General features: G+C 52.4%; 1 protein-coding gene and 1 non-coding gene across 5 annotated transcripts; one reads left to right on the forward strand and one right to left on the reverse strand.

The window, feature by feature from the left end:
* Positions 1 to 6,857: 6,857 nt before the first annotated feature.
* Positions 6,858 to 103,709, forward strand: PDE9A (phosphodiesterase 9A). 4 transcript variants are annotated; one of them, XR_009540828.1, is made up of 19 exons: positions 6,858 to 6,972; positions 41,923 to 41,993; positions 43,288 to 43,365; positions 49,956 to 49,999; positions 72,837 to 72,891; positions 73,783 to 73,853; positions 81,209 to 81,293; positions 87,337 to 87,418; positions 88,958 to 89,032; positions 91,588 to 91,674; positions 92,880 to 92,984; positions 93,176 to 93,258; positions 94,481 to 94,637; positions 97,733 to 97,846; positions 98,389 to 98,922; positions 99,379 to 99,507; positions 100,970 to 101,062; positions 101,938 to 102,764; positions 103,484 to 103,709. XR_009540828.1 is itself a non-coding variant. In XM_060150984.1 (19 exons), the coding sequence occupies exons 1-19, from the start codon at positions 6,904 to 6,906 to the stop codon at positions 103,492 to 103,494; spliced, it is 2,016 nt and encodes a 671-aa protein (XP_060006967.1). In that variant the 5' UTR covers positions 6,858 to 6,903; the 3' UTR covers positions 103,495 to 103,709. The 4 variants fall into 4 exon arrangements, 3 of the variants coding, with proteins under 3 accessions (XP_060006967.1, XP_060006968.1, XP_060006970.1); XM_060150984.1 differs by having other exon boundaries at positions 102,692 to 102,764; XM_060150985.1 differs by having other exon boundaries at positions 102,695 to 102,764.
* A 20,101-nt stretch (positions 103,710 to 123,810) lies between these two features.
* Positions 123,811 to 123,917, reverse strand: LOC132521441 (U6 spliceosomal RNA). The gene has a single exon (XR_009540888.1). It is a non-coding gene; the product is annotated as a U6 spliceosomal RNA (small nuclear RNA).
* Positions 123,918 to 140,696: the final 16,779 nt, after the last annotated feature.

Raw genomic sequence — 140,696 nt, forward strand, 5'->3', positions numbered from 1 at the left:
CCCCAGGGTGCGTGTCACTCACTCCCAGTTCTTGGGAGCCCCTACCAGGTGAGTGACCTGAGGGGCCAGCAGGTGCTGTCCAGAAATGACAGCAGCCACAGTCCCTGCGGGAGGGGTGGGTTAGAGGTGGCAAGTGGCGTGTCACCATGAGAGGGGACGGGAGGCTGTCCCTGTTTCCGGGACAGGTCCCCAGCGCTGCAGAGCTGGCTGCTGGGTGGTGGCCCTTGACCCGCGTGGGCTGTGCAGGACTCCAGCCTCCAGCGGCAGGCAGTGGAGAAGCAGGTTCTCACGGGGCGATGGGGCACAGGCCTCCCGGGGTTGGCCCGAGGCACCACCTTCCTCCTCAGAAACTCAGAAAAACATTTCAGCCAAAGGGCAGGGAATGCACGGTTGGCTCTTAGTACCGCTTTTGATGCTAATTAAGCCAAGGTCAAAAATTCAACACAGGTCATCAGCTTTGTACAGAGGAACGGGGGCTGCCCGGCCACAGAAAGGCATTCACCTGCTGAAGGTTGTTCGACGTCCACTCAGCTCCGGGGGGAGGGCCACCCCTGTTGAAGCCCGCCCACAATTCCGTCTTTCCCTCGCAAGGGCATCATTTAGCGGGGACACGGTGGCAGCGACAAGGCACAGGGTGAGTGAGGGTTACGGCAACGCCGCTCTTCCAACCAGGACAAGACAGCCCCGAGCCCCGACGTGCACCAGGCCCGGGCTAACGCACGTTCGCGCGTTATCACCCACTGCCGTCAATCTTCAGGACACCTCGGGCCAGCTGTTGTCACCCCCTTTGATCAACAAGGAGTCAAGCTTGGGAGGACACGCAAATCATCCGGGGCTACATGGCGGGAATCACACAGGATGCCAGGCGTCAGGGACCCGGGGAGGAGCTCCCCACCCTGGTCCAGAGATCTGGGGGTTCAGGAAGACGGCACCGTGTAAATGACACCTGAATGGACCTTAAGGAAGAGGTGATCAAGGGGAGGAGAGAGGGAGGGACATTATTCTCGGATGAAATGAAGAGCAGACACGAACGTCACAGCAGAGTGTCTGCTGTCTTCGGGGGATGGGGACGGAGAAGGACAGGACAGATAGTAGACGCCAGGTGTGTCACACGGGAGGTCCCCAGGGAGGCCAGCCAGGGAGATGACAGGGGCAGACGGACCAAATAGGAAGATCCAGGGACACATACTCACGAAGGAGGGGGGAGGGAGGAGAGGCAGGTAGGAGGCCACAAAAATGGACCGAGAGAGGACGGAAGAATGTCTTGACCCGCCAGCTGCCCAGAAAGGGAGTCACCGCCCACGAGAAGGGGACGAGGGGGGCCAGCTGGGGGCCCTGGCAAGGAGCGTGACTCCACGCCACCGCCGTAAGCAGACTCGAGTGTCTGCCTGGGTCTGGAAGGCTCATGGCGCCACGTTTGTGAAGCAGACCTGTTCTTCCCTTTGCAGCCGCTTCCAAGGAAGCAGGAGGATGCTGCCTCGCGCACGCTCCTTGTTTAGCACTTGAACTCTTCCCCTTTCCCCGTTTTATGGCAAAAATAACATCACAGCATCAGAAAAAAATGTTTTTTATAAAATGCCTAGAACCCTACCAACCTAAACCAACCATTTCCTATTCTCTTCCTAAATCGGTTCAACTCTCCGCCAGGTTTCACAGAGCCTAGCACGGCAGGTAAACCCGTCAAGCAGGGCCGGGTTCTGTCCACAGCCAGACCTGCGTCGCCTGGCCTGGGGCACTTGCTGACAAAAGGGTCGGGGCGGGAATGAAGGGTCAGGGTGTAACTGCCTCTGCGGATTCTGCTCTGTCACTGGCGGGGTTGTAACTTCCCTCGGCCTCCATAAACCGCCATAATCATCGTCCTTATTCCCTCCGGCAAATGCGCCACAATTTAATTAGCGGTCCCAATCTTTGGAAATCCAGGTCACATCTTTCTTTATTTCTTTTTAAATTTTTCTATTATAAACGACATCTCCTTTCTAAGCCAACAAGAAATCCAGAAAGCTGACAAGAAAAGAGGTAGAGTTTTGATTACTTCAATGTGTAATGCCACGTTATGAAGATACCGCGAATGAAGTTAAAAGAGAAGCCACTGACTTGTAGAATATATTTGTAAAATATACGATCGTCAGAGGGTTACTATCCTTTGTACAATATAAAAGGAGCCAGTAGAAATCAGTGATGAGGAAGATCTCGATGCCCAGCATATAGGGAACCTGACAAATAGGTAAGAGCAGGTAAGAACACAGGTATCCCCGTGACCCCCTTGGATGACCACTAAGAAGGGCTGGGTCTCCACCTTCTGACCTGGATGGGACCGTCCCTTTTTGCTGCGTTGTTTGAAATATTTACAACTAGTAATAATTTTGTAATTACCAAAGCCATCAAAAGAAGTAAGTTGACGTGTGTATAAATCAAATACTGTACCACCAAAGCTGGCACTACCATCGCACGAACGCTTGGGGCAGGTGGCCCGAGGGCACGCCCTTCCCTCGTTCTCGGTGCCTCCTGGCAGATGGTTTTCCCAGAAGGTTAGGGCAGTTTATGGGGTGTTCGGTTTGCACGCCCTTCCCTCGTTCTCGGTGCCTCCTGGCAGATGGTTTTCCCAGAAGGTTAGAGCAGTTTATGGGGTGTTCGGTTTGCACGCCCTTCCCTCGTTCTCGGTGCCTCCTGGCAGATGGTTTTCCCAGAAGGTTAGGGCAGTTTATGGGGTGTTCGGTTTGCACGCCCTTCCCTCGTTCTCGGTGCCTCCTGGCAGATGGTTTTCCCAGAAGGTTAGGGCAGTTTATGGGGTGTTCGGTTTGCACGCCCTTCCCTCGTTCTCGGTGCCTCCTGGCAGATGGTTTTCCCAGAAGGTTAGGGCAGTTTATGGGGTGTTCGGTTTGTTATAAATGCACGAAGCAGGCCGATTCCTCCAAGAGGCCGATGGTAAAACTCTCAGAACATAAAGCATCTTACTCTGACCGGTTTGTTAATGTTAATCCTCTCCCAGGGTGTTTGCAGACCCCCTTTGACTCCTCCAATGCCCTTTAACAAGGCCTGCTCGGTGCCTTGTATGCAGTAGGCGCTCATACATGTTGCTTGTTCGACAAATTCATGTTGGGGCACGCCCCCGCCCCCCAGGTCGGAAGAATTAGCACAGGAAGCAACTGGATTATTTTCAGAAGAGTCATTAAAAACACCAGTTACACCCAAGACAGAGGAGGCAGAGGACGCCCTGGGGGCTGGATCGGCAGCTGCCTGCAGACCGGCTGGCCCACCCCATCCGGGGGCGCTGCAGGCCGGGGGTGGGGGGAGGAAGATGCTCCACCTGGCCTGGCCCCGCTATTCTAGACGGATGCCTCCTCCCACCGACAGAGACACCCTCCGGACTCTTCCTGAGTACTCTGAACTTCCTTCCCCGCCTCTGCATCCTTGCTGGAGGCCGCCCACTCTGGGGGCACAGGGCAGACCCTCTATTCCTCCTCATTGCGGCTTTGCCCCTTCTTGCCAGGGATGAAGAGCTGGTGTGGGACCCGGAAACCCGCCTCCAGCTCCGCAGGCCACAGTCTCGGCCCTTCTGTCCTGCACTCTGGCTCTGACTTCTTCATTTGAAATTCTTCCTTGATGAGGTCTTTATGGCAATTAAAGGGTGAGCTCTGCAGGCAGGGATGAGCCCGTGCGCAGGCCGGACGGTACCAGGAGAAGTTTCAGCCCACACGGAGGCTGAGGCCCCCAAGGGGCTGGCTGTGCACTTCCCTGAGCTCCTTCGCCTCCGCCCTGGCCCTGCGAGATTCAGGCAGGGTTTCACACCCTGACAGCCCAGACAGCTGGAAACTTCACCCCCTGGACCCCCTCAGGGCTCTGAGCTCAGTGGCCAAGTTGCCACCAGGCCCCAGGCCTCCTGCCCCACCCTGGCTCGTCATCCGGGCGCAGCCCTCCTGGCAGAGGCAGGCGGTTTCCTTCCGCTGTATCTTGGCTCTGGGAACTTAACACTGGCTGCGATTCTGGTGGCCAAGCCAGGATCAGGAATGCAGGTCAAGGACGCCAGGGAGCCTCTGGGCTGATGTGGTGCAGGCAGAGGGGAGGGGTGGCTGCTGGAGCCTAACCCCAGGGTCCGTCCAGGATGGAGGAGCACGGATTTAGGCAGAACCCCAGTCTGCGGAAGGGAAGGGGAGCAAAACGCAGAAATGATGTCACCGAGCCTTCATGAAAAAGCCAAACGATCTCCAGATCAGAGGCAGAAGCCAGCCACTCCTCCTCGCCCCAGGAGCCCAAACCACTGCCGTTCTTCGCAAAGATTACGGGGGCAGCTCCTCCTGGACTCCCGCCACCCCTCCCGTTAGGGCGTCCCCACCCAGCAGTGGCTGGACCCGAGGGGGCCGCGTCTCCCCTCTGCGCAGCCTTCTGCGCAGCTCCATATGAAAGAGCGGAACCACGTCCCTGGTGTGGCCCTGCCACCCCTCACCTCTCTGACCCACAGCCCCTGCAGGCCACCCCCCCGCCCGCCCCATACCACCCCCGCCCTCCTCTCCTGGGGGAGGGGCCTCGGCCTGAGGCTGCTCCGTTTGCTGGAAGGCTCTTTCCTCCGATGGACACGGGCCCCCTGCTCCCTCTCACCCCTGTGTGTTCCCGCCCAGCCACCCCGCCGATGTCAGCGCCGATGTCGGCGCCAATGTCAGCGCCGATGTCAACACTCCGTGGCGCACACCTTTCCCCTCGTGACTTTTCTCCTTTGCACTAATTATTATCCAACATGCTACATGTTGCATTTATTTACACCATCTCATCTGTTTCCCACTAAAATGCCGGCTCCTCCAGACCAGGGATTTCTGTTTATTCTCCACTTAATTCCCCGGGGCCTAGCACAGCACCGACACACAGCAAGGGTGGCGCTGATGAAGGATGGAACCTCGGCTCCTGGGGGCGCGGTAGAGGCAGGGTCTGCTGGCTCAGGGATGGAGTAACTGGACAGCAGCCTAGCTGGTCAGATACTTATGGGGCGATTATTATTCTGAATGCAGAATGAGCCAGACAGCGTAAGGGCCACCCCCAACACACAGTGGTACGAATGCACCGTCACAGAAACTCACCCTCTGATCGGTGGTAAACGGCCCTGAAGAGCTGCATTCGGTGTTTGGGCGCCCGAAGGAGATGGTCTGAGAGAGCAGGGTCAGATGACAACAAGACACGGAGAATAAACAAGTACCAGGCTAATGAGCCATCTGCCGGGCGGTGAGGTTGCCACGCCAGGCAGCACGATAGCTCTGCAGATTGGTCACCAGATGAGCCCAAAGAACGTCGGAACGTTCAACAACAAAATTGAGCTGTCATGACAGTGCTCCTTCCAATTTTCTGCGGATACATTTTCACAACTGTGCCCACCCAGCAGGGTTGACCCTCCACCCCAAAGGCCTCCTGGTGCCTCTTCTCGCCTCCAGCCACGTGTAAAGCAAATCTCGTGGTGCCCAGGTTCTGACGTGGTCCCTGCGCGTCACTGCGCTGGACGCAAGAGCAAAACCAATCGGCCCCCCACCCCCACCCCAGAGCAGGCAGGGGACGTGAAGCGACACATGCTGGACCGTCCAAAGGCTGAGGAGGACCACTTCACCCAAAGATGATGACCCCACGCTCCCCAGGGCTCCAGCCTGGCCAACTCTCCAGGCAGCTGGGAGGAGTCTGGAAAGCCCATGACTATCCACCAGGTGGAGGCCAGATGGCCAGGGAAGGAAAAGCAAAGACCATTGGCCGTGGCCGTGGTCAGCCGAGCCTGGGCGGACCGGCAGGGAGGAGGGAGCCTGTGTGCTCCAGCCACTGTCTCAGTAGGCAAGCCCCAGACATTCAACAGATGAAAAGCAGTGGCTTGGAATTCTCTTAGAACGAAACAATAAGTGCATTCTCTGTCTGGTTTCGACACCAGCTTCCAAAAGCAACAGGCACTGAGAGCCATTCAGCATCACCGCCCTCCCAAAACTTGTTTCCGCCCCCTGAGAGAGCTGGGGAGCTGCAAAGGCAGCCCCCGCTGTGACCTGCAGGTCAAGAGCTGCCTGCAATCCCTCCCTTTTTTCCCACACTCCCTGTGACAATTAACAAGGGGGGTGGGAACCAGAACAGTGCTGAAACCAGCAAATAACTGGTGGCTGGGTAATCCTCGCTCTGGCTACATGAAGGACAGAAATAAAATTGCCATTTCAGCTCTGGGTGCAGCTGGAAAAAGCTTTCACTCTCGAGGATGTACAGAAAACTTAGGGGAAGGAGGTACATGGAGAAGAAACTTTTCCCATCTCCTATTGAAACTAATGAGAACGGCACTCACAGCAGGGAGAGCAGGAACCCAGGGGGATTCTCCTAGCGTTAAGTGGTGCTTGGGTTTAGGTCGCGACCACAAATAGCGTACGGCCCCATGCCAGCCAGGTGATGGAGTACCCACCTGCGGCAAAGGAGTCCCAACTGGCAACTGTCCACCTGGGGAGGTGACCAGCCCCCTGCAGCCAGAGGGGGTCGCTATGGGAATCTGGTCACATGGGGAGGTGACCAGCTTTGCAGCCAGAGGGTGTCGCTCGCTATGAGCACCTGTCCAGAGGGCACTTGGAGACAGGCTGCTTGGCCCTGTCCCCAAGGCGGCTGGACTCAAAGGCAAGATGAGGGGGTGCGCCTTAATCTGGGAGGGGAAGAAAAGGGAGTGAAGATAAAGGAGAGAGGAGAAACGGGGAGGGAAGAGGAAGGAGGGAGGAAGGCGGAGTGGGGGAGAGGAGGAGGGGGCGGGGAGAGGAGGGGCCGAGCTGGCGGCACGGGCCGCAGCGGCGCGCTGGTTGGCTGGTCCCCGCGTCCTCCCGCCACCCACCCCCTCCTCCCACTCTCCGCCCTCCCCGCGGCGGCTGGCGTCGAGAAAGTACAGTAAAAAGTCCAAGTGCAGCGCTCGTCGAGATGGGAACGGGCTCTTCCAGCTACCGGCCCAAGGCCATCTATTTGGACATCGATGGACGCATTCAGAAGGTAGCCCCCTCCCCAAGCTTCCCAGCCCGGCGCGGGCGCCCTCCCGGCGCGCCCCCTGTGGTGCCAACCCGGCGGCGGCCCCTCCCCGGTGACAGCGCGGGGTCCCGGAGGCGGGTGGGGGCCGGCCAGGGGGCGCCGGCGGGGGAGGGGACGGCGATCGAGCGAACCGGCATCCGTGGAGCCTGCTGCGGCCCTCGACAACTCGGGCCGGGGGTTGGTGGGGCTCTGCGGGGCAGGTGTCCCCACGCGCGGCCCCGTGGAAAGGCGCGACTGCAAGGGGGGATTTTTTCCATTTCGTGGGCAGAGCTTTCTTTGTAACAGATCTGATTAGGCTGAGTTCCTCCGTTCAGAGGCTGGTCCGTTAAGCCTTTTACTTCCGGTGGAACACTCACCCCGGGAGCCGGTGGGCAGACCTGCCGGGCAGAGTCCTCAGACAGGGAGGGTGCCTGGAGCTCGCAGCCCCTGTGGGGACCGGCACCGCTTCCCGGCCAGCAGGGAGCAGGTTGGGCGGAGGGGTGTCGGTAGAGGCTGGCTCAGCAGGGACTGCTCATCCCCCACCTCCTTCAGTTACCCATCCCAGCAGGTGGCCGGCTCTGACCGCCAGGGGGTGACCCCGGGGCTGCTCTACCTCCTGGTCCCGCCGAGAGACTGGGTGACCCTCTGGACCAGCTTTACATTCAGAGCATCTCCTGCTTCTCACTGGCAGAGAGGGACGATAAGAAAGCTGGCTTGGAGCGGGCTTCTCCAAGCTCCCCGTAAGGTCCTGGGCGCGGGGGACAGGGAAGGCCCCAGTGAGGGAAACGCTCCGAAATCTCAGCTGCATGTTTCAGGGAAACCCTGCAGCTGCCGCGGCTCACTTTGCTCTTCTCAAGGTGGCGCACCCAGAGCTGGGAAGCAGGGGGAGATGCCCCAGCCGGGCACGGAGTAGCCTCGGGGAGCTGGGAAGCAGGGGGAGATGCCCCAGCCCGGCACGGAGTAGCCTCGGGGGCTCGGGTGTCTCCGGTTCTCACACAAGCCTCTGCCAGCCGCCTCACTCTCAGCCCATCCCCTGCTTGATCCCAGGAAAGGAGAAGTATGGGCTCCCCTTCTCCCACTATAGCCCGCTTCGTCGGAACCGTATAACGGGGAACAGGAAGCAGTTGAAACAAGGGCAGGTGGCCCACCCCCTCTTACTTCATCAGCACAGGGCAGGTGGTGACCTGATGCAGTACTCCCCCCAGGTCCCCGGACTTCCAGGGCTGGGCACCTGTGACCGCACAGGAATTTAAGAGCCTCCCCAAAGGAAGAAAGGGCCCTCCGCTGAGTACTTCCCTGCCCCAGCATGGACACACATGCACACACCTGGGCACGCTCGTGTGCACATGCGTTCACACACAGCACGCACATAAAAATATGTGCACGCACCACATGTAAACACACACAAACACACACGCATGCACACACGTACACAAGCACACACGCTTTTTCTACCCCAGCAGAGGAGAATTATCCAAGATTGGCCCTTTTTATCTTTGGAAAGAGGTGAGATGAGATGCTGTCACCATCAGAAGTGACAGTTCCTTCCCAAGAACTTCCCAAAGGTTTCCCGGAGAAATTCAGTGGGATGTGGGTGAAAAGTGGAAGAGAGGGTCCAGGGGGAGGTGAAGGTGAGTGGCGGGCTCAGCTCAGCCGTCACTGCGGGCATTTTGCGGCTGAGATGCTCAAGGTTTGGGTGACCGCCACGAAAGCAGCCCTGCAGTGGCCCTGGGAGACGGCGGGCGCCTGCGCTCGGGGTTGCCAGACCTGATGTTGCGGGTTGGTTCCACCACCTCCTGTGATCCTGGGCACCTAACCCTTGGCTCTTCTGAGCCGGCCTCCTGGTCAGTAAAGTGGAACAAAACATCTGCTTCGTAGACTCTCGTGCGCAGTGAAGGAGGCCATGTAGACAGAGAGCCTGGAACACTCTGGAGCACAGCGGGCGCGATGCTCTCTCTCTGTTTCGTCCGTGCCCTTTAACTAATACAAAAGGGGGGAGGGAGACAGTGGTCCTCAGACCTCTGCCATCTGTGTCAGTGCTTCTTGACCTTGCTGTGTGCTCTCTGCCTTTGTTGCCAGCCCTGTTGGGGGCTCCTGGCTGCATCTTTAGCCCTGGGGGAGAACCGGGTCATTTGGGTTTCCAGGCATGTGCTAGAAAGTCATAACCCCGCGCTCACCTCACGCTCGACACCCAGCAGCACTGTTGGGACTCTGATCCTGGGTTGAGAGCTCCTACAGCAATGCTTCCAGTGGCTGCGGTTTCTTTTCTTAAAGTCCCAGGCACTGGATTAATTCCTAAAGTTCCCAGCATGCAGTCGTGTTCTCTCTCCCTTTTATCCCCATCCCACCTCCTTTCCGGGAAAGGTCACTCTTGAGGGGAGAGCCCCGCGGAGTCGGAGTCAGGGGATGAGGCAGGTACCGCTTCTGACGCGTGTGCCGTTCTGTCCGCCCATCGTCCCTCCTGCGGCCCCCACGTTGTTTCTGCTCCCTGTCTGTCCAGTGCCCCGGCTCCTGGTCCTTCCACGCTCCCCCCAGAGAGGGCCCCAGCGGGGAAGAAGAAGATAACAGGCAGAACAGTGGCTTCTGGGGCTTCCCTGGTGGCGCAGTGGTTGACAGTCCGCCTGCCGATGCAGGGGACACGGGTTCGTGCCCCGGTCCGGGAAGATCCCACATGCCGCGGAGCGGCTGGGCCCGTGAGCCATGGCCGCTGAGCCTGTGCGTCCGGAGCCTGTGCTCCACAACGGGAGGGGCCACAGCAGTGAGAGACCTGCGTACCGCAAAAAAAAAAAAAAAAGAACAGTGGCTTCTGCAGATGGTGTCGGCTCCAGCAAAGCTTGGGGTGCAGACGTAACGTTGTCTTTAGGGACAGCCAGCCAGCGTCCCCGTCTGAGGCCGTACCGTAGTGATCGTACCGTAGGTGTTCCAGGTTCCTAGAGAAACCGTGGCGGCCCTCGGGAGGCTGGTTCACTGCTTCCTTGGTGTGAAGGAGACTCCAGCACACACGGTCACTTCACCTGCTCAGGTATCCAGTGGGAGGCCGCCACGGGGATCTGGGGTCCACTTGAGGGATCCGTGTTCCATCCGCTGGATTCTCCTGCAGAGGTTGTGCAGAGGAGGTTCAGAGGGCAGACGTGGCTTATCTTCCCGGGTCTGGGTCCTTCCTGGGTCTACACAGAAGCAGCATCCCAGGTGGCTGGCAGCCATGGCAGGAGCCAGACGGCGGTCCTGTCCTAAGCGCCTCCACTACCCCCCCACGGCCTCGGGTTAGTTACCTAACCTCTCTCTGCCGTGGATTTCTCCGCTGTCACGCGGGGATGCTAGTTGTGCTGCTTGTTGTAGGAGTCCAAGCGGACAGGGCAAATAGCTTAGTTATCCAGACGAGTTTACTGAGCAGCTGCTATGTGCTGAGAGCCGGGATCCAGCTTGGTGAGTCCCCCCGAGCCATGGCCCCTCTGCCCCCTGCTTCCCCCGGAAGGGACAGATAGTAAACTGCCGCTGTTGCAGGGTGCCTGGTGATGGGCAGGACACCGCGGGATTCGGCTGGCAGGAAGGGGCTGTGATGCCGGCCGTACATGGGGCCCAATGAAGAGGTTTCCTTCCTCAGAGAAGACTGGCGTTGTGGGGAAGGAGCCCTTCTCGCAGACTGGGTGGCCTCAGGAGGACCCAGGCCGGGGACTGCCGTATGGCCAGGGCTGCGGCCTCACGCGGCCCGCAACACCTCTGCACACCTGTCCCCATCGCCTGCGCCTCCACCTGCCAGGGGGGCAGGTGGGACCTGGCACCTCCCAGCCCCAGGTGAAGGAGGAGGGAGTGGGAGCCCCCAAGCCCGGAGAGCCAGCACCGCAGCTCTGAGGACTCTGCTCTAGGAGCTGATGCGTCCTGTTCCTACCCAGAGGGCTTGCTGTTTCTCTCCGCAGCTTCCCCTGACCTCAGAACCTGCTCCTTTCTCCCACCCGTGTCCGGAGCAAGGATGAGCTCAGCAGGGTTGCCCAGGGCATGACGGGACAATGCCCTTGGCATCAGGGAGCTTGAGGGGTCCTGCCTGGTGGCACGTCCGGGCGTGGGTCTGCCCACCTCCTGAGTGAGGCAGAGTGAGGCCTTTGGGGGACCCCCGGACCTGGCCTTGGGCTTGGGTTTGGTGAGAGGCCTCATCTGGGCAAGACTGACCACCCTGGAGACCATGATAAGTGCCGCTGAAAGGGATCGTCTGCTGGTGCATCGCCCTGGTCTAGCGGCCCCCTGGGGGACAGCCCCTTGTCAGGGGGCCGCCCGCGGCCTCTGTGAGTTGCCACGTCCTTGTTCCCGCCTCGCTCTGCAGCTGGAACTCGGGTCTTAATGGGCGATCAGCCACTTGAGTTCTGCTAAGTTGTTTCTGCTCTAAAATAATGGAACAAATGAGAAAAATCCAAAAGGAAGAGCAGTTAGAGCACTGGAAAGTTAAAACGTCAAGAGAAGGCTGTTCCCAGTTCCAGCGCCTTGTTGTGGTTGGTTCTCCCCGCCCTGTGACTGTGCCCCCTTCCCCGCTGGGGCTAAGCCCCCGTCTGCCGGGCCTTCTCTCCACCCTGCTGCCCGCCCCCCAGCCTGGCCCTGTTCACACCTGGGACCCCAGGCCGTGAAGCCGGCACTCAGCCCCCATGGAGCTGCGGGGCCGGGTCTGCCATCCCCTCCCCAGAGGTTCCCCCGGGGCTCAGGCCCGCCCTCCTCCCTGCGCTGGGAGCCCCGCTCTGCCCGCTCTGCTGCAGTCTCCCTGTGCCGCCCTGCCCTGCTCTGGCTCTGCGTCCTCCGAGGACGGCAGCCTCCGCTGCCTCTGACACAGACACGAGCCAGCGCTTCAAGCTGGCCGACCGTCTTCAGCCTGTTTGCTGCAGGGTGCACCTGCCCCCGTCTGGTCCAGCGCGGTCCGCATGGCGGGGCCTGGAGTCCCTCCCTGGCTCGTGGAATGTCTTTCTCCTCCTGGAATGTCTGGCTGGCTGCCTGGTGAAGCCTAGTGGAGATTCCCTTTTGCCCGCAGACGTGTGCCCCTGCTTTGCCCCACGCTCAGAACATCCCTGGCCTGCTGACCGGAAGGGTCTATGCCCGTCTGTACAGGGATGCACTCCCTGGCCAGGCAGACCCCGCGAGTCCTCTGGGCCTCCGTGCTGCTGTCCTCTCCCCGCATCACTGCCGGGTGCACTGCCCTCCACAGTCCCAGCAAAGTCATTTATCCTCCTTTTAATGTTCATAATGTAAGCGCTTTAAAAATATATTGAAATGGTAACAAGCTAATTGCAACCAAGGGAAGTTGGAGAAAGGGGGTCATTCCATACCCTTTCAGGGATTCCGGTGCGAATGGAGGTATAGGGCTGGTCGTGATGGGGAGAAGACCCAGACCCGCGCCTGTGATGACCCCCTGTCTGCAGCTGCGCCAGAGCCGGGCTGTGAACATTGATGTCTCTGTTTTCAGTCTCTTTTTCAACAAGTAGATCAGCCGCTAAAGTAAGTCAGCCTGACTCCGGAGATGCCGTATCAGGTGCTTCCAAATAAGATCTCTTGGAAACTCAGTCTCTCAAATTTTAGCCCGAGGTCGTGGAGAACTCGGGAGGCTGCTGGACTCCCTCCTTCCCACTAGCTACGGTCGGAAAACCTCTTAAACCAGACACTTTCTGACATCCGGACGCCCCAGCACGGGGTTGGCTGGAGGCCCGAACCTCACTAATGTCATCAGGGTTGGCGGGTAATGACATGGAGACCTTGCCGGCTAAGCGCAGGGGGGCCGGAGCTGCTCTCGGCGGTCATGTGGAGGGGCAGAGGCCGTGGTGCTGGGCAGACAGCCTCTCAGTGCCCGGCTCTGCCACGGAAAGGTCACCTTCTCCTCGGTGAGGTGGGTGCGGTGCTGACGCCCCACACGGGGTGATGCGAATGGCGCTAGGCAGCACTCGTACAGAGCCCAGGGCGGAGCCGGCCACCCGGGGAGGCTCAGTAAACACGTCCTGTCCCCCGGCCCCCTCCCTCTGCCCTGTCCACTCGGAGACTCTGGAAGAAGCCTTCGCAGTGCCTTGGTGTCCCCGGTTTCATATCTGTGAGCCAGCCCACTGTGACAGACAGCCACAAAGACGGGGGCAGTGCCAAGGCCCCGAGACCCCGGCCCACTGCCCAGGGCACCTCCCTCTCCGACCCGGCAGAGGCGAATCTCTTGCCCTGAACGAGAGGGCCAGTGGCCTCACCAGAGCCCTTGTGGGCCAAGCAGCTGCTTGGCCTCAGAAACGTGCAGAGTACGGCTCTGAGTGTCAGGGAAGAAAAGCACGGGCAGGGCGCCCCGTCAGACACAGAGGGCCCTCAGGTGTCCATGTCAAGACAGCTGCAGCCCAGCCCTGCCCCAGTGAAGGATTCCTCCATGCTCCCATCCCCTCCCCTTCGGCCGGACGGGCCATGAGACGGGAGGGGGGCCCCGGCAGCCCCCGCCCAGGTGTGGCAGAGGATGGGCTCCAGCCTGGAGGACGGCTCGCGGCTGGTGCAGGAGGCGTGTCAGCCGCCCAGCTCGAAAGACGTAGAGACGGAGCCACGGCCTCTTGCTCAGCTCATCGGGCTAATTCCTCCCACTTTCGTGGTTAAGTGTTTGCATTGCCAGGGTTCTGAATCTTTCTGAGAAAAAAGTGTTCTAAGGTAGTGCACGCTTAAAGATGCAGCCGTGAGAGTATAAAAAGTGCACCCGTCTCTCCCTGGGCACCGGGTTTACAGCCGTGCTGTGGGTCACTGTACAGGGCATTCAGGTGCCTTGGAAATGGCACCAAACGTTTCCAATCTCAAAAACAACCTCTGCAGTCGATGCTGTGGTCATTTGCCTTGGTCGCAGCCCTGCCTACCTGTCCCCCACCCCATCACCCCACCAGGTACCACATCTCCTTCTCAATTCCCAAAGCTGATCGCCCGATGGGGACTTTTGCCTGAACAGAAACTCACAGCACCTCTGAAAACTCGGTCTTGACACAATTAAAGAAGAGCTAGAACGTTCTGTTCAGTTGGCTTTAGATGCCCTGCCTAACATTTTTTTTAATTTTTAAAAATCGTAGTAAAGGGCTTCCCTGGTGGCGCAGGGGTTGAGAGTCCGCCTGCCGATGCAGGGGACCCGGGTTCGTGCCCCGGTCCGGGAAGATCCCACATGCCACGGAGCGGCTGGGCCTGCGCGTCCGGAGCCTGTGCTCCGCAACGGGAGAGGCCACAACAGTGAGAGGCCCGCGTACCGCATAAAAAAAAAAAAAAATCGTAGTAAAATACACATAGCATAACATTTTACCGCCTTCGCCGTTTTCAGTGCACAGTTAGTGGCACTGGTACATTCACATTGTTGTGCGGCCACCACCACCGTCCATCTCCAGAACTTTCTCATTTTCCCAACTGAAACTCTGTCCCCACTAAACACTGACTCCCCGTGCCCCCCACCAGCCGCCCGGCAGCCACCACCCTACTTCCTGTCTCTGTGAATCTGAGTGCTCTAGGGACCTCCTCTAGGTGGGATCATACAGGATTTGTCTTTTTGCGACTGGCTCATTCCACTGAGCCTAATGTCCTCAAGGTTCATCCTTGTTGTAGCAGATGTCAGAACGTCCTTCCTCTTTAAGGCTGAATAAGATTGCCTTGTGCGGAGGGACCACATTCCATTTATTCGTCGATGAATTTGCCTGCTATCTTTTAAACCTGAATCATCTCCACTCTTACCACCTCAGTTTGCAAAGCGTAGGTCTGTTGCAATAGTGAATTATTGTGTCTTCTGGAAAACTTTGTGTTCCCAAAGCCCTCCCCCGTTTCCTGGTCCTGGTCGTGCTCATCCAGGGCGGTTGTGTGCGGTGTGGTCTATGAAGTGAAATGTTACAGGCGGGGACGGGAGTCAACTGTTCAGGGAAGACAGATGCTTTTCAGATTCAATTACACTCAGTCCGTTTACCAGCAACATGACATCACGGTCGAGAGCACCGATTCTGGGGCGGGTTCGTCTGCCTTTGCACCCGGGAGCGTGCGGGCAAGTTACATGCCTCGGTGTCTCCGTCTGTGAGGTGGGGGGAAGCCAGCGTCCACTTCACGGGGCCGCAGTGATTAAATTCAAGCATGTGTGCTGAAACGGGGTGTACGTTTAGGAAGGTCGTGTTATTTTTACTTGTTTGTTTATTATTTATGCATGTCATGGATTCAAGCCGCCGGATCTCCGTGTCTGGCTGGGGGAACCTTCCCGAGACATGTGGCCCTGTGTGTCGTGCCATCGTTCCAGGCACAGGGCCGTGTGTCCAGGAGTGCTCTGTGGAATGAGGGGGCTGGCCCAGCCCCTCGGGTGTATCCAGCTCTGTGATACCTGGTGACTGTGTTCCCCAGGTTGGCCCCCAAACCTCTCTTCCCAGCAAAGACAAGACCGCAAATGCCTTTCATTTCTCCTCCGACTGTTTCGGAGGTGGTGCTCCATCAGGACAGCGGTGAGAAGGGAGGGCAGGGGAGGGGGACGTGACCACCCAGTGCAGGCTCTCAGCTTGGATGCGCTGGGACCAGCAGTCCCGATCGTGACGTGGGGCAGCCTGCATGCCCGCGTGCTCTCCAGCTGCCTGAGGGTTTCCAGGCTTCTGGGTCGTTTGTTTTGCTGGAGGGGATGGTAGCGGTACCCACAAGCACTTACCAATAATTTTACAGGCGAAATCAGCCTTTGCTGCGGAAACGAGCAGTGCTTGGAGAGTGATCGGCTGGTCGCTTTCCCCCGCGGCCCCAGGACCGCTCTGCTGTCTCTGTCCCTTGGATGCCGGCTGTGCTCCCCCAGCCCCCACGTGCAGCCTGGGAGAGCTGCTCGGCCCTGGGCGATCTGTCACAGGCAGACCCTCCTCGGTTTAGCCGAGAGGGAACACGGCCGCAAGGAAAAGCGGCCGCCGCCCTGCGGTCACCACCGCCCAGCTGCAGGCTCCGGGAACCAGGGTGCTGTCCAGGTGGGGTCAGGCATCCCCGAGGCCAGCTGCAAGGTGCACTGATTCATTCTGTAAGCAGAACAGTTAGCAGACCCAGTGATTCAGGCTGGCTTTATCCCCACAGCTTCTGCCTTGGGGATTTTTTTGTTTTTACATTTATAGCCTTACAACTAACAGAAAAAGAGGCAGTGCATTTGACATGATCATCTAGAGATCTTCAGTAATCTCTCCACCTGCGATTCCCATTTGCAAGAACAGCTAACCCGGAGCATCGTTCCTTGTTACGTAAAGGCTGACTGCCGGCAGAAGCAGCCGGGCGTGGCTGGCGGCTCGTCTGGAGCCCGTCTGCCATGCGCACCGGTTCCAGAGCGCTTCGGGGAGCAGCCCCCAAAGTGTCTGCGCTCAGAGTTGTGTTATATAAGCTTCACAGGGGGAAGAGTCAAGATGTGGGCAGTGCTTAAAGGCTGAAAATTCATGGTCACACATACCCTGAGATCTCAGTGAAGCTTCTTATGTAAGCCTCAGATGTCTTACCATCACTGTTAATAACAGAAAAAGAGCAAATAAAAGAAGCAGTGGAACACGTGACTCAGAGATGGCTTAAGATGCCCCCTGGAGCCCGCAGGACGTGCGGCGGTGGTCCAGCATGTACTTGAGACCCATCTTGCGGGGGGTGTTTCAAAGGCTGAGCCCCAAAGAGCGGAGATGGGAGATGGCACCTGTGCCCTCCTGGCAAAGACGGCCCCGAATATTCCAAGGGGTGAGGGTCGGAGAGGCACTTCCTGTGGCAGGGTTATAAAGGGGCGCGTGTAGGAGCAGTGAGTTTTCTCCGGGAGCATTTCTTGAAGCTACTGGCACCAGGCAGAAGAGGGATGAGATGGGTCCCAGCCTCAGGAACGGAGAGGACACTCCCGTGCAGGTGATGCCTGGGTGATGGAGGGTGCTGAGGTGGGTGGGCAGAGGGCGAGGGCGGCCCTTCTCAGAGTCAGACTCGGCGGCCTGCCCTGGGCACCCAAGATGTTAAGCCTGATCGTCAGGGCCCGCTTCTCAGGGCTCCCGGGAGTGAGCCTGGAGGGTGCGGGCTGCGTGCACCGGCGGACGTGGCTGGGTCCTCCACCTGCTCCCCTCTCCCTGCACCCCATATTTCCCTCCCGGAACGTGACAGCATATGCCAAGCCCTGCACCCTATTTTTTCCGACTCGTCCTGTGCACGGCATCTCCCCTCCCAGGCCTTTCCCTGAAGCCCAGGGCCTCTCCACGGATGGGGGACTCTGGGCCTCTTGGGCACTGGTGCTGGAGCAGCGGGGCCTCCTCTACGTCTGGGGTTTCTGACTCGGTCTGCGGCCCTGTGGTAACCCCTCCCCACATGCCCCCAGCGGATGCAGGTTGGGTCCAGACACCACAGGGCCCCCTCGAAGCCTCCAGCTCCCACCCCGCCTTGGACGTGCCAGGCTTGGCTTCTGGAAGAAAAAGCCAGGGTTTAGTGGCTCTCGGCCAGCCGCTGTGAGCCCCAGGCATCACACTAAAACTAGTGAGCCCCAGAGGGACTGCTTGGTTCAGCGCAGAGGCTGCACGGGTGACACGGCCTCCACAGGCTGGGTGGCACGGGTGCCACGCGATGTGGGACAGTGGGCGTCTCGGCGTGGCCCAGGAGACGCGACATCGGGGACGAGCACCCCCGAAAGTGCAGCCGCACTGAGCAGAAACCCCGATCTTTGGAGGCACTTGTAGCAGCCGTAGAGGATGCCCGTGGGGGTTTTCTCCCGATGGTGGACGCCGGCCTCCTCCTGGATGAGACGCAGGACGGTGGGGCTTGGACCCGCTCAGGGCCCCCAGCGTCACCCATGCCCAGAGACATTTCTTTTCTGGCAGGAAAACTGTGCTCAATTTTTCTAATGAAATTTCAAGCGATAAAAAGAAAAGGAAATACAGGAGGCGGTGGAGGGAGGAAGGAAGGCGGCCCCCACTGCAGATGGAAGCCTCTCAGCTCCCCTGCGTCCCACGACCAGCTCAGCTCACTGGACTTTCTCCCCACCTCCCATCTCAGTGCACACGCCACTGTTCACCAGGGCGCCCGCATGATGGCCCCAGGTGCCTCTCTGGCAGGTTCCCGCCTGCCTGCGTTGTCACCTCGTCCTGTCTTTGTTCCCGTGGGTCCCCACCGTTTGGGGTGAATTGTGTCGCCCCCAAAAGATATGCCCACGTCCTAACCCCCAGTACCTGTGAACTGGACTGTGTTTGGAAATAGGGTCTTTGCAGATGTAACCAAGGTGAGATGAGGTCATGCTGGTTGAGGAGGGGGCTTTATCCCACGTGACTGTGTCCTTTAAGAAGAGGGAAATAAATGTGCACGTGCAGAGAACAGAAGGCGGAGGTGGAGACCGGGGTCATGTGTCCACAAGCCAGGGAGCCCCAGGGGTTGCTGGCCGCCACCAGAGCTTGAGAGAGACGAGGACGGACGCTCCCCGAGAGCCTTCGGAAGGACCCAAACCCGCCATCGCCTTGACAGCAGACTCCCGGCCTGCGTAAACTTCTGTGGTTTTAAGCAGCCCGTTTGTGACACTTTGTTCCGGGAGCCCCAGAAAACTCATACAGTTGCCTCATTTTAACTTCATTACCTCTTTAAAGACTTTCTCCAAATACAGCCCTCCCCCGAAAGCCTCGATCGTTCTCTGGAAAGGGCTGAAAGGCGCAGCTTCCCTAGAACCCTCGGATTCCCGGTTCATTCCCACTGGGAATGACAGTGGGACGTGGACGCTTGCTTCGCAGGACAGCCGAGCTCTCTGGCCTGAGCTGGAGAGAGGGGCCCTTCCCGCCTCCTGGTCACGGGTCTCGCTTTCCCGCGGTTTCTTCTACGTCTTGCCTTTTCGCCCTCCCCCGATCCCCGCCACACTCACATTCTGCCTTGAAACAGGGCCAGAGGGACTGCATGTTGGGGGAAGGCTCCCCATGGGTGGTCGCCGAGGGGCTTCGGCGCCAGGTCCTCTCCTCCTGCCCCCTCCCAGCCGGGGCACCCAGGAGCCCTGACCCCAGGATGGGTCTCCCGGGACCACACCCGGAGTCCTGATGCAGCAGAGCCGCGCGGGCAGGGTAGCAGGACGAGGGCCCATCGAGGGGAAGTGCAAGGCTTGTGGGCCACGAGCTGCCTCTTACTGGGGTTAGATCTCAAGAAGTAAAGCAAATCTGAAGCAGACAGACGCCCTCAGCCACGTCCTAGCTTCAGGCAGCCCTCCTGAGTCGAGCTCCGCCGCAGCGCATTTCTTGTTCTTCCGCTCCTCGCTTTGTGCATTTTCAGTCCCCTGGGAGCCATTATTTCTAACAATGGAGCTTGGCCTCAGACACCAGAAGCGAGAAAAAACAGAAACAGAGCAACCCTGAACGATGACAAGAGCCGTGAGTGGATCAGCTGTGACAGATGGGTTCAGGGTGGAGGCTGCCGCAGACTCGAGCGGGGAAATGGGCCCCGAAATCCCGCTGAGGCTCAGGGCAGCCCAGAGCCTGAGCAAGTGGGGGTTACAGAGTCTGGGTGGCCGCGTCCTGCCGGCGAACGTGCGCACATCCAGGGCAGTTCCCAGGACTGGACAGTTCCCGGGCTCTTTCCCTGCAGCCTCCCAGCCTCACCGTCCTCCAGGCCCACGGCAGTTCTCAGGGGCTGAATCACAGCCTTTGACCCGCTCCCAAGCTTCCAGTGTCTCCGCCCTCTAACCCGTGCTTCCCTGGCCCCGTCCTGCAGTTTGGTCCCAATCCTACAGACACTCCGTGCCTCATGCAGCTTCAAGGACTCCCATCGCCTGCAATAAAAGATCCCAGCCTTCTCAGAATGGAGGCCAAGGGTTCGTTAGCTCCCTGGGACTGCTAACAAATCAGCCATGAGCAGCGTGACTGAAAACAGAAATGTATTCTTTCACTGTTCCGGAGGCCAAAAGTTCTAAATCAGTATGACGGGGGTCGGAATCAAGGTGTTGGCAGAGGCCCTGGGGGAGAATCCGTCCCTGCCTCTTCGGCCTTCTGCGGCTGCCAGCGTATCTTGGCTTGCGGCCTCATCCCTTGAGTCCTCAAGGCCAGCATCTTCCAATCTCTCTCTGCCCCGGCTTCACGTCACTCCCTCCTCCCTGTGTTGCCGGCTCTCCCTCTGCCTCCCTTGTGATTCTGTGATTTCATCTAGGCCCACCTGAATAATCTGGGATGATCTCACGAGCCTTAATCTAATCACACCTGCAGAGACTTTGCCCCATAAGATGATATTCACAGCTTCCCGGGGTTAGGGTGTGGGTATCTTTGGGGGTGGGGCATTATTCAGGGCCAACGGCCACTTGGCTGTAAACACATTCTAGCCTCAGCTCACAGCACGTTTCCTCAGCCCCACAGGCTCTCCACACGTAGTCACTGGGGTCGGTCTAGAGTTGTGGGTGGGGTGGAGCGAGGTGATCACACTTGCCCTTCACCTCCAGGCTGATTCACCCTGCTCCTTGTGGCCTCCCCATCCCTTGAGGCCGGCCCTCTTTCACAGATGTGTCCCATCCGCCTTTGTTTTCGTGTGTGTTGTGGACATCATCGCCTCCTCTGCCGCCAGGTACATAGTACAGGCAGGTCTTAGACGTCTCTCTGCTCCCCCCACCAAATGGGGCTCTTTATTTTGATTGCATTAACTCGTGCTGCGCTAGGCAATGTGCCTCTCAAACCCTGTCACCTAACAGGCTGCCTCGACTGCCTCTCGTGTGTTGGACCCCGGAAGAGGTGCGTGAGGAAGAGATGAATCTCGGGAAGTGGTGGTTTGCTTCAGAACCTCAGGCTCAAATCACCCCGCTCCCCACCACCCCCTCAGCTGCCTATCCAGCGGCCCCGGAATCAGCAGACTGGGCTTTGCTTCCAGCAGTGCCACACGCTGGTTGTATGATCTTGGGCCTCAGTCTCCACATCTGTAAATGGGGCTAGTACCTGCCTGGCAGACATTTGGGTCATGCTCACCACGTCCCAGGTATCTTGGGATGTATTTTATAGAGGCTGTGCATCCTCCCCAGATGGCAGATGAGGAAAGTGTGCAGTGAAGAAGGTAAGGAATTTGCCCACCATCCCAGAGTCCTTGAGAAGCAAAGCTGGCCGTGGAACAGGAGGGCAGGCTTCAGGCCCTGTGCAGTGAATGTGCCTCTCGGGGAGAAGGAAAAGCCAGCCATGGGGTGAGGTGGTCATTCCAGTATCTGGGGCTCAGGGCAGAAGCTGCCCAGGGGAGCCCCGCAGCGCCGTGAAGCTGGCCCTGTCCACTCTGAGGTTGAGATGTCTAAGACCAGGGATGTTGGGAGACTTGCCTGGGGCACACGGTGTATTAGAGGGGGAACAGAGTCAGGTCCTGGAAGCCCAGTTCAGAGGCTTTTCCTCGGCCGGTTCGTCACGCCCTTACAAGCTCTGCGAGAGCAGTGAAGTTGGTCTCTAGGGACCTCTCTCTGCATTTGTCCCAAACTCACCCTCCCACAATTCCAGGAGGCTTTGCGTGTGGGCTGCCCCCCGAGCGTGTCCATGATTCCCAGCTTCGCCCACACCTGGTCTCCATCATCTAAGACGGTTTATCGCACTGAGCCACCGGCTCCTCTCCCTTCCCTCGGCCTGGCCTTCACCCGCTGCTGGACTCGCAGTCGCCCTTCCTTTTCATTCCCACTCACTGGTGTGAACCTGGATGAGTTCCTCTACTCTCTGAACCTTAACACCTGCAAAATAGGAATAACAGTGCCCACCTTTAAAGCTTCCTTTAAGGATCAAAGATAACGCGTGTTCTTCCACAAATAAACGGCAAGAAAAGGAGACAATGTCTCACACACACACACACACACACACACACACACACACACTCACACTCGTTTTCAAGTCAGGATCCACACAAGACTCACCTGGTGCATTTGTTTGCTGACCCTCTTGGTCTTTATCCATTTGTTGCATCCCTTACGTTCCTTTTGCCATTTTATTGGTCAAAGAAGACATATTACTTCTTGTCCTCAAAACATGCCCCAAGGATAGATATCTGACAACCTGAGAAGTGATAAGGGAGATTGTTGTCAATTTTATTTCCATGTGATAATCGCACTGTGGCTATCTTAAACCATAAGAAAGAGATCTTATATTTTAGAGATCCACACTGAAATACATGCATGAAATAATACGATGTCGAAAATGAGCTTCACAGTGACCCCACTGGAGGGCGAAGTCGGGGGACAGGCAAAGCAGGATGGGTCTCGCGATGAGAGTCGCGGAAGCTGCGAGGTGGGGAGGGAGGCCCCGTTATGCCAGGCCTTCTGCTTCTGCACATGTTGGAGCATCTCCATTATACAACAGTTCCTCTTTCAGAGAATGTGTGTAATGCGTCTGGCTCATAGTAATAAATGGTAGTTTTCGTTATTATTTTTATTTTTTAACACCTTTATTGGAGTATAATTGCTTTACACTGGTGTGCCAAGTTTCTGCTGTATAACAAAGTGAATCAGCTATACATATACGTATATCCCCATATCCCCTCCCTCTTGCGTCTCCCTCCCACCCTCCCTATCCCACCCCTCTAGGTGGTCACAAAGCACCGAGCTGATCTCCCTGTGCTATGCGGCTGCTTCCCACTAGCTGCCTGTTTTACATTTGGTAGTGTATATATGTCCATGCCACTCTCTCACTTCGTCCCAGCTTACCCTTCCCCCTCCCCATGTCCTCAAGTCCATTCTCTATGTCTGCGTCTTTATTCCTGTCCTGCCCCTAGGTTCTTCAGAACCACTTTTTTTTTTTAGATACCATATATATGTATTAGCATATGGTATTTGTCTTTCTCTTTCTGACTTACTTCACTCTGTATGACAGACTATAGGTCCATCCACCTCTCTACAAATAACTCAATTTCGTTTCTTTTTATGGCTGAGTAATATTCCATTGTATATACGTGCCATATCTTCTTTCTCCATTCATCTGTCGATGGACACTTAGGTTGCTTCCATGTCCTGGCTATTGTAAATAGAGCTGCAGTGAACATTGTGGTCCATGACTCGTTTTGAGTTATGGTTTTCTCAGGGTATATGCCCAGTAGTGGGATTGCTGGGTCATATGGTAGTTCTATTTTTAGTTTTTTAAGGAACCTCCATACTGTTCTCCATAGTGGCTGTACCAATTCACATTCCCACCAGCAGTGCAAGTGTTCCCTTTTCTCCACACCCTCTCCAGCATTTATTGTTTGTAGAATTTTTGATGATGACCATTCTGACTGGTGTGAGGTGATACCTCATTGTAGTTTTGTTTTTGTTTTTGTTTTTGTTTTTTTTGCTGTACGCGGGCCTCTCACTGTTGTGGCCTCTCCCGCTGTGGAGCACAGGCTCCGGATGCACAGGCTCAGCGGCCATGGCTCACGGGCCCAGCCGCTCCGCGGCATGTGGGATCCTCCCAGACCGGGGCACGAACCCGTGTCCCCTGCATCGGCAGGTGGATTCTCAACCACTGCGCCACCAGGGAAGCCCTCATTGTAGTTTTGATTTGCATTTCTCTAATGATTAGTGATGTTGAGCCTCCTGTCATGTGTTTGTTGGCAGTCTGTATATCTTCTTTGGAGAAATGTCTGTTTAGGTCTTCTGCCCATTTTTAGTTTGGGTTTGTTTTTTTTGATATTGGCTGCATGAGCTGCTTGTAAATTTTGGAGATTAATCCTTCGTCAGTTGCTTCATTTGCAAATATGTTCTCCCATTCTGAGGGTTGTCTTTTGGTCTTGTTTATGGTTTCCTTTGCTGTGCAAAAGATTTGAAGTTTCATTAGGTCCCATTTGTTTGTTTTTATTTTTATTTCCATTTCTCTAGGAGGTGGGTCAAAAAGGATCTTGCTGTGATTTATGTCATAGAGCGTTCTCCCTATGTTTTCCTCTAAGAGTTTGATAGTGTCTGGCCTTACATTTAAGTCTTTAATCCATTTTGAGATTATTTTTGTGTATGATGTAAGGGAGTGTTCTAATTTCATTCTTTTACATGTAGCTGTCCAGTTTTCCAAGCACAACTTATTGAAGAGGCTGTCTTTTCTCCATTGTATATTCTTGCCTCCTTTATCAAAAATAAGGTGACCATATGTGCATGGGTTTATCTCTGGGCTTTCTATCCTGTTCCATTGATCTATATTTCTGTTTTTGTGCCACTACCATGTGTGTACTAGCATGTCTTACAGTTTTCTGCATGCAGGTCTTTTGTCTCCTTAGATAGGTTTATTCCTAGGTATTTTATTCTTTTTGTTGCAATGGTAAATGGGAGTGTTGCCTTAATTTCTCTTTCAGATTTTTCATCATTAGTGTAGAGGAATGCAAGAGATTTCTGTGCATTAATTTTGTATCCTGCTACTTTACCAGATTCATTGATTAGCACTAGTAGTTTTCTGGTGGCATCTTTAGGATTCTCTATGTATAGTATCATGTCATCTGCAAACAGTGACAGCTTTACTTCTTCTTTTCCAATTTGGATTCCTTTTATTTCTTTTTCTTCTCTGATTGCTGTGGCTAAAACTTCCAAAACTATGTTGAATAATAGTGGTGAGAGTGGGCATCCTTGTGTTGTTCCTGATCTTAGTGGAAATGGTTTCAGTTATTTTTTTTTTTTTTTTTTTTGGCTGTACGCGGGCCTCTCACTGTTGTGGCCTCTCCCGTTGCGGAGCACAGGCTCCGGATGCGCAGGCTCAGCGGCCATGGCTCACGGGCACAGCCGCTCTGCGGCATGTGGGATCCTCCCAGACCGGGGCACGAACCTGTGTCCCCTGCATCGGCAGGCAGACTCTCAACCACTGCGCCACCAGGGAAGCCCATGGTTTCAGTTTTTCACCATTGAGAACGATGTTGGCTGTGGGTTTGTCATATATGGCCTTTATTATGTTGAGTAAGTTCCCTCTATGCCTACTTTCTGGAGGGTTTTTATAGTAAATGGGTGTTGAATTTTGTTGAAAGCTTTCTCTGCATCTATTGAGATCATATGGTTTTTCTCCTTCAATTTGTTACTATGGTGTATCACGTTGATTGATTTGCGTAATATTGAAGAATCCTTGCATTCCTGGAATAAACCCCAGTTGATCATGGTGTATGATCCTTTTAATGTGCTGTTGGATTCTGTTTGCTAGTATTTTGTTAAGGATTTTTGCATCTATGTTCATCAGTGATATTGGCCTATAGTTTTCTTTCTTTGTGCCATCGTTGTCTGGTTTTGGTATCAGGGTGATGGTGGCCTCGTAGAATGAGTTTGGGAGTGTTCCTCCCTCTGCTATATTTTGGAAGAGTTTGAGAAGGATAGGTGTTAGCTCTTCTCTAAATGTTTGATAGAATTTGCCTGTGAAGCCATCTGGTCCTGGGCTTTTGTTTGTTGGAAGATTTTTAATAGTGCTTGTGATTGGTCTGTTTATATTTTCTATTTCTTCCTGGTTCAGTCTCGGAAGGTTGTGCATTTCTAAGAATTTGTCCATTTCTTTCAGGTTGTCCATTTTATTGGCATAGAGTTGCTTGTGGTAATCTCTCATGATCCTTTGTATTTCTACAGTGTCAGTTGTTACTTCTCCTTTTTCATTTCTAATTCTATTGATTTGAGTCTTCTCCCTTTTTTTCTTGATGAGTCTGGCTAATGGTTTATCAATTTTGTTTATCTTCTCAAAGAACCAGCTTTTAGTTTTATTGATCTTTGCTATTGTTTCCTTCCTTCCTTTTTCATTTATTTCTGATCTGATCTTTATGATTTCTTTCCTTCTGCTAACTTTGGGGGTTTTTTGTTCTTCTTTCTCTAATTGCTTTAGCTGTAAGCTTAGGTTGTTTATTTCAGATGTTTCTTGTTTCTTGAGGTAGGATTGTATTGCTATAAACTTCCCTCATACAACTACTTTTCCTGCAACCCATAGGTTTTGGGTCGTCGTGTTTTCATTGTCATTTGTTTCTAGGTATTTTTTTTTAATTTTCTCTTTGATTTCTTCAGTGATCTCTTGGTTATTTAGTAGTGTATTGTTTAGCCTCCATGTGTTTGTATTTTTTACAGATTTCTTCCTGTAATTGATATCTAGTCTCATAGCTTTGTGGTCAGAAAAGATACTTGATACAATTTCAATTTTCTTAAATTTACTGAGGCTTGATTTGTGGCCCAAGATATGATCTATCCTGGAGAATGTTCCATGAGCACTTGAGAAGAAAGTGTATTCTGTTGTTTTTGGATGGAGTGTCCTATAAATATCAATTAAGTCCATCTTGTTTAATGTATCATTTAAAGCTTGTGTTTCCTTACTTATTTTCATTTTGGATGATCTGTCCATTGGTGAAAGTGGGGTGTTAAGTCCCCTACTATGATTGTGTTACTGTCGATTTCCCCTTTTATGGCTGTTAGCATTTGCCTTATGTATTGAGGTGCTCCTAAGTTGGGTGCATAAATATTTACAATTGTTATATCTTCTTCTTGGATTGATCCCTTGATCATTATGTAGTGTCCTTCTTTGTCTCTTGTAATAGTCTTTATTTAAAGTCTATTTTGTCTGATATGAGAATTGCTACTCCAGCTTTCTTTTGATTTCCATTTGCATGGAACATCTTTTTCCATCTCCTCCCTTTCAGGCTGTATGTGTCCCTAGGTCTACAGTGGGCCTCTTGTAGACAGCATATATATGGGTCTTGTTTTTGTATCCATTCAGCCAGTCTGTGTCTTTTCGTGGGAGCATTTAATCCATTTACATTTAAGGTAGTTATCGATATGTATGTTCCTATTACCACTTTCTTAATTGTTTTGAGTTTGTTGTTGTAGGTCTTTTCCTTCTCTTGTGTTTCCTGCCTAGAGAAGTTCCTTTAGCATTTGTTGTAAAGTTGGTTTGGTGGTGCTGAATTCTCTTAGCTTTTGCTTGTCTGTAAAGGTTTTAATGTCTCTGTTGAATCTGAATGAGATCCTTGCTGGGTAGAGTAATCTTGGTTGTAGGTTTTTCCCTTTCATCACCTTAAATATGTCCTGCCACTCCCTTCTGGCTTGCAGAGTTTCTGGTGAAAGATCAGCTGTTAACCTTATGGGGATTCCTCTGTATGTTATTTGTTGTTTTTCCCTTGCTGCTTTTAATATTTTTTCTTTGTATTTAATTTTTGATAGTTTGATTAATATGTGTCTTGGCGTGTTTCTCCTTGGATTTATCCTGTATGGGACTCTCTGTGCTTCCTGGACTTGATTAACTATTTCCTTTCACATATTAGGGAAGTTTTCAACTATAATCTCTTCAAGTATTTTCTCAGTCCCTTTCTTTTTGTCTTCTTCTTCTGGGACCCCTATAATTCGATGTTGGTGTGTTTAACATTGTCCCAGAGGTCTCTAAGACTGTCCTCAATTCTTTTCATTCTTTTTTCTTTATTCTGTTCTGCAGTAGTTATTTCCACTATTTTATCTTCCAGGTCACTTATCCGTTCTTCTGCCTCAGTTATTCTGCTGTTGATTCCTTCTGGAGAATTTTTAATTTCATTTATTGTGTTGTTCATCATTGTTTGTTTGCTCTTTAGTTCTTCTAGGTCCTTGTTAAATGTTTCTTGTATTTTCTCCATTCTATTTCCAAGATTTTGGATCATCTTTACTATCATTACTCTGAATTCTTTTTCAGGTAGACTGCCTGTTTCCTCTTCATTTGTTAGGTCTGGTGGGTTTTTTATCTTGCTCCTTCATCTGCTGGGTGTTTCTCTGTCTTCTCATTTTGCTTAACTTATTGTGTTTGGGGTCTCCTTTGGCAGGCTGCAGGTTTGTAGTTCCTGTGTTTGTAGTTCCTGTGTTTGTAGTTCCTGTGTTTGGTGTCTGCCCCCAGTGGGTAAGGTTGGTTCAGTGGCTTGTGTAGGCTTCCTGGTGGAGGGGACTAGTGTCTGTGGATGAGGCTGGATCTTGTCTTTCTGGTGGGCAGAGCTGCAGCTGGTAGTGTGTTTTGGGGTGTCTGTGACCTTATTATGATTTTAGGCAGCCTCTCTGTTAATGGGTGGGGTGGTGTTCCTGTGTTGTAAGTTGTTTGGCATAGGACAGACAGAACCCTAGGACAAATGGTAAAAGTGAAGCTATACAGACAAAATCACACAAAGAAGAATACACATACACACAGAAAGAGAAAAAGGAAAAAAATATATATATATCATTGCTCCCAAAGTCACCGCCTCAATTTGGGCTGATTCGTTGTCTATTCAGGTATTCCGCAGACGCAGGTACATCAAGTTGATTGTGGAGCTTTAATCCGCTTCTTCTGAGGCTGCTGGGAGAGATTTCCCTTCTCTTCTTTGTTCTCACAGCTCCTGGGGCTTAGCTTTGGATGGGGCCCCACCTCTGCGTGTAGGTCTCCAGAGGGCGTCTGTTCTTTGCTCAGACAGGACGGGGTTAAAGGAGCAGCTGATTCGGGGGCTCTGGCTCACTCAGGCCGGGGGGAGGGAGGGGCACAGAGTGCGGGGGCGGGGCCTGCAGCGGCAGAGGCCGGCGTGACGTTGCACCAGCCTGAGGCACACTGTGTGTTTCCCGGGGAAGTTGTCCCTGGATCCCGGGACCCTGGCAGTGGCGGGCTGCACAGGCTTCCCGGAAGGGAGGTGTGGAGAGTGACCTGTGCTCGCACACAGGCTTCTTGGGGGCGGCAGCAGCAGCCTTAGCGTCTCATGCCCGTCTCTGGTGTCCGCGCTGTTAGCCGCGGCTCGCGCCCGTCTCTGGAGCTCCTTTAAGCAGCGCTCTTAATCCCCTCTCCTCGCGCACCAGGAAACAAAGAGGCAAGAAAAAGTCTCTTGCCTCTTCAGCAGGTCCAGACTTTTCCCGGGACTCCCTCCCGGCTAGCCGTGGTGCACTAACCCCCTGCAGGCTGTGTTCACGCCGCCAACCCCAGTCCTCTCCCTGCGCTCCGACCGAAGCCCGAGCCTCAGCTCGCAGCCCCGCCCGCCCCGGCGGGTGAGCAGACATCTCAGGCTGGTGAGTGCCAGTCAGCACCGATCCTCTGTGCGGGAATCTCCCCGCTTTTCCCTCCGCACCCCTGTTGCCGCGCTCTCCTCCGCAGCTCCGAAGCTCCCCCTCCGCCACCCACAGTCTCCGCCCACGAAGGGGCTTCCTAGTGTGTGGAAACCTTTCCTCCTTCGCGGCTCCCTCCCACTGGTGCAGGTCCCATCCCTATTCTTTTGTCTCTGTGTTTTCTTTTTTCTTTTGCCCTACCCAGGTACGTGGGGAGTTGCTTGCCTTTTGGGAGGCCTGAGGTCTTCTGCCCGTGTTCAGTAGGTGTTCTGTAGGAGTTGTTCCACGTGTAGATGTATTTCCGGTGTATCTGTGGGGAGGAAGGCGATCTCCACGTCTTACTCTTCCACCATCTTGAAGGTCTCTCCCGTTATTATAGTCTTTTCACACGACACGACCAGCAAAATATCTCTTAAATTGGAAAGAGACATAAGGCCTAATTCAAATTTTATCTTAGCAGACAGAGAAGCCATGACTGCCTGCCTGGTGGGTAACGGTGATCCATTCTGAATGTGACATTATTGTTACATGTTCTGGAAACAAGGGGCAGGACAGAATGAACAGTATGTTCACATTTATATATATAATTTATAATTAGAGAAGAATTGCAGATGAATTGCAGGTATACATGGATGGATGGATGGATGGGGAGATAGCCTACAGTCTTTCCTTTGGTGAAAATGTATTTCTTGATAGTAAAAAACAATAAAATGTGGGTTTGGGTCTTGGTCTCTTTTTAGCTTGTTTGTTTTATATATTAAACACTTGTACTTCTCAGGTGCTGAAAAGCCAATAGAGATTCAGCTTTTAACTCCCCCAAAGTTAGTGGAGTTGGAGAATCACCACTGAGTTGGCGTTTGGCTGTCCTGACAGCTCCGGTGAATTCTAACTCGTGGACCTGGAGCATGAGAACTGGGGGCCAGACTGAAATACTCTTTGAGGGTAGACAAAGCCCTATACAAGCTTAACAGTTTATAAAAGCTATTTAAAAATGAATCATGGGGCTTCCGTGGTGGCGCAGTGGTTGAGAGTCCGCCTGCCGATGCAGGGGACGCTGGTTCGTGCCCCAGTCCGGGAGGATCCCACGTGCCGCGGAGCAGCTGGGCCCGTGAGCCATGGCCGCTGAGCCTGCGCGTCTGGAGCCTGTGCTCCGCAGCGGGAGAGGCCACAACAGTGAGAGGCCCGCGTACAGCAAAAAAAATTAAAAAATAAAAAAATTTTTAAATGAATCATGGTCTGATAGACAAAGGAAAAAGAATTTGGATTTATTTTCTTCCAAGTGTGGGATCCAAATCAATATTCACTCCAAGTGTGCGATCAGAAACATCAGTCATCTGAGAACAAGGTGAACAGAGAACGCGCCCAGTGTTGTAGGAGTGTGACAGTGGCAAAGAGGCCAAGAGACTACCTCTGCTTCCCAGGTGGACCACCATTAAAAGCCTGATTCCAGGCACTGCACGCAGCTCTGGGCTTGGAGCTAGGCAGGTCGAGTTTGTATCCAGGACCACGGGGACCCAGCCAGGCCAGGTTCTCTCTCTGTGACTCAGAGTCCTCCTCTGTGAAGCGGAGGATACCCCCAGCTTATGAGGTCCTTCCAAGGACCCAGGGTCATAGGGTGTAAGATGCGTGGCTCAGGTTCTGGCCCAAGCGCGAGTTCAACCTCACTAGGTGGTGGTGATGGTGATGGTGGAGGTGGTGGTGGTGGTGACAGTGGAGGTGACAGTGGTGATGGTGATGGTGGAGGTGATGGTGGTGGTGACAGTGGTGGTGGTGCTGGTGCTGGTAGTCATGGTGGTGACACTAGAGGCGATGGTGGAGGTGGTGGTGGAATTGGCATCCTTAGTGGTATAACCTAAAACCAGCAGATGCAAAATTCATCCTCAGCCTGTTCACACAGGAGGACACTTGGGCACCGGTGTCCCGTGAGCAGGTGGACAGGCCCTGTGCTCACAGATGGAATACAGAGGAACTGAACAGGGTCCTGCCCGCAAGGACCTCACCTTCCAAAGACTGTCCTCCATGTTTACCAGAAGAAAACTGACACTCACCACAGTGAGGGCGAATCGATCATTTAACCTGTCAGAGTCTTTTGAATCCTATGTGGTGACCCTGTTGACTAATACACACTCGTATTGACACGGTCCTGGTCTTCACTGCATTTTGGGTGTGGTTGGGTGGGGTTGGTAACACAGGGAGGTCAGTTAGCACATCAGGGCCTGCTTTGTGGTGGCCTCCCCAAGTTAAGGTATCCCCATGTCCCGACATATGAACCACCCAGAGATGCCAACGTGCTGAGGTTAAGGCTGTGTGTCCTCAGCGCCTCTTGCTTGTGAAATGGCCTTGGAGGGGTCAAGGAGGAGCCTCTCTGTCTCTAGGGAAGACATCCATAAGTTTCAAGGGGCCCTCCCTGTAATCACAGCTGCCACTTAACTGAGCACTTACTATGTACCAGGCCCTCTGTATGTCATGATGAAACCTTCTCTGGGGTATGGTAACCCTCACTCTGCAGATGAAGAATCAGAGTCTCAAAAAGGTGAAGAAGCTTGCCCTGGGTCAAGCTGGTAGGAAGAGGGACTGGAAGTGAGCTCACTTCCCTGACCCCCCCCTTCCCACCCCTCTGCCCTGCACGTGCCTGGAGCAGCGTGCGACTCTGGCGCCAGCCGAGGGCAATCCTGGGATGTGAGACAGCAGGAAACGCGTGGGCTCCAGCCAACCCAGCGCCCACCCGGTCAGACGTAGCCCGCTAAGGGCAGTCACTCACTGACTGTCCTCGCTGCCAGACACCCCTGCTGCCCGGATGGCCAAAGAATTAGTGCAGTGATTGCATAACTTTAGCAACTGAACTGTTTTCTTTCTCAAAAAATTTTACCTACAGTCCTACTACGTAAAGCTTGGATAAACAGTTAAGTACCATGTATTAGTGCCCATTTATTCTGTAAGTTCAGACCTACGGCACCCACCGGAGAATTACTGGGAACAGAGTGGGTCCCCGTGTGAGCACCGCGTTTGGAATTAGGGTTCGGAATGGCAGCCGCAGGCTTGCGTGGGCCTCAGCATCAGTTACCCTCAGCTCGTTTTACTGGCCCCCAGAACGCTGCCTGAGGAGGGCCCTGACCTGCACGATCCTGAGGCCGTGGAGAGGCTCGAACTGCAACTCGCCGGCAGGAGGCATGTACAAGACACTCGGGTCTCAGGACAGCAGACAGGGGCAGCCTCGTGGGTACCGCCCCCAAAGATGACGTGTCCCTCCTCAGATGCATTGATATTTATGTTATTACAGCTGAGTACTTGCTTTATAATTACTGCCTAAAGGAGCTTACGTAAGGAAAGCTGAGACCAGTGCCGGCAGGGCTCCACCACCCGCCCCTGCCCCTGCTCCAGGGCAGTGCTGGTCAACCAGACCCCACCTTCCCATGTCTGGGGCGTGGCTCCCGCGCCCAGGCCCGTCTCACCCCACTTGTTGGTCTGGACCCCTTGGGGTTTCTGCCCAGGCTCACTGCAGCCCCCTAGGAGGACCGCACACGCATCCTCATCACTGAAAACCTCACTTGGGTGAGCCTGGAAGATGCATGATGTGACGCACGTCAGGTTGGGCTCTGAAGCCGTAGAAATCCTTTAACGGGAAGTTCCGGCGCATGGGCCGCGAGTCTCAGGTGGGTGGGGCGGCGGGATGGGGGAGGAGCACGGGGGAGGAGGCTTCTCTGTGGCCCCTTCTGTCTGCACGGCCTCGGGTCCCCTGGGGGCCACGGCCAACCCCTCCAGCCCCGAGGCAGCTGTGTCCCTGCAGCTGGTGCAGACCCGTGGGACCTGCTTTCTTGTCTGTCCCGGGAGGCACCCAGCTTGCCCTTCGCTTCCCATCCAAGGGTCCCTGCCTCTCTGTCGCCTTCGGCTCCGCACCAGCTCCCTCTACTCCTAGCCAAATGCTATTGAAATTCTGATTTTTGTCCCCTGGTTAACTTGTCATTTAATTTTCTCATCCGCTTGGCTTAAAGCCAAAGAGTATTCGTTCCAAATAAAAATGGTAAAGACCTTTTTTTCCCCTCCTAAGACTCTTATGCAAATGCAGCGCAGCCCGCTGTTGGGAAGAGAGAGTCACAAGCCAGTTCTGTTATCAGTTATTAACCTCAGCTTCTAGATCTAGGTAACTTCTCTCTTGGTTATAAAAGCCCTGCGTATTCATCGTAGAATATTTGAAAAATACAGCGCAGCATAAAAAAGAAAAGAAAAGAACCCATTATTCCACCAGCCAGTGCGAACATTTCGGGACCTCTCCTGCTGGTGTTTTCAGAGAGACAGAGGGAGAGAGAATCTCTTTCTTTTACATATTTTTTAATTTTGATCATTGTCACTCAGCATTACATTGGCGGTATTCAAAAACATGATTTTAACGCTATATAATGTTCCATCGTTGAGACTTACTAAGATGTAATCATTTCATTGCTTTGAGATATTCACCTTAATTCCATTTCTCTGCAATAACTAACACACAAGGAACAACCCCACTAGCTCTTTGCTTGCAAAGGGGCCATGCAGGGCAGTGGCTTGGGCCTAAGCCTGGGAGGCGACTAGAACACTGCCTGGCACTTAATAAATGTTCTCTTTATTAAGTTCGCTGTTATTTTCTTTTTTTTTAATTAATTTATTTATTTATTTTTGGCTGTGTTGGGTCTTCGTTTCTGTGCGAGGGCTTTCTCTAGTTGCGGCAAGCGGGGGCCGCTCTTCATCGCGGTGCGTGGGCCCCTCACTGTCGCGGCCTCTCTTGTTGCGGAGCACAGGCTCCAGACACGCAGGCTCAGTAGTTGTGGCTCACTGGGCCAGTTGCTCCTCTGCATGTGAGATCTTCCCAGACCAGGGCTCGAACCCGTGTCCCCTGCATTGGCAGGCAGATTCTCAGCAAAGAATCTTCTCAGGGAAGCCCTGCTGTTATTTTCTTAAGAGCACTTCCTGGAAATGGGATTCCAGGTCAAAGGGCACACATATGGCCACATGTTTCCCAGCAGGGCTGTCTGGACACACATTCCTGGAAGGGCATCCCTCTCCCCACTCCCAGCTAGAGTTGGTGCCTTCACTTTATTCAGATAAGCTCTTGGGGACAATGGGAGATTAGCGTGCAGTTGTGAGCAATACTGCAAAATGATCTGTGTACCCTTCACCCCGTTTCCCCCAGTGTAACATCTTGCAAAATCACGGTACAGGGTCACTGCCAGGATGTAACCGTGAGACAGTCCCCCGCCTTATGCAGACTTTCCCTGTCTTGTTGTGCTCATCTGAGTGTGTGTGTTGAGTTCTGTACAATTCAATCACATATGTAGGGTCTCTTATCCACCACCACAGTCACAGTAGAGGACAGTCCCAGCCCTTTTGTGACCACGCCTACCTCCATCTTCCACCCAGAGCCCCACCCTCCTACCCCCCACCTCCATCCCTAACACTGTTCTCCATCTCTATAATTTTGTCATTTCAGGAATGTCGTATAAGTGGAATCATACAGCATGTAACCTCTTGGTGTTGGCTTTTATTCATGCAGCATAAATCCCTTGGAATCCATCTCAGTTGTGTAGATCAGTAATTCATGCACAGTGTGGACGGACCAGTGTTTGTTTAACATTCACCTGTTAAAGGGCATCTGGGTTGCTTCCAGATTTGGGCTCTCCATCACTTTTTCGTTCTTGCCAATGTGGTGGTTTGCCTTCCATTTCTTGGAGGCCAATGTGGCTATTTTTAGAAGTCAGTACCCTAGTTTGGTTGGGTGGAGATTTCTGATGCCATGTAACGTGTAGAATTCATCATCATCCAGTAAATACAAGTATGATGAAGTGTCAGCGCTGAGGTTTAAGATGCTGGGGGGCTGAGATCAATAGCCAACGTGGATGGAGCGAGGAGGGACCAGAGTGAACGTCGCTGGGAGAGGCGTCAAGTTCTCATTAACAGAGGAAGGAACCGGAGCCGGGTGCCGCGTGGAGGAACAGAGCTCGCCACGTGCCCTCAGGAAGGACAACTTGCTGGGAAAGGAGAAGTGTCTTTCTTCCCTGCCTGCTTCAGGACCTCGGCATCCTGGTGTCTACGCACCCCAGCTCTCATCTTCAGCTGTAGCCGTTTATAATCACTTCGGGGGAAAACTGCAGAAGAATTACAATGAGGAAAATTTTACTCGAGATTCATTACTCCAAGTTCAAAGACGCTCCGTGAAAATTGTTGCTAACGCAGTCGAATAAAAAATTTCACATGCGGTGCGAGCGTAACAGCAAGACGAACGTAATTGCATGTTTTGCAGCAGCCAACCCCGAAAGCACAAGTTACCTGACATGGATGTAGCTTTGAAGGATTTTGAAAGGGAACTAATACCATCCTGGTTTACGAGTTTCGTGAGCTGTCTCCCTGGTGAAAAAGATTGTACCCGGCCCGGCAGAGAAAATTCCCGGGGACACACTGCAGTCTCAGGAGGCCTCTGACCGTCCCCCTCCCTGCCTGGTCCCTGGTCCCCTTCCAACATCCACAAACTGAACTTTTCTTTTGTGATAGTGGTGGGTTTTGTCTTTCTCAACCCAAACCTGAATTGCCGGTTGGTTACCTTATTCGTCCAGGACTGGAAGCATTTCGCAATATAGAGCCACAGATGTCTGAGTGAGGAACCCACAGCTTCCAGTGGTCACTGACTCCATGCCAGTCCAAACCAAAATTTGACAAACCCAGCAAGAAAGGTTCTCAGCAGCTGCAAGGAACTGCCTCGGATAGAAATAGGAAACCAAACTCAGGTTCCCGTCTCCGAGCACAGGCACAGAGCGTGCTCATCCCAGCCCCCAGGGTGCTTAGAGGTGCGGGGTCCGGGGACAGGGGCGCGGTGCTGTCTCTGCTTTCTGGTTATCTCTGCTCTGTTATCACTGCCCCTCCTGGGCGGGCTCCCCGTTACTCAGCAGAGGAAATTGTGTGCTCAGCGGCCACTGCCGACCACGTTTGCACTGAATGACCAGCGTAAGTGGGGCAGGGACAGTGACAAGTCGCTTTCACCTGTGGAGCCCAAATGAAAGGATGCTCTACTCGAAATCTTTCTCGTGCCTGAGCACCGCCCCCAGGGTGGCCCTCCCCCACCTCCACCCTCTTCCAGCAGCCAGGCTTATCCTGTGCCTGGACCACGGAGGCCCGGCACCGGCGGCCAGCCCCCCACGACTCCTCCCCCATCCACCACCTTAAAGCGGGGAGGCAGGAAGGCAGAGGACAGCAGGTGATGGACATCAACACCAGCGTGTTTTGAAATTTCTTTTAAGAAGCTTCACCTGCGTGAATTCATACCTGGTTTTTAAGTCGTGTGCGTCAGGGGTCATAATCCTCAAATGCACGCTGCAAAACTCAGAGCTAATATCTGGCAAAGATGGAATACAGCATCTTTGCGCCACCTGGGCACCCACCCGGGCCAGCAGCCCCAGGCGCTGGGCCCACGGATAGAGCGGGACTCGGCCTCCAGGTCTGAAAACCCACCAGCATGGCAGCCACGACCATCGTGGGGCAGACATGGAAGCAGGTGCTGGTCAGCCGCGTGCCACAGTTGTGGACACATGGACGGGGGCTGGGATTGGGCCAGGAGCAAGGGGGACGGAGCCTGAGCTGGTGAAACCGTGTGTGTCACGGTCCGGGCAGCCTCCCCGTGGTGGAGTCCGCTGCTGAACTGACAGACTGGTCACCAGAGGTATCTGGCTGAACCAGCCCCTCCAAACTGGAGAATGGGACACATCGGGCTGAATTCTGCACCTTTTAGGTTCACGAAAACACGGCAGGTGAGTCAGAGCACAGCCTGAAGGGAGAGGCAGACTGGAAGGAACCTGGAAGCTTCCAGGGCCGAAGGTGGGGAAGCCGGATGCAGGGCCCTCACAGGAGGTGGACGACCCTCCCGGGAAAGGTCCAGCAGGGGCGGGGCTGCCCCCATCCGTGGATGAACATCTCAGGGCTTCTGCGGGTCTCGCTGAAGCCTGGGGCCCCAATCCCGCCCCCGTCGTTGCTGGATTGCCTGTGTCCTGTCTCCCGTCCAGGGTACAGCCCATCGGGATTGGTTTCCAATCCAGAACATCTCAGCCGCTGCCCGCACGCTGTCCTCGTGCTGAAACACGAAGCTGCGTTTCCCAGTGGAAGGTCCTGGAATCTCTCCTGAGGAACGTGGAAACCCCTTCATGCTGGGTTGGTTTGCAGAAGACCAGAGACTGCCTTCCAGGAGCCCCGCTGGGCGATGATCAAATCTCCATCCTCCTGGCCTCATAACGGGAAACTCGCTGATCGATTATCTGAGCTGCCTGGCGGCCCGGAGACCATCCATCCTCCTGCTTTTTGACATGCAGACAGCAGCGTGTGGCTGGAACACGGGGACTCAGGGGCTGCTTCCTGCATTCTCCCCTCCATGAGCCTCTGAATGGGGGGTGCAGGGGGGAGAGGAAAACACAATAGAATCCCGTCCCAGGAAGAGGCCTCTGGACTCAGAATGGACAAGTCACCCCCAGGCCTTTAGAAAGTGCTGTCCTGTCTCTTTAACCCCTGGACGCGAGTTGGCCGTGCTCTGACCATCTGCTCCACGGTTACCAGCCCTGGGTTCTAAGCATGTTGGTGGACGTGCCTTTGAAACCAAGAAACAGAACCGTGCGTATATGGCAACTCAAGACACTGGGCTCTCTTGCCCTCGCCCCTCCCCTCTGCCCACTGTGATCCGGCCTCCCTCCCCTCCTTCTCCGGGGCCTGCACCTCCTTAGTGATCTCGTGGGTGGCCTGGTGTGGTCAGCAGGTCAGACTCCTCGTGACCCTGTGACTCACCCCAATTGCCACCAGCTCCGGATCGCTTAGTGAAGTTCTCACGAGGAAAGGAGATTGTGTGCTGGCCCGACAGTTGTAGGTCAGGCTGCGGGCAGGGGCAGGGTCCCCAGGTGCCAGGGCTGCCCAGCCAGGGCTCTAGGGAGGTGCCCTGTGCTTTGAGGGCTGTGGCTGGGCCACGGCAGTCCCCTGGGTCTCGCTCCCAAGTCCCCACCTGTAAGGACAGGCCTGCAGGATGTCTTCAGAAAGGTCCCCACCCAGCAGCCCCCCTGGGAGAGCACAGCCCTGACCAGAGCCCTGGGCCCGTTTCCTGGGCTGCCCAGCTGGGCTGGGCCAAGGCCAGTCCCAACCATGCACTGAGCCAGAAAGCCCGGTCAACCCGTGTGTGCCCCGGGATGCTCACCTCTCTTCCTCGTCTGCACTGACTGTCGGTCGCTCCCCACAAAGCCCCAGCACCGTCCTGCTGAGAGCTCGCGGCCTGGAGCTCCCACCCCGGGCTCCATCCCCACCTACCGAGAAACAGTGGAAACGGAGGAGCTGGGTTACATGTCCTTTCTTCTCGCTCTGGAAATCCTGCAGTCGTACATTTGAGGTCCTACTGAAATAAAGCTGGGTGCCAGACAAAGGAGGGCCACAAGTCACTTTGGGCGCGTTTGGCAACTTGAAGAGCCCTGGAGACTTCCATCCACACTCAGGATTTCAGAGCCACTGGGGACCTGGAGTTTCACAGGCAGCAGAGCTGGTACGCAGCTGACTTTTGTGTCAGAGCGGCAGCGTCCTGAGGGCTCAGCGCCCTGAGGGTTCCCTCACGTGTTGCCCATCTCAGCCCTGAGAGGCAGGTGCAGCTAGCGTGATGGACCTCGTTCGCAGAAAGGCAAACTGAGGCTACGGGGTGGTGGCGGTCTTGCCCACGACGGCGGAGGGGTGGGCAGGGCACTGGGAGGGGACCGATGGATAGAAGAATAACCGACGGGAGCGCAGGCCCCCCTGCTCTTGCCAGGACACCATCGCTGGGTGGCGGGGGGTGAATACAGATATGACACGCCGTGCAGAGCCTGCGAGTCAGAGCTGTTTGGGTCACGTGTGTGCTGGACAGAGGGAGGCCTGGGCTGTGATCCTGACCCCCTGGCCCCTCGCTGGCTGGGCCCCGGGGAGCTTCGTCCAGCTCTGTGTGCTGCTTCCTCTGGGGACCCCTCAGAACACAGCTTGGCGGGCGGCTGGTTTCCACGAGTATTTGTTACCCGGCTCTGCAGGCAGCAGGAAGGTTCCAGGTGCCGAAGTTCCCTCTGGCGTTCACAGGTCCCAGCTGACTATGAGGGAGGCCCAGTACCCAGCAGAAGAGGGGCCTCTGGGCTCCCCTTTTTTTCTCTCGTCCTGTTTTAACATCGCGGTGCTGCCGACCAAGCCACGTGAAAGGGTGTGGGGTGACCTGCATGCTTAACTGATGAGCCGCAGCCCGGGGCAACGTAAGACCCTTATTTCTCTGTTCATCACGCTGCCTCCACTTTTCACGTTTAAATTTCATTTCACGGCGCTTTCTCCCCCCGCTGTTTATTTCTGGGTAGAGGCTAAAGGATTTGCAGAACGATTCAGCGTGGGAACAGAAAGCCTCGTACCCTCCTGACCAGGCTGCCTGGTGACGGGGGCGGGGGAGGGCTTCTTCCCAGGCCGACCGAGCCTTTGTGCTGCAGGGGCTGGTTTCCCACACCAGGAACAACCCATCTAGGCCGGGAGCTCCTCCTGACACCCGGCCAAGAACCAGGCTGTCCAAGCACTTCCGACGTCAGGGTTCACCTGATGTTCACCCCAGCCTCTCACCTGCGTTGGCCCCGCTCAAGGCTCGTTAACTAACTAACTAAAGAAGGCAAAAGCCTGACTCTCGCGCAGATGTGAAAGGGCCACACGTCAAACTAACTTGTTAGCTGAACAAGGGAAACGGCAAAATGTTACAACCAGTTCGGAAGTGCAATCAAAGAACGCTGCATTTCTCTACGGTAGAGGAATGTTGGAATGGATTTGCAGATGGACACAGCATGGTTCCCCACTGTAATGGAAGACACCCGGTGCAATCTCTTCTGCTTACTTCTGATTTCCTTCCATCCCCCCCCCCCCCCGCCGTCAAAAATAATCTCAAAGACTCCTCCGGACCCAGAAGAAGGCTGGCCTCCCTCACGAGGTTAGGCGGGGTCGGTTACAAAGGGGCAGCGAGAGTGTCAGGGAGCCCTGTGGGCCCTTCTGGGTTTGTTTTGCTGCTTCATAACTGGACTTTTTAAAGCTTTTATTATTTGCTATCCCGAGCCTAGGAAGCTATCACGAAAGACTCGCTCCTCCAGATTTCATCTGCAGTGCTTATGAAGTTGGGCAGACTCCCCTCTTGTCGAGGTCCCCAGGATATTCCAAGCTCCCGGTCTTTCTTCCCACCTCCCTCCCTGGGGAGGGCCTTGTCGGCGCTAACTTGCTGGGGTCACGCTCAGCTCACGACCAGCATCCGGCCTGCCAGCCCCCCCGCCCTGTGCCGGGATCTCCGGGCAAATCGAATGTTCACGGACGGAGCCGTCTTGTCCTCTGCCTCGGCCCACCCTCGCCTTTGACTGGGGTCTGGAATAAACCGACGCAGTCAGCCCGCACCAGGTGGACACGACCTTCACAAAGGCTTGAGTGGGAAAGTCAGAAATGGCCCCGTGTCAGTGGGCGAACGGCCAGGACCCCGCACCTCACCCGTCTTGGGCACGGCTGCAAAGGCCGAGGCGTGAGCTAAGGCCTGTGCTGGGGGCGCTGGGACGCACTGTCGTGAAAATGCGGGGGGCCGAAGGCGCAAGACTCCTCTGGCGGTGGGGTCGGGGGACGGTGCGGAGAAGCTGGCCCCGAGTCCCGAGGGCTGGGAGGAGGGAGAGCGGAGGACGGTCTCTGGGAAGGGGGGACCCAGAGCAGAGGGCGAGGGAGGGGCACCCGTGGGCGGGAGCTTGGCGAGGGCACAGCCTCAAGGGACGCACCCCAGAACCTCAGGTGCCCAGCGAGGAGGTGGACCTTCTCCGGTGGGTGTGCGGGGCAGCAGAGGCGTCTGCACGGAAAAGTGGTACAACCAGGTTTGAGTTCTAGAAACCAAGGGTGGGTGCTGGGCTGAGACCCAGCAGGGCCAGTGCAGGGGCTGCTGCAGGGGTCCAGGCGGGACCAGCTCTGAGCCAGGCCGGTGGCCGCCGGGTGGACAGTGCCGAACAAAGACCCTGTCACCGAGGGTGCGAATACCACCTCGGGGGGCAAGCCGGCAGCCCGGACAGTGGTGCTGGCTGAGTCTCAGCGTAGGCAGGCCAGTGGCACAGAGGAGGCCGTGGTAGTCAGGGACCAGCTACGTTTGCGGGGAAAAACATCTGCTTACTCTGTTTTACTGTTTCCAGTAAAAAAAGATGCAAACTGATCTGGCTAAAAAAATAGCGCTCTGCGCACTGAAAAATACCTGCTCTCCTCAGCTTGGCTCGCCCCACGCCCGCGGACTCCTGGTGAGCAGGAGGGGCCTTAAGCCATTAGCCAGGGAGAATGTTGACAGAAAACCTGTTACAGGAGCCTTGGCGTGGACTGTCCTATGCGCACCGTCCAGCCTTGGAGAGCAGCCCCCCTCTCTGTACGTGAAGCCCCCTCTCCCAGGGAGGGGTTCCAGAGCCCAGATTCACAATCGGGGCCCCTCGGACAGAAGATGCCGATGTGACTCGTGTGTTTCTCTCCTGTCCAGCAGGGACTGGACACCCAGGCCATGTGTAAAATTGCCTCCGGTGAAATTTGTTCACTATGCAGACCGACGGTTCCAATCGGACCCTTTCTCAGGGTGATTCCCTCTTGGATTTGGTCCTGCACCTCAGCCCCCAAATCCTAAAAGGCAATCTTTTGTTTTTAAGCTAATGATCTTAAATTTCTTTTGCATAATGGCCCCGGAGGCCGTTGGAGACCCCCTGCGATGTGATATCATTAAGCTGAGGTTGTTGATGGTGCGGGGCACGAGGCAGCGTGTCACCGCAGGTGTCCTTACGTGGGTGATAGCGTTGTTTTTCACAACTCTTTTCAGCGAACAGAAGAGTGAAGTCTTTCTCAACCTGTATAAATCGACTCAGTGAAGAGACGTGCATGGAACATTCCAGTGCCCACAGTTATTTTGTTTTTTCTTTGTAAAATTAACCTGCAGGTCGGGACCAGAGAGAAAGCTCTGGAATCTGACGTCACCACGGAAACCAGCTGCCCTGCTCCCGCCTGAACCCTCACGGCCTTCTGCTTCTGTTTTGCAGGTGGTCTTCAGCAAGTATTGCAACTCCAGCGACATTATGGACCTGTTCTGCATCGCCACCGGCCTGCCTCGGTGAGTGACCCGGAATTGCCCCCGCCAGAGGGACGCCTTTAAATTCACCTGGAGGGACAGGTACCTGGGAGGGCGAGTGGCCGAGTCTAGGGGACAAGAGGTGCGGTAGGGCCCGTGGGCTCACCTTGCACCTTGCACTTGGGACCTTTCGAATCAGTGGATCAATCTCTGGAGGTTTTTTCAACCACCGCTGTGCTACGCAGAAGGAACCTTTGGAGGAATTAGGCAGAAACTACTGTCTTAAGAGTTTCTTTTTTTCTTTCATTTATTCCTTTGCATTGGGAGAAAGGGTAAATGACGGTGGTAGTGTTTAGACTTTGGTCCCCCAGCCCCAAATGACCCAGCAAGGGGGAGAGAGGGGCTCATCACAGATCAAGGTTTAGGAAAAGACTGATGTCAGAAACAAGTTGAAAAGACCAGAAATCTACCTTATAGAACCATAAGGACTCCAGAAGAATTCTTTTCCCCAAATCAACAGTTTGTTCCAGCCAGTGGGTTTTCTGTCCTAACTTCCCAACTATAGAGAGTGATGGGGGGCAGCTTGGCCTGCAGTTAACTAAAGTTGTGACCCAGGTCACGGAGGGTGAGAGAGGAGGACAGCAGGAGCTGTTCAGAGTCAGGTGAGAAAAAGGAGAGTCAAGGATGAGACTACACACCTGAAGTTACAGCAAGTAGCCGTTTGTAGCAGCAAGAAATAGCCCACAGTTTGGGGCATCTTTTATTAAGCGATGTGCTAAGAAATAAATAAGTGTTGTTCTTTAGAACAACCTGGGTTTTAGGTGTCACCCCCATTGCACAGATTTTGATACACGGCTGAAAACCAGAGAGTTAAGTCATATGGTTAAGGCAACACCTCGCGTGAAAGACCCCACAGATGAGAAGTTGGAGGAAGATTCAATTTATCCACTTAAAACTGTTTGGTAGGAGAGCTTTTTGCCCATTTAGATAGACTCCCACAGGAAATGAAGTAGAAAGGCAAACCCTGAATTCATCACTGGTTGATACAAATGTTCATTTCTACTCTGACACCATTTAATCTCCCAACTCAACAAATTACACTTTCTCCAATTCCCATTTTAAATTACTTACACATCTACTGAGCATTTAGAAGTACGCACACAGCCCGTAACTTTGTTTACAAGCTGAGGGCCAGCGTCCTGAGGCCGACTCCTCATGGCCCCTTGGGCAGGACGGGCCTGCTACCCGGGCTCCTACCTCATGGGAGGCCCAGATTCAAGTGTGCACCCGGGGGACAACAGCGGGGTGAAGACACTGGCTTCTCCTTGTCTTCCAGGAACACGACCATCTCCCTCCTGACCACAGATGACGCCATGGTCTCCATCGACCCCACCATGCCTGCCAATTCGGAACGGTAAGCGGCTGGTGGGCTACGTCAGCTCCTTCTCGTGGTGTGTCTGACAGCTCTCTGCATGCACGGCAGGGTCTCCATGGTTGTTTTATAAATTTACTGCTGCAGGAAAATCTGAATTTAAACCAAAGATGGGAGGGTCTGGGAAGGAGGCCGCTGGTTCCTTTGCAGAACTTGTCACTTTCCAAGAAAGTAGCAGGTCTAAGCGTGACTTTTCCGAGGCTCCACGAGAGCCCTCTGAGGGGGCATTTACAGATGGGGAAACTGAGGCACTGAGTGGCAGTAGCAGAGCTGCGCCCAGTCCATCCGGGCAGGAGATTCCCTGACCAGATTCCCTGGGCAGCGCTGGGCGTCGGCCCCCTGGGGCAAGTCCCGGTGTTGTCAAGCACTGTCCACCGGCTACTCTGCCCAAGACGGCGGAGGTTGGGGGGTGGGAAGCCTGGGGGCCAGAGGAGTGAAACCAGGAGAGACCTAGAGAGGAAAAGGCTTGGGCAGTAAACACACCAGTGAACATCTGTAAAACAGCCCGGCTGCATGTGGCCAGAGGGAGGGACTCCAAGCAGAGCCTCTCCCGTCCACGCCCGCCCCTCTGCCCAGCGGCTGGCGAGGTCCCCGGTAGTCCACACTTTGTATTTGCAGTAGGGCCAGGCAGAATCCAGCCCACGTGCCCTGCGAGGCCGGAAGCAGGAGCGTGATTGGGAGTGGGGTGCCCCTCGGGACCCCTGTTACGCCTGCCCTCACTGCATCCCCCTGCGAGGGACACGTGTCAATCCGGCCATCAGGGTGTGCCCCCCCGACTGAACCAGGCCAGCTGCTCCAGCCGCAGGAGAGAGCATGCCCAGGCAGACCCTCGAAGTTCCCGGCCACTGGAGGGCCCTGGCCCCCCGATGGCAGCGTGGGAATATTTGGACTCCCATGATGGGATCCCTGGGACCTCCGCTGTAGGGGCCCCAAAGGTTCCCCCGACCAAAGGTGTGTGCACACCTGAGCGCCCAGGGATGGGCACCAGCCCTTCTTCCTCTGTCCCCCGAAGCCACCTGTCAGCCATCCACGCCAGCCTGGGTGCAGGATGCCTGGCCCCAGGCAAGGGCTCAAGACCTCGCAAAGGCTGCCAGGCTTTGGTGCAGAAAGCCCGGCAAGTAACAAACCCTTGGCGCGTACAAAGTCCTAGAACATTTGAACAGGCTCCGATGTCCTCCGAGCTCCGTGGTGAGCGGCCAGCACTGTCCTTCCCCGAGCATCTGGGCGCTTCCGCCCGGTCTCCCCTCCCCCTCCACTGCATCCATCAATCTCCTGAATTTTTAATTTCGTCATCAGGAGCTTCTGCCCCCACGCATTCTGGCTCTGATTACGCTCTGATTATCAGCTCCGGGCTCCCCGGTAGGAGCGATGCTAATTGAATCCCCAGAGGCTCCGGGAAGACTGTTGTAAATTGTGGCATAAGGTCCAGCCTGACCCAGATCTGTATTCATGAGGAAAGTCACGAGTGACCTGTCACCCCTGACGTCCACAAGATACAACGACGTCATCAGGGGGAAGTGCCCTGTCCGCGCAAGCCGGTGTCTGATGGGGCAAAACTGCCTTTTTCCCGAATTAATTGAAAGCAGTTTGTGGTTTGTCGACTGTTCTGTCACCTCATCATATCTCCTTAGGCTCTTTATTCCGTGCCAGCCCTTCTCGACGGGGGCAGTTTTGTTCCCCAGGAGGCCCTTGGCGAAGTCTGGAGCACTTTGGCTGCCACGCCAGGGGATGGGGTCTGTGGCATCCAGCGGGCGGAGACCAGGGCTGCAGCTCTACGTCCCGCAGTGCCCAGGACTGGTTCCACCCCAGACTCACCTGCCCAAATGTCAGTGTTGGCGAGGCTAAGAACCGGCGTATGCGGTCCCCACTGCTTTCTCGTCGCAGAGCTGCCCGGTGTCCCCCAGGCCACCAGCCTCACGCACACCCCAGGGGGCTGGCTGAAGCAGAGCCCCCTCCCTCCCTCTCCTCACCCCCTCGGGGCCCCAGAACTGGCATTTCTGCAGGTTCCCAGGTGGTGACGCTGTTGGCTGGGACCTCCTTAATCACTGTTCCCAGCACTGGGCATCCCCTCCCCTGTCTCTGTCTGCTCCCTGCATGTGAGATCATGGACTTCTCCTTTTTACCAGCTGCCTCCATCATCTTCCCCCCGTCTGTGTCTGCTTCCCACTCTCTGCCCCTGAAAGGCGGCGTTCCCCAAGGTTCCCTTCCCACCTGCTCACCTCCCCCTCCCGGGTCATGCGTGAGCCCCAGTGAGGCCTCCAATCTGTTCCGTTTGCTTCTAATTCTCCAGTCCCACGGTTCCAGCTGCCGTCGGGGGTCCCGCACCCTCTAAACATGCGTGGTATAACCTAGTCCAACCAAACCAGTGACCGTCAGCCCTGCCTGCAGGTTCAAACCACCAGGGATCATCAAAAAGGCTCTGGTGACCAGAGCCCCACTAGAACCCAGGAAATGTGGATTTTTGAGGGATTTTTTTTTTAAAGCTCACCAGGTGATTCCAATGTGCAGCGAGGGTGAGAACCACTGGTGTAAAGTGGGCAAAAGCTAAGAAACTACTCTTGACCCCCAGGTGAGTGCTCAGCCTGCCAGGGACCAGAAGGTCACCTCTACCAGACACAGGGTTTCCCCTTCTCGGAAAGTGCTGGATACATTTTGTTTCCTCCCAGAAGACGGTCAAGTCGGGTCGTGTCCCTCCAGCTTCCTCCACCACTGAAGACCCTGCAGCCCTTCGGTCCAGCCTTGTCAACACCTGTACCCTGCCCCCAGCCTCGGATTCAGGAACCGCCTCCCGGGAGAGGCTCTCCTGCAGGCGCCAGCTCGTCCACCTTGCCTGCTTGCTGCCCAGTTCACACTCGCAGGGGCCGCTTTTCACAGCCTCTTCTCCAAATTACAAGGGCTCTTGACTGTGACCTCCTGGTTACCGATCAGAAGTCGGGGTCCCAGTTTTCCCATCTCTTATACTAAACTTTTCGGCTCATTTCAAACCAGATCTCATGACCTTCTGAGTCTTCCTTCAAAATGCTTCTTCCCTTATTGATCAGAGAGTGTTCAGACCCGCATTTTAAATAACCTGGTACCTATTTACCTAAGTCAGAGAGGCTCTAATCTAGCGATGGGCTGAGTAGCTTCCTCTCTCTTTTGGAGCTGATAAGAAAGGTGATGGATTGCTAATCACCATTCCTAAAGACTAACAAACACAAGTAGACACATCCCAGCTTTGTTCATATCACGCTCTGCGGGACCGAGCGTCTGGTCCCCGTGCGCTCCTTTCTGGACAAGGGGACATTGTGGATCCCATGGTGCCCCGCTGACCAGCGTGTTGCTTCTTGACCACCCTTCCGTTTCTGCCTCTGCCGCTTCAAGGTCCTTGTTGAAGGAGAGAAACAGACCCTTAAGTAGTAGGAGGAAAAATGGGGCATGTGGAGAGAGGGGAGGGCCAGGACGGCTCCTGTATTTGCGGTTTTAGCCAAGTTGTGATGCATGAAGCTGTCCGCCAGATGAAATGGCTGAGCACTTACAAGGATGGTGTGTGTGCCCATCCCCTCCGCTGGGGAGAAATGCTTCCTGGACTCCGGCGCAGCTCCCAGTAAACGTGTTTGAAAAGAGGCATTTTGGAAAAAGACAAATACAAGTTCAAGGCGAATGGAAAGTGGTTTATCTCGGTTCCGTTGCTGAGGAAGAAATGATGAAGCTGCGACTCAGTTTAGGCCGAGGTGGAGTTTATTCAGTCGTGAAAGCGGCATAACTGCTTCTGAGGACATTCCTGCTGTCGAGTCAAGAGGATTAAGGAACCAGGGGCCAAGAGGAATCCTGGGGATCCAGCTGTGGTCAGCGCCTCTGACACGGGGAGCGGGGGCCGTTTCGGGACACGCGGCTCTGTCTCTCCCCATCCACGCCTCCGGCACCTCCTCTGTGCCGTCACTGTCACCTCCCGGCCAGCGTGGGCTTGTGGGGAGCAGGGGAAGACAGTCCTTGTGGCCGCAGGGGAGGGAGAGAGAAGAAAAAGAGGGGAAGGGACGGCCCCTTCCTGCGCCCCTCGGGCCCGGGATCCCGTCTCTCCACCCACTGCCCCAGCATCAGTGCTGCTCATGGGGCTGAGGGAGGAGGAGAGAGGAGAGGTGACGCCCACCTCGTCTTGGCTGTCCGCGCCCCTCAGCCCATCGCCGCAGCCCTGGCCCCCCCCCCGGCAGCACCGACACGTGCTCTGGATGCGCCCCTGGTTCAAAGTCAGCCCCACACACGCGGTGGGCTTCAGGGAGGGTCCCCCCTTCACTGAGCGGAGGCTCCTGGAAACCTGCAAGCGGGCGAGGCTGACGGCTGCTGGGAGGCGCAGGGAGGGTGGACCCGCCCTGCTCGCCATCAGTGAGGACAGAGGCAGCTGTGTCCCCTTGGCCAAGCCCCGCCCCAGCCGGTGTCTCACCTGCTGTACAGGTGGAGCCATACTTCAAACCGCGTGGACTCTGAACAGGCTGTTCTGTGATCTCCCAGGACCCAAACACCATCACCGTGAAGCCTCTGTAGGGAATGTTCCCCAAGTCCCAGATAACCAACTTGCGGGGGCCTTTGGAAGAGGACCTTTCCCCAAGCAAGGGGCATGCTCCTGCGGGGGAGATGGGTGGGGGTGACTCGCCCCTCACGGGCTCCACCAGGAGGAAACCCTTGCGGGGAGGCGGGACCTGAGACCACCGTGGGCTTGTCCGTCCATCACCTATTAGTGCCACGCGGTTGTTATTTTTATACCTTATTGGCATTTTAAATGTAAACAATCTTCCGTGTGCCCTATACCTGTTAAACCACAGGTGGGATGCCCAGTTAGCCCCTGTTAAGAGTCTGGTGTTTGGTGTAACTCCTTCCAGAGTCTCTGTGCTTTCTTTCTCCATCGCTGAGCTGATTCTCCGTCTGTGACCCTGTAACTTGCCGTGTCTCCCTAACGAGATGTTGTAGGCAGCCCTCCACGTCAGTACTTGCTCACTCATCTCCATCTTTTTGACAACTGAATGACACGCCACAGTTCAGCTAATGTGTCACGCAGCCCCGACAGAGAGGGGCCCGAATATTTCTTAGCCATTCAGATGGCAGCATTCACGTCCTTTCAACGTGTACTTGACCGTGGAACGTAGGATCTGTGAGGGCACAGCGTTCTTGCCTGATTCACTCTTTTTTCCTTTTTTTTAATTTATTTTTTTATTTTTGGGTGCATTGGGTCTTTTTTGCAGTGCACAGGCTTCTCACTGCGGTGGCTTCTCTTGTTGTGGAGCACGGGCTCTAGGCGCGCAGGCTTCAGTAGTTGTGGCACACAGGCTCAGTAGTTGTGGCTCGCAGACTCAATAGTTGTGGCGCTCGGGCTTAGTTGCTCCACAGCATGTGGGATCTTCCCGGGCCGGGGCTCAAACCCGTGCATTGGCAGGCGGACTCTTAACCACTGCGCCACCAGGGAAGCCCTGATTCACTCTTATATCACCAGAACCCAACCACAGTGAGCACTGAGTGTAAAACATGTTGAATGAATGAACGAGTGACATGTGAAGGTATCCCTGTGTAAGATAACCAAAAGAGTTAATACTTCCGTTCCTAGGTTCACGTGCTGAGACAAAGGATTTTACATTTGAATCAGTGCTGCTAGGTTGTTTTCCCATAGGTGATGGCAATCCGTACTCCCACTAGCAATACCTGTGAGACCCTGAGTCCCTGTGCCTCATAGCATTCATGTTACCAGGTTCTAAATTTGGGTAAAAAAATAGCCTCTTTCTCTTCCCTGGTGGCGCAGTGGTTGAGAGTCCGCCTGCCGATGCAGGGGACGTGGGTTCGTGCCCCGGTCCGGGAAGATCCCACATGCCGCGGAGCGGCTGGGCCCGTGAGCCATGGCCACTGAGCCTGCACGTCCGGAGCCTGTGCTCCGCAACGGGAGAGGCCACAACAGTGAGAGGCCCGCGTACTGCAAAAAAAAAAAAAAAAAATAGCCTCTTTCTTCAGGTCCCTCTTTTTATTTTTATTAACTGTTATCGATGATTGCCTGTTCCTATTCTTTGCCTATTTTCCATTGACTTGTGTCCCCCCGACCTTTGCCAGAGGTCCTTGTATGTCAGGGACAGTGACCCTTACTCTGCCTTTCCTATCACCAGTATCCTCTCCCCACCCCCTGTGGGTCTCATGATTACCGGTGGTGACATCACCGAGGCGCCAGTGCATTTTCGACTGAGTTATTGACACCATCCTCTCTTGTGCCCTTGGGGGATGCAGTCTCCAGGAGCTCAAAGCAAAAGAGGGAGGGCCTCCCGCATCAGTCAGGTGTCAGGACAGACCAGGACAGTTCTGTACCATCCCAGCTGCATTCAACATGTTTATTTTATTAACCAAATATGAACATTATAGAGGAGGTCCGTTGTTTAAATGATATATTTAAAGTATTTAGAATTCTTCTGAATGAGAAAGCTCAGACCTGCCAAAGAAATTCGTTTTAAAAAGACCTAATTCGCTAAATCCTAATTCAGCCCGAGTGCTTCTCTCTCGAACCAGATGTGCATGAACATCTTTGACAGCATCTTACAGTGGAACTGCCTTCTCTCTTGCAGGACTCCCTACAAAGTGAGACCTGTGGCCATCAAGCAGCTCTCTGGTAAGGCCTTGCTATCATATTTTAAATTAAAAGAAAACTAAAAGCTCCAGGCTGCACCTGTGATTGAATATGTATGAGTTAGGCGTTGAATCTGAAGCCCAGTACTGTTACAGGATCTAAAGCCACGTACTGCTGCAGAGACAGCCATACTCTGCCCTCCGCAAACCCCCAGGATGCCCAGTCCCACCCCCTCCCACCCGGTCCTGACGACTTAGCAGACACTGGGTGACACCCCACTCTTGCCTCCCTGGGCCCAGTATCTGTCCTGACCATTCAGACTGTGAGGCAAAAGGCCAGCCCCCAGGATGCCTCATACAGTCAGTGGTGTTGTTTTCTTAAAATCCCATTTCCTTTTGAATCTTTGATCGCTCTTATTTATGTATGATGTATGCCTAATAAAATGCTCCCATTTAAGTGTATATTTTGATAAACCTTGAAAGTTCTATACATCCTTGTTAACTACCACCAAAACCAAGACTGGGAACATTTACATCACCTAAAAATGTTCTCTTGTGTTCTCTCCCGCTTAACCCCTGTCCCTCCGCTCCTGGCCTCTGTCAGCCACCAGCCGCTCTTTGACACCATAGATTAGATTTGTCTTTTTGAGAGTTCCATAGAAAATGAAATCACGTAACGTGTGTCCTCTTTTTTTGACTCGACTGAATGTTTCTGAGACTCGTCCACGTGTTGTGTGTATCAGTGATTCTTTCCTTTTTATTGGTGAGTCACGTTCCGGGTATGGCTGGACCACAGTTGTTTTATCCATTCACCTGTTGAAGGACATCTGGGTTATTTCCGGTTGGGGACTTTTATGAATAAAGCAGCTGTGAGCATCCCAGTACAAGCATTTACAGGGACGTGTATTTTTATTTCCCTTGGGGTCAATGGGATTGAATGGGATGGGTGGATCGCATGGTTAAGTGTATATTTCACTTTATAAAAGGTACTGCCAGGTAATTTCCCTGCACATCTTGCACCCCCACCCATAATGTACAAGAGTTCCCGTTGCTTCACAATCTCAGCAGCACTTGATATTGTCAGTCCTTTTTGTGTTAATCAGTTCTATTGGGTGTGGAGTGGTACTGCATTTGGTTTTAATTTGGTTTCCCTAGTGATTAATGATGGTGAGTATCTTTAAAGTATTTACTGGCCATTCTTAAATCTTCTTTTATGAAGTATTTGTTCAAATCTTTTCTGATTTGTTGGTCGTGGTGGTGGTGGGTAGTTTTCCCTCTCACTCTTGAATTGAAAGCATTCCTGGTATATTTGGGATACACACCTTTTGTCAGGTAGATATTATAAATATCTTCTCCTGGTCTGCAACTTGCTTCTTCTTTTTCTTATGAGTGTCTTTCAATAACCAGAATTAAATTTTGATTAGGCCCAATTTACCAGTTGTTCTTTTATGGTGTGTACTTTTTGTGGCCAAAGAAATCTTATTTTATCCCATAGTTGTGAAGTTTTCTCCTCTGTTTTCTTCTACAAGTTTTATAGTTTTAGCTTTTGCATTTAGGTCAGTGGTCCATTTTGAGTTAATTTTTGTGTATGGTCTGAGGCAAAAGTTGAGGTTTATTTTTCTTTTTAAAATTTAATATTAATTTAATTTTAATTTTTTCAAAATTGATGTCTACAGAATAGGACTTTGATGCCACCCATACTGCGCTGGGTGGTGTGTGAGTGAGGCCCTGATGTTTCTGTGTCTCAGGGTCTCATCTTTCAAGTGACAACGTTTACATAGGAGCACTGGTTGCTTTAAATATTTTTATGCCTGAGTAGCTCTTTATGAAAACTCTTAATTCAGTTCTTTTGATAGTAGATGTTAGAATAAAATCTGAGTTCTAACTTTTTTCGTATGAAAATAACTTTTTAAAAAATAAATTTATTTATTTATTTTTGGCTGCGTTGGGTCTTTGTCGATGCGCACAGGCTTTCTCTAGTTGCGGCGAGCAGGGGCTACTCTTCGTTGCGGTGCGCGGGCTTCTCATTGCGGTGGCTTCTCTTGTTGTGGATCACGGGCTCTAGGCACGTGGGCTTCAGTAGCTGTGGCACACAGGCTCAGTAGTTGTGGCTCACAGGCTCTGTAGTTGTGGCGCACGGGCTTAGTTGCTCCGTGGCATGTGGGATCTTCCCGGACCAGGGCTTGAACCCGTGTCCCCTGCATCGGCAGGCGGACTCTCAACCACTGCACCACCAGGGAAGCCCCTTAATTCCATTTTTTTTCCTCCACTCTTGATTTATGAAGTGTACTTCTTTGTCTTATCTCTTTGTGGCTGCTCTTGGTGTTCCAATATGTACCAGTGACTCATCACAGTCTGCCTTTCAGTTCCATTACCCCACTTCACAATGATGTAAGACTCTCAGAATAGCATGATTCCATTTCTCCTACCTCATTCTTTGTGCTTTATGTCACACATTTTACTCCTACGTATGTTATAGACCCCATGATACACTGTTATCATCTTTGCTGTCGACACTTATATTTTTTTCTTCGTGTCTCTGTATATTCGTGTTTGCCCTTTGTTATGTTGTGGACCATCTGGATTTTGTTTTCTTCCATTAAAGAGCATAGGCTCTGTCCTGGCAGACAGTTAAGCTACTTACAAATCAGTTTGATGCCTTTGAGACCTGTCTTTTAGCTTTGCTAGGACGGTTCTAGAGAACCCCTACTCCAGGGAGAGTTCCGTCCTGCAGCTGAGGCGCCACCCCTGTGGGGTCCCCACTGACGCCCTGGTGACCACCAAGCATTCCTGACTCCAGCTCTTCGGAGCTCAGACATTTGGAAATGAGGTTTGAGGTTGCTGGGGGCAGGTCATGTGGGACCTTGAAGGTCCATGAGGAGCTGGTGCCTTGATTCCCATGGGGAAGGGCAGGGGAGGTGGTGAGGAGTGATCAGATCCTGGTGTGTTCTGAAGGAAGAACCAGGCTTATTTCCTGACTGAGTGGAAGTGAGATATAGAAGAAAGAGCAGTCGGAGAAGCCTCGGGGGTCCGGCCTGAGCCACAGAAAGGGTGGAGCAGCAGCCCTGTGAGGGTGTGAGCTGAGGGTGACGTGGGCTCAGGGCGGCGGGGGCGGGGGGGCGTGGTTTGCCTGTTGGACGTCAATATCGAGTAGACGGGTCTAGGGGAGCCGTCACACCTGAGCTGGGGATGTGACAACGTGACACTGGACTGTCGGTGTGGGTGGTGTTTGCAGCCATGGGCCTGATGAGCTCCCCAGCCAGGGAGGGACCAAGGACTGAGCCCTAAGACGCCACACTGGGGGACAGCATTCCCTGCGACGGCCGCTGATGACTTGACACCATCCAGAAGAGGGTCCCTTTGAAGAACAAAGGGGAAGAAAACAAGCCGAACAGGTGGACGGGACAGGGATGAGCTTCTGGAGAGGAAGACGGGGGCGCGTGGCAGCGTGATCAGATGTCTGCACAGTCCTCGCTAGAGGAAGAAGAGGATTTTGTGTGACTCTCTGCCCTCTGGGAATTGCTCGTAGGAGTCTTTAACTCTTTGAGCTTCTCTCTCTGGAAATAGCCTTCCGTCTCGCATCCATCAGCACCTGGCCTGGCTTCCTGGAGCCTCTCGGCCTTCGCCCCCGCTCAGTAACCGGTCCTGGCCATGCAGCCCTGAGTCAGGGCCTGTAAGGAGCCCCACCGGCCCTGCAGTCACCAGGCCACATTCACGATGGCGGGAAAAACAACCTCACGAGAGGACTCGGGAACCTTGTGTCCAGACTTACATGCAGCTGCCGGGGCCCATGGGCCTGGCCTCTCCTGGGGGCCCCGCCGTCTTTGCTGATCCTCTGAGCCACACGTGTCAATAAACGCCCCTAGCGGTCCTGGTGGGGCCGGGCAGTGCAGAAATGCCCCAGTCTTCCTGTTTTGCTGTTTAAATATTAGGAAACAGTGAAGAGAAGAGTATTGCGGGAAACATGACTTTTCATAGAAGAGAAGGACGGGCCAGTCCTGACCCAGCAACCACGTGTATAAGAAGGCCAGCCACCATCCAGCTGCAGATGTAAATGCAAAATGCACACCGAGTTTTGAAGACTCAGCATGGAGAAAAGGAACGTAAGATAGCTCATGAGGAACGTTTATATTTCATGTTATCTTACTGAGATGTAATTCACACAGCATAAACCCCCCATTTTAAAGGCACAAATTCAGTAGTTTGTAGTGTATGCACCTCGCTGTGTAGCCATCACCACTCTCTAATGCCAGGTTTCCACACCCCCAGAGGAAGCCCCGTAGCTGCCAGCACCTGCTCCCATCCCCTCACCCTGCTCCCTGGCAACCACTTGTCTGCCTTCCGTCCCCATGGATAGGCCTGTCGTGGACGTGTCGTGTAACAGAGTACGCGGCCCTTGTGCCTGGCTTCGTTCGCTTGGCCTGATGTAGGCAGGGTTCCTCTGTGTTGTAGCGAAGGTCGGCGCTCGTCCTGTTGGGTGGAAGAGCCACGTGGTATTTTTCCCTCATCAGCTCATGGGCAGTTTGGGTGTTTCCACTTTTTGGCTAATGTAAATGGTGCAGTAGTGAACGGGTGTGGGCAAGTTTTCCTAGGAATGATACATGTTGAAATGAGATCTTTTTGAGGTAAGTTGGGTTAGATAAAATATTTCAGTTAAAAAAACAAGAGCCCAGCTACCTTGGAGGAAGGGCCTAAGAAAAGAGCAGACTAAGGGCTTCCTCCTCTGAGTCCCCTGCCTGTGGACTCCCTCTGCACGGGAAGTTCTGAGGGCTGACGCCCCGAGAACGGTCCTCCTGCCAGAGAGGGAGCCGCGGGCAAGTGTTTGGCTTCCTTGCCCCTGGGTGGAGCGGTGGGGACAGTTTACGCATCGAATATGCAGTTGCCCAAAGGGACCCCAGAACGATCAGCCCGGATGCCCCTGCTCATCGGCTCACAGTTCCCTGCTTTTCCTCCGCTCCCCACGCCCCCCAGCCTTCCTGGGACCACCTCCACGTGCCCTGCTGGCGCCTGATTCCTTGTCTCCGGGTCGGCTTTGGAAGATCCAAACCTAAGAAGCAGGGACCGTCCAGCTGCCATCGCTCAGGTGTCAGTTGGGTGAAGTGGTCTCAGGAAAGCGACTGACCACGCTGCACCGCAGTTACCCTGCAAAGTAGGAATTAGGATACACGCCCGCATGGTTCTTACGAGGATAAATGAAGTAATTCATACAAAATGCTTAGCACGGTGCGTGCCGCTTGGGGAGCGCTCGCTAAATGGTGCTATCATTTAAGATGCCCTAGAGGACACGTTTGCACGGCTGAAGCTGTGTATGTCTGGAATTGCTGAATTTTCGTGGAGCCAGGACTGCTTCCTAAGGTCTGAAACATGGAGGGCTGGTTCCCGTCTTCACTTGCCAGTGAAGTTAATGCTTGACATTTGAGCACAGGCATGGTGCTTCGGAGAAATAATAATGCTTCTTCATAATATTTTCTATTTTTAGCGCAGTTTCACTGCCCACAGCTTGGTCATCGTAGCCTTAGTCATCTTTACTTGTATTCTTTTGAAAACAAAAAGGGTTCAGTGTATAAAACGAAAGCTCCTATTCTCCCGTGAGATCTCTTAGGGGCTTAGCGCACTTCTGCTTTCTTTAGCTTTAGGGAATTGCGTGTTCACCTGCTCCTTGGGGTGGTTTAGGCGACAGCGGGAACACTGAGCCCATCACTGTCAGGAAGGCGGGTGGCAAACGGTAATACCGGACACAGAGTCGGCATGTGATGACTACAGAATCCGGTCCAGTCGGCCCTTGGTGTCCGCGGTCCCACATCCACAGATGCGGAGGGCCGACTAAGGGTACCAAAATCATCAGCAGATTTTGCTGTCCTCGGGGGCAGGGGTCTTGGAACCAATCCCCTGCAGATACCAAGGACTGACCGTACCTCTGGGAAGCAAAACTTCAAACAGGAAGCAAACGCTCTCCGCCGCTAGGCATCTGCAAAAACCAGTCACACACATATCCGTGTCCCCTCTAACTGTGCGGTGAGATGCACAGACATAAAGGGTACCATCTGCTGAACTTCCATAAAAGAGCACACGCGTGTAGCCACCACACCAGTCAAGACAAAGAGCGCTTCCATCGCCCCAGAAAAATCCCCTTGTGCTTGTCTTCAAATCTGTTCCCGCGCACCGTGAGAAACCACCGCTTCTTTTGCCACAGGCAGATTGCTTTTTCCTGATCTTAAATTTCATGAGAATGGAACCACACAGAGTGAGCTCTTTTGTGTCTGCATTCTCTCGCTCAGGATCATGTTTTCAAGATTCATGCGTGTCGTTTATTTACTTTGTATCGCTGAGTAGTAGTCTATTTCATGAGCGCTCCACCCCTGGTCATTAAGTCTCCTGCGGATGGACGTTTCCAGTTTGGGGTTAAGCTACGGTAAGCATTGTGCACGTCTTATTATGGACATATTTGTCAGTTATCTTGGGTAATACCTAGGAGTGATGTTGCTGGTTCGTATGCCCAAATGTCTTCCCAGGCGGCTGTACCATTTATGTTCCCACCAGTGATGTACGAGTGATCCCGTTGTCACATCCAACCCAACACCAGGCATTCTCAATGTTTTTAATTTTAGGCACTCAAGTCGGCGTAGAATCATATTTCACTATGGTTTAAATTTACATTTCTCGGATGACTTAATAATTGTTGAGCGTGCTTTCCTGTGCTTATTGGGTACTTGAATATCTTACCTCGTGAAGTGTCTGTTCCAAGTATTTTTGTGCAGTTTTTAGACTGTTGTATTAGTGTTTATCACTGGTTTATAAGAAACCATATATTCTGGATATAATCCATTTGTGAGATGTATATATAGCAAGTATCTTTTCCCAGTTTGTGACTTACCTTTTTCATTTTCTTAAAGAGGTCATTTGATGAGCAGAAGTTTTTAACTTGATGCAGTTAATTGAACAAGTTTTCTTTTATGTGTAGTACTTTCTGTGTCTTCTTTAAGAATCCTTTCTCTACCGCAAGGTCATGAAGATACATTTTCAGGAAATTTAGGGTTATAGCTGTTATACTTCAATCTGTGATCCATTTCAAATTAATCTTGTGTATGGTGTGAGGTAGGAGTTGTGGTCTCTTTTTTTTTTTTTTTACGTACATGTACCCAGTTGTCACAGTATCCCTTGTTAAAAAAGAGTTTCCTTTTCCATTGAACCACTTTGGCATGTTTATTGAAAATTAATTGACTCTATATGTGTGAGTCCCTTTCTGGACTCTCTGTTCTGTTTCATGGATCTGTTTGTCTGTCCTGACACCAAGACCACACTGGCTTAATTGCTAGAGCTTGGAATCCAGTAATCTTCCACATTTGTACTTCTTTTTCGGTTGTTTTGGTTCTATGGGTCCTTTTCTTTTCCCTACAAATGTTAGAATAAAGAATCAACTTGTTAATTTCTTTCAAAAAGGCTTCTCTACTTGAACTGGGATTGCATTCAGTATATAGATTAATTTGGGAATAATAAAATCTAAACAATATTGAGTCTTCCAGCCACGAGCATGATACATCCCTCCACTCAGCAACGCTTATAGCTTTCAGAATAGAGGTCCTGCATATCTTTTGTTAAATCTGTTCCTCAGCATTCTCTGTTTTCTGGTGTTACGTAAATGGGATCTTCACGTAATTTTCCATTTGTTTGCTCCTCATTTACAACAGATATTTGTGTGTTGACGTAGTACCTTGTGACATTGCTTATTAGCTCATGGGTTAGTTCTGGTAGTTGTTTCATAGAATCTTAGGATTTTCCATAGAGACAATCATATCTTCTAAAAATAAAGACAGTTTTACTTTCTACATTCCAGTCTTTTTGGATTTTATTTCTTTTACTTGTCTTGTTGCATTGGTTGAAACTGCAATACAATTAAATAAGACTGAGAGCAGACATCCTTACCTCATTCCAACCTCAGGGGAAATGCATTCACTCTTTCACCATTGGGTGTGAAGTGAGCTGCAGGTTTTTTGTAGGTGCTCTCTGTCAGATTGAGGATGCCCTCTTCTCCCAGTTCACAAAGAGGTTTTTTTTGTGAAATCTTCTGTGTTAAATTTTATCAGAGGTTCTTTGTGAATCGACTGAAATGGGTTGAGGGAGTTTCCTTTTATTCTTAGTTTTCTAATGTTTTTTTCCATCATAAATAGGTGTTAGATTTTTGTCACGTGTTCTTTCTGCATCTACTGGGATCACATATGATTTTTCTCCTTTATTCTGTTAAGGCAGTGAATTATACCGACTAATTTTCGAATGTTAAAACAACTTTGCATTTCTGGGATAACCCCACTTGTATTCCCAGGAAGTGTTCCTAGGAAAATACTTAGGAATAAATTTAACAAAGGGTATACAGGACCTCTACCCTGATGTAGGATGTAGTCCCTTTTTATATATTGCTAGATTTTATTTTTTAATAATATGTTAAGGAGTTTTGTGTCCATGCTCATGTAGGACGTTGGCTTATAACTTTTTTCTTGTAATGTCTTTGTCATGCTTTGATTGTGGGGTTATGGTGGCCTTATAAAACATATTGGGGCATTTACTTTCTTCTCTGTTTTCTGAAAGATTTTGTGTAATTTTGGTGTTATTTCTTCCTATATTCATTTACATGTATTTCTTGATATGCTTGAGGTTAGATCTACCATGTTGCCATTTGTTTTTTTTATTGATCTTGGGTTTGGTTTCCTGGTTCCTCCTCTTCTCTTGGGTTCATTGGATAAACTTTTGTATTCTATTTTATTTCTTCTGTTGACTCTTTATTTTCTTAATGGAAGAAATTAGCTCTTTTTTTAAAGTCTTTATTGAATTTGTTATAATATTGCTCCTGCTTTATGTTTTGGTTTTTTGGCCACGAGGCACGTGGGATCTTAGTTTCCCGACCAGGGATCAAACCCATACCCGGTGCACTGGAACGCGGCGTTTCAACCACTGGGCCGCCAGGGAAGTCCCTCTTCTGTTGGCTCTTTACCTCTGCTTTTTGCATTATTTTTAGTTGGTTGTTATATTTCACCGTGCATCCTTCACCTTTTTTTTTAATCGCAGGCTTTATTTGTTGGAGATCAATAAAAACACAAAATTGAGTGAAAAGTACAGAGTTCCCACACATTCCCTCCTTATACACTCACTCAGTCTCTCCCACCATCTGCATCCCGCCTCAGAGCTTTACATTTGTCCCAGTCAGCCAACACTGACACGTCATTGTCAACCAAAGTCCATAGTTTACATCAGGGTTCACTCTCTGTGTTATGAGGTCTGTGGGTTTTCGGATGCATAAAGACCTGCATCCACCACTGCAGGGTCATACAGGGTAGATTCTCTGCCCTAAAAATCCTCTGTGCTCCACCTGTCCATCCATCCCTCCCCCCAGACCCCTGGCAACCACGGATCTTTTTACTGTCTCCATAGGGGTGCCTTTTCCAGAATGTCCGTAGTTGGAATCATACAGTCTTCAGCCTTTTCAGATACATTTCAGGTTCCTCTATGCCTTTTCATAGCTTCATAGCTCATTTCTTCTTAGGGCTGATTTATTCCTTCCCCTATTGAAGGAAGTCTTGGAGTGCTTCAAAGTTTTGGCAGTTATGAACAGAGCTGCTATAAACATTTGTGGGAAAGTTATGTGTGGACATAACTTTTCAGCTCCTTTGGGTAACTGCCCAGGAGTGCAGTTGCTGAATCATACATTTAATTTTGTAAGAAACCACCAAACTGGGACTTCCCTGGTGGTCCAGTGGTAAAGAAGCCGCCTTCCAATGCAGGGGACACGGGTTCGATCCCTGGTCGGGGAACTAAGATCCCACATGCCACGGGGCAACTAAGCCCACACGCCACAACTACTGAGCTCACGCACCTCAGCTAGAGAGCCTGTGTGCTGCCAACTACAGAGCCCACGCGCTCTGGAGCCCCCATGCCACAACTAGAGAAGAGAAAACCCACACACCACAACTAGAGAGAAGCCCATGCGCCGCAACGAAAGATCGTTCGTGCCGCGACTAAGACCCAAGGCAACCTAAATAAATAAATATTTTTTAAAATGTTTTAAAAAGAATCAAGAAACCACCAAAATACCTTCCAAACTGGCTGCTCCATTCTGCATCCCCACCAGCAGTGATGAGAGTTCCTGTTGCTCCACAGCCTCGCCAGCATTTGGTGATGTCAGTGTTTTGGATTTTTGCCATTCTAACAGGTGTGAAGTGGTATCTCATTATGGTTTCAATTTGCAGTCCGCTAATGTTATTCAGCATCTTTTCATGTTTATTTGACATCTGTATATCTTTTTTTTTTCTCAAAGTGTCTTTTCAGATCTTTGCCCATTTTTAAATCATCCTTAACTTTTTAGCCTAGTTAAAATTAATATTGTGCCACTTCACATAAAAAGTAAGGACTTTGCAGCAGTAAAATTCCTCCCCACAACCTTTGAGCTATTGCTGCAATACAATTTATTTGTTTATTTATTTATTTATTTTTGCGGTACGTGGGCCTCTCACTGTTGTGGCCTCTCCCGTTGTGGAGCACAGGCTCCGGACGCGCAGGCTCAGCGGCCATGGCTCACGGGCCCAGCCGCTCCGCGGCAGGTGGGGTCTTCCCGGACCGGGGCACAAACCCACGTCCCCTGCATCGGCAGGCGGACTCTCAACCACTGCACCACCAGGAAAGCCCTGCAATACACTTTACACCTATGCTTCACACTGAATGTTTGCGTCCCCCCCAAAAAAATTCACACGCTGAGATCCTAACCGCCAATGTGATGGCATTGGGGGGCGGGGCCTTTGAATGGTGAGTAGGTCATGAGAGCAGATCCCTCATGAATGGGATTAGGGCCCTAATAAAAGAGACCCCAGAGAGCTCCCTCGCTCCTTCTGCCCTGTGAAGACACTGAAAAGATGGCCATCTACGTACCAGGCAGTGGCTTTCACCAGCCCCCGACTCTGCTGGTGCTCTGGTCTTGGACGTCCAGCCTCCAGAATTGTGAGAAGTAACTTTCTGTTGTTCACAGGCCACCGAGTCTCTGTGGTCTCTTAGAGCAGGCGGAGCAGCTAAGGTCACCTACACCCAGTATAAACTCCACAATACAGTATTAAAATTTTTACTTTAAACAGTCAGCTGTCTTTTGAAGAAATAATGAAAAGAAACTTAAAGATAACTTTTTTGTAGTTACCTACCTATTTGCCATCTCTGGTGCTTTTTTTTTTTCCCGTGGATTCCAACTCCTGAGTGGTGTTACAGCCCTTCAGCCTGAAAATTTTCTTTTTTCCCTGAGCATCTCTTGAAGCGCAGAACAGCTAGTGACTAATTCCCTCAGCTGTTGCTTCTCTGAACATGTCTCCGTTTGCCCTCGTTTGGAAACATATTTCAGGGTGTAGAATGCTGCATTCAGAGCTTTGTTTTTGTTTTTTAAAAGAGGTCTAAAGATGTCCTTTTTTTTTTTTTTTTTTCCCTGGCTTCCATTGTTTCTGCTGAGAAGTCAGCTTTTATGGTCTCTTTCCCCTGCAGATGAATCATTTCATTATGAATCATATCATCCCTTTTTCCCCTCTGGATGCTTTCAAGGTGTTTTTCCTTTATATCTGGGCTTCAGCACTTTGACCATGTCGTGCCCTGGTTTTCTTTCTGTTTATCCTGTTTGGTGTCCTTTGTTGAGCTTCCATGGTATATAAATGTGTTTTCATCAAATTTGTAAAATTTTCCACTATTATTTCACTACGTGTATTTTATGTACCATTCTCACGCCTTTCCTTCTGAGACTAATTACATGCATGTTAGAAAGTTTGCTCTTATCCCTCGTGTGACGGGCTCTGTTATTTTTTTAAGATTTTTTTCTTTTTGCTCTTCAGATTGGAGAATTCCTAATGATCTGCCCTCAATTCCCCTGACTCTGCTGCTCACTCCAAACTGCTCTAAACCCATCTGTGAATTTTTTGTTTCAGATACACTTTTAAATTCAACAGTTTCATTCTGTTCTTATTCATGGATTCCTCTTTTAAGATCCCCTGTCTGTTTACTACTTACTAACATCTTTTTTCTTTAGTTTTTGGATGTACTTACATTTGCCACATAAAAGGCAATTATAGGGACATGCTCATTTCAACTTCTGTGTCATCTGGGGTTTTTTGTTTTTAGTTTATCTTGTGCAGCCTCTGCAATTGTGCAACATTAACGTCCACAGATGGTTCTCAAAAAGGGTTCAGTCTCTTAATAGAGCTTTACAGGAGCCCTCCTGTCGTGTGAACCACCTTCGATCATCTTACTGGATCGGAGTTGATCCTGACAGAATTCTCCCTGACGCCGGTCTTCTGGGGTCATGTGACACACCGTCAAAGCCCAGACGCAGTGAACCGGGCTTGACTCCCTTTGGTTTCACCGTAATTAAACGTTCCCACAGAGTGTCCCCTCACTGAGACATTCAAGGTTATCACATAATGGACAAAGTCCCTCCAGCTTGTACAGTCAATCAGGGGCTGGATCTCAGATTCAGATTCCTCCGAGGGCATCCTCAAGAGAACGTCACACCCGTGGCCTCCTCCCTGAAAAGTCCACCCCCCGACCACACCATGGAGGAGGGGTGGCTCTCAGGGAGGAGGCTAGCGTGCAGAACATCTCTGCCCCCTGGGCTCCGTGCGACACTGCCCATCTTTGCAGTCCCATGTGGGGACATGCCTGGTGGGGGGCGGGGCAAGGTGGGCTTGGCCGGGTCGTGCCATGGCTTTCTCTCCGCAGCCACTTCAAGCTCTTAGGAGGCTTTACATGATCAACGTGGGCAAACCACTCAGGACAGCGCCTGGAACCTAGAAAGCGCTCCATGAAGATTGTTTTGGTTGTTGCAATCCATAGAACAATAAAGAAAACTTGCATTGCTAGCTGTCCCAGAAGCTTCTCCCTCCAAGGCATTTTTCTCAAAACTACGTGGAAAGGAGGCCATAGGGAGGAATTGTATCCAACAGCTGAGATCAGACTCAACTACGCACAGTACAAATCCCAGCTCCAAAAGCGAAAGGGGAAAAGAAAGCAACCCAGTCCCTGCCGCGGAGGTCCGGCGAGTCTGCAGTGATCCTGCGAGGACTCGGCCGAGACGGTTACGGGACATTCTCCAAATGTCGGATGTGGTCGCCAGCGCCCTTTGGTCCACTTTGCTTTCTTTGCCACATCTGAGTGGCTAACAGGAGGTGAAAGCATCTAGTCAAAGTCACACCGTGGGTCACCTGGGACGGCCCTTTGGCCGCTGATAAACAAGGGTGATTTCTCAACAGGACAGACCGTGGAAAGGGCACCTGTTCCTTTAAGGAGCGAGGCCAGGTCACTGTTCATCATATCATTTTATTGTGCTCCTGGGTTGTAAAGGAAGCGTCCTCCTTCTGCACGTCTACTTTATGACATCCATAAACAGTGAATTGCCGATGACTGTGCCCAGGGCTAGAACATCCTCTCTGGCTGGAGGGGCCCGGAGAGCCAAAGTGGGGCAGAGGTGAATTCCCCCACTTCTTTCCTGGAGAGGGGCAGTGCCACCTCCCAGAAGGAGGGGCAGGAGGGGACCGAGAGGGAGTCCCCTCTAGGCCCTTCCTACACACAGCCCTGGAAATAAACACACCCCGAATCTTCAGGGCCTTGGGGTGTCTCTTTGGGCCAAGTAATGGGGGTGATTTTCCCTAATGCAAAGCAAAACACCCCTTTCTGAAGGGATATCCATTTAAAAAAAAAAAAAAGCTTTGGGTTTCCCTGGTGGCGCAGTGGTTGGGAGTCCGCCAGCCGGTGCGGGGGGCGTGGGTTCGTGCCCCGGTCCGGGAGGATCCCGCGTGCCGCGGAGTGGCTGGGCCCGTGAGCCATGGCCGCTGAGCCTGCGCGTCCGGAGCCTGTGCTCCGCAACTGGAGAGGCCCCAACAGTGAGAGGCCCACGTACCGCAAAAAAAAAAAGCTTTGGGAGGGTGTCTGTTAAGTATGTATTTTTTGAACGATGCTCAGGGCTTCAGGTGAGGTAGATAAGGTCGGACAGCTCACACATCATACTAACAGCATGGAGACACAATAGCAACATTGTGCAACAGTTGCAGACGTATCAGGAGAGATTGGGACCCACCGTGGACTCCAGGCGGTCCACCCATCGCACCACTGGGGGCGGGGGTTCAGGTGCCGGTGTCCCCATGCAGGGTGTCCCCTCCCTGCATGCACAGGTGCGGAGCCAGCATATTACCAGGGCTGCGTTTGCTTCCATTTGCAGCGGGGGAGGAAGGTATGCGTGCCGGCCAGCTCAGGTGAGCAGAGGATGGAGGAATGGCCATTGCTGTCATTGTCTCGTCCAGCATGGGGTGGGATGAGAGGTGCCCGTCACCTGGCTGGCCTGTCCAATCAGGGCGTCACCTTCAAGGTGACCTTCAGGAATGAGGGGGCCAGGCTGTCCTGTCGATCAGTTAAACCAGATCTTTATGTCCTTCTGTGCTGCAGAGACTCAGGATTTGTCTGAAACAAGTAAACAGTTCCTGGAAGGGCTGGGAGAGGTGGAGGCGGGTTCCTCGAAGCGTCTGCAGCAGGCCAGCGTGGAGTCGGGCAGCCGCCGGCATCGGGGCAGGGCAGGGCGGGGCTGAGGGGGTGCGTGCTGTCCTGCCAGCCCACGGGCGGTGTCCTGCCCACAAACCCCAGTAGGCGGCTCTGCACCCGTCTGCGCAGGGTGGGCTGCTCCGGACCCCTCGGTTCTGTTCCAGTGGAAGCTCCTGGGGCCTCCCTGGTGCAGATTCACGGCCAGAATCTGGGCTGATCCAGCAGCATCTTTAAAACAGGACTCGGATTCTGCCAGGCTCCAAGATTGTCCTGGAACTAAATTAAACGCTTCTGTGATGTGTGGGAGACCCTGCCAGCCCCAGCATTTACCCGTCGGGGCCCATCACCTGAGAGGCCAGCCAGATAAGGCCCCCGGAATATCTAGGCTAGGCCCATCCAGGTGGAAGCAGGGAAAAGCAGCCCAGACCCGAAGAGGCTGATGAGAAGCCTACGGAGACCTCTGCTTACGACGGACCATTTGGCCTTTATTAAATCTTTTGCTTTTGTGAAAGCTGTGGGTGCCTAGGAGTAAATCACGGCGAGCTTGGAGCGGTGTCCCGGATGTTCGCTAGCGCGTGCTAGGTTCAGGGACACTTCTGATGGTACGTCAGCTGTTCTCATGGAGCGGAGTTTTCTCTGGAGAGCACGTGAGTCACCCATGACTCGGCTGGCTCCCCCTCAGCCTCCATCCTGTGGATCAGCAACCATTCTGCTCTGACTCCCATTCTTTCAGTCGTAGTTCCTGTCTCCCAATTTTCTCAAAAACTTCGAGATCCAGAGAGACCCCAAAGACCCAATCAGGTCCAACCCTGAATTGCCAGCATCCCTGGCTGTGGCTGGTTACTCTTAAAGCTATTTTAAAATTTGCAAAGCAAAAACACTTGAATATGCTTCGATTTTTTTAATTCGATATATGCCACGTAGCATCTAGGAAATAGATGGGTTTCCCACATGCTGTCAGACTTTTCTGATAGGGTGTGGTTTGGCCACCAAGGTTGGGCATGACTAATATTTGTGACTGAAAACTGCTTCTTGCCCCCAGGTGCAGGGGTTTAGGGCTATCTGAGGCTTCTAGGGGAATGAAGAGCACCTTCGGGACAGTGCAGGAAAGATGTGGCTTCTTCTCAGCCTGGACCTGGTTCCCCCCAGAGCTCTGCCTGTCACCCCAGGGACAGTGCACGCACCGGGGAAGACACTCAAAGCAAGAGAAGGTGTCAGAGAGCCTGTGGCTGCCAGCGACCCTCAGTGATGTAATGACAACTGCTGTGGCTGTTGGCAACCCTTAGTGATGTAATAACAACACCTGTGTCTGTTGGTGACTCTTAGTTATGTCATAACAACACCTGTGGCTGTCAGGGACCCTTAGTGATGTAATAACAACACCTGTGGATGTCAGGGACCCCCCAGTGATGTAATAACAACACCTGTGTCTGTTGGTGACCCATAGTTATGTCATAACAACACCTGTGGGTGTCAGGGACGCTTAGTGATGTAATAACAACACCTGTGGGTGTCAGGGACCCTGAGTGATGTAATAACAACACCTGTGGGTGTCAGGGACCCTTAGTGATGTAATAACACTTTTAACGTAGTAGCAACAGCCAACAGCCAACATCGGAGCGCTCGCCACGGGCTAGGCGCTGCCCTGAGTACTTTACACACATTAAGTCAATTCATTTTAAATTCGGAACTCCCCTGGGAGGAAACAGTGGCCCGCGACAGGAATGCCAGTGCTCTGGGGTGCAGGGGGTGGGGGGTGGCGGGAGGCACCTACTTCCTGATCAGGCTCTGTTTATGGTTGTGTGGGTGTGGTTGGCCTTTCGCATAGAGGCATTTTTTCGCTCTTTTCCCCTTGCAAAAGAATGCAGATTGCGCAGTATCTCAAGAGGCAGCTCAGGGTGAAATTACATACATGGCAGCGGCGTGAGCACCGCAGCCTGGGCAGTGGCACCCTGAGGCTCTCTTGCCACCAGCTCACCTCTGTGCCGATGCCCTTTCGGAGGACATCGGGTTTGTTGCCACGGGTGGCACATGGGCTGAGGTGTAGCTATTCTGTGGACCAGAATACGAGTGTCCACACCTTGGACTGAGCTGGGAGCAGGAAGGTATGGGATGAAGTGGCGAGAAGCGTTATTACTGCTGGGACAGTAATAAATTTCGGCATCAAAATGCTATAATGCTCAAAGAAGCCCACCTCAAAAGTCCAAGGGAAAATTCCCCCTTAACTTTTGCTTTCCATTCTATCTATTAAATTTTTTATTAAACCGTTTAAAATGATTATAGAGTCACATACAGTTGTAAGAAAAAAGGCAGAGAGACCCAGGCACCCTTTACCCTTTTTCCCTCAGTGGTAACATCTTTCAAACTGTAGTAAGATATCACCCCTGGGCTGTTGACACTGATGCAGTCCAGATACAGAGCATTCCATCCCCCCAATGCACGAGCCCTCCTTTTATAGCCTCCCCCAGATCCCTCCCTTCTATTCCCCACCCCTCCCTAACCCCTGGCACTCGCTAATCTGTTCTCCATCTTTATATACTTCTGTCATTTCAAGAACGTTCTATAAATGCCTTCATCCAGTGGGTGAGTTTGGGGATTGACTTTATTCACTCAGCATAATTCTCTGGAAATGCGTCCAGGTTGTTACGTGTATCACAAGTTCAATCCTTTTTATTACTGGGTAATATTTCATGGTGTGGCCGGAATACAGTCTGTTTATCCATTCACCTACTGAAGGGCATCTGGGTTGTTTCTGGTTTGGAGCAATTAAAAATAAAAGCCGCTCTGAACATCATGTACCAGCTTTTGTGTGAACATAACTTGTCATTCTCTGCCCCAGAGGGCAATTGCTAGGTCAGACATACAGTACTTACATGTTTAGTTTTTTTAAGGAATTGCCAAACTATTTTCCAGAGTAGCTGTACCGTGTTACATTCCCACCAGCGATGTGTGAGTAATCCAGTTTCTCCACATCTTTTCCAGCATTTGGGGTTGTCACTTTTTTTTTATTTTAGCTTTTTTGATAAGTGTGCAGTGGTATTTCAGTGTGGTTCTAATTTGCATTTCCCAGTGACTCATGTAGCTCAGTAACTTGTCATGTGCTTGTCATCCATCTATATATTCTCTCAGTAAAATGTCTGCTCGTGTGTTCTGCCCATTTTCAAATTGGGCTCTTCTGTTTTTCACTGTCGAGTTTTGACAGTTCTTTTCATCGTCTATATTCAAGTCTTTGTCAGATACGTGGTTTGCAAATATCTTTTTCCCAGACTATAGCTTTTCATCCTCTTAGCAGGATTTTTCTCAGAGGAAAAGTTTTACTTTTGATGAAGCCCAGTTTATCAATTTTCCCTTTTATGGACTGTGTTTTTGGTGTGAAATCTGAGAACTCTCTGCCTAGCCCAAGAACCTGAACATTTTCCCCTATTTTTTTTCCTAAAAGTTTTATAGTTTTCTATTTTACATCCAGGGTCCACTTTGCATTAAGTTTTATATAAACAGTGAGGTGTAATTCGAGGCTTATTTTTGTGCCTGTGAAAGTTCAATTGCTCCAGCCCCATTCGTTGGAAAAACAGTCTTTCCACCATTGAATTGCTTTTGCTCATTGGCCAAGCATCAGTTGAGCGTGTTTGTGTGGGTATCATTCTGGGTCCTCTGTTCTGTTATCTGTGTCTAACATTCCACGAATGTCACAGTCTTGATTATTAGCTATGTAATAGGTCTTAAAGTCAGATAGACTGATTTGTCCCATTTTATCTTCTTTTTCAAGATTGTTTTAGCTCTCCTGGTTCCTTTGCATTTTCATGGGAATGTTAGAATAATCTTGTCTGTTTCTACAAAAAATCTTGATGGGGTTTTGATAGGAATTGTGCTAAGTCTGTATATTAATCTGGGGAGAAATGACATCTTTACTATGTTGAGTCTTTCAAACCATGAAAACGGTAGGTCTCACCATTTATATATCTTTTTTTATTTCTTTCAGCACACAGCTTCTGCATATGTTTTGTTACATTTATACTTAAGTTGTTTGAGCTTTTCTAAGTGTTTGTAAATGGTGTTGTGATTTTAATCTCAGAGTCTCCATGGTCATCACTAGTATATAATCAATTTTGTATATTTATCTTGTATCCTGTGACTTGCTGAACTCACTTATCGGTTTTACTTTTGTATCTTGCTGAATTCTATTGCTAATAATTTGTTAAGGATTTTTGCTTCCACATTAATGAGGGATATTGATTTGTAGTTTTCTTTTTTTGTTGTCTTTGTTGAATTTAGTATCAGGTTAATACTGGCTTCATAAAATGAATCGGGAAGTGTACCCTCCTCTTCTGTTTCCTGGAAGAAATTGGTCAGAATTGTATTACTTCTTCTTTAAATGTTTGGTAGAATTCTCCAGTGAAACCATTTGCACCTGGAACTTTCCGTGGGGGGAGTTTTTAAATTAGAAATTCAGTTTCCTTAATAGATACAGACTGTTCAAATTACCTAGTTCATATTGGATGAGTGTAGTAGTTCACACTTTTCTAGGAATTGGTCCATTTTCATCTAGGATGTCAAAGTTATGTGTTTAGAGTTGTTTGTAGTTGTTCCCTTGTTATCCTGTTGATGTCTGCAGGGTCTGTAGTGCTGTCCCCCTCTTCATTCCAAATATTGGTGATCTGTGTTTCTTAGTCTTGCCAGGGATTTGTCAGTTTATCGATATTTTTAAATAACCGGCCCTTTGTTTCATTGGTTTTCTGCTTGTTTTTCTGTTTCTATTTCATAGATTTCTGCTTTTTATTATCTCCTTCCTTCTGCTATTGCTTTAGGTTTATTTTGCTCTTCTTTTTTTAGGTTCTTAGATTATTGTGTTGAGGGTTTTCCTCTCTGCTAATGCAAGCATGAAGTGCTATAAATATTCCTCTCAGCACTGCTTTAGTTGTGTCCCACAGCTAAATTTTGATGTGTTGTATTTTCATTTTCATCCAGTTCAATGTCTGTTTTTATGTCCCTTGAGACTTCCTCTTTGGCCCATGTATTACTTAGAAGTGTGTTGTTTAGCTTCACAGTGTTTGGAGATTTTCCTGCTATCTTTCTGTTACTGATTTCTAGTTTGATTCTCTTAAAGGTCGGAGACCATACTCCATATGGTTGCAGTTCCTTTACGTTTGTTGCGGGTTTTTGTGTGTGTGTGTGGACAGCATAGGGTCTATTTTGGTATACACTTTGTAGGCACCTGAAAAGAATATGTGTTCTGCAGTCGTTGACAGACTTTTTTTAAACATATTTTTATTTAAATTTATTTATTTTTGGCTGCATTGGGTCTTCGTTGCTGCTTGTGGGCTTTTCTCTAGTTGCAGCGAGCAGGCTTCTCATTACAGTGGCTTCTCTCGTTGTGGAGCACGGGCTCTAGGTGCATGGGCTTCAGTAGTTGTGGCACACGGGCTCAGTAGTTGTGGCTTGCAGGCTCTAGAGCGCAGGCTCAGTAGTTGTGGTGCATGGGCTTAGTTGCTCCGTGGCATGTGGGATCTTCCCGGACCAGGGCTCAAACCCGTGTCTCCTGCACTGGCAGGCGGATTCTTAACCACTGCGCCACCAGGGAAGCCCCCGTTGATAGACTTTTAAATACATCTCAAGACTTTGAGACAGATCACTAACTCTTGAAGGTTATGTGATACATTACTTTTTTAAATTTTAATTTATTTATATATTTTTTATTGGAGTATAGTTGCTTTACAATGCTGTTAGTTTCTGCTGTACAACGAAGTGAATCAGCTACATGTATACCTATATCCCCACGCTCTTGGACCTCTCTCCCCTCCTCCCCTCATCCCGCCCATCTAGGTCATCACAGAGCACCAAGCTGAGCTTGCTGTGCTATACAGCAGGTTCCCACTGGCTATCTATTTTACACATGGCAGTGTATTTATATCAATCCTAATCTCCCAATTCATCCCACCCTCCCCTTCCCCCACCCGTGTCCACACATCCATTCTCTACATCTACGTCTCTATTCCTGCCCCATAAATAGGTTCATCTGTACCATTTTTCTAGATTCCACATATATGTGTTAATATACAATGTTTGTTTTTCTCTTCTGACTTATTTCATTCTGTATGACAGACTCTAGGTCCATCCACATCTCTACAAATGACCCAATTTCATTCCTTTTTACGGCCAAGTAATATTCCATTGTATATATGTACCACATCTTCTTCATCCATTCGTCTGTTGATGGGCATTTAGGTTGCTTCCATGACCTGGCTATTGTAAATAGTGCTGCAGTGAACATTGGGGTGCATGTGTCTTTTTGAATTATGGTTTTCTCAGGGTATATGCCCAGTGGTGGGATTGCTGGGTCGTATGGTAGTTCTATTTTTAGTTTTTTAAGGAATCTCCATACTGTTCTCCATAGTGGCTGTATCAGTTTACATTCCCACCAACAGTGCAAGAGGGTTCCCTTTTCTCCACACCCTCTCCAGCATTTGCTGTTTGTAGATTTTCTGATGATGCCCATTCTAACCGGTGTGAGGTGATACCTCATTGTAGTTTTGATTTGCATTTCTCTAATAATTAGTGATGTGGAGCAACTTTTCCCATGCCTGTTGGCCATCTGTATGTCTTCTTCGCTGAAATGTCTTTTAGGTCTTCTGCCCATTTTTTGATTGGGTTGTTTGTTTTTTTGATATTGAGCTGCATGAGCTGTTTGTATATTTTGGAGATTAATCCTTTGTCAGTTGCTTCATTTGCAAATGTTTTCTCCCATTCTGAGGGTTATCTTTTCATCTTATTTATGGTTTGCTTTGCTGTGCAAAAGATTTCAGAAGAAGTGATCTAAAATCCTGCTGAGTTCACCGAGGAGGGCTGTGAAACCTTCTCTCTGGTGATTCTTATCAGTGGAGTCACCACCCTTCTTCCCTGATAGGTGTGGGCCTCTCTGAAGGATAGAACTTGGATCAGCTCAACATATGGCTCAATGAAGTTTCCTGGCTGACATTTTTACTCTTATATTTCCAAGAGATACAATGAGATGTTGTTTCCCTTCTTCTCATCAAGTTATAGAATGCTAAAGCCAGAGGAAACCTTGGGTCATCTGGTCCACCCTTTCATTTGGCAAGTGAAGGAATAAGGTCCAAGAGGTTAATTTAGATTAATTTTTAAATACGTTTATGAAATTAACATATGTTTATTATAGAAATGTATTAGATATAGAGAAACAAAAATAAGGGAAAAAGTGTATATATAATCTTACAACCAAAAATAACTACAATTATTATTTTGGAATGTATCCTCCCAAGTTTTCAGAAGTGCTATCACACTGTACTACAATTTTTTTTTCTTTAACAATAGACATGAACATTTTCCAAGATGTTATTCCTAATAGCAGAATATGTTTCCACAGTACAGATATACCATCATTTATAAGCCATAAGTGATGTGCATTTGATGGGTATATAGGCCGTTACAGTTTTCACTGTGTTAAATAACATTGTGATGAACATCTTTCTCCTAGAAATGAAGACACTGGATCATTTTTAGCTTTTCAGCCCTGTTGCCAGATTGGATTATCAAGGTTTTTTGTTCGTCTGGACAGGCTTGGTTTAGTTTTGACTTGTGTTGGTTTTAGAGTCAATATAGAAGATGACATGAGCTCAGGAGGAGGCCTTGTTTAGGTCCCCAGCGTTTCAGGGCGTGAACTAAATGACCATCTGGATCCAGGAGGAGAACCCTCCCTTCCTCAGAGGGTGGAGTTGCTGGAACAGTGCCGTGCAGTCTACACCTTCCTATGAGGCATCCCGCCTTGGGCCCGGTCAGGAAACAGGAAGACAGGCAGGTTGTATTCAGCCTGGGACCTGAACCTTGTAAAACCAGCCACCCAGCCCAGTTTTATATGCCCAGCAACAAAGGGACAAACTTGCTCAGCCCGGCCTGCTTCCTCCCTCCGGGACCTGCCGTGAGAACACTGTTTTGCACTCAAAATATGCCTTGAACGCGCTTTGTCATAGTAATTGCCCCCATAAAGTGGACCAGGGCACCACGTGCAAATGGCCCGTATTTAAGGGCCCAGTCCTGCCTGCTTTTTACGGCTGGTGCGGACCGCGGGCGGGCCTCAGCCCCGGTCACTCTGCCCAGGCTCCGCTGAGAGTACTGAGAGTCCAGGAGGGAAAGAGCGTCTGAAGGTGGACAGGAAATCCCGGGCCCAGGAGAGGCCCTGCTGCTGAGAGGCGGCCAGAGCATCCCTCCAGGTTCCCGGGTGGCTCCCGGGCACGGTGTTGACGCCACTGCCCACGACGTGCGGGTTCAGCCCGTGGTCCGCACAGCGTGCCCTTTCCCATCAGTCTTTCTTTCTTCGTCTGCAGAGAAAGAAGAGTTGATCCAGAGCGTGCTGACCCAGGTGGCAGAGCAGTTCTCAAGGTACGGAATCTTCTGGATGCGTCATCTCCAGAGCTGGGCGCTTTTTCTCTTCATGGCTGGGGTGGGCCACTTGCTCTGAGGTTGTCTCGGCTGGCAGGGTCTGATACATCGCCCCCAGAAGCTGCCTCCCCAGTGGAATCCTTTGGGGACTTACGTACCTAAGCCAGCTTGGATGGGGTCCAGGAAACAGATGCCAGGTGCCACAGACCGTGTCAAGTGGGTGTTCTCAGAACGAGAGCCCGTGTTGCTGGTAATCTTCCCAGCTGGCTCTTCTGGGGCTAGGACTTCAACCTACAAGAGCTGACAGCGTTCACAGAGATCCTGTGCAGCTGTGCGGCTTCCTCTCCATTCTGAGTCATCCTGCCGGTTCTGGGTCAGTGCTTTCCATTTCTCAGCTACCTCGCTGTGGCATCTCACTGCCCGAGGGTAGTTAAAATGGGGAAAGGCCGTAGGGTATTTTCTTAAAGCCCAGGAGTTGTTGAACTGAATGGGTTGGAGCCTCCCGGAGAAGGGCACCTCAGGTCCCCTGAGACGGTCTGTGCCCAGCAGGGCAGGGTGTGGGGCTGGACCATGCCCTCTGTGAGCAGAGGACACGGTCCTCCCCGGAGAGCATCTGCTCACTGCCCACGTATGGGGAAGTAAGCATACCTGCTCTACGTTCCCATCTTGGAAAATACACCTTTGAGATAATTCAAAGGGGTATCTTTTTCCTCCCTCCCCTCAGCACCCCTCCCCAACTCCCGTGAGTTCCTTAAAAGCAACTCCTCTGTTCGAGCCCCTCGCCAGCCCACCTGTAGGGCTCACCACGGCAGGGAGTCAGCAGATGTTGGCGGAACCCATTTTAACTTGGAGAATTTGATGAGTTGTGTTGTTTTGTTTTTTCCTTCCTAGAGCATTTAAAATCAACGAACTGAAAGCCGAAGTTGCGCATCACTTGGCAGTGCTAGAGAAGCGCGTTGAATGTGAGTGGCACGTTCATTCCCTTTCGCTGATTTGTCTTTTAACCTCTGCTTAAAGTAACCACTTAAAACCCTGGTGCTTGGTGATGGCAACGGAGCTGAGGCTGACAGCAAATGTCTCTTCTTTGGGAAATGCGCGAAAGTTACCTTTGAAGTTAACAAGTGCTAGAACAGTGATGAATCTTAAGTGTTTTATTTCTATTTTAAAAGTAACTCAGTAACATATGACGTGTTCTAAGTGTGCAGTAACTTGCAACATGGTACTTATCGCAGCACAGCCCCTGGAATAGGGTCTCTTGAGTGCAGGAGAGCACAGAAGGAAACCGTGAGGCCCCCAGACGTAGCCCCCTCCAGGGAAGAACTTCTGCAGAATAACTTGTGTGTGTGTCTTTTTACAAAAAGGAGAATGCACCGACCCACACTCTGTGGTTTCACAATCTGGGGGGAGGATGTCCACTAAATCATTACCAAGTCTTGATTCAGTGACCAAATAGCTGAAACTCTGGGAGGAAAACAGCTTCCAGTCACTCACCCTTTGTGTTCCCATCCATCAAATAAGGAACAAAGCTTGAATTCCACGTGACCCGCAATTCCCCATTCAATGCACAACGGGAAGGCTCTTTGTCAGTGTCAAGGCCAAGGTTAATGGCTCATGGGCACCACATTTACTGACTTCCGGAATGAGCAAACACACTCCAAACCTGAGGCCGTCGGGGTCATGGCATCACAGACTCTACCTGGCTGACTCACTGAATGTCACTTTTCATATCTTGTATGAATGGCTTGGATTTTGTACAAGAAAAATCATTCAGGATCATGTCCAAAACCAATTCACCTAAATAACTTGAATCATGATTTATACAGTTACCCTTTTCAAAGTCGGGCAACATTTTAAAAATCCATTTGGTCATATCACCCTGGGAGCTTTGTTTTTCTCCCCCAAAAATCATGGTACCCAGAAACTGCTGTGAACTTAGTTTTCTGGGAGTGGTTGCCGATACCCTAAAAATAAAGGGGTTGGAATAGAGCACTTGTTTCTGCTGGATGTTTTTTCAAAAGAGAGAGCTTCATAATAAAGAAACTTTGGTTTGGGTAAAAAAATAAAATCCATTTGGTCATTAGAGCTTCAGAACAGTTTTATTTTCCCCATTGGTGATGAAGGAGCCCCCGAGAGATCAAGTGACCTGCTGAAGTTCATTCAGCAAAGTGGAAAAGTAAATAAAACCGGAACCAGCCCCGGGGTCCTGGTGGGGCTGCTCTCACCATCACCTTTCCCCATGGGGAGCCAGTGCCACAGCAGGGCGGGGAGGGCCTGAGGATGCAGGTTAGAAAGCAGCTGTGACAGCTGGCCTCGCGGCTACGGCCGCAGACACTGGTCATGGCTGCACTGAGCAGAAAAGAGGTTTTGCCCTAGGGGATTGGGGGAGCTCCCCTGGGTGTCAGGAGGGCTCAGGACCAGGGCTCAGTAGCTCTGCAGCAGGAGCGATGCCCCAAACCCCACATAGAGCTGATGCTGTGAGGATGCCGACCTGGTGGATCTGAGCCCCAGATGTACAGTACCCCCCGGCACCCCTAGATCTGTGCTTGGGCCCCCATAGCCCCTGTAGTCCCTGCTGCATACATCAGGCTGCTTCTCTGTACACGAGCTACAGATCCAGAGTCTGGACAGAGCTGGAGCAGGTGCCCACACCCTCGCTGCAAGGACGGCCAAGGAAAGCAAGTGTCAGTGTCCTGTGGCTCTCGTGACGAAGCACCGCAAACTGGGGGCTTAAAACAGCAGAAATGAATTCCCCCACTGTCTCGAGGCCAGAAGTCCGAGACCAAGGTGTCGGCAGGGTCCGCTCCTTCTGGAGGGGAATCTGTCCCGGGCCTGCTCCGGCTTCCAGGACGCCCACGGGCCTTGGCGTGTGGCCTCATCCCTCCAGGCTGCCGCCGCCTGCACGTGACCTTCTCCCCTTGCGTCTGCATCCAGGTCGTCCTTCTATCAGGACACACCTGTCTGTGGATTCAGGGCCCACCCTCACCCAGAACGATCTCATCTCGAGATCCTTTTCTAAACAAGGTCACACTCTCCTTCTGGGGGTCAGGATGTGAGCCTGTCCTTGACGGGGGCGCAGTTCAACCCACTGCCGTGAGCGTTTGGGGTTTCCGTCTTCTGCCATGGGCGACAAGCTCAGCTTCCCACCAAGCCCCATAGAGTAGGGAGCTCTCTGGACGTGGGAAGAGGTCCTGCCAAAGAACACAGCAAACATTCACTGCCGAGTCACCACCTACAGTCACAGAGATGAACATACAGTCCCCACCTGGAGAGCAGATGCCCGGGGGGTGGGGAAGGCTGGGGGGTGACAGGTGCCTCCTGCTCCGTCGTCCTCTCCTCCGGCGCCTCTGACCACTTCCCCCCGCCCCACATGGAAGCCAGCTCCAGTGCCGCCGTTCCTTGGAAACAGACAAGTTGAAGAGGCCGCTAATTAATTCTCAGAACTCCTACAGGGAGCTGTGTTGACTTCAACTTGAGAGGCTTCCGGTATCTGGCCGAGGGGACACCAATCAGTCCGAGAAGTGTTTTTATTTTGCCTTCAAGTGGCTTGTGGATTGAGGACCATTAAAGGATGGATCCCCGATGACCTTCTTCCCAGCATGTCCTTGCCCGGAATCCTCCAGAACTAGCTCGCATCTCCTCCTGGGGCTCCCGTGTAGATCAGATAATTCATGCACATGGGCATAAATTACCTGGAGGATGGCATCGCCCCTTCACCCCCAGCTCAGGCTCACTGCAAAATTACTAGCGTTTTTACTAGTGGTATTAATTTCTAGCACCAGAGACCTGGGCACTGAAGGAGTGGGATGGAGAGAGCTTGCATTTCTCAGGAGGAAGAGGACGTTAGGGTTAGGGTTCCAGGAGCTGCGGTCAGGTGGCCAGGTGTGGGCAGCGGCCTCCCCGCCATGGCCCACTTTGGCACCTCTCCCTGCATCAGCCCCTGGCCTCCCCACCACCTCCCGGCTGCCCGCTGCCCACAGGAACATGGCTATGGGGGCCCATGCACCCCCGGAGGGGGCCCTCATCCTCCCTGAACTCCACCTGGCTTTGGACGCATCCTTTCCTGGCGCTTGTGGCTGACCACTCCCCGGGCTCCACCCGCCTCTGCGTTAGCGCGAAGGTGGGCGTGGTCACCTCATCTGTGCTCAGCCCCGGGGGGTGTGAGTTCCTAAGAGCCGCCCAGACACAGCAATCAGGGCCTCCCCCGAAGACATCGCAGGGACCTTGGAAATGGACAGGGGAGGCCTTTTGAGGACAGGGGTTCTGCAGCTGGACCTCTCCCGCAGGTCACTTGGGGAACTGGTCATCCCAGCCACTCAGAAGGTCAGCCCTGACCCTGCAGAGCTGCCAGAAGCAAGCCGGCCTGTGCTGCTGGCCTGGGAAGGCTGCCGGGAATATGACTGCCGGGCTGCTCCGCGGGGCCCGACCAGATATGGACACACACACACACACACACACACACACACACCGTGCTCACGCACACACACACTTTGTCTGGTATGTGTGAGCTGTTCGGAGCTGTTCTCTGCCTCTTGAATTCAACGAGGCACCAGCGAGAACTGCCCATCTGTAAACCACATTACATTGATTTGACTTGTTTTAAATGGAATTTCCTGCCTTTTTTTTTTGACCTTCTCAAGTGTATAATTCTTTGGAATCAAATGTAAATTCTGCCATAGCTCTTAATTCACCTTAAAAGCTTTCCTTCCTTTTCTACGAAATGTTTTCCTTCTTCGGGAGGCTGGGGTCTCGCTTAGGTGAGAAGCCATTTCCTAAACACAGGACATCCAGGGCCTCCCCTCACTTCCCGGTTGGAGATGGGCCATCCAGGGGCGCCCCTCCCTCCCGTCCTTCCTTGTTTGCGGGAAGGGCCCAGGCGCCCTGCGGTGGGCACAGGGCAGTCCTGCCCCTGTTCAGCGTTTGTCCCTGCCGGGGCCTGGCCCAGAACCTACAGACTAGAGAGCTGGCCCCATGGGGCAAAGTTTACGGCCAGGTCATGCAAACAACCCAGAAAACTGAAACCAAAGCTTGCTTTTCTTCTTGTCACCGGGGAAATGTGCTTTATGCAAATTCTTTACCAAAGTCCTTGGAGGAAGTGCTGAAACCCGAGGCTCTATTCCTACGTGGCTATAAACAACTTCCAAAGCTCTGCAGCCTAACTAGGGCCTCGCCTGCCCACAGCCAGCCTCTTAGGAGAGCCCAGCGGGTCAGGGGGAGAAGGGAGTAGGACAGAGCTGCCTTCGTGACCTGACCGTGACCGTGCTGTTACTCCTGCCTGCTGAGGCCCCGTCCCCGAAGCCAGTGTCCCTCTTAGAAAATCATTCTTAAAGGTCCTCTAGGGTGGCCGTGACCCCTTCTAAAGTCTGAGGGGACAGCAGCGTCCAGGTGGTGCTCACCCTGCCACTCAGCCCGGGGCTGTGGAGCCTGTGCTTCAGTTTGGGGTTCTGGTCCGTGCCCGCCTGTGTTTCAGGTTTGAGACTGACAAGTGGGAAACTGACATCCGTCTCAACCCTGAGTCCTCCCTGGTGTCAGTGCCAGGACCTGGGGGAGGCCCAGCTCGGACGGCCTTCTCCCTCCCCCAGGATCTTCCACAAGGCATCCTGGTGTCCAGCAAGGCCTGGGGGCGGCAGCCGAATCCGCCGAGCGCTCTCGCTGCCTCCTGGCTTCCGCCCGGCGGTGCGGCTCTTTAATCCCGTGACGCACTGTTTTTCTCTTCCATTGATTAATGCACTCTTGCCATCTCATTACTCACTATCAGTTTCCTTGGCAACCAGGCTGTATTTCATAAACATCATTACAGTAAATTCTATCATTCCGTGTTGCCCAAAAGGCTTAATCTTAACATCGCCCCCGATAAATGGCCCAGGAACCGACCTACATCAGTTTCAATACCACACAATCAAACATCAGGCAGCCAGCAGAAACCATGAGCTGCGAGGCAGCTGCTAACGGGAGCACCCTTGACTTGCTGATGATGGAGAAAAGCAGATGAGAAAACATGATCCCAATTCTGCCTTTTTTAAATTAAGAAAGATAAATAGATCTTTAGATTGCATGGGGGTGGGAGAAAAATGCCTGGAGGGATACACACCAATATATACAATATCAAATGAGTTCTCTGGGCCAATAGAATCATGGATTTTTTTTTTTTTTTTTTTTTTTTGGCTGTGTTGGGTCTTTGTTGCTGCGCGCAGGCTTTCTCTAGTTGCGGCGAGCGGGGGCTACCGTTGGTTGCGGTGCGCGGGCTTCTCACTGCGGTGGCTTCTCTTGCTGCAGAGCACAAACTCTAGGCGCACAGGCTTCAGTAGTTGTGGCACGCAGTCTCAGTAGTTGTGGCTTGCGGGCTCTAGAGCACAGGCTCAGTAGTTGTGGCACACGGGCTTAGTTGCTCCGCGGCATGTGGGATCTTCCCGGACCAGGGCTCGAACCCGTGTCCCCTGCTTTGGCAGGCGAATTCTTAACCACTGCGCCACCAGGGAAGCCCCATGGATAAATTTTTAAATACTCTTCTTTGAGATACTCTATTTCCTCCATTTTCTACAATGATCATAGGTTATTTTGTATTCAGAGAAGTGATGCTGGAAACGGAATGAATGGTACCCGTGGACCCTGCAGGCAGGGCACCGCTACCCTGTTTGGACTCTATACTGCGTGCTCCATCTCTTCCCCAGATGGATCCACTTTTTGGATCCAAGTCTATGCCACATGCCGGGTCTCTTCTCCAGATCTATTCAACTTTCCAAAATTTTCTGCCCTTCACGTGTTAACAACCCCTTCCTGGGCCCCTTCCTGCCACTGGTGTTGAATCTACCATCTGTCCCATTCGCAGACCCGCAGACACAGCTCCGCGGTGGTCCTCTCCTCCTCGGGGTAAGCGTCCTGCAACGGGACGGCGGCCGAGAAATGCCTGAGAGGCCGCGTACGCCTGGTCCAAACGCAAACCGTAAAGGGTGTGTGCTAATGTGCTTTTTCTTGGAAGAGGACCCATGGTTTCATCCACCTCCTAACGGCGTCCGCGATGCGAGAAAGTGCTGAGGGCACCGCACCCCAAAGGAGAGTGTGGGCTCTTGGTGGGAGCACAAAGTACCGATGTCCAGTTCCCTGGCTTCCCCACCTCGCTGGTCCCGCGTCCTGGTACAGGAGGGTGGAGATGGTGTTTGAGCCTCTCCCTTGGCATCCCGCACGGCACAGAAGCAGGTCACCGGGACCAGATCCGAGTATCAGATCCTCCAGATTCCTGCCACGGAAAGAAGCAGTGGTCCCACATAACCTTGCCCCCGCTTGGCCGCTGACACTGAAATGTTTAGAAAACCCACCCAGGGAGATCGTGGTTCCGGGAGGGCTGCCCGGGGGCTCGGCGCTGGGAGAGTTCCCCCAGCCGCGAGCCCCAGAGCTGCTGACAGTTCCTCCGGATGGGAGACGGGTGGAAGCCCACGGAAGTCGCTGAGTTGCTTTGTTTTTCTCTTAGAAATCACCTGCATTTTATTTTTAGCCATATTCCGCTTGATGGAAAGGGGAATGAGTGGCATCGTGGGTAGTATCTTTCTGCATAAAAATCGAGGTGTGATTACCAAGTAACAGAGCTAATCTTTTTTATTTCTTATGACTTGACTCTAATCTGAAAGCCCTTCCAAAACTGGCAGCGTTTCTGAACTAAATATGCATCTGCCAGAGTGAACGCCTTGAAGTTGAACGCTCGCTGGCAGGCGTAGCGCCAGTTCATCCTTTGATGAAAAAAACCATAGTGTTCTGACTTAGGGGACCCGGTGCTGCAGGACCCTGGGAATGTGACCAAGCGCGGGTTCCGCTCGTCCTTCCCCTGGCCTGATCATTTCTCATCCGTTTCAAGGCAGCGCTTCTCCCGGTTAACTGCTCTACCCAGGACCTTCAACTGCAAAGCTTTTGCCTTAACGAAATTTTCATCCTTGCTGGGAAGGCTGTGGTTTTGCTCCCCGAGCGCTTCATTGCATTTTACTACCCTGGGAACACGTACCCCCTTTTTCTTTTGGGGATAAAAGATCCTCTGTCCTCAGCTGGCGCTTAGGGGTACGGAGAAAAAGCAAGAAGTACGTGCGGGAACGGTGGCGATTCGGGAAGCGGGGAGGGGGAGGGGCTTCGTGATGAACAGGCTGTGGCTGAGCCGCGTGGGGGGCGGGAGGCCTGAGAATCGGCGGTGTGGGCGGGACTGGGAATCAGTGCCTGAGCCAGCTTCCGCCCCTCACCCCCGGGGACTTGGGAGCCACGGGCGAGCCCCCAGTTACCAGCCTCCCCAGCCTCCACGTGTATCCATGGTAACCCCCTTGTTTCTCTTGGTCTCCAGTGGAAGGACTGAAAGTGGTGGAGGTTGAGAAATGCAAGAGTGACATTAAAAAGATGAGGGACGAGCTGGCAGCTAGAAGCAACAGGTAAGGTCTGCGCTGGGCAAGCGCGGCGGACGGCCGGGGAGAGCTCTGCGCGGCCACGCGGAGCCGAGAGGGGCCCTGGGGGGTTTTTTCCCTGAAAGCAGAGCTGGAGGATCCCAGCTCTGGCTGGGGTGGGCACCGTCTGGGATTTGCTTTCCGATGACACAGGTTTCTTATCATAAAAGAGAGTTTATGGCAGAGGGAGGCTGGGAGGATGACGTCACAGAAAAGGCCAGTAATCTTCTTGCAGATCAGAGTGTTAGGATTTACGGCCCCAACTTGAACAGAGTTGGCATCGATTTTTTGAAAAGGGGAACGATAAAAGGAGAAAGGCCTTTGGCTTCCAGGGGACGAGTGTCCTGGTGTCCCAGAGGCCCCAATCCCGTGCGGACGTCCCCATAGCACAGAGCGGCCCGTCAGGGGAGCGATGCCAGGTTCTGGACACAGAAATCACTTGTCCCGCGGAATAAGGGTCCCTCCACACATCCCCTGGAGAGCCAGGGTGAGGTGGCCCAGGCTGCCGAAATCCAGGCAAAACATGCCCCAGGCATTTCTTGGAAAGTGGGGTTTGGGCTACAGCCAGACCCTTTGCCGAAACGGTGGTCAAAGCAGATGTTCAGGTCAAGGGGAGAGATGCACCACGCCAGCCAAGATGATGCTGGCGGTTGCACACACTGAGCGCCTGCCGTGTGCCGGGCTGCACCGAGTGCTCTGCTGACGGGCCCAGCTTGCAACTGTCTGCTGTCCTGCGTTGCTTCACGCCCGTGGTCCAGAGACCGCGTGGTGACGGTGTGGCCCGTCACCCCCGGAACGCCACGCCACTAAGGAGGCTGAGGTTACAGCTGGGGCTCAGCAGGATTTAACGGGACTAATGAGCCTGCGAACGGCCCGTGCAAGCGCACCAAACTGGCTCACGAGGCCACCCAACATCTTGAAGGTCGTTTCCTAAGTTTTCAAAATTGAGGGCAACCTGCTTACTGCAGAGCATGGCTGCATGCAAGGGCCTTCGGTGCAGGAGGGGGAGGGGAAGCTGGTGGTCGCAGGGGAGGGGCGGGGCTGGCGGCCTCAGGACGGGCTCGGGGACTAGCCTGACGGGCTCGGGTGCGTGGCTTCCGGGGACCACGCCCCGTTCGTGGCCCACTCACTTGTCAAGTGTTTTGGACTTCGGGATGTCTCATCCCATTGGATTTGGGGGAAGTCGGGCCAAGGAGTCCGTGACGACAGAAAATTGTGAGTGAATAATTCGTCCCCACCGTCCCTGAAGCAGAAGGCTCTGTGGGGTCAGGAGGCAGATCCCTCACGTGAGCCAGCAAGTGCCCTGGAGTTGCCCGCGCAGCCCCACGGCTGGGCCCCGGCTCAGCGGCTGGAAGGAGGCCCCTGGTCACGGTGTCGTCCTCGGGCTCAGGATCTGGACAGCTCAGCCTAGCCCTCTGGCAGCCACGTGCTGGACCTCCGTCCTGTGGCCAGTCCTAACACCCAGGGGAGATAAAGCTAGTCGGCCAGGCCCTGTCCCGGCCGCTCTGCGAGCAGCCTCAGACTGGCGGCCCGAGGCCGAGGGCCGTGTCTGCTGTGGCGAGCGGGTGGTGCCCTGGGCCCCGTCCCCCATGTTCCCTCTGTAGGGTCGCCTGCAGCCACACAGCCCACAGAGCACTTGCAGGAGGCGGGGTTCGGGTTTGGGTTTTGATTTGAGGTATAGTTGACTTACAGTGTTAGGTTAGTTTCACGGGCATGATGTAGTGATTCAAAAGCAGAAGGTGTTTTACAATGAGGCCTCTCGTCCCTTCTCAAATGATTCAATCCTGCCACCTGCCCAGAGCAACCGGGGTGAGTCAGGAGCCCCGCCCCCCCGCTGGTCCTGCCCCGCCGGCCGTGTGGCAGGCACCCCCCACCGCCCCTTCTGTAAGAGCCAGGCTGGGGCAGGGGCAACGTGATGCCCCTGCCGTGCTTTCTGGCGTGCACTGCCCTGCGGGTCAGGTTGCAGGAGAAAAAACAGAATTTCGTCCAGGTGGTATTAGTTTCCTGTAGCTGCTATAACCAAGCACCACACACTGCAGGGCTGAAAACAACAGGAATTTACTTTCCCACAGTTCTGAGGGCCAGAAGTCTGAAATGAAGGTGTCAGGAAGGCCAGGCTCGCTCTGAAGGCTCTCGGGGAGAACCTGTTCCAGGCCTCTCTCCCAGCTTCTAGCAGTTGTCAGCAATTCTTGGGGCCCCTTGGTTTGTAGAGCATCACTCCAGTCTCTGCCTCTGTCTCCACATGGCCTTTTTTTTCGTATGTGTCTGTCTCTGTGTCCAAATGGCCCTTTTTTAAAAAGACACCAGTCATATTGGAGTAGGGGCCACTCTAATCCAATCACACTTGGTGTGACCAGTCTTAACTCATTACATCTGTTACAGCCCTATCTCCAGATGAGGTCACAGTCACAGGTACTGGGGGTTAGAACATCCACATATGATTCCTGGGGGACACGATAGGCCATGTGGAGAAGACCTGCCCGATTTCAGAGCACAAGGGAAGCGAGATGTCACCTGCAGGCACCCGTCGGGGCAAAGTGGGCAGAACCGGGGCTCATCAAGTAATGAAGCCTCTTCCACGCCCCCCACCCCCCCGCAAGAGGTATCAATATGTTTTTGGGACTCACAGCGCTGTGGTCCAAAGAGGAGGCTTCCCTGTGCCCCAGCACTTCTAGAGGCTTGTCTTCTCAACAGGCAGTTTTCAAAGCAGCTCATGTAGGTGAGAGACGGGTAATTGTGCCTCTTCAATCGAAAACAGAATGGGGTAAAGTCTCTAACAGTGCTGACACATTGCGAAAAAAAGAAATGCAGCCTCCTGGGCTCAGGGCTAATCCACAGCAGCGACACCCACCTGGGACGCTGGCCCGGGAGCCTAGCACCCCTTTGTGCCCCATACAAACAGCCCTGCCCTTTTCTTTATGGAGAAATTAACTCAGGTGGAGGATAAGCTGCTTGCACTGCCCCTCGGCTCTGCTGACGGCTGGGTTCCCTCTTAATCGTGCAAGGGGGCCGTGCAGTCATCCGGCATCCTGGGACCAGGCTCGTTACCTGCGGGGCAGGTCGCACAGCTGAGCAGCTCTTTCTGAGGATGTCCACCCAGCCGGGCGGTGATCCTGCCTCTCGGGGGCGGAGAGGGGAACAAAGGCACCTGCCCGGCTGAGCTCAGGTCTGCACCCGCTCGGGTGGCCAGGGAGCCTGAGGCGATGGCCGCCTTCACCCCCGCACAGGCACACCCCAGCATGGCCTCGGAGCCAGGGCTCTGCGTGCACCAGAACCGCCTTTCCCCAGGGAATAGGGATGGCCGTTGGGTCAGATGAGGCGCAGACCCACAGACACCCTCGGAACGGGCTGCGCTCCCCTGAGACACAGGCCTTGGGTTTCTCTTGGCTTTTTCCCCAAGAGGACAGAGGGAGGATTGCCCGCCCACATTCAGGGCAGGGCCCGGCCCCGCCGAGCACGTGGGGGCTGCAGGAACACGGGGCGGCATCTGAGGGCTCTGGGATCTGTCATCTCTGCTTTCATCCCAAACAAATGGCCTTGACCACTGGACTGAGCCCCAGGAGGGGGGAGGCTGGGAGCGCAGAAAATGAAACAGAAAGAAAAGAAAAGGCACCATGCCAGCTGCTCTGTCAGCTGGAGGATGCTGGTTCCCGTGGCGACGGGCCGAAGAGGGAGCAGGCAGGGCTGCCTGGCCGCGGCAGGACCTCCCAACGCTGGGATTTTCAAGGAAGCCGTGGATTCCAGCAGTCAGATCATCTTCGGTGGTGGAAGCTTACACAGCCCTCCTGGGAGAGGCGCGGGACTGACCTGCACAGCATGTGTGTGCATGTTTGTACAAAAGAGGTTAAAAGCGGAAAAGAAATAATGACGATGCTACCTGTGCTCTTAAGTCACAGACCAGGTTCTCACTGCTCAGACGTGCGTGTGTACATGGGAGTTCTCGTTGACAAGGGCGACCACGGAAAGCGTTTGGTTGGCGCTTTTTCTTGGTTCATTTTGTTACCCTTCTGCTAAATCTGTCTTAAAATCCCACTCCATGCACGAAGCTGTCTTAAGCAGCTCGGATGATTTCACAAGCATCGGGTGGAGGGAAGGAACAGCGGCACGCCAAGAAAGCCATACTGAGGCTCTTTTCCCAAAAAGGAAGCAGACGTATTATTCTGAGCTTGCAAGTGGCATAGCCACCTTGTCATACCTCCAGACTATACTGATGAGGGGGGCAAGTCAGTAAAAATAACAGCGACCACGATGCTCCCAGACAAAACCCAGTCCTGAGCTTCCCAGGTGTTCTTCCACGCCCAGATAGCCGGTTTCGAAAAACAGCTACGAGATACTGTTGTAATTTTTTTTCATTTCCAACACTGTAAACAGTCAGTAGATGAAAATGCAGCCTCAGACATTTTTGCAGAATGTCTGCAAATGTCACCCACCCAGTGAGTTCTTTTCTCCTCATTCCGTGGCCAATTGTTTTGCAGTACCTTTCGGGACATACTGTAGGCAACGTTTCTTTTTCCCTTTTCATCCAAAATTCCCTCGCTTCACATAATACTCACAATTAAAGATGACATCATAGTCCTCCCCGTTGAAGTACCATAATGGTTTAAATTATTTCCCATTGGGGGACGTTCCGGTGGCGTCTAGTTTGGTTTTGTGTTTTTGCAGCAACAGATGACACTGTGATGAATACCTTCAAGCTGTTTGCTTACGTCTAATTCTTTGCTTACGATAAATTCTCCAGAGGAGCCTCGCAGCTTAAAGGATGTGAATTTCTCTACGGCTCTTACAATACAGTATAAATTGCTCTCCTGGAAGATGGAAGTTTATTTACAGACTGCGTGAGCTTCTGTGCTGGCCCCATCCCCAGCCTGGGAATCTCACGCAAGGCAGGGGGAGGGGGAGGAGTGGGGTGTTAGACCCTCCCGCCACCCCCACTGTGCTCCCTATTTGAGGTGGGGGGACTTCAAGTTCCTTCCAGAGGAGTTAAGGTGCCCATGTGGGCTGGGGGCCCAGGCGCTGCCGGCTCTCCTGGAGCAGCCCCGACCTGCAGTCCCTGGCTGTGACCCCTCGGGCCAGCACACTCGCCCCTGATGTCGGAAGGGGGCTTCCCTCCAAAACCACCAGGCTCCTTTTGCTCTGTTCTTTTGTTTCGTTTTGCTTTTGTTGCCGCAACCCGAGGCATGTGGGATCTTAGTTCCCCGACCAGGGATAGAACCCGGGCCCCCGGCATCAGAAGTGCAAGTCTTAACCACTGGACCGCCAGGGAAGTCCCTGTTCTGTTCTTGATGCCTTGATGTTAAGGAATGAAAAGCAGAGTCAGAGATCAAACTCGCCTGTCAACGTGTGCGTAAGGGGAACAGTTGGGGACATCCTGAACGTCTATCACAGGAGGCGGGATTGATGACCCTATGAGGTCCCTCACGCCCGAGGTCCCAAGGAGGACTTGCTTTTTGATGAGGTCGAGCTCTGTGAAGCAGCAGCAGTGCATTTGTGACATGGTAGTGGAAAAAGCAAGTTGCCAGAGAGGAAACTTGGTACCATTCCATCCTTATCTAAAAGGACCAGGGGCTGTCCGTGTGTGTCCATACCTAGGAACGTTCTGGAAAGGTACCCCAAACTTAACAGAAGGCATTGCCAGGTGTGAGATTTAGAGGAAAGAAGTGGGGGAAAGGGGACTTACTTTTTTTTACTTTGCTTCTGTGGTTTTTGAATTTTTTAGAATAAACGTATTTTGCTCGCATCATTTAAAAGAGATTTTCAGGAGCTTCTCTAAAATGAAGATGCCATGTTTGCTGAGAGCTCAGTATTATCTCAGGAGGTCCAGGCACGGTCTTCGGGGTTTAGCAACAAGGCGTCACTGGCTTTACGACTTATTCTTCTGTAACAAATAAGACCAAAGGGGTTTGTGGGATGCGGATTGGGTTGGGTTTTGCGTTTTTCGGTCTTTCTCCGATGAGGTCCCCGCAATCCGCCGCCCAAGCGACACCAAGTCCAAGGCGGCAGCGCCAGAAACAATCTTTGCTTTTCCCTTCAGGACCAGCTGTCCCTGTAAATATAGTTTTTTGGATAACAGCAAGAAGTTGACATCTCGACGCGATGTCCCCGCTTATCCCAAGGTAAGGTGACATCCTGCCCCTGAAGAAACCACAGTCAGCGTCCACAGCCTCCCACCCTCGGCCCCCCTGACCTCCCAACCCGGCCCCTGCCATCTGCACATCTGCAAAACCAGCTCCCGCCCGGGCCCTGGGCTGTGGAACACTGCCGTTTTTCTTAGGCAGGATGTATTTTCTCTCGGACATTTGTTTAGCCACAGTGGTCCCAGACCAAGCCCCAAGAGATCGGAGCTCCTCCCCGGTGTCCAGCCAGCCCCCGTCGCCGACTCAGTGAACAAACGGTTCTCACGTGCAAATGTTACTTGAAAGAACTTTCATTTTTAACTACATTATTTAAAAGCTGCTTCGCTGCATCTCCTGTCCCCGAACAACATGTAGTTGTTGTGAGAAGTTTTGCTTTTTGGTCACAAAGGATTTCTCAGTTACAAGAGAGCCTCAGCCCTTGTTAGAGCAGCAGTGCCCTGCGAACGGGGGTAGGGTTCTTCAGACAGCTGCAAAAGAGGGGTCCAGTGATGGTGGTCCCCCATCTCACAACGCCTGCAGCTAGTGACTGAGCAGGACCCTTGGCCCAACTGTTCTTTGCACAATCTCCCACTAAGATTTGGGCTTCGCAGTGGCCGGGGTCCTGCAGACAGGGCGCCTGGCCGTGCCCAAGGCCGCCACCCCCCCACTGTTCCCACAGCAGCAAAGAAACTCCCAGAGCCTCCCTGCCAGGGGGTTCCCCAACTCGGATACGAAAGACAAGCTAAATACTGTCCAAGGTTTTCACATGGACACGAGTGCCCTGCCCTACAGGAACGCGTGACCCACACCTCAGGATCTGCCCCAGGGAGTCACGAGGCCCAGCTTAGGCCCAGAAGAAAAGGTGGCAGTCCTCCGCAGTGGTTCCTTTTAAAAAAACAAACGGAAAGACCTAGGAGACGACTGTATCTAACTCCAAAACACCGTGACTGTCTTGGGTCTAAAATATTCTGTTTCCTCTGACAATGTAACCTAAACTCCGGTCTTCCGTCAAACCAGCGCCTGCCCCCAGCAAGCTGGGCTGTTATAGCCCACGGCTAAACCAGTGACAGTGTCGAAAAGCAAACCTCAAAATAGCTTCTTAGCCACTATTTGAATTTATGCCAAGTAAAAGTTTTTTCCCTTGATTTCACTTTCTTGTATTTTTTAAAGTCCGGTTTCTCGGGATGTCATTAGCATATGCAGTAAAGTTCACCTCCTGCAGTGCAGAGCATTATCAAGTGTAACAGGCTTACGTGGTCACGTACCCTCCACCACGGTCAAGGGGTGAACGTTCTGTCTCCCCCAAGCGCCCCCTCGTCCCCTGTGCGGTCATTCCTGGCGCTCTGCCCCTGACCACCACTGGTGGGATGTCTGTCCCCGTAGTTCTGACCCCTCCAGAATTCTCGTGGGTGTAGCCTTTGAGAAGGTACCCAGGTGTCCTGAGAGGCGGGCAAGAGGAGAGTGGAGAAGGCATGGCCAGCCTTCGTCTCAACGCAGAGGCCCCCATGCGTGCTCACAGTGCTTTCCTGTCCCCTCCAGTACCTGCTGTCCCCCGAGACCGTAGACGCCCTGCGGAAGCCCACCTTCGACGTCTGGCTCTGGGAGCCCAACGAGGTGAGTGCGGGAGCCGCCTGGGCCCGGGACCGGCTTCGGGGACCAGACGGGAGCGGCCCCATCGCTCTTCTCCTCAGCTTCTCCTCTGTCTTCTTTGTCTTTCAACTTCATTCTCCAGGTTGGCAGCCAAACTGCCCCTTGGTGGGCTCGGGAAGGGGCGTCAGGGCCAAGGAGCAGGTGAGCGGCGGGGCCTCGAACCCGGGCTCTGGCTGCTCGGTGCACCCCCTCCGCCCAGCAGCCCCCCGGGCTGCGTCCTGATCCCCGGGCCTGCAGGGTGCGGGCCTCGCGGGCTTGGGGAGGATTTCAGGAAGGAGCTTCCACCGGAGGTGCTGCTGAGAGGAGGCGACCCGGGCAGCTGTGAGGCCTCGGGGACCCAGAGTGGCTTTCTGCAGCAAGAACACACTTCTTTAAAATTCCCCTTTTGCTGAGAAAACACAAACATGGAGATCGTTTTGTTGTTGTTTAGTCTATAATACCAGTTATACCTTCCTCTCTCTGAACCCGGAGAAAACAAAAAGTCCCTCCACGTGGACACGAGGCCACCAGAATCCACAGACGCTTACCAGCTTTTTGGTAACACGGGAGCCCCGGCGGGGCTCACCCACTTGGACGAGATCCGCTGAGCGACTTCCCTGCGCTCCAGCAAAGGAACGGTGCACGCTGAGTGCTCACCGTCCAGGTCGTCGTTCCCCGCCGGGGCCTGGAATCTCCTGTGTGAACCGCCTTCCCTGGCTGGTCTCCCAGGATGAGAGAAGCCCCAGCAAGAGGGGCCAGGAAAGTGCAGGTCCCGCCTCCGCCCCGCCGGGTCCACCCTGAGAAGGGCCGCGTGCTGGCCGGCGCCTGAGGAAAGGCCCTAGGTGACACGTGTGCTCCAAACCGTCCAAGCAGTCAGCACGCAGGGCTGGAGCCGCAAGTTCAGGGGTGGGGGAGGCATTCTAAGTGTGCAGCTGTTACCTGCCACATCGATGCATGATCAGAAATGGACGTGGTGGAGGGGGACCGCGGCAGGAGGAGAAGAGTCACATCTTCCAGGAGAAGCATTAGGACCTCATGTCCCAAAAGCTCTCGCTGAGCAGGGGACCCTGCTGGCCTGGACGCACAGGAGCTCAGAACACGCAGCCCTGCTTCCAGCAGGTGGCCAAGCGCCGCTACCGAGCCCATCTCACTCTCCCCAAAGTCGTTTTGACCTCAGCAGCCCACAGGGAGGAAGAGCAAAGCTGGGGCCCTGATGGTGGAACCCCCGCTGTTCCTGTCTCCTTGGGGCACCGGCTGCTCGTGGCCAGAGAGGGAACACCACCCTCACGTTGAGAGGTGGAAGGACCCACGCATGCGGGATGCGAAGGCGGCCCTCCACACTCGGGATGTATGTGCAGCCGCCATCAGGGCGGGGGTGAAAGGAGGGACCAGCCCCTGCCAGTGGGCTCGGCCCGTGTGGCCATCCGCCGGCCCAGGCCCTCGCCAGCACACCTCCACGACCCCGGGCAGCCTGGGAGGGGTCCCAGGGCTTCCGAAAAGCACCTAGCTGCCCACAGTGGCAAACCAGAGGTGCTCAAAGACGGGAGCCCTGGCCTCTGGGGATGCCATGAACTTTGGAGTGTGGATGGCAAAGGTGAACAGCTACAGGGACACACCTGAAAGCTTCAACAGCCCGCCTGGCCCCCAAAACTGCATCTGGCCACCCAAGAAGCGGCTCGCACCCCGAGAACATCAGGGCTCCCGGGTGATGGTGGTTCACCTCTCTCCCTTCAAGGGGGGGTGACGCACCCAGCGTCACCCAGGGGCCCAGCATCCTCCGATCGCAGACCAGGCGGGGAGGTGACTTCCCGCTGCTCTGCTCTCGCGGGCTGACCTGAGTGCTGCCCCCGACGCCGCGTCTGCCGAGCGCGGGCTCGAAGGCCGCGGGGCCTCTCGGTCACCTCGCGCGTGCTCCGCGCTCAGCCTCATCCAGCTGCCCAGCCCAGGGCCCGCCGCAGCGTCAGCGCGAGCAGATGCTCAGACGCGTCACTCCCGCTCCGAAGCTGCCACATAAGTGGCACCAGATGGTTTTGTCTGCCGATCGCCTCCGCCTCTTGACTCTGATTTCACAGCAAATATTTCAGCTCCTCGGGGTTGCCCGCAGCTGCGAATAGGCTGGTGGGACGGGGCGCGGGGCTGTCGGACCCACAGCCCCTCTGGACGGCAAAACCCTGGCTGGGCGCTCGTGCTGCTGGCAAAGCTGGGGTGATCCGGGCAGCAGCCGGCCGGCAGCCTGGACTCCAGCCGTCCCGCTCTCACCCGGGACCCCGCAGTCCCGGCGCTCTACCAGGGCCTCCTTCAAGGCCCCCAAACTCTGACACCCGGCCTGCGTGTGTGCCGTGCCCTCGAGGAAGAGCCGTGTGTGGTGGCCATCAAGGACTTTCCGTCTGGGACATCATCCCAGTTCTGGGCTGGGCTGGGCGTGGCTCCCAGTTTCCCCGGTGGATTCTCTGCGCGGCTAGAGAAGCCACCCGGCCCGCCCTGAGCGCGTCTCCTGGCCGCCCTGGCTGTTGACCGTCCTTCTCCTCCTGTGCCCGCAGATGCTGAGCTGCTTAGAGCACATGTACCACGACCTCGGCCTGGTCAGAGATTTTGGCATCAACCCCATCACCCTCAAGCGGTGGCTGGTGAGTGTCAGGCCCCCCCGTCCCCCCGACACAGTTTCACGGGAATGGACTGTGGGCGCCTTCCTGATGGCCCTGGGCTTCCTACAGACGGAAGCCACGCTTCCATGAGAGCCCTGCGGGGACGGTCAGCCAGTCTCTGCCCGTCCCCCTCCCCCAAAACACTCTCTGCTCTTAGGCCCCTGCTCTGGTGAGCGAGAAAATAGTAAGAACAGGGGAGGGGCAGGTGAAGCAGGTGCTCTAAGCAGCGCGGGCATGTGAGTGAGCGTGTTGTGCAGGTGTGTACATGGGGGGGGGGGGTGCATGTGAGTGTACGTTTGTGTTTGTGGTGTGTGCACGTGATTGTGCGTTCCGGTGCCTGCATACCTGTGGGGCGTGTGCATGTACGTGTGCATGTACACACGTGTAAGCGTATGCACGTGACTGCATTTGTGTGATTGCCAGGGTGTGTGTGTGAGAGAGTGTGTATTTAGCAGCAGATCTTTCTCTTTTTAATTAATTAATTTTCTTTATTATTTATTTTTTTTTGGCTGCGTTGGGTCTTCGTTGCTGCACGCAGACTTTCTCTAGATGCGGCGAGTGGGGGCTACTCTTCATTGCGGTGCGCGGGCTTCTCATTGCGGTGGCTTCTCTTGTTGTGGAGCACGGGCTCTAGGCACGCGGGCTCAGTAGTTGTGGCTCGTGGGCTCAGTAGTTGTGGCTCGCGGGCTCTAGAGCGCAGGCTCAGTAGTTGTGGCGCACGGGCTTAGTTGCTCCACGGCATGTGGGATCTTCCCGGACCAGGGCTCAAACCCGTGTCCCCTGCGTTGGCAGGCGGATTCTTAACCCCTGCACCACCAGGGAAGCCCCAGATCTTTCTTTTTAATAAAATACTGCTCACAACCAGATGTTAAAAGCCTGTGGAAGATTTGATGGTGGCTGGGGACCCAGCTCCCCGCGTATAGACCCCCAGCTCTCCCCCCAAGCTTCACGCCCCAGCGTGGCTCCCCTGGGGACACCTTCCCCGGGGTGGGATCGTGGGGGCCATGGTGTGGCCCCCGGACATCCTCAGGCCCCTGGGCCCCCTGGTGCTCTCACCCTCGGGAAACGGGAGGGCAGTTGGATGAGGGCCAGGTGGGGAGCAGGCAGTTGGCACCAGGAAGAAGGTGCCAGGAGCTGGGGGGAGGGGTGGGCAGCTGGCCACAGGGCGGACCCTCTCGTCTCCGCAGCTCTGCGTGCACGACAACTACCGTAACAACCCTTTCCACAACTTCCGTCACTGCTTCTGCGTCACCCAGATGATGTACAGCATGACCTGGCTCTGCGGGCTGCAGGTGGGTCTGGGGAAGCCCCTTGCCCGGCGTGGTCAGTGAGCAAATGGGCGCCCACCCCCGCCCCGCCCCAGGGAGAGGCAGGTCCTCCCCCACCGGGCCGGCAGCTGGAGGGGCTTCGTCCACCTGTATCACCCGCCTCCCACCCGACTCCAGCCCCCTCCTCACCCCACCCCACTCTCTCTCTGATCCAGGAGAAGTTTTCCCAGATGGATATCTTGATCTTAATGACAGCGGCCATCTGCCATGACTTGGATCATCCAGGCTACAACAACACGTGCGTACGCGGTCTTCTTCTCTGTCTCTTTTTCCCTTGTGAAGGGGCCTCTGCACATCAGAGGTGAACTTTTCAGCTCAACTCTCTGCCAGTTCCAAGCTGGAGCGGTCGGCCAAGGCCTCCTAAGCCCCCAGCTCCACCCCACCTCTTAGGACATGGGTCGCCGCTTGGGACTGTGTCCGGGGCCCGGGCCTCCCGGCGCAGGACCCTTGGAGGTTACCAAAGCCAGAGGGGCTGCCAGAGCCCTCTGCGTCTGCACCGGCAAAGCCCCGACGGCAGCAGGACCTCCCTCCCCCGAAGCAGGCGGGGACGCCCGCACACACGTGGACGGGGAGGGGCAGCCCCACCCCGGTCTCTGGATCTCACTCCCCCGTGGGCAGCCTCCCCAGCCCGTTTCCGACAGGAGCAAAGCAGAGGCAGGGGCTGTGACAGCAAGAGCAGGGTTGTGGACGGGCGGGAGGTGGGAGGGTCCAGGGCAGGTGTGGAGCCAGGAGGACGGGCCAGGCTTTGCTGGAACGTTGGTCCGCTCCCGCCTCTGGGGCGAAGGCCCCCGAGTGCCACCCCACGCGCCTGCCAGAGTCCAGGCCGGGTGGCGCTGCTTCGTGTTCCTAGTGGCACATTGGTGGTTCTATCGAGTTCGTGTATTTGCGTATCGAGTATCACTGGGCAGGTGATGATGCCAGGTCTGCCCGAGAAGCGTGCCGTCGTTTGTCAGGACCAGAGCGGATTCCAAGGTGTGGACGTTTGTGCCCCTCCGAGGAGGCGGCCCCGTGGGCATCCATGCCCTCAGTTCACACTCGGATGACGTGCCCAAGCACAGGCCAGCCGAGGGCCGTGCCCACAGCAGATGACGAGAAAATGCACCCCAGTCCTCCACATACTGATAACATCTGCAGGGTGTCTGCACCCCAGTCCTCCACATACTGATAACGTCTGCAGGGTGTCTGACCATTCTGCGGGCACGCGACGGGGAGGCGCTGAGGCTTCTTGGTGACCTCCACTGTTAGGACTACAGCAACTTGGAGGTATCCAGTTGGAGGGGCAGCAGAGACCCAGGAGAGCCAGGAGAAGGGGGCTCCTGACACGAGCAGAGTGCGGTCCCCTCCATCCCTTCCAGCCTCCATGCACCTCCCCACCCCACCGCCAGCGCTGCTGCCCCGACTCGCAGGTGCCTCTGAGTGCGGGTGCCCGAGGGCCCTTCTGCTCTCTCCTCCAACCCCAGGTACCAGATCAATGCCCGCACGGAGCTGGCCATCCGCTACAATGACATCTCGCCCCTGGAGAACCACCACTGTGCCGTGGCCTTCCAGATCCTCAGCCAGCCCGAGTGCAACATCTTCTCCAGCGTGCCGGCGGAGGGCTTCAAGCAGATCAGACAGGTGTGTGGGGTGAGGGCACGCCCACCGCAGAGTGGGAGGCACCGGGGGGACAGTGAGTCCGACCAGAGAGCAGAAGCCCTCTCGCCCCGTGCCTGAGGCTCCCACATCTCCCAGTCCCCCACCAGGGATCCTGGGGGACCGGCCCTCCTCCCCAGCCTCCTCCAAGGCCAAGTGGCTCCCCGGGAGGAGGTCTGCGTTTGGCACGCATGCACGGTGTTCCATGGACCTGCAGATCACGGCCACCATTTAATTGAACCCTTTGAGATCGGTCCTTTCTCATCTCACAGCCCAGGAAAGTGAGGCTGACACAGGCGAGGTCACTCGCTCAAGGGAGCAGGCCCTGGGCAGACACGTCTGCGGCATCCAGCCCAGCAGAACCCCGACCACTGTCCTCTAGGCCCTGCTCTTGTCCCCTGCAGCCCCACCACCCATTTCAGAAGAGACATTTCTGCTGCTCGGGGCACTTTGGGAAAAGGATGAGGGAGGCCAGCTGTCTGGGGTCAGATGCTTCCAACTCACCAAAAGTGACGCCCCTACACACACAGGAGGTCCCGCTGCACGCAGCCCTGTGTCCCATCCTCTGGCGTCTTCAGGGGAGGGGCGATGTCAGAGAGATCTTGGAGGAGTGAGGTGGGTTGAATGATAGCCACCCCCCAACCAAAAAAAAAAAAAAACAAAAAGGTGTGTCCTCTTCCTGACTCCCCGGGACCTGTGAACGAGTCTTTACAGACATAATTAAATTAGGAGCTTTAGATAAGGTTACCTCAGATTATCCGTGTGGATGTGAAATCCAATGACAAGTGTCCTCATAAGAGACACACAGAGGAGAGATACAGCGAGGCAACAGGGGCAGGGACAGGAGTGATGTGGACACAAGCCAAGGAGCACTGGGGCCACCAGAAACAGGAAGAGGTAGGGAATGGACCATCCCCGGAGCCTTCAGAGGGGACACCTTGGTTTCAAGACTTGCGGCCTCCAGAGCTGTGAGAGGATGCCTTCCTGCTGTTCCGTCCCCCAGCATGTGGCACTTAGAACGGGAGCCGTGTCCACGGCATAGGAGGAGCCACACGCCGCGTCTGTTCGGCGTCTCTGTGGCCTTGCTCCAAGACGCACTAGAGCCCAGGGCCAGGACACAGTCCCCTCCCTCCAGGAGAACTGATAGCTTCACCTTGTCAGACGACAGCAGCCTCGTTCCCCGTCCTTCCAGCTTCCAGGCAGTCAGAGCTCAATCAGGGCTTAATTACCGCCCTGGTGAATCACCGGCTCCGGTACAGTTGCCTCCCCTCCATCTGCTGGCTCTCCATCTGCTGGCTCTCCATCTGCTGGCTCTCCATCTGCTGGCTCTCCATCTGCTGGCTTTCTGGCCTCCCTTCCACGTTCATGGACCCACCCAGCAGGCATACGCATGTTCCACGAGCTGGAGTGAGTCTTTCTGTGAGGCAGGCAAAGGGGCAAACCCTGAAGAAAGGACCCTGCCTTTGTGCCGCCCCGATGGCTGCCGGGTGAGGAGCCCTGCCAGGGACGCGGCCCAGAGGATTCAGGCAGCTGAGCCCCTTTGTGCGTGGAGGGGTCAGAGCAGCACCCCGCTCCCGCGGAGGAGCCGCACCCAGGGGCCGGGGCCCTGCTCATGCCGCCCGCCACGGGGACACAGGCTGACCTTGCCCAGCACCTTACTGACATTAACACTTCCTACGGGTAAAATCCGTTGTCCCAATCTTTAATCATATTTCGTCCTTGAATATTTTGAGGGATAACTCATCATAGGAACAGATCCTTCACTAACAATACAGTTAAATCTTTACCAAGAAATCGCACAACTGAAAAGGCCAGTGATGCCCCTTTTTTTGTTTTTTTTGTGCGGTACGCGGGCCTCTCACTGCTGTGGCCTCTCCCGTTGCGGAGCACAGGCTCCGGACGCGCAGGCTCAGCGGCCATGGCTCACGGGCCCAGCCGCTCCGCGGCATGTGGGATCCTCCCGGACCGGGGCACGAACCCGTGTCCCCTGCATCGGCAGGCGGACTCCCAACCACTGCGACACCAGGGAAGCCCGCCCCCCCCCATTTTTTATCTGTCTTGACTGATTTGAGTTGTGTATTTGATGCTTGTGGTGGTGTTTTCTTGGAAAAGTAGAACACCATACTCAGCACAGAGGTGTGTTCTGTAAATGTTTGTAGGATGGATGGATGACTGAATAGATGGATGGATGGATGGACAAGTGGGTGGGTGGATGGATGGGTGGATGGATGGGTGAGTAGACAAGTGGACGGGTGGGGAGACAGATAAATCGACGGGTGGATGAGTGGGTGGGTAGATGATCATGGTTTCAAATTATGTTATTTCTACTAAACCAATACTGGGTTAACAAGGTCAAAATATTTGTATTAAAAAACTTATTTGGGGACTTCCCTAGGGGTCCAGTGGTTAAGACTCTGCACTTCCAATGCAGGGGGTGCGGGTTCGATCCCTGGTCGGGAAACTAAGATCCCGCATGCCACATGGCCAAAAACAACAAAACAAAACAACCTTTGTTTTATCCTTACCTACAAATTCGTTAATAGAAGCATGCTATTATATGATCAGACTTTGATCGCTCCCAAGCAAGATAAGCACATATCATCACATACAGATTAGATAACAGGAAAAAAATACTCTTGGAAAATAGGTCACTGACCTCCAACAACAAGCTCTGGAAGGAACAAACCATATACCTAAATTACTGCATCAGCGGGGAGCATTTGTCCTCGGCTGAAAGCGTCTGGACTTCGCAAGGAGACACGTGCTGAGCCTGCCCTCTGCAGGCGAACGGTCTTGGCGGGCCCGATGCGCTGCCTTCTCCAGGGACACAGCCTGTGTCTGGCAGCCCGGGGCTCAACCCCCAGCCTTCCACTCACCAGCTGAGGCCTGGGCAGGCTCCCCAGCCTCTCCGGCTCTCAGTTTCTTTATAAAAACGAGGACAGTGGTTCTTAGACACGCCCGTGGCGTTGGCAGGAGGCCCAGATGAAGTGGTGTGAGCAGAAGGCTCTGCATACAGCAGGCGCTCACTGAGTCACTGTCGGGATCGTGCCCCGCGTTCACACTTTGCCTTCGCTCCTCAGGGGGTGATCACGTTAATCCTGGCCACCGACATGGCGAGGCACGCGGAAATTATGGATTCTTTCAAAGAAAAAATGGAGAATTTTGACTACAGCAACGAGGAGCACATGACCCTGGTGAGCGGCTTGTCTTCCCTCTCTGGGGGGCTGGGGAGTGAGCGCCACCCCCAGCTCAGACTGGAGACCGAAGCGCCAAAGGAAAACGTGTAACCTCGCCTCGCAGCGAGGTGTCGGTGAAGCCGGCTTTCCAAGTCCCGGCACTTAGCAGGGAAAGCCCCCCGTCACCCCAGCAGGACCCCCTCTCCTAGTTAAAGTCACCCCTTTCCCATTCCCCCATCTCATTCAGATTTGAAGGTTATAAGTAGGGGAAGGTAAGCCTGCGTACAGAGGCCTGGCCAACACAGGGGAGCTCCAGGCTTGGGGGCAGAGGGCAGAGGGCAGAGGGCAGAAGCCAGGGCCGCCTTGGCATTTGTGGGACTGCTCCCCCCGTGCTGGGGGCGGCAGAGGTGGAGTCCTGCCCTGGATGCCCCTTGGGCCAGCCGGCAGGACTGTGGTTCCCACCCCTGTATCGCTCCCCGGTGTTCAGGTGGCGGGGTGCCGAGGCCGGTGGGCGCCCTCCCTGCTGTTCCATGAGGATCCCCTTTACCCTGTGTCTCTAGCGCACCTCTTCAGTGCTCTGGGGTCCCAGCACTCTCCACCCGCTGGGGTTTTTTTCGTCATCTGTTAAACCTCTGCCTCCAGGCAGTACCGTCTGTCTACACTTTTTACATATTCTCGACATCAAGAAGACACTTCTGAGCTTTGCAGTGTATAGTTTGTATGACAAAACGTCCGTGTGTTCAAGGGGCTTCCCTACTACTGAGGCCCCTCCAGGAAAGATTCTGGCCCTCGGGGGTGCGGGGATGCCCCGTCTTCCCCCTGCAGCGGGAAGTATGTCCTTGTGGGGGGCAGGGGGCAACAATGCTGGGTTCCCCTCCGCCAGCATCACCCGCCCTCCTTCCCTGCCGGCCCGTGATGGTGAGTCCAGACGCACAGCGCTGTGGGATGTGTCCCGTGTTGCACAGCTGATTCCAGATCTCTTCTTTCAGCTGAAGATGATCCTGATTAAGTGCTGTGACATCTCTAACGAGGTCCGTCCGATGGAGGTGGCGGAACCCTGGGTGGATTGTTTATTAGAGGAGTATTTCATGCAGGTAGGAGCATCAGACAGCGTCACGCAGCATCACGCCTCCTGGGCTCGTTAGCCCCTTAACTGGGTTCCTGTTGGAAGCGTGACGGACGGGCCAAGGTGGCCTCCGGCATCACCGCCTCCGGAAGCCTTCCCAGCAGGTGCATGTGTAATTTGAGACACGAAAGACAGGGACCAACAGGAAAAGCTAATGTCAAACTGTTACCACATTAGTGCCCCTGTTACCACTAGTTAAACCCCCTCCCCGGGCCCGCCCCCCGCACGACCCTGCAGGCCCAGCGGGCACCTAGTTCGCACTTACGGCGTCCCCATCGTCCCACGTGGTCACGAACGTGCGTGACGCGGGTGGTTCCGTTGGCGTATTAGCTGTTTCTCTCTTCCTCTCAGACGATGATCCTGGAAGCCCCCAGATTCCACGGGTGTTTCTTTCTTTAACGTGTGTCCTCTGCCTTCCCCGCAGAGCGACCGCGAGAAGTCGGAGGGCCTTCCCGTGGCGCCTTTCATGGACCGGGACAAAGTGACCAAGGCCACGGCCCAGACTGGGTTCATCAGCTTCGTGCTGATCCCGATGTTTGAAACGGTGACCAAGGTGAGTGACCCAGACACGTGTGCACACACATGCACAGGTGCATGCACACTCACACGCTCGCACGGACACACACGTGTGCACTGGCCGCCTGCCCTGCCCCCCGGGCAGCGACCCAGCAGCAAAGCCGCCCCACCCTTGGCCACCCTCCCCCATGGACACCGCCCCACCCTTGGCCACCCTCCCCCATGGACACCGCCCCACCCTTGGCCACCCTCCCCCATGGACACCGCCCCACCCTTGGCCACCCTCCCCCATGGACACCGTCCCACCCTTGGCCACCCTCCCCCATGGTGTCTCTGGGCCCCCCCCCAGGGCCCCGCTTCCCAGGGCACCGGCCAAGTCCCTGTCAGCCTTTCAACTCTGCCTACAGAAGCCCCTCTAACCTGCCCCCCACCCCACCCGGCACACGGCTGACACCAGGTTAATCCTCAGCAAGGAGCCGGCCTCTGCCTCTCTCCCGAGCCTTCCATGGCTCCCCACTGCCCCCAGCACAGGGCACACAGCCCCCCGGCCTCCCAGGCCCTCCTGTCTTGCAGGACGGCCCTCAGCTCCTGGTCCTGCCTTTCTTCAAGCCTCCACCTCTGAGCCCACCCTCCATGGCCTGGGCACCCCATGCCCTGCTCAGCAACCTTCCAGAGCTCCCTCAGCACACCTTCCCCCCCGTGGCTCCGTTCCGCCCAGAATTTGTCTCCCTGTCTGCAGCTTCCTTCCTCAGGCTGCGGGGTCTTCCCCGTGGGCACCGGGTGCCAGGGCACAGCAGGGCGATGGTGGCTCCCACAGGTGGCAGGAGCAGGGCTGGGGAAGCACAGGAAGCGCGAGGTGCTGAGGGCTGTGTGCACTGGGCTCCCTGGGGCCCGCCGGGGGGTCTCAGAGTGAGCGGCGAGCCCCTCAGAGCTGAGTCTCAAAGGTAAAGATGCTCAGCAGGTGGCCCCGGGGCGGCGGGAGCCGCAGGGCCAGCCCTGAGCACGGAGTGGGCGGAGGGGTCCTGGGCCACGCAGCGGCGGGACGGGGGCAGCGGGGGGGGGGGGGGTGCGAGCAGCCTCGCCCCTCCCGCCCCGGGGCTGCCAGGGCTCTAGTAGGCAAGGTTGGCGTTTGGAAGATGAGAGTCTGCAGGCTGGACAGTCGGGGGTCCCTTCAAGCAGAGGGCAGGGGGTGGCTTCTGCCAGGTCCGCGAGGACAGTGTGAGAGCGGGAAGCAGGGACCTGGAAGGGGTGGGTGGGCAGCGAGCGGGGGCTCTCCCTCCCCAGGGGCTCCCGGGACTCACTGACCAGTCGGCTTCAAACCTCGGGCACCTTGGGTTCCGCCGCAGCCGAGACCCAAGAGGGTCCACAGGTGCCCCTTGGACAGAAGCACATTTCCTGTGCGGCTTCTCTCCCGGGACGCACGGGACCTGGCACGGTTTTGCGCCAGCGTTTCCGCGAGGGGGACCGGCTGCTGAGAGGGCCCGTGTGTTCCCTCGCAGCTCTTCCCTGCGGTGGGGGAGCTCATGCTGCAGCCCCTGTGGGAGTCCAGAGACCGCTACGAGGAGCTGAAGCAAATGGACGCCATGAAGGAGGTGAGCCGGGCTGCGCAGGCGCGGGGGCCCTCCAGATAGGAGCTCGTGCGTCCCACGGAGGAGAGGGGTCAGTGCTCGGGGAGCTCACGGCACGGAACGCACAGAACCTCTGGCAGAGTCGGTGCCCTGTGGTCACAATCGCCCACGGGAAATGCAGAGCATCACAGCACCTCGGCTGCCTGCATGCCCTCAGAGCAGCGCCCTGGCCCCGCGCGGGTCCCTCACCTCCTCCCGGGGCTGACCTTGTGCAGAGGGAGGGCGGCGGAAGAGACGCTTCCCCCGGCACGGGACAAGCCACCACCACGACCTGGCCACAGGGCTACCACGTGGCACCTCGAGGAGGGGCTGGGTCTGGCTCCAGGCTGCTGTTGGGACTGATCCTGTGTTTCAGGGAGGTCCAGTTCATAGGCTCAGAGCTGGGGTAGAGGTTTTCAGAAAAGCCCCAGAAGCTGGTCTGGCCAAGGCAGGACCCCAGTGTGTGCAGATGTGCTTCAGGTCCCCCTGCCTCCTGGGACCCCTGGGACCTCCCCCCGTGACGTCCAGCCACTTGAGTGTGGCCTCCCTTCCGTCCACCCTCCCACCCCCTCTCTCCGGGGCCCGTCCCTGCTGCCTCGGGCTTGGTCCCCCTCTGGCCTTGGCCGGTGTCCCCCCGCACCCACCCAAGGGCCCCCTCTGTGCCATTTGTCCTCACTGCGGGCAGGGCCCCGCCCCGTCTTTGCAGCCAGGAACTCCCACCGCGCCCGCTGAGCCTCGGTGCGGCTCTCGACCTCCTTCGTGTACAATGCCGCACACAATATGGTGCTCGGTAAATGCTGATGGGTCGACGGGCAATCCAGGCCGGCAACCAATTCCTCTACTCGGATTCTTCCCCCAAGAAGTCACAGACGGGGCTTCCCTGGTGGCGCAGCGGTTGAGAGTCCGCCTGCCGATGCAGGGGACGCGGGTTCGTGCCCCGGTCCGGGAAGATCCCACATGACGCGGAGCGGCTGGGCCCGTGAGCCATGGCCGCTGAGCCTGCGTGTCCGGAGCCTGTGCTCCGCAACGGGAGAGGCCACAGCAGTGAGAGGCCCGCGTACCGCAAAAAAAAAAAAAAAAAAAAGTCACAGACGGGTCCTGAAACTCCAAGAACCTAAGAGCAAAAGATGCAGAGAACAGATGGAAGAGGCGGTGTCCCCCTGCCGAGCCCCCTGACAGGAGGGCTAAAGGGGCCTGACTCCCCAGGGTCAACTGAGAGCCATCGCTGCGAAGGCCTCAGTCTCCAGGTCCCAGGCCAGCCGCCTAGAAGGGCCGTTAGGACGCTCCAGTGCCCCTTCCTGTTCCCAGAAAGAACAGACCCACAAAAGAGGTGAAAGGGTCTCGGACTTCGCACCCGCATCCACCAGTGCGCTGGCGCTGCACCTGTGGCCATGAGTGCGAGGACAGTGGCCGTGTGCAGTGGGGCCTCTGACCGCAGGGAAGGTGGCCCGTGCAGAGCTGTTGTCCGGGAAGCTCCCCCAGGCTGTAGACCCCAGTCTCCTCCCGCGTCTTAGCATCTGCAGCCCCGGGAAGGTCTTGGGCAGACGAGCAGTCACTCACTCACTGTTCCTGGAGCTTGATTTTTGCCTTCCGTATCCTCTGTCCTGGTTACAGCAGAAGGCTGAGAGCCTGACACCTGAGAGCACCGCGTCAAGAGAGAAAAGCAGAGATGGGGGAAAACGTGAAGGTAAGGCTGTTCTGAACGGTGTCTCAGTGTATACGGTAGTCCAGACTGCAATGGGGATGGCGTGGAAATCTGGGAAGGAAGGAGGGACGGAGGGAAGGAGGGGAGAGAATCTGAATGTATGAATGTTTTTAAATGAAACGCTTCTCCCTTGCATATAATCTTTACAATTAGGCTCTGAAAGGAGCCATGCCTTAGAAAAAGATCAATGATTAGCATAGGTACTACTTTTCAAAAAGAAAGTCTTTGCTTATGTCGCTGTAAGCACTTCCTGCGCGCTTGCATTTGGAACGGGTAGAAGGCAAACCAGCCCATTCGGCCTCCGCGTGGTAAGGTCACACCACACACGTGTATGAGGGTCACTTGGGAGAGCCTCGCTTATAGAGCAGTCAGGGTACAGGGCATGAGAACTGGGTTGGTTTCATAGAGGAGAGGTGGGTACCAGGCCCTGGCATCCAACAATCCTTGTTCTGAGTCCGGGCTTTGCTAATTACAAGCTGAGTGACGTGCACAAGCATCTCAACCTCTCTGAGCCGCAGAGCCCCAGTCTCTAAACCAGAGGCAATAATCCCATTCCTCTTGCTTTAGTGATGAAACGCACAGAGTGCTGGGACAGAAGAAGTGCTCATTGCCCGTGTGTGAGCCTGTGACATTTGCGGCATTGCCCGCACAGTTCCGATCCCACAGTCACAAACCAGCCGTCTTTTTCCTTTTCCAAGCAGATCATGCCTGAAGAAAGCCGTGTGCTGTGGGCTGCTCTCTGGGCCCGGCCGGCTGGGCTTTGCGGATCGGCCCTGCAGGGAGACGTGGTCCTGAGCATCTGCCACCATGAGATCATGTTTTCTAAGAACCATTTTGTTCACTGATAACAAAAAAAAGGACTTCACGACGCTGTACAGAATTTTTATTTTTAAACTGTCTTTTAAATAATATATTCTTATACAGAAACGGGTACTGTCCTTTTTCTTTGGTAGTGTTGTGTGTCCCGGACTGCTTCTGATATACCACAGGAATCTCCCCCGCTTCCCACGGGGAGACAAAGGACACTGTGCTTTCCTCACCCGTGCGTCTCGGAGTGATGGCCTGAGGGATGTGCTGCGTGCCTCCGCGTAACCCAGCATTAAATGTCAGACCGGTGCCCGGAGCGCGGGGCTGTGCGTGTCCTGTTTGTGAGCTGCGAGGCGGGTGTTGGGGGCTGCGTCCAGGGACGTGAGGCCGGAGGCAGCTCGGTCAGGCTGCAGGCAGCGTGAGCCCGAGAAATCCACGCGGGGTACCAGCCACCGCACGCTGGGGCCCGTTTCCAGCATGGGAGCTCCACGTTTAAGCGGGCAGATGGGCAGAGGAGCCGTGTTTACTCAGCACATTTCAGGGCCCCCGTTTCAGGGGATGAAGCTGTCCTTCTCTTCCTGCCTTTGTTTTAGACACGAGCACTGGGGACGTCCTGGGTGGCCCTGCGCCCACAAGGGGAGACCCAGCCCCAGGCTAGTTCACAGTCAGGCTTCGCCAGGTTGCACACGCCTGAGCTCTCACCCAGAAGCCCCTCCCCGTGTGCGTTCAGACTCCTCAGTGCTTCCCGGGGCTGTGAGCTCCATCTCCGTCCCCCCAAAAGCATCTGCTCTAAAAACTGACTTTAAAGGCCGTCAGCGTAATCTGAGCTCTGTGGACATTTCATTTGCACGTTGGTTCAGTTTCCTCAGAGCATCTATTCCCTCTTGGTGAATTCCAGAATATTACTTCCCATCTTTGAATAATTCATTTTGAGCTGTGAAATGTTCCATCTCTCCTTGAATTCAGTTCAATATGGACAGGGGGCTTGGGTTCCGCCTCTGTTCTTATCTTTGTTTTTCATTTTCATCTGCTAAAGCCAGTACCTACCGCAACTTTGGCTAAAATACAACCCAAACTTAGTACGTGTTTAGATATTGAGGCCTTCAACCTGCACGTCACGCTATACAGACACTTTATCACCCGCCCTCCCGATCGGTGAGGGAATGTGCTGAATGGTGCCTTCTGTCTGCTGGGTTACGCCGAATGCCTACCTCACCAAACTCTGCCCCTGATCAAACTTCATACAATGATTACTGAATTTAACACTCATGCACACGCATGCACAACACACATGCACATATACACACAGTCACAGGTCCACACACGTGTCCACACAGGCATACACATACACATGTATCCACACATGCATGCACACATGCTTACATATACACGCAACCACCCGTAGGTGATACACATGTCGACGCACGCACATACATACACACGTGCAATCACACATGCACAGGTGTCCACGCACATAATGCTTCTTGCACTGTACACATGATCATAACACACATGCACACACATACACAAGCATGCGATGGTACACAGGCACACGTGTGCACACACACTTATATTGCATATACACACGCATGTGTGTCCACACACGCATATACACAATCACACGTGTACATGCATGTATACACATGCACACACGTATATACACTTATACAGGCAATCGCATGTACACGTGTGTGTACACATACACACACACACTAACACACTTCATCTGCATGACTGGGTTAGGTTATACCAAGTCCTGGGACAATGAGATCGACAAACAAGAGGAGAGACCGTCCTGGCAGCACGTGTGACAGTCCGGGTCCTTGTGAAGCCAGCCTGGTCCCTTTAACGGGATCCCTTAGAGCACCGGGATCCCACTGAAAGCTGTCTCACACGGGACGCCCCTCTCTGTGAGCGGCAGGAATACTGCCAGCCGCCCCCCTGCTGCACAGAGCAGCCCCAGAGCCCACGGACAGGGGCCCCATCCAGCCGCGTCAGCCTGCACACACCCGCACCTGGAAGGCCTCCTGCCCTGGGGCACCACACACGCTGGCTGAGTGACCGCGTAGGAGACGGAGGGTGGGGAGGCGGCGGCGGCCCCCATCAACCTCAGTGTAAAGTCAGAGTGAAGGATAAAAGGCTCAGGGCCGAGCCCCGTGGTGGGAGACCTGCGCGCAGCGGCTACGGCGGGACTCGGCCCCACCCTGCAGCCCGGCCGCGGCTCCATCACCTTGTGTTCACACAAGGGGACAAGACAGCGCCCTCTTCTGTGGTTTTTCTCCCCCAAGAACTTCTCTGAGCCGTCAAGGAATGACGCACACGTGTCAGGCAAAGACTGGATCTCATAAACCCCGACAAAGCCCCCTCCTAAACGTCATCGTGGGAGCTCAGCTCTGAGAGCACGCTGCCCTGGGAACACAGCTACGGCCGCCCGCCTCTCCACCGCCGTCAGAAAGGCCGTGCAGCCGCTTGTGATTTCAGCTCTGACCTCACAGCTAAGAGGGAAGAAAGGAGAGCTTCATCTGTCTAGAGGGTGTCCCCGTGGCCAAATGCCCCTACCCCGCTGTCTCATGCTGCCCGCCGTGTCTCAGACCACGGGCACCTCCCGTGGACTCCTCCAGCCATGATTTCTGAGGCCAGCGTGACATCTTTAACCAAGCCACGCGGGAAAGTCAATTCAGTGTGAGGGTTGAACAAACACCACACACACTAAGTACTTAACCCTGGATAAGCAGGCGTCGGTGGGAACTGTCAGCTTGCAGGTCGCTTCCGGCAGAGAAGAGCCAGGCGCCACAGAGCTGCCCCACCGGGTCGGGGTGGCAACAGGAAATGCCACCTCCATCCTGACCCCAAGGGCAGCAGCGACGCTGGTTCCCTCCCCAACCCAGGAACGGGCCCCAGACAAGAGGCTTCTTGCACTCTTACTGCTCCTCCAGTGTTACCGTGAGGGGAGTTTTTAAAATTTAAGTCAAAAGAATTTAACTGTAATCTGTCTGAAGGGCAGATAAAGTCGTCGCTGCGGATTTGGAGGGGGGCCGTTCTCCGCTGGGAGCCGGGAGGACCCGGTGAGGGTGTTGGGGATTCGAAGTGTCTTCAGGCAGCTTTTCCCAGCTTCAGGCTGGGCTTCCAACCCGTGCCAGGGGAGGTGGAGGGGCAGCGGGTACCACCGTCTCGGGAGCTTGGGGGTGGGCGCCTCAGGTAGGAGCCAGGTCCTGGGGGGTGAGTTCCCTTATCATGGACTGAATTACGTCCCCCAAAATGTATACTCGGAAGCCCTCACCCCCAGCACCTCAGAATGTGACTGCGTTTGGAGGTCGGATCTTTAAAGAGGTGATTACGTTAAAATAATGTAGTTGGGGTGGGTCCTAACCCAGAGGGCTGTGTCCGTGTAAGAAGAGGAGATGAGGACACAGACGCACACAGAGGGATGCACGTGAGGACACAGGAGGGGACGGCCATCCTCACGCCCAGCAGAGAGCCCTCGGGAGGGACAGGCCTGCAACCCCTTGATCTTGGACTTCTGGTCTCCAGACCACACGAGAATAAATGTCGGCGGTGCTTTGTTACGGCTGCCCCAGGACCTCACACAGCCTGTGTCCAGGGACGGCCAGCATGGGGCCAGCACCGCGGGGTGCTCAGGAGTGAAGCCGGGTCCCCCACGACACCACGCCCTGCAGCCCGGCAGCTGCCCCTCCTCTCTCGGGGCCGCTGCTTGTCCCGGCGGAGAGGCCTTTCCAGCACCCAGGCCCTCCTCACGGGCATCCCCCTGGGCACACATCCCACGGGAACACCCCACCGGGTTCCCCCAGTGCTCAGGGGACCTGAGAGCTGGGAGAGAGGCCTGAGGAACGTCGGGACCATCGCCTGAGACGCGAGTGGGCGTGCTGAGAGGAGAGGGCCCTCTGGAGGTGCCCAGACGTCAAGGCCACGTCCGCCCGGCCGGGCCTTCTCACCCAAGGACCGCTGGCTCGGCCGCAGCCAGAGGACCCGTTCCTCGGCTGCAGAAGCGGAGTTCGCACGCCGGCTGAAGCAGGCGGCAGTGGGGTGGGGGAAGCTTCTGATTTTTCCTGTAGTTTCCAAATTTTCTGCAGTGGCTGGTTTTACTTTTCTAAGTAGAATAAATAAATAAATGTTATTTTATTTTTAAAATGGGACACAGAAAAGGCATGACTCTCTAGGGGGGAAATGTTGGCGCCCGAGGTGGAAGGTGTCGGGGGCAGACGGGCTTTGCCAGCCCCGAATCACCGCACACACGCCCAGGGCCTCGCGGCCCCGTGCCTCTCAACAAGCCCGATTCCAAATAGGGACCCATCATCGCGGTCACAGACGTGCCCAGGGTCTGCAGAGCCAAACCGCGGTTCCTAAACTTTCATATTCCTAAGGAGGAAAATATCTCTTCCCGGATCACATGCCCCCTTTCTTTTGAAACAACATGATGCCCTCCTGCCCAAACTAGTCCCTTTCCCAAAGCATGTGCGTTGGTGCCACTCTGGGTGTCCACCCCGTCGGAGCTCCGAGCCAGTGGGAAAACCACAGAGGATCGGTGGGAAGCCACGGGTCCTATGCACTGCTCGTGGCACGCGCAGGGTGCCCGGAACCTTCAGAAGGAGGCGAGGGTCACCTCCTGAAAGGCCAGTGGGCGGGAGAGGGAGAAGGGAGGGCCCTCCAAGCGGACGGCCCGGTGGGCGGGGAGCTGCAGCCCTCGCTGTGTGCTTTCCGGAGCAAAGAGCCCTGAGTCCTGCTGGCTGATAAGCGCAGTGACCCAGGCAAAGATCCAAGGAAGCAGCTCCCACACGAGGGGACGGCACGACAGAGGCCCCAAGGCAGGGAGGAGCCCGCGGGCTTGGAAGCCCAGGGCGTGCGGGGAGAGGACCACCAGGTGTCCGGGTGAGGCAGGGGCCTGGGCCGCCGGTGCCCTGGGGCTTGTGGGGAAGGACCGGGCTCTGCCAGGGGTGCGAGCTGGGGCCGCATCGTCCAGGGAGAGATGCCGCTGGGGTCTGAGGGACCATTTGGACCTAAGTCCAGCTGGACTGGCGGTCAGTTGTAAGAAGGGGGCGGTGACAGCTGTGAACACCACCGAGTGGACCTGAGGCTGACTGGGGCACCAACCCTCCTGGCTGCAAGCCTGCCCCGTGGCCCCGCTGCTCCTGGTGATTTGGGGTGACTCGCATCGTTTATAGAGGATAGAAGGCCTGCAAAAAATGATTTCCCTGGACCCCATACACCCTGGGGGTGACGCTGGTGACCACCACCCATTAGGGGCTCAGACATTTACCCATCGAAGGAATGAATTTGAGTTTGTGGTCACTAACCTAGAGAATCACTAAGAGGAAAAGTCATCCTGCACAGTGTGTGTGTGTGTGTGTGTGTGTGTGTGTGTGCGCGCGCGCGCGCGCATCTGTGAGCGTATGTGCCCCTCGCTCCCAGCTGAGACAAAGGACCCTCAAAAGATAGCACGCATCCATCCTTGGCATGGTTTTCAGACTTGGCAGTGAACGGGGTAAAAATAAGAACATTTGGGCTTCGTTAAGGAACAAAGGGACAGGTGTGAGGAGAGGCGGCAGAGGCAGACACGGTCCCTCACGGGGCAGCGAGACGCGTGTTGAACCTGCAGCATCCCACGATGACTCATGGCCATGAGAACTCTGGACTAAATTCTGCCGTTTTCCTTAAAATTAACTCTACAAGAAATTCAGAATGTGTTGGACGTGCCGATTAGAATGTAACAGGAGATGTTGGGTGACTGCAGCCGCTGACCGATCTGCCTGTTCTCACCGCTGCTGTGATGTCCAGAGGCACCTGCCCTTACATAGCCCGTGTGTGTCCCACAGATGCTAATCGACCCCAGGGCTGCAGCGGGCATCGTGGCACACAGCTCCCACCTCCGTGGAAATGCCTGCTGACGGCATGGGCCGAGGATGCCCGCCAGCCTGGTATATGCACTGTGCCGACCAGTGTACTGGTTGGGAAGGAACTTGGCAGAAATGTTCATCTGTTTACGTATCACCCTCTCTCCTCGGGCAAGCCATCCATCCTGAATGGAAAGTCTGGGAGACTTCCGGAAGCCCAAGCCGGCTCCTCCAGCGGCAGCCCCTCCCCTGACGTCCAGGCCAGGCTGCTTCCTTTCCTCCTTTTCCTGCGCTGGTCCAGCTTCTGCCATCAGGACGGGGCGCTGTCCAGAGGCTGCCTGTTCTGCAAAGAATCTGGCAGGACTGGGTTTCAGCCCTTCTGGAATCCTCTTCTCACTGCTGGTGTGGACTGCCCACCTCCTGTACTCATGTCCTGGAGCTGCTGTGACAAAGTACCCCAAGCGTGGTGGCTTAAAACAAGAGAAATGTATTCTCTCACGGTTCAGGAGGCCATGAGTCCACAATCAAGGTGTTGTCAGGGCCGAGCTCCCTCTGTAGACTCTAGGGAAGAATCCTTCCTCACCTCTTCCCAGCTCTGGCGGCTGCTAGCCATCCCTGCTGGTCCCTGGCTCTTGGGGACATCACATGGCCTTCTCCCCTCGTCTCTGTGCCCAAATTTCCTTCTTCTTATGAGCACACCAGCCACTGGACGACAGCCCAGCCCAATCCAGTGACCTCACCTTGACTTATGACATCTGCAAAGAGCCCATTTCCAAGTAAGGTCACACTCACAGGCACAAGTGGTTACAATCTTTGGGGGGCGGGACACAATTCCACCCCCTACACCCTGGCAGTCTTAGCTTGCCCATCTGCCAATTTCCACCTCTCTGGCTCGCTGTGAGGATTAACTCACTAGCGTGTGTCGAGTGTCAGCACAGTGTCTGGCACCCAGCTCTCCATCAACACCAGGTACCCTCAGGAGCCTGCCTGCATCTCTCTGTGGGTGAAGGCATCGTTGCAGGAGGCCATCAGTGATGTACATCCCCTAGGCAGGGAGGTAGCGCTGTTGTTTGGGGGCGTCTTCTCTTGGTCAGGCTTCCTCAAAGGAGCCAGGTTCTGCAAAAGGCAGGTACCTGGAGGAAAGGAGAATAGCAGGCTCAGGTCAGATGCAGAGGCAGGAATGGCCAGTGGGGTCTCTTTGAGAGGACTGGGCACTGAGCACAGAGTGACTCAACGGGGAGAACTGGTAGAAATGGGACAGAAGGAAAAGGATGGTCTGGATGTAAGAATCCAGGAATACAAATGATGACCCTCTGCTTGGCCAAACTCAAACCTGAAATGTTGCCTTCAACCACCTGGGTACGAATGGGGAGTGTGTCAGTCAGCTCTTGCTGCGTAACAAACACCCTAAAACTCAGTGACTTGAAACAACAACGTGTATTGTTTCTCAGGGCTTCGTGGGCTGACTGGGCAGGATGGTTGGTCTGGCCCAGTTCAGCTGGAGCTGGTTGGTCTACATGGCCTCGCCCACACACCTGGCAGTGTCTGGTGTCAGCTGGAGTTGCAGCCACGCGTGTGTCTGTCACCATGTGGCAGGTTAATAAAATGTGGTGGCAAAATGGTCCCAGCAGCAAGAAAGCATAAGCCCCCAGGGCCCAGGCACTTTTCAAGCCGGATCAAGTACCACAGTCACTGTGTCCCATCCGCCACAGCAAGTCCCTTGGCCAAGCCTAGAGTTAAGGGGTGGGAAATAGGGCCCACTTCACGACAGACAGAGAGAGCTGCAAAGAACGTACGGCCATTTGCCGTCTACGAGAGTGGGTATGACCGTGGTGTAAAACACAGCTGGCATCGTTCTCCAGTCTCCTCTCAATGCCCGCTTCTTCCCTGACCTCCAAGCCCCCCACCCCGTTAGTTTTTCTAACCCGCCCAACAGTTACTTGATTTCAGACGTGAAGGCACAAGGCCAACCCTATGAAGAGCAGCTGAGAAGTTGTCTTCACGTCCCGGTGCTGTGATCCTAGAACGCCCATTGAAGGGCTTCAACCTATAAAGCTCCTGAAAGCTTCCCCAAGGTCCTTGGAGCGACTGCCGCAGCTCCACTGTGGGCTCTGCTATCAGCACCCGCACCCCCAGTACTGATGCGTCTGCTTGTCTCAACATGGGAATCAGGTAAGAATCACACCCAGCTGGCCAAGCCTTGTGAGCAGACAAAGGAAGACTTTCCTACATCTGGTATTATTTCGCACATGGTTATTTACTGTACCTAGCCATCAGAGGCATCTAATTCAAGTGGAAAGAATTTTTAGACATTATCCTTGCAGCAGAAGCATGTAATTAAGGGATTCTTAAAAATGAGTGCAAGGTTTTATTCTGAGCCCCTAAGTGCCCACAGAAACTGTCATATTTGGCCTTTCAAATGGTCGGAGGGCAGGGTCATTCCATTTTCTGAGAAATGCAAAGATTTGGTGTTTTCAGGCAACTGTAAGGCAGGAGGATAACAGTGTCTTACGAGTGGGAGAAACTTCACGTAAACCAGGAAACGTCCATAGGATTTGACACGCGGCAACCACAACCACCGTGTGCTTCCAGGGCATTTAATTTTATTGGAAAGTGTTCCTTAAATAATGTTAGATTGGGCAAGGCGGATACAAATGGTTTGTTCTTTACGACCCTGATTTTGTTGAAGAAAAATGTTAACAGGTATTTCACAGGTTATTCCTGGGTGAAATTACAAGTGATGTTTTTCCAGCACATTTTCCTCAATTCCTATAGTGAATGGGTATCACTTTTTCATCAGCAGATGGCCATGAACAATATTATATTCTGACGAGGTAGCCTGGCCAAAAAAGCAACACCAATAACCGAGGCTCAGAGGCTGGACGGGTGGCAGATGAGAAGGTGGGAATATTGGACCACAGCCCCTGTACGTAGCGCCCTAGCTGGTTTGACGAACACATCTCTAAGCCTCCAAGCAGGTGATAATGGTTTTCTTTATATTTATTGTCAGAGAAACCCTACCCCCATAAAGGTAAAGCAGCCATACTCTTGAGTCATCGGTAGCCCCGCCGTGGAGACCCCGGGGGCTCTGGAGCCCTAATGCTCCCCACTGGGACTGCAGACATGAGGGCTCCCTCAGGGCTCCCTGAATGAGACGGTGATTAGGGAGTGGGTGTTCAGGGCTAAACTCGACTGGGGATTGCTGGTGCATAAAAAGGTGTTTAATTTCCCAGAATCAATCATGCAACTTGAACCGAGTGAGGGAAGTGTGGAGTTTGTGGAAATAAGCATGGTGGTTGAGTCTGTTTATTAACTAACTGCCTTATGTTTTCATTCTCTTGGGCACATTGGAAATCTAACCTTGCCCATAACCTTGCGAGCCTCCAGGGCACCTGCCTGATACGAGCAAATGTGTCAGACCCCGCATTCCACCAGGGACCTCCAGGTCAGGTCACGTTGGCACATTCATTAGAATTGCAAAAAAATCCCATAAGCATTAGGAACCTTTTTTAAAATTCTCGTTCTCATTCTCTCTCATTCACCACATGAATAAGCTAAGCTAATCTCTGACAAGTGAGCTGCCCTCACTGGCATCTGAAGAAGACACCTGAGCGCACTGGGGTGGGTGAGGATGGGCGCCCAGAAATGCGAGGGAGGCAGGTTCTCTGCCTTCCTGATGGTACCCGGCCTAGCGAGCAAGGTGCTCAAGGATGCTTGATGAACATACGAGCGAGTGAGTGAAGAAAGAACAGTTAAAAGGCAGGTACTTGGAATGTGGTTTATGCCGCCAACCTAGAGGAATCATTGGGTCTACTGCTCTGGTTTTCAGCTGAAAGGGTTGCTAGCATTGCATTCAAACTGATTTCAAGGAGGCTTGGAAGAGTGAACGAGAAGGGAAATGCACGGGTCTCCCCACAGGTCAGACCACTCATTTCTGATAGGATTTCACAAAAGCCCCTGGGAAAAAACTTGCGGTATTTTCTCCATCCTCTGTGACAAGCCGCTGTCCATCACTTCAGCTAAATAGATTCTCCAAGTGTTTGTCTTTAGGAAAAATACATCTGCTTTTGTTCAGAAATGAAGGGGCATAAAGAAGGCACATGTAATTGCAGAAAAGACCAAAAAGGGTATTTTTCTCCTGTTTGTAAAGGGAGATTTTTCTCCTGTTATGAAGGGTATTTTTTTCTCCTGTTATGAAGGGTATTTTTTTCTCCCGTTATGAAGCTGCAAAAGCAGCTTCGCCACTGGAGGCAGTCAGGCCGCCACCCTGTACAGCTGTTACACGCCTGCTGATGAATGAGGGGCCGCGAGGTCAAGCAGCCCCTGGGGAGAGGGGCGAGAGAACGCTAACCCGCGAGGTCTGCAATTCTTCGTTTATTAGCCGTGTCATCCTCGCTGACCGCGGCCTAGCCTGTGAGTCACCGTTTATCACCTGCTGTGCCCACAGGGCGGACGGGCAATACTCTGAGCTGCCGGTGCAGTTGGTCACTTCCAACAAGCGCTGCTTCCTGGGCAGCTGAAGGGAGGCCCCAACTCAAGGCGAGGCACCTGGGTCTGATCCTTCCTGGGTCCAGGTGAGGCTATGCACACAGCACCGTAGCTCTCGGGGCCTCCACGGCGTGGGCCCCTCCCGGCCGCTCCAGCAGGATCTTCTGTGGTTCCTTTAAATTCCCCACAAGGAGACCCTCGTCATCACAGCCGGGGCAGGGCAGGGTGTGGGTCACTCAGTGACCCACCAGTCCACAGGCTGTATCCAAAGCCCCAGGACACTTTCCAGCTCAGGGCCTGCACCCACCCTGGGACACCCTCCAAGCCCACAGCCTGCCCGCCACCCCGCCCCCGCATTCCCACATCTCGGGAGGCATCATTCAAAGCCAGCAAGTGAACTGTTTTCTCTGCAGGCAGACTTGTCCGGCCTCAGGCTGATCCGGCCTGAATTGCTGAGGGCCCCACTGGATCAGCAGGTGTCTGGACAGGCCAAAGCGATCCAGAAGAGGTCTGCCTCACACAGAGAGTCCTCCCAGCACTGGGCTGCTCAGGAACCACGTGGGCTCCGTGAAATTAGCTTCTCTTTGACCTTATAACCAAGAAAAACAATCTCTTTTTTTTTTTGGCCATGCCACACAGCTTGTGGAACCTTAGTTCCCCAACCAGAGACGGCCCCCCGGGCCCTCGGCAGTGAAAGCGCTGAGTCCTAATCTCTGGACCACCAGGGAATTCCCCAAATGATCATTTTTTAAATTAACCTTTTTATTTTGAGATAATTGTAGGTTCCCCTGCTGTTGTAAGAAAGAACACAGAGGGATCCCACGTGGACTTACCCAGATTCCCCCCCGCCACGGTAACACCTTACAGAACTCTGTACCGAATCACCACCGAGCTGTTGACTAATGCAGTCCGGACACAGAACATTCCATTCCCACAAGGAGCCCCCTGCTGCCCTTTGATAGCCTCCCCCTCTTTCCTTCCACCCCACCCCCTCCTTAACCCCTGACAATCACTGGTCTGTCCCCCATCTCTAAAAGTGTGTCATTTCATGGATGTTCTGTAAACGGAATCACACAGCATGTGACCTTTGGGCTTATTTCATCCAGCACCGTATTCTCTGGAGGGTCATCCACGTGCCTCAGGAACTTGTTGCTCTTTACGGCTGAGCAGTGCCCCACGGCTGGATGGGTCACAGTTCGTTTACCTGTTCACCTCTTGTAGGGCATCTGGGCTGATTCCAGGTTTCGGCTGTTACGAATAAAGCGGCTACATCCATTCACCAGCAGGTTCTGCGTGAGTCTGACGTTTCATCTCTCTGGGACGAACGCCCAGGAGTGTATTTATTAGGTCATATGCCGGGGTTCGCCTGCTTTTATAAGAAACAGTCAAAACGTTTTCCAGAATGGCTATACCTATGCTTTCCCACTAGCAATGTCCAAGGGATCCAGTTTCTCCACACTTCCTTTAGTATTTGGTATTGTCACTGTTTGATTTTACTTTCGTGAGAGCCCCTTGTAGCTCTAACTTGCACGTCCACGATGCCTGAGGTGTTGAACAGCTGAAAAGACGTGCTCTGTGGATGCTTGTTGGTAAAATGTGTGCCCCTGTCTTCCGCTCACTTTCACATCTGTTTGGGGATTGTTGTTGTTTCATTGTTTTGTTTTTTACTGGAGTCTAGTTGACTTACAATGTTGTGTTAGTTTCAGGTGTGCAGCAAAGTGAATCAGTTATACAAATGTTGATACATATACCCACCTTTTTTTTTTTTTTAGATTCTTTTCCTATATAGGTCATTACAGAGTATTGAGTGGCATTCCCTGTGCTTGTTTGATTGTTTTTAGTGTTGAGTTTTGGAAGTCCTTTGTAGATTCCAGATACCAGTCTTCTGTCAGATATGCGGTTTACAAACATTCTCGCCCAGTCTGCTGCTTGTCTTGTCATCCTAACAGCATCTTTCACAGAGCAAACATTTTGAATTCTGATGAAGTCCAATTTATCAACATTTCCTTCTGCCAGTCTCGGTTTTGACATCAATTCTAGGAACTGTCTGCCTAGCCCTAAATCCTGAAGGTTTTCTTCTGTTTTTTCTCTAAGCGTCTTACAGTTTTACATGTTAATCCATGGCCCATTTTGCGTTAACCTTTATATGAAGTGTGAGGGTTAGGTTGAGGTTCACTTTTTCCCCCTGTGGATGCCCAGCACCCTTGGTTGACAAGGCTGTCCTCCTCCATGGAATTGCTTTTGCACTATTGTCAAAGATCAGTTCGGCATATTTGTGTGGGTCTATTTCTGGGTTCTCCGCTCTGTTCCACTGATCTCTGTGTCTATCCCTCCACCAATACCACAGTCTTAATATAATAAGTCTTAAAATCAGATAGACTGATTCCTCTCATTTTATATTTCTTCAAATATATTTAGGAGGGTTTTTTTACCTTACCATATAAATTTTAGAATAATCTTTTCTGTATCTATAAAATATTGCTCAGATTTTGACAGGAATTGCATTAAACATGTTTTTCAATTTGGGGAGAACTGACATCTTTACTTCGTAGCTCACCTCCTGCAGGCCTTGGTGTGGGGCATTGGCCCATCTGGTCACGAGCCTGCCTAGTTTGGGTAGTTGTTGCCATGGTTATCTCAGTGCCACACTGATCTCCTGGCCCAGGAAGCTCTGTCTACATGTTCTACTGATTACTGAGAAAGCAGCGCAGAAATCTCCAGGTGTAACTGTGGTTAGTTTATTTCAGTTCTTTCAGGTTTTTCTTCATGTAGTTTGAAGCTCTGTTATTAGGACTGTGATGTTTTCCTGATAGTTTCCTGATAGTCTGACCCCTTCATTTTTCATGTAATGTCCTTCTTTATCTCTAGTAACAATTCTTGTACTGAAATCGACTTTGTCTGATATTAATATCGACACACCAGCATTTTTTTCATCTGTGTCTGCACAGTATATGTTTTTCCATCCTTTTAATCTGTCTTTATACTTAAAATGGCTTCTTCTAGACAGCATATAGAGAATAGTATTCATAACACATGAAACAGAATATTTTTTAAAGAGGCAGAATATTTGCAGAAAAAGCAAACAAAAATTTTAGATCTATTTGTTATGATTCATTGAAATAAAAAATTAACACAGTGATTATACAGTAGACCAGAAACAGCTGAAGAGAGAATTAATGAACTGGAAGCTTGACCTGTAACACAAGCCGATAAAGGCTGAAAAATATTAAAGAAAACTTTAGACAAGGAAGATAGAATGAGATGCTGTAATAGATATTTTCTAAGAAGGACAGAATAGAAGGCATGGAAGAGGCAATATTCAAAGATAAGAGAATTTTCCAGATTTGAAAAAAGTGTACAAAACTGTGCTTTTGGGCTTCCCTGCCGGCGCAGTGGTTAAGAATCTGCCTGCCAATGCAGGGGACACGGGTTCGAGCCCTGGTCTGGGAGGATCCCACATGCCGCGGAGCAACTAGGCCCGTGAGCCACAACTACCGACCCTGCGCGTCTGGAGCCTGTGCTCCGCAACAAGAGAGGCCGCGATAGTGAGAGGCCCGCACACCGCGATGAAGAGTGGCCCCTGCTCGCCGCAACTAAAGGAAGCCCTCGCACAGAAACGAAGACCCAACACAGCAAAAATAAATAAATAAATTACTAAACTCCTGCCCCCAACATCTAAAAAAAACCAAAACTGTGCTTTTGTGAGATATTGCGTTTCAAGCTAGTTATAAATAAGAGTGGTTTAAAGATGATAGAGACTGGTTTTCTGTCATGTTAAGACGTCTGGAGATCAGCAGTTGTGGGTCAAATGTGAAATAAGCCTCTTGCCAGCCTCACAACTCCGCAAGGACCCAGGAGTGTCCCTTTGAAATGCAATCACCGAGGAGGTTAAGAGCCCATCCTCCCAGTTTCCTAGGACGGGAGACGGCCAAACCTCAGCTGGCCCCCGACTCCACGACACAAACCCTACCTCCAGTCATAAAGGTAGAAGAAATTGAGCCATTTCATCTTAGAAATGTGAATATAATGGGTTATAGTTACTTAGCTACATGCAAGAGAAAGATTCCTGCCTTTGCAGTCTCTGTAACAGATTATCTGGGATGCACATCACATCGTAGCTAAATGCTTGTTCAATAATAAAATCGCTTTCTTGTTCTCCTACCTTTATGGAGATGGTTTGTGGACTGGGAGGAGATTTTGTCTTTCTTTCTATTTCCCCAGCATAGTTCTGAGCTAGCAGAGCAGCTGCTCCTCTGATCAGAGCTCCAGGTCCTTTTGTGCTTCTTCTTCACCATCCTTGATATGTGGCATCATGGAAATAAATGAAACCCACTCGAATGAGAAAGCAAAGGCTATTCATTCAGAGCTGGCTGTAGCAAGGGGGTCAGAGCTCCCAGGCAGATAGAGGTGGGGGAAAGCTTCACATGGAGAAAACGGAAGGCTCCAGGTGTGCCCTGATGGAGGCTGTCGGTGTGGGAAGCTGCAGGCAGGCTCACTAGAAGTGGGGGTCCTATGTGATTCTTTAGGGGTGCATATTTGGCTTTCTCTGGTTGGTCCCAGGTTGCAAGCAGGAACAAAATTTAGGGACGCTGTCAGTTGTTAATCAAGTCCTGGACATTTGGGGGCCATTGTTGCAAGGGTTACTATTTGGTTTCCTGAACCATTTACTAGAGATAGCAGTCTGAATTCATACATGTCTGACTTACAGCAGTCTGGCTGTAAGATAAAGGGTTGGTTTCCTCTACAGGTCCCTACAGTTTGTGGGTCAGCATTCTTTTTTTATATATGATCTGGCCGTTGTCCACTTACACATTTAGTCTCAGCATTCATCATCAAGGTCACCTCACAGTCCCAATATGGCCACAGTAGATCCAGCCATTGTGACTGCATTCCAGGCAGAAAGAAGGTAGGCAGAAGGGCAAAGAGTACGCCTCCCAGGTGAGTCCCTTTGCAGGACGTTTTGTTATGAGGTTCTTCGCAAATACATTTGCTTAGATTTTTCCAGTCCTCCCTACGTTCAGGGAGGCAGGGAAATGTGATTGCTTACTAGGCATAAGGGTGCTCCCCCAAAAGGAGACCTTGTGCTAAAGGAAAAAAACGGAGAACGGATACAGAACAGGCAACCGACAACCTCTTTTATACCTTCAGATTGAAAAAATGGAAGAATAAATCCATCTAAAAAACATTTATGAAAAATGCATCACTGAGCGTAGTCTTGAATGTATTCTTCAATATGAAATATTGGTTTTATGACAATTATTTCATGTTAATAAAGAGCTGGTTGATCAGAACTCTTCATAGTCAAGGTCACAGGCTTAAAACATACTCCCCATTGCCTTCTCAAAAGGCCCCTTTCTGCATCTCTCCATCCCCAGGGCACTGAGGCAGAGAGAGAACAGTCTGAATATGCTGATATGAACACAAATTGAAAACTGCTCAACTACAACGGATTGGTTCAAAGAAACCATAAATTCAGGGAATTGGCCATTCGGCAAATTGGCTCTTAAGATAATTAATTGGCTTTTAGCAATTGCCGGAGAGCGAAGCGCGAGTTCACGCAGAAGAGCCCATCGTGATGGGGGGGTGGGGGGGAGTCGTCTGTCAAAGGCTCCCAGGGGCTTTCCTGCGGCTTGGAGGGTCCTCCCCACACTCAGGGGAGGTCCCAAGGGCTGGAAAGTTGACTCCACTGCACGGCCATCACTCCCTCTGAAGTGGGTAATTTATGTCCTCTGGAAGCAAGGAAATGAGTCCTTTGCACATTTGAGACCGAGTGTGCTTTTAAGACGGGGCCCCTTGGCAGCCAGGGAAGCAGGATAAGCCTCGCTGGGGAGAACACTGTCACAGGAGGAAATGGGCCAAAACGGGGGGCATCCCAGCCTCCCCTGCGGCTCCCCGGGGAAGGCAGCTTTCCAGCCAATGCAACCAAAGTTCTCAGGACACGAGAGCGACCCTCATGTGCCTTTCCCTCCCCTGCGAAGGGTCCAGATGCTGCAAATACCCACGTGCACATACACACACGCGCGCGCGCCTGCACCCACCCACAGGCGTACACGTGCCCGCACACACGCACACGTCCGCCGCGCTTGCCTGTCCTTCCCTGGGGTTTTCAATTTTCTCGGCTGCTAGGAATGGATTAGGAGGGGCTTTCCATTTCTGCTCGGTGTGATTTGCCCTGCACTTTCCTCAGCTGCAGTGCCATCCGCACAGCCTGTCCCCCCCAGGTGAGGTGCAGTTTCCCACCTGACTCGGGGAACACGCAGGGTCCTCCTGCCACCAAGTCTCGCACAGAAAAAAATTTTTTCAGTTCCTCCGTCAGAAATGTATTTTTTTCCATTAAGGAATTGTCCATCATTAAAATGCAAAATGGGAAGCAGGAGGATGTTTCAAGCGGTAACTTCCAATCTACAAAGAAAAAAATCTAAAGTGCTTTATAATCCTGGGAAAACAGGGAAAATGGAAAACCTCAGGGGGAAAAGGAAAGTCTTGTCTGGTCCTGCTTTGATTGAAGGGTTGGAAGCAAGAATATTTAGAAGGCAAAATAGGAAATTAATGGACTGGAAGCTTTTTAAGGGTAAAGAAAAAAAGTTGATGAGTTGATGCGTCATTGACAATTCAGTGGGGATTAGTCCTCTGATCACACCTGACTGCACTCAACAAGAGGGGATTTGGAAGGAAGAGATCCCATCATTGTCAACCTGGAAGGGCCAGAAAAGCGCGTTTCTTCGAGTGCCCCTGTGGGGATTTCACTGGGAAACCGCTGGCTCGCTGTGGGGAGGGGCCTCGGGGGTGGTGATAAGGAGGGCGCTTGCGTGGAAGGTGGCGAAGATGGGCTCCCATGGCACCAGCCACAGGCTTTCCGATGCCCAGTTGGCCACGGGGCGGCAATTTCCGCTAGACCAGCAGGGACCGTGGGCTTTGCCTCGGAAGCCAGGCGGCCAGGTCCAAATTCAGGATGGATTATTGCTAACCTCTGGGGCCTCAGCTGCCCTGCTTTAAAGGAGGGGTCAGCATGACATTCATCTGGTCGTGAGGGTTAAATAAGAGTTCATGAAACCCCACTGGAGGAGTTCAAAGAGTTCCAGGTTGAGCCCCTCCGCACACCAGAAGGTGATGTGCCTCAGCCCCTTGGGGACAGAAGTCCTGGGCTCAGGACCCCTCTGGACCTTGCCCGGGCTACCTCGTCCCCTGGCCGTCCATCTGCATCCCTTACGACAAATAGGCGAATGTAAGTAAAGCGTTTCCCTGAGTCCTGTGAACTGTCCTTGCAAATTATCAAACCGAAAAGGGGGTTGCGGGACCCCCTGATTTGTAGCCAAGCCAGACAAGCTTGCGGGACCTGGGGACCCACTCCTTGGGGTCCGCATCCACAGTGGGGGCCGTCTCGTGGGGCCGAGCCCTCAGCCTGTGAGATCTGCACTAAGTCCGGATACCTGGCATCAGGACAGTTGAATTACAGGACAGCTGGTGTCAGGGTTGGAGAACCGGCTGGAGTGGGGAATAAACCCACACATTCGGTGTCAGAGCGAAGAGTTGAAAACAGAAGTTTTCTTTTACGTAGAGACTGAAAGCAGCCTGGTGGTTGCCAGGGGCTGGGGGTCTGGGGACGGGGAGTGACTGCTTAGGGGGTGTGAGGGTCTCTTTTGGGTGATGAAATATTTGGAACTAGAGGAGGCGGCGACTGCTCAGCACTGTGAATGCACTACATGTCACTGAATTGTACTCTTTCAAATGGTTAATGAATATATATATTTTTAATGAGTCGTGGTCTCTGCTCTCAAGACTCAATCTAGTCGAGAAGAAAAAGCATAGATTCATCACAGTTTGTCACTGCAGGAAGCAAGGGGGAAGAACACCAATTCCAGCCCATTCTCTGCTGCAACCTCCATCCCTCCTCTTGACCCGACCTCCCCCATCACTTGGTCCTAAGATTAACCTAGAACAGAACATTCCGAGGTGCCCACAGAGCTTCCCAGGCAATAACCCCCTCACCCTGACTCACCCCTTCCTGACACCTGCTTGCAGATATGTTGTTCCTCATTTTCTGGATTAAGATTTTTTTTATTCCATTTTTTCTCTCTCCTCTTTAAGAGTTATGTACTTACTCTATGTCTAGTCTTTCAGCGGCGCCATCATGTTTTTAACTGTACACTCAGATTAACGAAATCTAAAGTGACTCACTCTACCCTCCTGCAAAAGGCAAACATCTCAGGATCTTTCACTCCGATTGCCCCTTTCGTTTGTGTGTCATTTTTGCCCAGTGTTTTGGGGTCTACCTGTGTGCTTTAACAGCCCAAAGTAGACTTTGACCATTATCCTTATTTTTCAAAGTCAATACTTGTGTATGTTTACCAAATCCTCTGCTCACTTCTGTACCTGGCTGTCCAGCTCCTTTCATGGTAAACTCCCTTTGTTTTCTCTTGTTTGAAAATGTCTTTGTTTCCTGCAAGCTTGTGGAGGATGATTTAGCCCAGGACCTATAGCCCTAGGTTGGCAGTTACTTCCTTTTCTCAGCACTTTGTTCTGCTACGTTCTCGCCATATACGTTGCTGTTGAGATGTCCGCTGTTAGACCATCACCATCCAGGTTATTTAGCTTTTCTCTCGGCGTGCTTTAAGACTGGCACATGGGCGAAGTGGGAAAGCCACAGAGGACTGAGGCAGAGATCAGGCAAGAGACGTTTAAGATGAACACAAGGGCTTCCCTGGTGGCGCAGTGGTTGAGAGTCCCCCTGCCGATGCAGGGGACGTGGGTTCGCGCCCCGGTCCGGGAAAATCCCACGTGCCGCGGAGCGGCTGGGCCTGTGAGCCATGGCCGCTGAGCCTGCGCGTCCGGAGCCTGTGCTCCGCAACGGGAGAAGACACAGCAGTGAGAGGCCCAGGTACCGAAAAAAAAAAAAAAAAAAGCAATTATTGATAAGGAGGTACTTACTTCTGTCATTTTGCTACTTGTTTTCTATATGCCCTATAGCTTTTTTGTCCCTGATCTCCTGCATTACTGTCGTCTTTCGTGTTTAGTTGATTTCTTGTCATGAAATGTTTAAATTCCTTTCTCATCCCCTTTGGTGTATATCCTATAGCTATTTTCTTTGTGATTACCATGAGGATTACACTTAGCATCCTAAAATTGTAACACTCTAATTTGAATTGGTAGCAGCTTAACTTCAATAACATACAAAAATTCTGCTCCCTTACAGCTCCATCCCCACTCCTTTTCCTTGTCAATTTCACAGAAAATTACATCTTTATACATTGTGTCTCACAGGGCCCTCAGGCTCTGTTCACCTTTCTTCAATCTTTTTTTTTTTTTTCCCTCTTCGTCAGACTTGATCATTTCAACTGTCTTACCTACAATGGCACTGATTCTTTCTTCTGCTCAAATCTGCCTTTGAATTCATCTAGTGAACTTTTCATTTCGGCTGTAAGCTCCAGGATTTATTTTTGGCTTCTTTTTAGGTTTTCTTTATTGGTCTCGATTTAGGTCTATTTATTGATATTTCCATTTTGTTTGCATATCATTTTCTTGCCTCTCTCCACATCCTCCTCTAGTCCTTTGAGCCATCTTTAAGGCAGTTGCTTTAAAGTCTTTGGTTAGTAGATCTGCCCTCAGGTCTCTCAGAGACAGTTCCTGTTGATTTTTTTTTTCCTTTGAATGGACCCTGTGTCCCTGTTTCTTTGAATGCCTTGTAATTTTTTGTTGAAAACTGGACATTTGGATCTAATAACGTGGTAGCTCTGAAAATCAGATTCTTCCCTCTTTCCCCGTGTTTGCTGGGTTTTGTTGTTGATTTGTTTATTGTTGTTGTTGGGTGTTTTTTTTTGGAGTATAGTTTCTTTACAATGTTGTGTTACTTTATGCTATACCACACGTATACATATATCCCCTCTAAAAATATGGAACGCTTCACGAATTTGCATGTCATCCTTGCTCAGGGGCCATGCTAATCTTCTCTGTACCATTCCAATTTTAGTATATGTGCTGCCAAAGAAAGCACTCTGTGTGTGTGTGTGTGTGTGTGTGTGTGTGTTTAATTGCTGTAGGCTGTCTCCTGTGCCTGAGGTGTAAATTTGGTCTTCTCAGGTCTTTTCTGAGCCTTTCCCTGGGTATAGACAGTCACTTTCTAGTTTTCCCCATATATGCAGTTGTTTTTGGATGTTCTAATCTTTAATGTCTGGCTCCAAAAGAGGAAAAAGCAAAAAACGAAGGATAAAAAAAAAGATGCCAGCCCTTTAAGTGCTCTGGCGGTCGCGTCGGCCTGAGGGGGAGGGCCTGGTAGCGATGGGGGAGGTACATCTATGGCTACCCCCGCGCCCGTGGGCCCCTCTGGGTTCGGAAGCAGCAGCCTGCCGTCAGATCACAGTCCCCTGTATTTGGGGGCAGAGTCCTGTTTCCCACCCTAACTCTCACAATCTACGCAGGTGGCTGCGAGGGCGCAGCTGCCTGCCCTGGGCTGGTGATGGAGGCTGAGTAGCCACTACTGTGCAAGAGCTGACTTTTACCAAAATTAACCGCAATTTACAACGCAGCCCTTCCCCCTTGAAGTTGCAAGGCTTCAACAGACTCCAGATTGCGAGAACAGTTCCACCATTCAGATGCTGCCAGTGCAATGGTCCAGGTGGGGAGACAGGTCCTGCCGCTTCCTACTCTGCCGTCTTCCCAGAATCCTCCCACATAACTCTGGGTGCCTCCTGCATGGGGGGGAGATGAGGCTCAGGGACACAAAGACGAAGAAAACGGTGTCTTGTCTCAAGGAGACAACAACTGCACATGGGAGAGTTTGGACTCTGAAGCCAGAAAAACCAGTGCAACCCCTGGCTCTGGCGCTGGCAGCCGTGTAACCCTGGCCGCATCCCAAGTCTCAGGCTCCTGACCCAGAAAGGGTGATAACAGTAACTGCTGTGAAAATTCAGCAAAATGGCCCATGAGAGCACCTCCCGTGGTGGTCAGCAAGTCAGCAGGTCAGCACTCAGGATGTCATTTTCTTCCCATCTCCATGGAAACAGCCCTCAGAGTCCTCAGGCTTGCTCTCCACCAAATCTGAAGATCTCAGAGGGGAAACCATTTTCAAAATCAAGAGTGACCGCTCACAGCTGATTGCCCCAGCCTGCTGTGGTCCCACGGATAGGTGTGCCCTGTGCCTGCCAGGGGACAAGCCAGACCTGCCCAACATTAGGTAAAACCCAGGGACTAAATAGGAGTTCCCAAACCTTTAAACCTGAAAATGTAATCCCGGGTCTCCATCCATCCAATCAGTCCTCCAGTTGTGCTGTGACCATACTCACACCAGGAAGGACATGCGTAGGCAGGCATCAGGCAGGGCTCACACAAGGACAGTCGCAGCGGCTCAGATGCAGTGGCCCAACGCTCCAGCCAGCACAGCTGTGAGGCAAGGCATCCTCCCAACAACGTGATGAACCGCACGCCGTGATGCAAAATGAAAAAGCCAGACACGATGGAGAACATAATAAAGGATTCCATGCATGTCAAGTTCAAAAAAGACAAAACAATATATGATGTCAGAAATGAGGGTTGTGGTTACAGGGGAGTGGAGGGGAGTGAGCCCAAGAAGACCCGAGGGGGGAGGGGCTTCTCCTGCTGCTGGCGCCCTGTCTCCTGACGTGGGAGTGGACTACACATGTGGTCGGGACAATGAGAAATCAAGCTTGGCGTGTGCTGCAACAGACGGGCCAACTTACATTTTCAGGTTAAAAGATAAAAATAGAACGGGCTGGGGAGCAGGATTCAACGGGCACAGGCTGTTTGCTCTGGACCAGAAGCAAAGAGCAGGGCATCTGGCCCAGTGTGCAGTGCCGAATCCCAGCACAGCACTCCTGGCGGACACCCGCTGCGGCACTGAGAGCAAACCTCGCCGCCCCAGTGGGGTCTGGGAGGGACATCCGTGGATGCCCGCTGGCTCTGCAATCAGAGGGGACAGGCAGCCGGCGCACGGACATGGGAAGTCCCGAGGGCTCAGGTGGCTGACTCAGACACAAATCATATGGGCATGACACGCTTTACAACAGGTGTAGACCAGACTTCCAGCCCTTGCGTGAGAACGCATTCCAGACTGCTGCACAGTCTCAATCAAATGACATCTGAGCTCCGCGTCACCACCCTCCCCCACTGCAGGTTAGCTCTGGTTACATGGGCATCCCCCCACCTGGCTCCCCAGCCTGACACTCAGTAAGAGAAGATCAGAGAAAGAGGCAGGACCGTCTGTCCATATGGGAATCCATTGCTGCAGGTCTGCAGCACCTCTTGACAACTTCCTATGACCTATACTTCCCTTCCCTCAATACATGTTAAGAACGGGCTTAGGATTGCAATAACGATCCAAAAGCTTGTATCACGGGCCAGCTTTGTATCCTCAGCGCTGGGACACAGTGGGAGCTCAGTGATGATTGTTTCCGTGATTTAATATAGTTTTCTCCAGTGTTCAATTTTACATATAGCAATATATACAACATATTTCTTAGTCTATATCTAATGAGCTAACATTAAGAGCTTATTATGTGCCAAGCCCTGTTCTAAGCAAGACACAGATGAATATACGTAGTTTCTTCTACATGTAATTTTCGCGACTCTAGCAAGTGGGCATTCCTCTTGCCCTCCCTGTATGGGTGAGACTGGTTATCTCGTCTAAGCCTTCTGCTACAGACTGTCTCCCCACCATTCATATGTTGACATCTTTCTTCTTATAAATTATTTATTTATTTATTTTTGGCTGCGTTGGGTCTTTGTTGATGTGCACGGGCTTTCTCTAGTTGCGGCGAGCGGGGGCTACTCTTCATTGCGGTGCACAGGCTTCTCTTGTTGCAGAGCATGGGCTCTAGGTGCGTGGGCTCTAGGTGCGTGGGCTCAGTAGTTGTGGCTTGAGGGCTCAGTAGTTGTGGCTTGAGGGCTCAGTAGTTGTGGCTTGAGGGCTCAGTAGTCGTGGCTCGCGGGCTCTAGAGCGCAGGCGCAGTAGCTCTGGCGCATGGACTTAGTTGCTCCGCGGCCTGTGGGATCTTCCCAGACCAGGGATCAAACCTGTGTCCCCTGTATTGGCAGGCTGATTCTTAACCACTGCGCCACCAGTCAAGTCCCGTACACTGACATCTTAATGCCTGATGTGATGGTGTTAGGAGGTGGGGCCTTTGGGGTGATGAGGTCATGAGGGTGGAGCCCCCGTGAATGGGATCAGTGCCCTCATTACTCACAGTGCAGTGGCCCTGGGGAACCTGTTTTCATGGAAACAATCTAGGTCTTCCTGCTGCCCAGTTCCCTAAGACCACTTATTTCATGCTGGTTCCCCCAGCACTTGGGTTGCTGTACCACCCATCTTGCTGCCGTGAATAGCGGTTTCCAATGGCTTTCAAACGTGTGGTTAATGGTGACCGCAAATGCAAATGTGAACGACAGTTCCTTTTCTGGCCGTACTGGATTTACTGTTGGAAATTTCATGTAGGACAAGGTGCCTTCCAGTCTTGTCTCCAACCGGCCTCCCCAGCTGTGATCGCTACACTCCCAGAACTCTCTCAATGTTGCCACACCCATGCCCTCCACACGGCCACCAGTGGGAGGCCAGGAGAGGGGCCAGGGTGGAGCCAGAAGAGATGGCCCATTTGCACAAGGAAGGTCCACGACTTTTCCCACAGGGTGAGCCTGACATAATTGCCTGGATTGGAGACCAGAAAGGATAAAGGTATGGGAGCAAGGGTCTCACGGCCCTCAGGGGAGATGGGTGTGGCCACTCCCAGGACTGCCTGCTGACAGCCGGGGGGGGCACACAGGGCAAAGGAGGCCCCCCACCATCTTGCTGCCCTTGGGTGCTTTACCTGAGCAGTGGAACATGGAAGGGCAAGCAGAAGTTGGGCATGCAGACACACACACACACAGACATACACACACACACACACACACACACACGGCTGCAGCCCATGAGCGAGGGATGCACTGGTCAATCCCAGGAGGTAGAGTACAGAGGATCACGAAGTACCCCAAAGGGAAAGATGGGGATCGGCCATTCCCAAGCATGAGAAGTACTTGGAAAATTCAGAGGAAGGCACTTCAAGGTGTGGGGCCCCCGGGAGTGTTCCCAAACCACTTTTATTTGCTGAACCCGTCAACCTACACCTGAGGCACGGGGTTCCACTTGCCCTGGTCCAAGCGTGGTCCTGGGGAGGTACTGGGGTCAGCGGCCCAAGGAAAGTCTCCAGGGATGGAAGCCCTCAGCTTGGTTTGAATGATGGTGTGTGGTGTGCACGTCCGTCAGTGCCCACCCAACAGCATCACGGAGCGCTCCGTCTTTCCGTGTGTAAATTAACCCCCACCCCAAAATGCAACCAACTCCACAAAGGCAGGACAGGCAGCCCCTGGTCCCACCCGGCTCCCCTTCCTGTGGACTCCCTCCTGCAGCCCTCCCCTCTCTCCTCCTTATCAACTGCCCCGCCTCTGCCAGTCCATTCCCATAAACACACACCAGGCCAGGTACCTCCCGTGTTTAATAAGTGTCCCACTGACGTCCTCTTCCTGTTCCAGGATCCACGCCAGGCTCCCACACTCCCCCGGGTTGCTGGGTCCCCACTCACCTCCACACTGAGGCTGTCCCCAGTCCACCCGTCTGTCGTGGCCGTGATGCCTTGGAAGGGTGAGCCCTGGAGACTGTCCCTCCAAGAGGGCTTGTCTGACATTGTTTCATGGGTTACTCATGTTGGCAGGAGCTCCACAGCCATGATCATGGTCCTGCTCAGTGCTTCAGGCAGGTCAGGGGGTCTGTGGTGTCCACAGATCACCAGGCTAGGGGGTGTCTGCTGGGGGTTTCCATTGTAAAGGTATAGTTTCCCTGCGTGATGAATAAATATCTTGGAGGAGGTACTTTAAAACTGTGCGACTCTCCTGTTGCTCTCCGAACTTTTGCCTCTGAACGGAGCATCCATCAGTGGGTCTTGCTGGCAATGATTATCGTGGTGGCGTGTGCCTAGTGGTGACTTTAAATTTCAGTCCTTCTTTTTACATTTTAATTGGAACTCTTCTGCAAGGAAGAACTGTCTCTCCTCCACCATTTATTTATTTACTCAATACTTTAATATGAGCTTGGCGATACCTCTTTTATGCTAGGGTTATAATACAACTCAATCACCATTTATTTAGTTGCCCAGATTATCCTAGGTTTGGCCATTGCGAACTCCTGCAGGTTGGTTCCTGTGTACTTTCAACAAATGCCCCTCTTTATCAAGCGATTCCTTATTTTCTCGTTCCACAAGATGCTTCAGACTCAGCTTGTATTTCCCTACCACAGTCCTGGAATCAACCAATTCTCCAAGGATCCCTGGTTCCTGACATTGGAGAATGGGCGCCAGGTGAGCTCACTGTGACTGAGGTGTCATTGTCTTTGAGCAACGAGAGCTAGAAAACATGTATATATGCTAACCCAAGCATATGCACACTCTGTATTGATTTCCGTGTCTACATACCCGTGTATCAAAAACCATAGATTCACACTGATTTCTCAGAAACAATCCAATACCACCAGGTTCCTTGCAGCTTCCCCTTTCCTTATTTGTAACATCTTTCTCCAACAGTAAGAATCCTGGCCTCCTTCTCCACCATGTATTTAATTATTTTTTCAGTCCTAATGTGCACAGAGAGTAATTTTTTACAAGATATTAAATATAATTCCCTGTGCTATACAATATATCCTTGTTTATGTATTTTATGTATAGTAGTTTGTATTTGTTAATCCCATACTCCTAATTTCTCCCTCTCCCCTCCCTCTCCCCTTTGGTAACCATAAGTTTGTTTTCTATGTGATTCTGTTTTGTATATACATTTATTGGTATTATTTTTTAGATTCCACACACAAATGACATCGTATAGTATTTGTCTTTCTCTGTCTGACTTACTTCACTAAGCATCATACTCTAGGTCCATCCATGTTGCTGCAAATGGCATTATTTCATTCTGTTTTATGGCTGAGTAATATTCCATTGTATAAATATACCACAGCTTCTTTATCCATTCATCTGTCGATGAACATTTAGGTGGCTTCCATGTCTTGGCTATTGTGAATAATGATGCCATGAACACTGGGGTGCATGCATCTTTTTCAAAATAATTTTCACTTTTTCCCAGGAGTGGGATTGCTGGCTCACATGACAGCTCTTTTTTTAGTTTCTTAAGGAAGCTCCATACTGTTTGCCATAATGGCTGCACCAATTTACATTCCAACCAACAGTGTACAAGGGTCCTCTTTTCTCCACACCCTCTCCAGCTTTTATTATTTGTAGAATTTTTGATGATGGCCATTCTGACCGGTGTGAGGTGATACCTCATTGTGGTTTTGATTGCATTTCTCTAATAATTAGCAATGTTGAGCATCTTTTCATGTTCCTGTTGGCCACCTGTATGTCTTCTTTGGGAAAAATGTCTATCTAGGTCTCGTGCCCATTTTTTTGATTGGGTTATTTGTTTTTTCAATATTGCGTGGTATGAGGTGTTTGTATATTTTGGATATTAACCCCTTGTCAGTTGCACTGTTTGCAAATATTTTCTCCCATTCCGTAAGTTGTCTTTTCACTTTGTTGATGGTTTCCTTTTCTGTGTAAAAGCTTGTAAGTTTGATTAGGTCCCATTTGTTTATTTTTACTTTTATTTCTTTTGCCTTGGGAGACTGATCTAAGAAAATATTGCTACAATTTTTGTTCAATAATATTTTGCCTATGTTCTCTTCTAGGAGTTTTATGCTGTCATGTTTTATATTTTAGGTCCTTAAACCATTTTGAGTTTATTGTTATATATGACGTGAAGAAACGTTCTAATTTCATTGATTTACATGTAGCTGTCCAGTTTTCCCAGCACCACTTGCTGAAGAGACTGTCTTTTCTCCATTGTATATTCTTGCCTCCTTTGTCATAGATTAGTTGACCGTATGTGTGGGGGGTTACTTCTGGGCCCTCTATTCTGTTCCACTGATCTGTGTGTGTCTGTTTTTGTGCGAGTACCAGGCTGTTTTTGATTACTGTAGCTATGTAGTACTGTCTGAAGCCTGGAAGGGTTATATCTCCTTTGCTCTTTTTCCTCATGATTGCTTCAGCAATTCTGGGTCTTCTGTGGTTCCATATAAACTTTAGGATTCTTTTTTTCTAGTTCTGTGGAAAATGTCATGGGTATTTGGATAAGGATTGCATTAAATCTGTAGATAGCTTTGGGTAGTATGGCCATTTTAACCATTTTAATTCTCCTATTCCAAGACCATGGGATATCTTTCCATTTCTTTGAATCATCTTCAACTTCCTTTATCAATGTGTTTTTTGTTGTTGTTTTTGCTGGATTTTGCCACGTGGCATGTGGGGTCTTAGTTCCCTGACCAGGGGTCAAACCCACGCCCTGTGCACTGGAAGCATGGAGTCTTAACCACTGGACCGCCAGGGAAGTCCCTCCTTTATCGATGTTTTAGAGTTTTCGTCATATAGGTCTTTCACCTCAGTGGTTAAGTTTATTCCTAGGTATTTTTTATGCAATTTTAAACAGGATTGCTTCTTTACTTTCTCTTTCTGATATTTCATTAATAGCGTAAAGAAGCACAATAGATTTCTGTGTATTAATCTTGTATTCTACTACCTTGCTGAATTCATTTATTAGTTACAATAGTTTTGTGTGGAGACTTTAGGGTTTTCAATATAGAGTATCATGTCATCTGCAAATAGTGACAGTTTCACCTCTTCCCTTCCAATTTGGATACTTCCTTAAAAATTAATTTATTTATCTTCGGCTGTGTTGGGTCTTTGTTGCTGCATGCGGGCTTTCTCTAGTTGCGGCGAGTGGGGGCTACTCTTCGTTGCAGCGCGCGGGCTTCTCATTGCAGCGGCTTCTCTTGCTGTGGAGCATGGGCTCTAGGCTCATGGGCTTCAGTAGTTGTGGCATGAGGGCTCAGTAGTTGTGGCTTGCGGGCTCTAGAGCACAGGCTCAGTAGTTGTGGCACACAGGATTAGTTACTCTGCAGCATGTGGGATCCTCCGGAACCAGGGCTCAAACCTGTGTCCCCTGCATTGGCAGGTGGATTCTTAACCACTGTACCACCAGGGAAGTCCCTTGGATACCTTTTATTTCTTTTTCTTGTCTGACTGCTGTCGCTAAGCCTTCCGATACTATGTTGAATAGAAGTGGTGAGAGTGGGCATCCTTGTCTTTTCCCTGAATTTAGCGGGAATGTTTTCATCTAGTATTATGTTGCTTGTGGGTATATCATAAATGGCCTTTATCATGTTGAGATAGTTCCCTCTATACCCACTTTGGTGAGTTTTTATCATGAATGGATGTTGAATTTTGTCAAATGCCTTCTCTGCATCTATTGAGATGATCATGTGGTTTTTGTCTTTTCTTTTGTTAATGTGATGTATCACATTGATTTTGCTTATACTGAACCATCCTTGTGACCTGAATGAATCCAACTTGATCACAGTGTACGATCCTTTTTATGTGTTGTTGGATTCAGTTTGCTAATATCTTGTTGAGGATTTTTGCTTCTATATTCATCAAAGATATTGGCCTGTAATTTTCTCTTTTTTTGTAGTGTCTTTGTCTGGTTTTGGTATCAGAGTAACTGTGGCCACAAAGAATTGATTTGGGAGTGGTTCCCTCCTCTTCAATTTTTTGGAATAGTTTTAGAAGGACAGGTATAAATTCTTCTTTGTATGTTTGGTAGAATTCCTCAGTGAAACCATCAGGTCCTGGATTTTGTTTGCAGGGAGTTTTGGAGGGTTTTTTGTTTGTTTTGTTTTGTTTTTAACAGATTCTATTTCACTTCTAGTGATCAATCTGTTCAAATTATGTTTCTTCTTGACTCAGTTTTGGTGGGGTGTATGTTTCTAGAAACTTGTCCATTTCTTCTACACTGTCCAATTTGTTGTTTATAGTGTTCTCTTATGATTTTTTGTATTTCTGTGGCATTGTTATTTCTCCTCTTTCATTTCTTATTTTATTTGGGTCCTCTCTCTTTTCTTCTTGGTGAACCTTGCTAGAGGTTTGTCAATTTTGTTTACCTTTTTTTAAAAAAAAACACTGCTCTTAGTTTTATTGACCTTTTATATTATTTTCATCTCTTTATTTCCTCTCTGACATTTACTATTTTCTTCCTTCTGCTGACTCTGGGTTTTGTTTGTTCTTCTTTTTCTAATTCTTTCAGGTGGTAGGTTAGGTTGTTTATTTGACGTTTTTCTTGTTTCTGGAGGAATACCTTTGTTTGTTCTTCTTTTTCTAATTCTTTTAGGTGGTAGGTTAGGTTGTTTATTTGACATTTTTCTTGTTTCTGGAGGAATACCTGTATCGCCATGAACTTCCCTCTTAGAACTGCTTCTGCAGCATCCCATAGGATTTGTCAATTTGTTTTCATTTTCCTTTGTCTCTAGGTATTTTCTGACACAGAGTAGTTTCAGCATTACTAACCCATAGCCCTGTGTGAAACAAATTTACTATCTAAAGGACAGTATTTTGTCCAATTCTTTCTGTCTTTAGACTTAGCAGTATCCTGTCAAAATACTGTTCTCCAAAGTGACTTAAGTTGGTTCTTTCCTTCCTGGCCTCCTTCACAGGGGTTCATTACTCGCTGTAGAAGAGTTAGGTTCATTTGTTACTGTTCGTATTCCTTTCTCCCCATGTAGTGCTTGGTTTTCATCATTTATTTGTGGGTGCACTACTACGGTCCTAAGAATGGGAGCTTTAAAAAAAAAAAGGACCCAGTTCCCTGGCAGTCCAGTGGTTAGGACTCTGTGCTTCCACTGCAGGGGGCACGGGTTCAACCCCTGGTTGGGGAACTAAGATCCCACGTGCCACACCGTGCGCGGCCAAAACAAAACTAAACAAAGTATCCTTAGACGAAATTTGCTCCCACTCCCCCCCAACCCCCACCCCCGCAGGTAACCAACCACCCTCTTTAGTTGCTGGTTTATCCTGTATTTCTTCCACACAAATAAGCAGGTGCCTGTGTCTTTTCTTCTATCCCCATCTTCCTCACATGAAGGGATCATGCTACAGACACTTGTGCGTGGTGTCCTACACGTAACAGTATGTCCTGGTAATCACTGTGTCTGTTCATATAGACCTTCTTCATTCATCACTACGGCTGCACAGGCTCCACTGTGTGGGGATACCCTGTTTATTTAACCCTCCCTATGTGGGCATTTGCACTGGTTCCTCCATTTCACAGTGACAAATCATGCTCAATAATAACCTCATGGGTGTGTATTCTCATATTGTTGGACATGTGTCCTCAGCGTAGATCCCAAGAAGTGGGAGGAGAAGAACACAAGTGCATGTGTGGTTTTGCTAGTTATTGCCAAATTTCCCTCCAAAAGAGCTGTGCCGATTTGCATTCCTTCTAGCAATGTACAAGAGGGCTTTTCCCCAGAGCCTCACTGTGTGTGTCATTTTATTTAAGTTTTTGGCAATCTGGTAAGTGAGAAACAGTATGTCATTGTCGTTTTAATTTGCATTTCTCTAGTTATGAGTCTGAACTTCATTTTTTTCATGTTTGAGAGTCATTTTTATACCATTTTTGTAAATTATTTGGGCATGTCTTTTTCCCATTTCTCCCCAGTTTTTAATCCTTTTGTCACTCAATTTTTTAAAGAGCGCTTTATATGTTAGAGATTTTACAAAGAGACAACTCTTTGGTCTGTGTTGCATGTATTTCCTCTCAGTTTATCAGTTCAGTTTTTATTTGGTTTATGGTGTTTTCTGTGATACAGTTTTTTTTTTTATTTGTATGCAGTCAAATGTATCAATACTTTTCTCATACTGTCTCTGGATTTGGGGTCATAGTTAGACCCTCCCTACACCAAAGTGAAGAAGAAATCCACCTATGTTTTCTTCCATTACTTGTGTAGTTTCATTTTTTACTTCCTAATCTATTTGGATTTCATTCTTGTGTATGGAGTGAGATAAGGATCTAATTTTACCTTTTTCCAGATGGCAATCCAATTGTCCCAGGACATTTTCTAAACAATTCATCTTTACGCGATGATATGAGACACCACCTTGTCACTCACTCAGCTTCCACATACACTCGTGGCTACTTCTGCATTGTCTCTCCTATTCTGGGCTCTACTTGTTCACATGCCTGCACCAGACGGTCTTGACTACAGAGGCTTCATGGTGTTAGTGCTGGCTGGGCTGGGCCCCCTCGTCATTTTTCCATGTTTTTCTGGCTATTTTTGTTTGTTTTTCCATATGAGCTCCATACAACAGCTAATATTTTTCGTGGGACTGCTCTGAATTTGTAAAGTTAGGGAGACCTGGCATCTTTGTAAAGCTGGGTCATCCCATGCAAAAGGAGACATGTCTTTCCATTTCTTCAAGTCCACTTTTGTGTCCTTCAAGACTGCTTTAAAATGTTCATTGTAGAGGTTTCCCCACGTTTCTGGTTAAATTCATTCCTGAGCAAACCTTGCTGCAATTGTAAATGGAATTTTTCTGTATTGTCTCTTATTGTTCGTATGTAGGCAGGCTATTGACTTTTTAATATTAACTTTGTATCCAGCTACTTCACTGAATATTTTTTTAAAATCATTGATCCCCTAAGGGTTTTCCAGATATACCATCATGTCATCTGCAAATACAGATGGTTTTACTTCTTCCTTACCAATTGTTATGCCTCTAATTGACTCCTCTTGTCTGATACGTGCAGGATAGTAGAAAAGGTAGTGGGCATTCGTGCCTTTTTTCTGATCTTAATGGAAATGCCTCTAAGTGCCTCTTCATAAAGTAAGGTGCTGGCTTTAGGACTAAGGTGTATCGTGTCAGATGGCTGTAAACAGCGTGACTGTACTTAATGCCACTGAACTGTAGGCTTAAAAATGGCTAAAACGGCGTGTTGTATGTATATTTTACCACGATTTTTTCCCCTCGATTCCCATTCTTTTATCATGGTACTGAATTTTGTACAAGACGTATCCATGGAGAGAACTATGAATTTTTTCTTAGATGTGTTAATGTGATAAGTGATACTGATATTGAACAAACCTTAAATTCTTAAAATAAATCCCATTCAGTCATGATGTATTATTTTTGTAATGCTATTGTATTATTTTTATGTTAGATTCCAGCTGCTAACACTTAGTAATTTTGCACTGATAATTCATGAGTGATATTGGTGTACAGGTTTTTCCCTTTATACTGTCTTTATCTGGTTTAAGTATCTGATATTACACTAGCTTCACAAGAGGAATCAGGAACTGCTTTCCTTCCTTTTCTACACTCTGGAACACTTTATGGTGCTCTGGGACTATCTGGTCCTTGAAGTTTGGCAGAATTCCCCTGTGAATGTCTGGGCCTGTGGTTTTTCTGGGGTAGTTCCTTAATAACTTTCTTATGTATACTTATTTCTAACATGCTGTCGTCCTCATTTAACCACATACAGTGAAGAGCTTTCCAACACGCACCTACCAGAGAAAAGTCTGCTCTCACCTGTGCTGGTGGCTTCGGGGGTCTTTTGAATACTGCACTTTGTTAAGGTTCAAGGCAAGCTTCCCAGCAAGGCTCAGCTGCAGAGGGGCCCTGAGCACACGGTGCTGTACAGTCAGACTTGACCTGGCAGGATTCACGGGTGCAGGGCCAACAAGTGGGGGGCCCGCTTTGTCTGCTCTTCGGGTCAGATGAAGAACGCTGGAGAGCTGAGGTAGCTCATCACGTGACCTTCAGTCAAGGGCGCTGTCTGCCCGCCTGCTGTGCAGAACAAGCCACTTCACTGGAATATTCACTGTCATCGGAATATTCCACAAAAGGAGCAGATGTTCCGAGCAGGGTCGCCGTGACAGATGTCTCATAGCCTTTTGATTTCTCTGGGTAATGGTCCATCTGAGCCAGTAACCTCAAAGAACACTGACCTAAGAGACGCTTGGCCCGGAACCGCAGGCTTCCAGGAACCCTGACCTCCTCTGTGGCCGCCCCTGCCCACCTGGCTACCACCCGTACCCTCTCAGCCATGCTGGCCGCTCACAGGCTCTTCCCCCATCAGACGCCTCCCCTCCCCATCAGGCCAGCAAAAGTCAAAACAAATCACCCAGAGGAGCCATGAGCACAGCTTTTTTATTTTCTTTCATTTCTTTGTCATGGAATTGGAACCAGCAAAACATAACATCAAATGTCAGGCTGGTGATTTTCTGCTTCAAAAATTGGCAAATCCCACTGTGAATCTTAGCACCACTCTGCCTCCATTTCACGGGTAAAAAGCCAGGCTTGGGGGGAAAAACAAGTGGCTTTTGACACGGAAATCACAGTCTTCCCACACGCTCCTCCCCCACGTCAGGCGGGCTTGTCCTGTCTTTGGTCGCACGCTTCTGCCCCCACCCCGCTTCCTAAACCAGCTGTTTCAAAGGTATGCAGGGTGGAGAAAACCTTCCCAAATACAGTGTGATACCCAAAAATCATAAAAAGATGGATGAATCCGACTACCAGAAAAGGCCATATTAAAAAGAAAATATCTAAAACAAAGCCAGAAGCCAAACTGGGAAAGATGCGTATTTCACATAACAGAGGAAAGGCTAGGAAGTCGTCCTTCAGATCAGCGCCCCCTCCCCCCAGGAAACACTGCCAAGCACCTGGGCCAAGGACGGTCACAGGCAGCTCAGAGACGAGAGGCCAGGCCTCACTCGTCACAGGACAAATGTGACTCAACCGCAGACCATGGGGAACACGGCGGGCCCAGACACACACCCCGCCCCCCAGGGCCAACTGGAAACCTGGCAACACGGGCCTCAGGACTTTTTGCCTCAAGTAATCGTTTGGCCGCAGCACAGTGGGGGCAGGTCCAGGTGGAAGGGAATTCGGAGGCAGGGCAGCTGTGTCTGGGACAGGGTGCCTGAGAAGAGGGAGCTGCCCGGGTCCCCTCGGGTCTCTGCTTCAACACCACCCTGCTCACGTGTGGTGAAACCCCACGAGGCTCACACAAGTACTTCTGAGGACAGGACGATTCCCAGGCCAGAGGTCACCCGAGGCCCCTCCGGCCAGCCCAGCACGGGGAGACTTCACGAACATACAGGGTGCTCCCCAGGGATGCCAGACGGGCCGGCCTCACAAAGCAGGGCACACTGTCCCTCTAAAGGCTGCTCCAGACCTGCCCCGGTGAGCTCCAGAGCAGACCCCAGAAGGATCGACTTCATCCCCAGGAGCTTAACAGCCTGCCCGGAGGAGCGAAACGTTCTCTAAAGGAAGGTAATAGAGCTGAGCGCTCAACCATGACAGTGTCACCACATCAGGCACCCGACAGAAAACCTCCTGGACAAACACAGCAGCAGGAAAAGAGGTGCATAAGCAGAAGGTAGACCAGTCAGCAGAAACACGCCAGAAACAACAGGGAAGGTGGAGTCGACGTAAGAGAAAACCACCATTTTAAGTATGCACCGTGTGCTCAAGGACAGTTTTTAATGAGTATGATGAGAAAAATGAAAGCTATTTTTAAAAGAACAAAATCGAAATTACAGAGATGAAAAATACAATGTCTGGTTCAGAAGATGCTCAGCCTTGGAATGACAGCAGCTTACACACCACAGAAGAAAAGATCAGGGAGCGTGAAGATGAGAAATAGAATCCATCCATGGAATTCCCCAGTGGCACAGTGGTTAAGAATCCGCCTGCCAGTGCAGGGGACACGGGTTCGAGCCCTGGTCCGGGAAGATCCCGCATGTGACGGAGCAACTAAGCCCTGCACCACAACTGCTGAGCCTGCACTCTAGAGACCGTGCACCACAACTACTGAGCCTGTGCTCTAGAGCCCGTGCCCCACAACTACTGAAGCCCGCGTGCGCCTAGAGCCCGTGCTCCGCAACAGAGAAGCCACCCCAATGAGAAGCCCGTGCACTGCAACAAAGAGTAGCCCCTGCTCACCGCGACTAGAGAAAGCCCGTGCGCAGCACCGAAGACCCAACGCAGCTAAAAATAAATTTAAAAAAAAGAATCTATCCACAATGAAGCAGAAGCAGAAGCAGAAAAAGGCCCGAAGAGAAACTGCTGAGACTGGTTGACCCTAGTGCCCACAGCAAACAGCCTGAAATGCAAGTACTGAAGTCTGCAGGAGGCAGAGAGAGAAGGGGGAAGGAAACAGATATTTGAAGAAATAATACTTGGAAACTCCCAAATTTGACAAAGACGATAAATCCACAGATTTAAGAAACTCAGCAAATGCTGAACAGGATAAACACACGCATACCCCCAAAGCACATCATGATCAAATTACAGACGACCAGTGATGAGGAGGAAGCTTTTTAAAAGCCAGGAAAAGAAGTCACAGTATGTACAGTGGGGAAAAGAAGGTGTATCGGTCAAGAGATGGAAGTCACAGACAATTTAAGGAGGAAAACGCTAATATAAAGAACTGTTAAACAGGAACAGAGGGCTGCTGAGTAAAGTGTGAAGAACTTTAAAGAGCAAAGGAATCTGAGGTCTGGGAGTCGCCGGCACCTCCAGGACTCATGCAGAGGGAACAAGCCAGGAGAAGCGTGGCATCTGTGGACCTCGGGGAGATGGCGGCACCCCACTGGGGGTTTGGGGTGGGGACTGGGCCTTGTCTGGGGGGGTGCGGCTGTGATGCGCCAGCTGGTGGCGCTGGCGAGCAGAAAGCCTCCTGCCAGGGTTCCAGCAACTCACTGGGGCACCAGGAGACACACTCCCTGGGAGCTGGGCGCGGTACCGGGGCACGTGCCAGGACGCCTCCTGCTGGGGTGCAGTGCATGCTCACTGGGAGCCCGCTGGGGTGCCACAGAGCACCCCGTGCTGCTGGCCGGCATGGCACAGCCCACGAAGAAAGGACCCTGGGCCCTGGAGCAGCAGCCCCGGCCTCCTGCAGTGCCCCCCCAGCCCAGCCCAGCGCCCTCCACTGACCATGCCTGCCACCGTGCCAACCCGCAAAGGCAAAGGCAGGGTCCAGCTGCAGGGGCACAGAGCTGGGCACGGACTTTGTGCATAGACACTGAGGCCACAAGCACAGAGGAAAACAGACACTGGGGAGACTAGGGCGGCCCCGAGACAGAGCAGGAACATCTCCAAAGAAACGAAAATTAAGGAACTACATCCAGTGAAAATATCCTTCCACAATGAAGGCCACAGCGGCAATTCAACAGAGGACAGACAGCCTTTCCAACAAGTGGCACCAGGGCAGGCAGATGTCCACAGTCAAAGAACAGAACCTCACATCTTACATACAAATTAACTCATGATGGATCATGGACTTAAATGTAAAACGGGAAACTATGAGACATCCAGAAATATCACAGGAGGAAATCCTGAGGGGCTAGGGCTAGGAAAAGGGTTCTTGACACCAAAGGCACCATCCGTCACAGGAAAAAACTGATGAACTGGAGCCCATCAGTATCACACGTGTTTGCTTTGCAAAAGACCCCGTGTTCAAAGCATGAGAAAAGGAACTGCGCCCTGGGAGAAGACGTCTGCAAACCATATCTGGCAAAGGACTTGAATAAAGAACTCTCAAAACTCACTTAAGATAGAACAGGGATGACACCAAATGCTGGTGAGGATGCAGAGAAACTGGGTCAACGTGCGTCACCCAGAGGAACGTAAAATGACACACCCACTCTGGAAAACGGTACGGGGCTTCCTTACAAAACGGCACGTGTGCTTCACACAACCCGAATTGCTTAGAGCGAGCCCCCGGACGTTTTCCCCACCACAGCCAAGGTTGTGGCCGGACCAGCCTGTCTGGTTCTTACGGTTGCAGGACGCGCTTCAGCAAAAGCCATCAGGGAACTTTGAGAAATGAGGTTGATTACTCAGTCCTAGAGGGC

This window comes from Lagenorhynchus albirostris, chromosome 5, assembly GCF_949774975.1.
Source record: "Lagenorhynchus albirostris chromosome 5, mLagAlb1.1, whole genome shotgun sequence".
Taxonomy (NCBI): Eukaryota; Metazoa; Chordata; class Mammalia; order Artiodactyla; family Delphinidae; genus Lagenorhynchus; species Lagenorhynchus albirostris.

Coding starts and splice junctions, on each gene's coding strand:
- PDE9A (XM_060150984.1), top strand. CDS start 6,904: ATGGGAACGGGCTCTTCCAGCTACCGGCCCAAGGCCATCTATTTGGAC. Junction 81,294..87,336: donor CTGGCAGCTAGAAGCAACAG/GTAAGGTCTGCG, acceptor TTTTCCCTTCAG/GACCAGCTGTCCCTGTAAAT. Junction 92,985..93,175: donor CCTGGCTCTGCGGGCTGCAG/GTGGGTCTGGGG, acceptor TCTCTGATCCAG/GAGAAGTTTTCCCAGATGGA.